Source organism: Triticum urartu, chromosome 4A (genome assembly GCF_056163025.1).
Source record: "Triticum urartu cultivar PI428250 chromosome 4A, HENAU_Tu73, whole genome shotgun sequence".
Classification (NCBI taxonomy): Eukaryota; Viridiplantae; Streptophyta; class Magnoliopsida; order Poales; family Poaceae; genus Triticum; species Triticum urartu.
Window position 1 is genome coordinate 612,158,784 of NC_141876.1, and position 144,179 is coordinate 612,302,962.

A 144,179-nucleotide genomic window follows, 5' to 3' on the forward strand; every position below is an offset into this window, starting at 1 on the left:
GGACCCTTCGGCCTCCCCCATTGGGGCGGCCTTCCTTTTCTTTCCTTCCCCCGCTGGAGGGGGAGAGGTTTCTTCTTCCTCCTCCTCGTTTTCACGGGAGGAGAGCGTCTCGGACTCGTCGGATGACGAGTCCGACACCACCATATTACGGGAACTCTTTCGAGTCCCCGTGGCCTTCTTCTTCTTGGCCTTCTTCTCCGGCACCACATAAGGCGCCGGAGCCAGCAGCTTCACTAGTAGAGCTGGAGCTAGGTCTTCGGGCAGCGGAGCCGGACAGTTAATCGGTCCGGATATCGCCCGCCAAGCCTGTCAAAGGTAAGGGAGTTTAGATCCCGCATAGAGTCAAACTATGAAAAAAGCTTAACATCCTGTAAAAAGTGTAGATGGCTTACCTCGCTAGCGTGACGCTGCGAGCTGTATCCGCGGTCCTCGGAAGCGGATGCGGGAGCCTCGGCGCCCTTGAATAGCATCTTCCAGGCGTCTTCGTACGTCGTGTCGAAGAGCCTGTTGAGGGTTTGATGCTGCGCCGGGTCGAACTCCCATAGATTAAAATCCCGTTGTTGGCACGGGAGGATCCGGCGGACAAGCATAACCTGGATTACATTAACAAGCCGGACTGGCTTGTTCACCAGGGACTGGATGCATGTTTGCAATCCGGTCACCACTTTTTCGTCACCCCACGACAGGCCCGTCTCTTTCCAGGACACAAGCCGCGTGGGGGGTCCGGATCAAAACTCGGGGGCTGCGGTCCATTTCGGATCGCACGGCTCGGTGATGTAAAACCACCCGAATTGCCATCCCTTTAGGGTCTCCACAAAAGAGCCCTCGAACCATAGGACGTTGGCCATCTTGCCCGCCATGGCGCCTCCGCACTCCGCCTGGCTGCCGCGCACCACCTTGGGCTTGACGTTGAAGGTCTTGAGCCAGAGGCCGAAATGAGGGCGGACGCGGAGAAAAGCCTCGCACACGACGATAAACGCTGAGATGTTGAGGATGAAGTTCAGGGCCAGATCATGGAAATCCAGGCCGTAGTAGAACATGAGCCCCCGGACAAATGGGTGGAGTGGAAAACCCAGTCCGCGGAGGAAGTGGGGGAGAAATACTACCCCCTCATGGGGCCTTGGGGTGGGGAGAAGCTGCCCCTTTTCGGGATGCCGATGCGCGATGTCCATGGACAGGTATCTGGCCTTCCTTAGCTTCTTGACTTGGCCCTCCGTGGTGGAGGAGACCATCCACTTGCCTCCCGCTCCAGACATTGCTGGAGAAGGTTGAGGTGGGAAGTGCGGGCTTGGGCGCTGGAGCTCGGGTGCGCAGGAGATGGACGGGCAAAGGAGGAAGAAGGCATAGGTAAAAAGGTGGATCCTTATCCCCTTATATGGGTGGATGTGGTTGTGCGTCCCCACCTGCCTAGTAAAACTCGCTTGCCTCCCAAGCACCGTGATAAGTGGGGCGGTTGGGTTACTCACGTCCGTATTGATGAGAATCCCGTAAAGGGGGGTACACGATCTCTGCTTTGACAAGACGTGCCAAGGAAACCGCCTTGCAAAACACGCTGAGGTGGAAAAGTAAAAACGATTCGAGTAAAGGACTTGGCCGTAGTGTGATGACGCACTGCAGAATACATCAGCAGATTTGATTTGTGTTAATATTATTCTCTCTATGGAAATATGTGGAAGCTTATTTTGCAGAGCCGGACACTACTCTTGGTGTTTACAATCTTCTATGAAGGACTTGGAGGAGGAACCCGCCTTGCAATGCCGAAGACGATTTGCGCGCCGGACTCGTCGTCATTGAAGCCTGGTTCAGGGGCTACTGAGGGAGTCCTGGATTAGGGGGTGTTCGGGTAGCCGGACTATACCTTCAGCCGGACTCCAGGACTATGAAGATACAAGATTGAAGACTTCGTCCCGTGTCCGGATGGGACTTTCCTTGGCGTGGAAGGCAAGCTTGGCGATGCGGATATTCAAGATCTCCTACCATTGTAACCGACTCTATGTAACCCTAACCCTATCCGGTGTCTATATAAACCGGAGGGTTGTAGTCCGTAGGAAATCAACTCCATATACGACAATCATACCATAGGCTAGCTTCTAGGGTTTAGCCTCCTTGATCTCGTGGTAGATCTACTCTTGTACTACCCATATCGTCAATATTAATCAAGTAGGATGTAGGGTTTTACCTCCATCAAGAGGGCCCGAACCTGGGTAAAACATCGTGTCCCCTGCCTCCTGTTACCATCCGACCTAGACGCACAGTTCGGGACCCCCTACCCGAGATCCGCCGGTTTTGACACCGACAGCAGCCCAGATCCCGGCTCGCTGGAAACACTTGGATCAGCAGTGTCTCGCGAGCCAGGCTAAGTGCGGCACAAGGTCGCATAGGTGGGTGCGACGCTAGGGCGAGGGGGGATGGCGGGAGATGGGAATCTGGCACGCAGTTCCGGCGCGAAATCTAGCCTCACCTTCTTTCACTCGCTCACCCATAGCCACTACCCCCCTTTCTTCCCTACTGCCTCACCACTGGCGGCGGCTGCGATTTCAAATCTACGCTAGAGGCGGTGGCGGCGTTTGCGGCGGATCTGGTGCTCCCCTTGTTGTTGGCCACCGTCTGGTCGACCTTGTCTGTGCCATGGCTCCCCCTACGCTGTCCTCGTCTCCGGTGCCGGTAAGCAGCACCCCTCCCCCTTTGTTAGGTCGGTGGTTAGGTCGTTAGGCTAGGTGTAGGATCGATTTCCCACTAAACAAACCATCGATGTTGACTAGGTTATGGACGCATGGATGAGGCTATTAATTCAGGCAGCAACACTAATTAGTGTGATTCAGGCATGGGTCATGTTCATGCAGCAGAGAGCTGTTCGTCGTGCTGGGAGACCTTTGATCCGCTATGGTCCATTATTTATCCGGGAACAGGAGAGGATCCAAAATCTGAACTACATCTACAACTGCAATGACGTCGAGGCTCTGTGGATGCTTCGAATGAAAAGAACACAATTTGCTAGGAGTGTCGAGACCTTCAGGAGCAGGGGGCTGCTACAAGATAAAATTAACACCAGTGTGGAAGAGCAAGTGGCCATGTTCCTCCATGTTGTTTGATAACCCACAAGTATAGGGGATCACAACAGTTTTCGAGGGTAGAGTATTCAACCCAATTTTATTGATTCGACACAAGGGGAGCCAAAGAATATTCTCAAGTATTAGCAGCTGAGTTGTCAATTCAACCACACCTGGAAACTTAATATCTGCAGCAAAGTGTTTAGTAGCAAAGTAATATGATAGTAGTGGTAACGGTAGCAAAAGTAATATTTTTGGTTATATAGTGATTGTAACAGTAGCAACGGAAGAGTAAATAAGTGAAGAACAATATATGAAAAGCTCGTAGGCATTGGATCGGTGATGGAGAATTATGTCGGATGCGATCGATCATGCAATAATTATAACATAGGGTGACACAGAACCAGCTCCAGTTCATCAATTTAATGTAGGCATGTATTCCGAATATAGTCACACGTGCTTATGGAAAAGAACTTGCATGACATCTTTTGTCCTACCCTCCCGTGGCAGCGGGGTCCAATTGGAAACTAAGGGATATTAAGGCCTCCTTTTAATAGAGTATCGGACCAAAGCATTAACACATAGTGAATACATGAACTCCTCAAACTACGGTCATCACTGGTAATGGTCCCGATTATTGTCACTTCGGGGTTAACAGATTATAACACATAATAGGTGACTATAGACTTGCAAGATAGGATCAAGAACTCACATATATTCATGAAAACATAATAGGTTCAGATATGAAATCATGGCACTCGGGCCCTAGTGACAAGCATTAAGCATAGCAAAGTCATATCAACATCAATCTCAGAACATAGTGGATACTAGGGATCAAACCCTAACAAAACTAACTCGATTACATGATAAATCTCATCCAAACCATCACTGTCTAGCAAGCCTACGATGGAATTACTCACGCACCGCGGTGATCATCATGAAATTGGTGATGGAGGAAGGTTGATGATGACGATGGCGACGGATTCCCCTCTCCGGAGCCCCGAACGGACTCCAGATCAGCCCTCCCGAGAGAGTTTAGGGTTCGGCGGCGGCTCCGTATCGTAAAACGCGATGAATCCTTCTCTCTGATTTTTTTCTCCCCGAACACGAATATATGGAGTTGGAGTTGAGGTCGGTGGAGCGTCAGGGAGCCCACGAGGCAGGGGGCGCGCCCCCACCCTCGTGGACCGGGTGTGGGCCCCCTGACGTGGATTCTTCTTCCAGTATTTTTTATATATTCCAAAAATAATCTCCGTTGATTTTCAAGTCATTCGAGAACTTTTATTTCTGCACAAAAATAACACCATGGCAATTCTGCTGAAAACAACGTCAGTCCGGGTTAGTTCCATTCAAATCATGCAAGTTAGAGTCCAAAAGAAGGGCAAAAGTGTTTGGAAAAGTAGATACGACGGGGACGTATCGTTGTTGGCCATAACCAGAGGTTCGGGGTCATTCGCAACACGTTCATGAGATCAATGGAGACCATCTCCCACTAGTAGAAAAAGGGCCATTTGTCCCGGTTCTAGAGGGCCTTTAGTCCCGGTTCTGGAACCGAGACTAAAGGGTCGTTACTAAAGCCTCCCCCTTTAGTCTCGGTTCTTACATGAACCGGGACTAAAGGCCGTCCACGTGGCCGCTGTCTGGAGCTACACCTTTAGTCCTAGTTGGTAACACCAACCGGGACTAAAGGTATTTTTACGGGAAAAAATTGTTTTTTTTAATTTCGATTTTCAAATTTCTGAATTATTTTCCAATTTAATCTCTAATCACCCCTCATCACTGCTCCCATTTAACCTCTAATCTCTAATCACCCCTCATCATTCCAAATCATCTAACTTCCCGATCGGTCACCCATCCTCTCACTACTCCAGCCTGAGCACACTTAACTTCCTAGTTCTATCCCCCCTCGTTTCCAAGTCTGCACTTGTTGTTTTCCTGACAATAGTAAGATGTCAATCCTATTAACCCTCAGGAGTTTAGCTTGAGCATGAAGTTACATGTTTCACTGTTTGAGTTTGAAACTATTATTCTAAAAAACAATAATTATTTAGTAACACTAATATTTCTTAAATAAGTAGTTTGACCATTGTTTGACCATAGTTTGACCAGATTTGACCGAACTTCAAAAAATTGAAATAGTTATTTACTCACACTAATATTCTTGAATAATTATGTAGTAACACTAATATTTCTTGAATAAGTAGTTTGACCATAGTTTGACCAGATTTGACCAAAATTCAAAAAAACTGTAATAATTATTTAGTAACACTAATATTTTTGAATAATTATTTAGTAACACTAATACTTCTTGAATAAGTAGTTTGACCAAAGTATGACCTGATTTAACCAAAATTCAAAAAAAAACTGAAATTTGAGCATAACTTTTTTCCTTTTAGAATTTGAGGATTCTAAAAGTTTGCAAATAGGCCGTAGGCAATAAAAATTGAATGCGGATTTTCGTGCCGAACATTTTGACATATTATATGTTTTTTTCCGACATCGTATGCAAAAGTTATAGCCGTTTTACATTTTGCCTAAACTTTTTGCAAAACATGTCCAAATTTAAGTTTTTAAATTTTCCTAACTAGTAGATGTAGTAATATAACTACATCTCGAAGGATTTTATTTTTTGAAGTTTTTATCATTTTCTTTTGCTTTTTACAAAACTGAAAAGGTGATCCACAGGGGGGTAGAGTTTGAAAATGGGACCTTTAGTCCCGGTTTGAGACACGAACCGGGACTAAAGGGCATTGCACCCTTTAGTCCCGGTTTGTGTCACAAACCGGGACTAAAGGTCTAATCTTTAGTTCCGGTTTGAGATACGAACCGGGACTAAAGGGCATCGCACCCTTTAGTCTCGGTTCGTGTCTCAAATCGGGACTAAAGGGCTCATTTGAACCGTGACTAATGCCTTTAGCCGCACGAACCGGGACCAATGCTCACATTAGTCCCGGTTCGTGACTGAACCGGGACTAATGGGCTTATCTGGCCCGAACGAAAGCCCTGTTTTCTACTAGTGTCTAGGTACTTCAAGCAGGTGCTTTTTGCTTTTGGGGAGCTTAGAGGAGAGATGATCAGGAGACCATCTGGCTGGACTCCACCCAAGATTCGCAGAAGCCCAAGATGGTATTCATACTTCAAGGTGAGCATTCACAATATACAATTTTCATGGCTTGATATGCTTGTACTGTTCAAGTTGAGCACTAACACGGGCTTGTGATGCCATTTCCAGGATTGCATTGGGGCAATAGATGGTACTCATGTCACCAGAGTTCCTAGGTCACACTATGCAGCATATAGGGGGATGAAGCACTACACAAGCCAGAATGTGCTTGCTGCTGTTGATTTTGATCTGAAGTTCACATATGTGCTGGCTGGCTGGGAGGGGCCAGCGCATGATGCTAACATTCTCAGTGACAGCATGAGTCGACCTGATGGGATCAACATCCCCGACGGCAAGTTCTACCTTGGAGATGCTAGCTATGCATGTTGGCCGGGTATTCTTCCACTCTTCAGGAAAACCAGGTACCATCTAAACGAGTTCTCTGGTAGGAACTATCCTAGGACTGCACATGAGCTGTTTAATCTCAGACACTCCAGCCTTAGAGTAACTGTTGAGAGGGCATTTGGAGCTCTGGAGAATATGTTTAAGATCCTGGATCAGAAGCCATTCCACCCATACTCCACTCAGGTTAAGCTTGTTCTTACTTGTTGCATTCTGCATAACTGGATCCTCCAGTGGGGCTTTGATGAACACGTGCCTGAGGAGGAAGAGGTCAAGCCTAACGATGTTGTTAGCTCCGGCCATGGTGTTGAGGCATTTGACAATGACACTTGGAAGAACAAAAGGTTGGAGTGGGAAGAGGCAATGTGGCTTAACAGAGGTCAGTGCAGGATTTGAAGAAGAGCAGGAGGAGGAAGAAGAAGAAGCAGTAGCAGAAGCAGAAGCAGAAGCAGAGGAAGAGGAAGAGGAAGATCTGGTAGCAGCAACACCGATGAACTATCCCCTATTTAGCCAATGGCTCTTAATAATTTGAACTATCATTTGATAGTAGTTAGAATGAACTGTCATTTGTTCAACTAGCTGGCACTACATATTCAGATTGTGTGTGGTAATCTCACCACTAGTTAGAAGTGGTGACAACACCTTATGCAGGTTGCAATAAAACACCATGTCATATGTGCGCCTAATGCAATGCGGGTAACCAAACGCCGGGTCAAAATTGGTTGTCTCATGTAACTAGGTACATGCAGGCAACCAAACTATGTACATCGGGGGGTCTTTTTGCTTGCATCCCCTCAAACCGGCTCACTAGAGCCAGGCTCGATTGGAAATGTAACCAAACACGCCCTTGTAGTGCGTGAAGGTAATTTTATCAAGGCCGGTTGCGCCGTCATCTTCGTCCAGCGTCGGCGAGTATTTCTAGTTCTAGATTTCTCAACAAGGCTCAACTAGTTCATATTTGAAGGTTCTAGATTACTGATGGCGAAGATTCATATTAGGGCTACTGATGTGCCCCCTATCTCTTAATTTGAATTAAATTCTCCATACACCAATTGCATTAAAATTTGAATTTCTATATATTGATGGAGAATATTCATACGCTCCCTTTGATGTTTTTGACATGATTGCTATTGTCTCTCTACAAGCTGACATGGCAACTTACTGATAACAACTTAGAATTATTTTCTCTCTACAATTTTCCATGGTAGCTTTCTCATAACTACTTAGAATTATTATCTCTCTACAATTCTCCATAGCAATTTTTCAAAGTTATAATATTTTTGCGATGCGAGATTTTTTAAAAATTCTATACTTCTGCCATGCAACTACAATATATGGCATCTTTTTACACATGTTCTCTAGCAGTGACATGACAGTTTATAGGTTAAACATTCTTACAACATGGAATTTTTTAGTTCACTTACATGACAAATCGTCCCTCGCGTCGTCCGCGCCGGGCGACTCGGGGGAACCCTACCGCCCCAGCCACCGGCCACCCCTCGCTGACCTTCCTCCCCCCGCCGCCGCCGGAGGAGGTCGTCCCACGGCGGACGGCGGCGGCGGGGCGCTCCTGCCTGTTTCTTTTTTATTGCCTGCGCACTCTTCACTGATCCCATCGTCTGCGATCTGATCTAGGCTTGCACTCCGGCCGCAGCCGTCTACGGGTCAAGTCTGCGCGCAATCATAGCCCGGCGCTGCATATACATGGGGCAGGATGCATCCAGATCTACATGCAAATCCTTGGTGGCTTGCTGTTCTAGACGTGCATCCAGCTCCCACGTCCAGATCGGAAGGCAACCGACTTGCCAGATCGGTAGGCCACGACGGATGAATGCGGCGGCCTGATCATGAGGGCAGCCACACAGGATGACGGCGGCCGGTTCATGAGGCCGACGACACAAGATGGTGGCGGTCAGATCATCAGAGCACCGGCAGCAGCTCATGGACGCGGGTATGGTCCACGCGACGCCATGTTGCGACCGGATCGAGTTCGTGATTTCTGTGGAGTCCGTGGTGTCCCCGGTAATCTGCCTCCATAGCACATGGACCACCGGGTGATAGCCACTCGCGGACGTGCGTCTGGTCCACGTGACGTAGAGTTGCGACCGGAGTAAGTTCGTGGGTGCCAAAGGAATCCATGGAGTTGCCGGAAATCAGCTGCCGCAACACATGGGCCGTCGGGCACCAAGAGTGATTGTCCCCAACAACGTGCTCAGGAGGGACATTACATGCAGACCTATGACACTCCGATTTGTCGGAATGTCGGCACCATGAGTGGATCTTGATGGCTCATGTTGACTTCGAGATTTCAAGTGATGAAGGAGGCGAGATTTCAAGTGATGAAGGAGGCGTCGTTCTTGGAGAACCTTTTTTGCAGTCCGGGTGTGGCCTCTGGTGGTGGTACTTCCTCCTATTTCGCTGATCCGTTCGGCGTTTTTTTTTCTTTTGGCTGTGTGCATCCTTGATGTCTCGACTAGCTCTTGACATTATGTTGTTGCAGAGGCCAGGTGTAATTGATATCCGCTTGATATTAATATATTCCCTTTATCAAAAAAAACTTACATGACAAATATTGTAACTTTTTAGGTCATGTGAATGTGCAATGATATTCCACATTTCCATCATGTGGACTACTTAGATGGCAAGTCTGACATTTTTCTTTTTCTACAACTTCCATGGCAAAATTTTAAGATGTTTCACATGACAAATATCATTTTACAGTTCATAATTTGTTAAATATTTTTTCCATGGAAAAAAACTTTAAAATCTTTGCAATGCATCAAATCGATTATTTTGCCATGTAGCCTACAGAACAATTTTTTTTGTCATGAGAAAAATCCTTAGCTTTTGCCATGTCACAAACAATCTTTTTGCAATGGAAAAAACCTTACAATTTCTGCCATTTCACCAACATAATTTTTGCCATGGCAAAATCCTGTAACTTTTGTTGTGTCACTAACACAATTTTGTGCCATGGGAAAAATCATTACAAAATTTGCCATATCACCATATATCATGTTGTCAACACCTCTTGATTTTTGCCATGATAAAACACAAAACCTTTTCTCAAACAAAACCTAGATTGCAAGTGCAAAAGTTTTTCAGTTAAGTTTTGCATGATATATATAATATTTTTCCATTAAATATTGCCATGGTCCATGGCATTTTTTTCATGTGTATATGTTTCTGTACCATGGATTTTTTTTACATATTCTATGAAAATTTCATCGAGTATACAATGGCAAATTTCTAATTGTGTCATGGCAATTTTTTCCATGTTTTTTACTTTTTGTTGGCAGCGTGTAAGTAAAAGCATGTAATTTTGTGTATTGAAAGATGGCAAACTTAAGAAAATTGGTTCTATTGATATGACATTGCTTATAGTTTATTTATACATGTCCAATGGCAAATTTGTTAGAAATATCTTTGTTTTATCCTATATGTCCATTTTTTCATAATATCATAGCATTTTTTCACACTCGATTATCATGAAGTGTGTTTGAACATCATGGCAAATCATGAAATTTTATGTAATGTAAATTTTATTTTTCATAAATATAAGGTAGCTTAGTTCATTAGTGCATGAATTTCCTAGATTATTTCCAGGCAGTGTTTTTTGTGATTTCCATATTATTTTCAGGGAGTGTTTTTTTCGGTCCAGTGCATTTTTAGGCCTTGAGATAGGAGTAGTTTTAGGGCCTACAACATTGTCCTTTTTTTATTCTTCAAGGCAATGCTGTTTTGCTAGAGGTGAGTTGGCAGGGGGGCGGGGGGGGGGGGGGGATCCGTGAGATCTTATAGCAAACTAAATCGTTCATTCTCTCCCCTCTTCTTTTTTTAGATGAAAGGCATAAAGCCCGACTTCAAATTAATGAAGCCATCAACCGGCTAGGATACATGGTGCTGATTATTACAAGGCAAAGCTTGGAGAAAAACTGAAAGATTACAAGTGAGATCATACTTCGACAGACCAAAGTGCAAACTTGCCAGTACAAAGCAAACAAGACCAAGCTGCCGGAGGTACATCGCAGACCAGAACAATGAGTACAGAGACATCCACGGGGCACCGAGCAAGCAGTGTAGAGGAGGATCGTGCCTGCAGGGAGGAAAACATTGGATGTGCCACAACCCGGGCATGCAAATGCTAGAGAGGAGAACCAATCTCCTCTACATCCAAGCCGTGCCACAACACGGGGATGCTGTAAACCGGCCAGCGGAGCACGAGCACTGCAGGGCAGCAACCATTGAAGGATAGCAGGGCACAACACCTCATCTCCACCACCGCCGGAAACCCGAGCAAGCACTGCACCGCAGCCGCCACCAACCAAGAACTACAGGCACCCAACCCAACCCAACCCCTACCCCTACCCCTAGCCGACGCCTCCAAGGAGGACCACGACGATGGAGCGTCGTCGACGGCCGGCCAAAGCCTAGATTTTCACCTGGGGGAAACAGGGGAGGGGGAGGTGGAGGGAGGGAAACTCAACGCGCCCTCAGGAGGGGATTCGGAGCCGATGCACCGCCGTCGTCGAGGTCGATGCGGAATCGACCAGGGGATTCCCCCGTTCCAAGCTTCCTCCACCGCACCTGAGGTGCCAGATCTTGCAGCATAGACGCGATGAATCCAGACCGGTGAGGGGATGCAGAGCAGACGAAGGGGCCAGAGATCCGATCTGGCGGAGCCACCGGAGCAGCCCGTGACAACGAGGCACCTCCGCCGTCCAACCGCCGCCCGCACGGCCAGAGGGACGGCCAGCACCCGCAGCGCCCTCCACCGGAGAGAGCGGCGCCGCCCACCAGATCCAGGGCCGTCGCCCCGGCAACCAGAGCTCCCTGCGCGGATGCAGGGCAGCAGGGCCTCGCCACCACCTTCACGGGGGCCGCACGGCGGCCGGCGGCGCCCTCAGGTGGCAGCGGGGAAGGGGAGGCGAAGGAGAGAGAGGGCTCGGGAGGCTAGGGTTTGGTCGCCCCCGAGTCGCCCACTCGGGGCGACGCGAGAGCCTCTCTCCCCTCTTCTATATCAAATGAAGCATTTGACTTGCCTCGTCCCCTAAAAAAATACGGACAACCAAGATCTACCTATCTTGTGATCTCTATTGCAATACCCACAAGCTTATGATGTGTCCTGATCTCACACCAACGCACACCATCTAATGCAGCGGACTCATCAAGCTATCTAACGACAAGCCCATAGCACCAACCGATATAGCTAACCTGTATCGTGCAGCACATGTGCATGCTCTAGAATCCACGGCCACCACCTTCCGCTGTCAATGCATTGACCTTGTCAGGCCCTTCTGCAGTCAAACACCACCATGACACCACACAACAACACCATCCCGCGCGCACTCTGAAGCCGCGTTCATCGCCGAGCCCCACTATGCCAAGACCATTGTTCTGGTAGATGGAACACTGTTCCACCTCAGGGCCACTCCAGCCAACACCTTCTCCAGAACGATGCCCCTAGAAGGGAGAACGACATCGAAGACATCGACATCGTCTTATTCGGGGACCCAAATCTTTATGACGAGACAACAACGATGATGCCTCGACAAGAAAACGATGTCAAAGATTTTTTTATAAAGGGAATATATTAATAGCGCACAGATACCAATTACACCCAGCTTCTACACTGACAAGATGTCTGAAGACATCCATGATGCACATATCCAGAAAAGAAAATAAAAATTAAAAAAGACCCCGCCACGCTGATTAATCACCGCAGCAGCAACAACACTCTAACCACCATCAAAGACAACGCTCAGTCTAAAAAGGAGGTTGTCCAAAAGCAACGGATTCAAGAAGGAAACAATACACACGCGTTGTCATTGCCCGATCGAAGATCTTAGGTTTTCACCGTGGAGAAAGACCACGTTCCCAAAACAATGCCTTCAATAAGGTCATTGCTAGATACAACCAATAAAGGCCAGACCTTAGGTTTTCACCATGAAAATCATGATTCGTGGTATTCGAGGAGCACCATCATCAAAGAAGTCAACCAGCGCTGCTGCCCCCACTTACGGAGTCCGCTACTGCAAGTCACATACCACCAGGCTTACATGAACTCGTGTCCAGTCTCGACGGGAAAAACCCAGATCTTCGTGATATAGCCAAAGAAGTCGGTTAGGCGGATGTTCCGGGCACACATGACCGGCCCCTCTCCAATCAAGGTGTCCAAGGAGCGCCATATGCGTCAGTCCTTGTTTTCCTCTGAAGGAGAATTCCGAAACTTGTCGATGGCCATATCGAGGATGACCGACCACAGGTAGACCGGTGACATCGCACGAAGACCATGGACGATGACCGATTACTGTCCGCAGACATTTGAGGGGCTGGATCATGTGTATGCGGCCGTAGATGCTCTAATATGATCCATATAAAATAATATTAATAATAAAAAAGAGCAGAGCAGAGTAGAGCACGTGATGCAGATGCAGATGTAGATGTAGATGTAGATGTAGCCCCCGATGCCTTCCGTTGGTTGACTTATTACTGCTCATCGAGGACATCTTGCTTCCACCCCCCGCTTTCCACGTCCTTTCATAGCAGTTTGGATCTCTCTCAGTAGCATGACAGGATGAAGAGATCTGTATGGTGTGAGCCCGGATCAAGCAACCATACTAGCTACTAGTATATATGCGGCATCGTCTTACGTTGAATCGAATTCGCAGGTGAGTTTTCTTGAGTCCGTCCGGTGGTTCTTGTACGTAGTATTAGTTAAGCAACCTCTGCTAGTAATTGAGTAGCTAATCCATGAGTCCCGCTCCCACGTAGATCTCTCGTTTTCTTACCGATGTTTGCGAAATTGTCAGGGCGACCCGGGTAGCAGAAGCTGTTGCAGTTTGGTTGGTTGGTGGCTTGGTGTTTTTTTGATCGATTTGCAGCCGATCTATCGAGCACAGCACAAAATTATCAGGTGACACTTGTTGTAATCTTTATCCTCTGCTAATATGTAGTACTGTACTTTTTTTTCGATGGAAATATGTAGTACTGTATTTTTGTTCTTACATAGTATCTCACATAGTATCTCCTTTTTTTGTTCTTAGCATACCATACCATACCAGTAGCAGCATGGTCACAAATGCTGTTAGCGTCTCGTTGATAGGGTGGTTCGTCACGCCGTTCCTCAGCAAGTCCATCAAGGCGGTACGCAAATACATAGACGAGGAGAACAAATCGCTCAAGAATGTCACTCCCAAGCTGAAGGAGCTGGCCGACCATCTTGATGGCATCAGGGTGATTGTTGACCAAGTCGGGCTATGTTTCATCAAGGGGACAGAGGAGGCCTTGGATCATCTGTGGCGGCTCAAGCGTGCCATTTATGAAGCGGAGGAGATTCTGGACCTGTACGAGAGTCTAAAGAACAATCGTCTTTCTTGTGAGTTTGTGCAGCAATTTACTGGGACCAAAGACTCACCTAGTCGGCTGGAGGAAGTGGTGGAGAAGCTAGGCGGACTTGGCGTGAGGACGCGGAAGTTGCTAAAGAATTCAGACAGCAATCCCAACATTGTTCATGGTTCTCCCATCCTCCGTAGAGGCCCGTCACAAGCAAATCCCGGGAATGGTTTCTTCGGGTACGCCGACGAGCGTCACCAGCTACAGAATCTGCTGAAAGGCGAGCAGAATAAGGTTATAGCCATCATAGGCCATGGAGGGATGGGGAAGACTCACCTTGCTCGCCAGGTATTTGATGCTAATGAGCCTGGGTTTGAGGTGCGCATATGGGCGCACGTCTGCAACAAATTGGATCAAATTGAGCTTCTGACAGAGATATGCCAGTCGCCCATCAACAAGTCTGGCGCCCCAATCCGTGCTCCAATAATGGACACCGTTGCTGCGCTAGAGTCCGTGGTTAAAGGTCTGTCCAAAACCTCAGGGTTGGTCAAACTACCAAAACCTTGTTTGGTCGTGCTTGATGATGTATGGCAGCACGAGGACGGATTTGCTGGGTCGACCAGCTGCCACACGCAGCGGATCAGCCGGACTCAGAGAAATGAGGCATGGGCCAGTGTGCTGGCCATGCTGAGGAGCCTTAAAAGTTGCAAAGTTGTAATGACCACTCGAGACAAGGTTTGCTCCACAACACTCAAGGCAGATGAAACAATCGTCCTGGATGGGATCAGCCAAGACCCAATGAAAGAGCTGCTCAAACACACTGCAAAATCTGACCAACCTCCCCAAGAGCTTGTGCAACGGATTGACAAGTTGAAGGGATCCCCACGAGCAGCTCTCAGTCTTGTTCACGAGCTCAAGGAAGCAAATATTAAAATTCAGGAGCAAATCATCCTAGGTGAACTCGACGACAAGAATCACATCAAAGGCCTGTATGAAGAACATCTATTCACCTACCATAACCTACCACTGCACTTACAGAGCTGCCTGGCATTCTGCAGCGTGTTCCCATATAATTGGAAGTTCCATCCTGAAAAGTTAACCAAGATGTGGATAGCTCACGGTTTCATTGACGACACGCAAGTGAAACAACACATGCTGGCTGACCAGAAGCTGCTGGCCATGGAGAGTGTGGCGAAAGGCTATTTTAAGGATCTCGTGGATCGGTCCTTATTCAAGATTGACACGGATGGCCTCTATGTGATCCATGTGCACATCCATTCCATGATACGCCAGGTGTCTGGCGATGACTGTAGGAGCATTAGCAACGGCTCATCATCGGAAATAATCGTCCCTGCAACAGTTCGCCACTTATCTGTGACTGCCGGCTGCCTAGCGAAGCTCAAACCAGGGCCTCCATTGGTGGAGAGCAATGTGAAACCTGAGGACGAATTCAGACCGGTGCGAACACTGATTGTCTTCACGGACAAGGGAGCTCCTTCCTTGCCTTGGAGTGACATTCGTCAGGCAAACAGCACACTCAGAAAGTTCAAGCACGTAAAGGTACTGGATTTGACGGATACAGCCATAACTCAGGTGCCTGATATTGTCGGTGAGCTCACACATCTGCGGTACCTAGGTGTTCCTAACACCCTGAACCACCCTCCTGCTCAAATTCCCAAGCTACTTCTGTTGTACATCAACCATGAAGCAACCAAGACGGCACCCCTGATGCAGTCTGCGCCCCCGCACAATCCTGATGGCGGCGGCGCCGGCAAGGCGCCCCCGCACAATCCTGCTGGCGGCGGCGCCGGCAAGGCGCCCCCGCACAATCCTGGTGGCGGCGGCATCGGCATCGGCAAGGCGCCCCCGCACAATCCTGGTGGCGCCGGCGCCGGTAAGGCGTCCCCGCACAATCCTGATGGCGTCAGCGCTGGTAAGGTGCCCCCGCACAATCCTGGTGGCGGCAGCATCGGCATCGGCAAGGCGCCCCCGCACAATCCTGGTGGCGTCGGCGCCGGTAAGGTGCCCTCGCACAAGGCGCCCCCGCACAATCCTGGTGGCGGCGGCGCCGGCAAGGCGCCCCCGCACAATCATGGTGGCGGCGGCGCCGGCAAGGCGCCCCCGCACAATCCTGGTGGCGGCGGCGCCGGCAAGGGGCCCCCGCACAATCCTGGTGGCGGCGGCGCCGGCAAGGCGCCCCCGCACAATCCTGGTGGCGACGGCGCCGGCAAGGTGCCCCCGCACAATCCTGGTGGCGGCGGCATCGACATCGGCAAGGCGCCCCCGCACAATCCTGGTGGCGCCGACGCCGGTAAGGCGTCCCCGCACAATCCTAGTGGCGTCAGCGCTGGTAAGGCGCCCCCGCACAATCCTGGTGGCGGCGGCATCGGCATCGGCAAGGCGCCCCCGCACAATCCTGGTGGCAGCGGCGCCGGCAAGGCGCCCCCGCACAATCCTGGTGGCGTCGGCGCCGGCAAGGCACAATCCTGATGGTGGCGGCGCCGGCAAGGCGCCCCCGCACAATCCTGGTGGTGGCGGCGCCGGCAAGGCGCCCCCGCACAAGGCGCCCCCGCACAATTCTGGTGGCGGCGGCGCCGGCAAGGCACCCTCGCACAAGGCGCCCCCACACAATCCTGGTGGCGGCGGCGCCGGCAAGGCGCTCCCGCATAATTCTGGTGGTGGCGGCGCCGGCAAGGCGCCCCCGCCCTGCAATTTCAAGTAAATCCAGTGATGTTTATCTGGATGTTTTCTCCTTCAATTTGTGGTGTTTGGAGGGGGGTTCCATGATCTTTATTCAGAATCTGTAATTCAATAATATATGCTGCTCATGCATTGAAAAAACTTCTTTTTTAAGTTGTCACATTTTTTTGTGACCATATCAATTATTTATCAATCTGTTACCATTTTTAATTAAGACACTATATTATAAACTAACGTTTCTATGTGTACCTGGTTTTGCATGCATCCGGTTTGGCTCCAACGATGTCCCTTGATGTTGTTTTTTGTCGTGTCCCTTTCCCCAAGTTCTAGTGCCTCTTTTTTCTCGTTTTTTTCTTTCTTTTTTGGGTTTTCTTTCGGTTTTCCTGATTAGCCGAGAATGTTAGGTCTTCGGGTCCGGTTTTCCTTATAAACTGAACCAACTCTCTTCTTAATGAAATGGAGGAACTCCCTGCCCCTCTCGAGGTGTTCTCGAAAAAAAAAGCCTATGCATTTGGACTTGTTCTGTTTTTAATTGTTGCTTAGAATGAATTGAAATCCCATTTGTTGCCCAGCTAGTTTATGTGTGGTTGATAGTGCAAGGTGTAAGTTCATTGTGGTCATGTCTTTCTATCATGCTGAATAATTTTTGGAACTGACGATGGGTTAGTATTAGCATCTTCTCTGTCTCATGGATAGGTTGCCCTTGGTCAAGTAAATACTGTGTGCGATTAATTCTACTTGAAGCTTGCATCCACAGTCAGTATACAGAAACAACCATTCCGGGTTCTTTTGCCACTGGCTAAGCGAGGAAACTGTTTGTCTTCAACACGGCGTTCCCATGGAACAGCGAGCAAAGAGAAACTTGCATCAGAAACTAAACTGGCGTACGCGAATGCGCGTTGCAACTCTCATCCATGCAAAGGGCGTAATAATATGAATAATTTAAAGTGGAACAAATCAAATGCACCTTGCAGAACAATCACTGCGAAGGCAGAGCTCTTAAATTCAGCTTTGTTTCATCAGTGACTTAAGTTCATGTGTTTCCCTTGGCACGCCATATACACTGTGTATGGGTGAGGTGCATGGTGAGGCCGTGTTAGCCACGAAGTTCCTGCCGTACTTCTGGCTATCCATTGGTAATCCACAAAATGGGACTGGATAAATTCCGATACAGAGATGAAATGCCACGCCTTCCTTTCTCCCTCGACCGCATCTATTCCAAGGCTCGAAAAGAAGCCCTAGATATAATCGGCGGTCAAATGTGCTATACTAAATATTGCGACTTGTGCTTCAATTCAGAGACACCAGAGAGACAGTAAGGAAGAAGCGATTCAGTCTCAGCCGGTACCAAATTGAGCCTCAGAAAATTCAGTGTGCAATGCATTGACAACGAAAGACAGTATGCGGAAACATGACACTACTGGCTAAGAGATGAAACAGAGCTCACTCAGCATTCACAGCATGCAAACATACAGTACAATGTGTGTTGATAAACAGTAAAGCAGCAGGAACAGAGGCCTTTGATAGATGCAATTCTGCAATAGGAGCTGCACAACATCTGCAATTCTGCATTCCAGACCATAGCCATAGCAGCACACCTATAACCGTTTAGCTGCTCTTCTTCACAGATTAGTTGGCACCAAACTGACCCTGCGTATAAGACAGAGAGAGAACACACTGTCCAAATATAGGGTACACCCGTACAACTACAAGAGTTCTAAATCAGTAGAGCAACCTGACACGAGTCTCGGAACAGAAGGAAAGACCAGAGACGAAGCAAGTTCGACGCCACAACAAAAGGAAAGAGGATGGCTGAGTAAGCAGCTCCCAGAATCATCACGGTTCATGCTTGTGATCTGTGGATGCCCATCCTCCACAAAGGCAGTCTCTGGAGTTCACCATCTTCAGATTCTCAGCAGCGTCTCGCCTTCTTCGTCGGTTCCTCGCTCCCGGCACACATCTTATCCTCCAGGGCCCTCTTCTTGATATACTTACAGAAAGTAACATTCACCTCCTCTGGGCTGCCATACTTCTTTTTCACCAGAACAATGACATTTATCTTGCCCAGGCCGACCCCGTTAGATACCATGACATTCCCTAGCATGTCGATCCCTTCATCCCCCTCAAAGCACTGTATGATGACGCTCTCGAGGAGTGGACACTGGAAGGTCATTCCATCAGTTGGTTGACGACCGTGTGCGGCTCCTCCTCCATACTAAGACACAAACAAGGAACATAAAGGGTGCCCTTTAGTGAACATTCTTATACTAGTGCAATAATCCTAGCTACCTGCAGAATAAGGCGTACAGATTTATGCACCAGCTTGAGCTTTTCTAGCCTCGGTGAAAGCTGGAGGAAGCGGAGCACAGCGTAGAGGTCCTTGGTCAGATGCCATTTCCCGATTTCCAGAGTTATGAGGCTCTCAAACACTGGACATGTTGGCAACTCCTTTTCCAGCATAACCTTGCATTGAGAGAGCTAGCGAGTTATAATCTTACTAGCAAGATGCCCATGTGTTGCACGGAACATCAAGATGCATTTATATGAGTAGTTTATCTTGTGAGAGAAAATGATGAACGAAGGAAGGCCTTATTTGCAAATGTGGAGAGGGATATGGGTATCTTTTTGCAAAATTGTCATAGTTTCCTTCCTATCCGTCAGATATAAATCGAACGACCTATATTGCAGGATGGCAGGCACACCATCATCACCAACTCTGTTTTTTATAAGAGTAGAGATAGATAGGACAAAGATATCATGGCATTTGCAAGCACGGTAATAGTGCATGACTAGCTGTAGCATGCAAAACAGAAAAAGGAAAATAAAAATAAAAATGGCACTTCACACCCGGTCTATTGTAAGGGAGCATGAACAAACATTCAATAACACATGAATATCATTTAACAAGGAAAACTCACAGCTACTACTGGTCTCAAATTACCTAAAAAACAGAGTAAAATACATTGCCGTACTTAAAAAAAAAGGTGTGTCATGGTAGGAAACTAAAAATCCACATGATGCTAGAGTTCACTTGGTACCAATTAAAATCATACTTGTATTCAGAACTATTTTCCGAACATCATCTGAGAAAATGTAACTGAACAATCAACAGTTGTTCATCGCTATCCAACACTAACACAGCTTAGAGAAATAATTAGTTAGTTTCCGTTTCTCATTTTGTTACAGCAGAGGTGTTTTAACTTTAACCAGAACTACTCTCCTGTCTTTCAGTTTGTTCCCGGAAACATGATAATGTGCACGTTATAAATGACTACCTGCTAGCAGCCACTAAATAGTACTACAAGAAATGTACCACAGCTTCACATACAAGTATGGTAGTTTATCCATCCAATTTTCGTAAAGAATCAACGGAGTTGACGTTCTACCGAAACAATACTAGAAAATAGCATATAGAACATGCATACGGTCTTGTTTCCCTAGAAGCATACCTTTATGTCAGAACGAAATAAGGCAAGCTTCTTTGCATGCACAAGAATTTTAGTGTGGTTAGTTTCGCCATCAAACGTACTCCCACAAGTATCTATCTATGTGAGCACTCTCTAGAGTTGGCTGGTCTCTCCAAGAAATATCTTTCAGTTCGTTACCCTTGCACTCAAAGCTAATCAGACGGGGGGCGGAAATTGTAAAACCCATGCGCACATCTATGTAGCCATCAATTGTCAGCCTTTTTAACACCTTGGAGGCTATGAGCTTAAGATACATCAGAGAATCTATCAAATGCATGTCTTCTAGGTGAGGGCTTTGAGCAATCAAAGTCTCTAGAGTAAGCCTGTCCAGGCGTATAGACTCCATGGCATCCTTGTCAGCTGGCTCCATAGCAACCCCACCTGCACCTGTCATGCATAGACACAGGTACATTCAGTACTACTTAAGGCCCCTGCAAACTCGATTATATGAAGACTACGTACCCATGTTGCAGCAATCAATAAAGTTTTACTGGTTTAGTTGGTCCATTAACATGAGACGACGGAAGTGATTAGTTCTTTCCATATTTTATTGTAATGACCTCTAACTTGTGTGGGCCATGAAGCAAAGCAATTTTCAGTCACCCCGGCAACATGTCTGGTGCCACCAATTTAAATTATCCTCTTTAGGACTGTTGACAAAATCTGGAAACTATTGTAGTAGCAACAAGAATCCATCATACTACAAAATTTCAGAAGCAGTCCATCATACTACTAATTAAGGCCCCAGGCAAACTCAATGATATCGAGAGTACCCGTGTCACATCAATCAATATAGTATCCCCTCTGTTCACAAATATAAGATTCTCTAACTTTTTTGTGAATCAGGTGTATGTAGACACATTTCAGTGTGTTTGTTCACTCATTTCAGTCCGTATGTAGTCCATATTGAAATATCCAAAACATCTTATATTTCTGAATGGATGGATTACTTGTTCAGCTGGTTCATTCACATATGAGGCAACGGAAAGGATTAGCTGTTCTCCTAATTGATTGTAAAGGCCTCAAAATTATGCGGGTCATGCATGAAGCAGAGCAAAAAAAAAGGGCACTCCTGGCAATGAAGCACCGACCTAACTACCTCCTTTTCACAACACAAGGGTGCTCTCATGAAACAACCTAACAACAGATTGCCGTGAAACCTAATCATGATGGGCAATGCATTAAGCAATTCTCGCAGCCAATTAACCAACACAGACCCAGGATTCTTTCCAAACCATGTAAAGACATTTCCAACAACAACACCTAATTATTGTTTGATGTAACAATGCTGTACACCGACCTAACAGATCCGGGATTTCAACTCGTCTTTGGAATGGGTTAGCCCATGGTTGATTAAGGCCCCAGCGACTCGATGACATGAAGATTAAACATGTTGCATCATCAATATAAAGCAGGTTTTGCTTGCTTGGTCAGTTCACATGAGTTACATTTTTGAAAGAAGCAAACAGAGAAGGCTATGGATAAAAAGTGGTACAACACAGACAGTGCAAACAAACTTATCAAAGCCCGGTGAGCGAATGCATGTGCCTATGAGCTTTTACGAAAATCCAGGGCTTGTGAGTGGAATCAAAGCATATTCAAAAGCTTATTGCATTTTCCTTGCCTTAAGTCTTCCTATGACCACCTATCAGCCAGACTTTACTACTTGAACCAGAAGCAAGCCCATAGGCAGCGAAACTCGATGAAAGTAGACAGATTTAGATATTATCTGCCTGCGCTACTGAATTGACGATATGGGACACCTAAATCATATCCTACAGAAAGCGCCTACTAGCTAGTTATTAAAGTTACTGCCTCCCTAGCACTCTGAATGCGTTTGTTTTATTGACCTGCTTCCTTGAAAGAAGAAGTAATGAAAATATAGGATTCAACTTCCCTTCTGCTTGCTAGGCAACAGAAGTGATTAGTTCTTTTCATAATTGTAACAACGGGTCCCCAAATTGTGTGGGTCATGAAGCAGAGCAATTTTTGGCCACCACACCCCTGGTAATTGACCACCGACCTAATTGACTGCTTTGCACAAGTACAAGAGGACACCATTATCAAACAGCCTAGCAACAGACTGCCGATAGATCTAATTTTGACGTGCAAATGCATTAAGCGATTTCTGGCAGCCAATTAATCAGACACAGACAGATCCAGGATTCCAAAACATTTCTTACAGTAAACTTATGTGATATTACAATAAGGAGATGGATTATCTAATAATTTGGAAGGGATTCGAGAGCAGAGGAGCCACCAACTTATCTTGCCTTGGAATGGGTTAGTGATTGGCTAATAAAAAAGATTGAAGAAGCTAGAGCATGCAGGCAGATTCACATAGTACAAGTGGGGAAGTGAAATCTAGTTTATGAGCGAGAACCAAGTACGTGAGAATGAGATTCTACTCACAGAAGGAGAAATCTACTACGAGTGGAAGAAATCTACTGAACCTAACAGATCTGGCATTATTCATAAAAGAAAAACAGATCTGCCATTCTTTGTACAGTAGTAGATTTAACAGAAAACAAGTGTCAGACCATAGTAGAAGAATGTGTGAGATTCCACCCAGCTAGGCGTATATGAAAGTGCATCTCACCTGGATTCCGTTCAGGTTTCTTTTAGGGTTCGTTGAGGGGGAGGATAGAGAGAGAGAGGTTGGCTATGGCGATTGGCGACACGGTTCAGGGTTTAGGGGGAGAGTGGAGACGGCGAGCGGGTCTGTATATGTGCGGCCTTTTGGCGCGCGTTGGCACAACATTTCGCGCGCTTTCTCGTCCCGCTGTTGGGCCCGTTTATGTGTATTTTGCAAATGGGCGACTACAGCCAACCTAGCTGGGCCGGCCCATCTCACCCTATTTCTATTCCAGACAGGAAAAAGGAGCGCACAGGCGGGGGATCGAACTAGCGATCTCAACTTCGAGCTAAACAACACTAACCATCATGCCACCTTGCCCAACGCCTGGCTGGGCTCATCATGCAGCAATCATTTCTGTTTTTCAGTCATTTACCGATTTGTTTAGAGAGTTAAATGACCGTGAAATTGAAAATCACTATAAAATGAACTCTGAAAATATTGAACTTGACATGGTATTATCATTTCACCCGCATAGCATGTGCGAAAGAGTAGAGAGAGTCACGGCAAAAACTGGACGCACTTCGCGTACAAACTGGACAATCTCTTTCGAAGTATCAGGGTTTCAAACGAGAACTCATTTGTTACACGGGCACTTCAATTTTTTTTAAACTTATTTGAACTCCAGACTTTTTTGCGTTCAGTATGCAGCTTTCAAAGCGATATCATCAATTTTCAACACGTTCTGACATCATTTGCAGTTTTTCAATCATTTACCGATTTGTTTAGAGAGCTAAATGACCGTGAAATTGAAAATCACTACAAAATGAACTCTAAAAATGTTGAAACTTGGCATGGTATCATCATTTCACCCACATCGCATGTGCGAAAGAGTAGAGAGGGTCACGGCAAAAACTGGACGCACTTCGTGTACAAACTGAACAATCTCTTTCGGAGTATCGGGGTTTCGGACGAGAACTCATCTGTTACACGGGCACTTCAATGTTTTTTAAACTTATTTGAACTCCAGACATTTTTTGTATTCAGTATGCAGCATTCAAAGTGACGTCATCAATTTCCAACACGTTCTGACATCATTTGCTGTTTTTCAGTCATTTACCGATTTGTCTAGAGAGCTAAATGACCGTGAAATTGAAAATCATTACAAAATGAACTCTAAAAATATTGAAACTTGGCATGGTATCATCATTTCACCCGCATAGCATGTGCGAAAGAGTAAAGTGGGTCACAAAGAAACTAAATACAGAAAAAAAAAACTACTCAAAAATAAATAGAAGAAAATAAATAAAGCAGAAAACAAAAAACTATATAAAAAATTACTCAAAAATAAATAGAAGAAAATAAATAATGCAGAAAAACTACTCAGAAATAAATAGAAGAAAATAAATAAAGCAGAAAAGAAAAAAACTATATAAAAAATTACTCAAAAAGAAATAGAAGAAAATAAATAATGCAAAAAAAAACTATATAAAAAATTAGTCAAAAATAAATAGAAGAAAATAAATAATGCAGAAAAGAAAAAACTAAAAAAATTGTTGGGACGCTGCCCAGTGGGCCTGCCAGACCTAGGGTGTGCAAATTCAGGCTCAGAAGGTCCGGCAGGCTCACGGGGCAGCGCGTCATAGTTAGGCCCAGAAGCCTGCTATATAGAAGAGTTCGAAGGAGTAGCCGTGGCTGGGTTTATAAACCAGTGCGGCTGCCCTTCGCTCGGCGAGGTGGGACTAAACATTGTGCATCGCGGGTGGCAGCGCAACCCCTTTAGTATCGGTTCGTGGCTCCAACCGGTACTAACGGGGGGCCTTTAGTACCGATTGGAGCCACAAACCGATACTAAAGGGGTCCGCTTACCGCCGCTTGACCTGGCCAAAATTGGCCTTTAGTACCGGTTGGTGGCTCCAACCGGTACTAAAGGCCCCTCCTATATATATGGCACTTAGGAAAAATTCAGTTTTCATCCGCCGCCCGTCTTCTATCCAACTTCATCGCGCGACTACATCGTCGCCCCCGCCGCCCGTCGTCGCCGTCCCCATCGTCCCCGCCGCGCGCCGTCGTCCCCGGCCGTCGCCCTCGCCGCCGCCCCGTACTACGTCGCCGTCTCAATCGCGCCGTCGCCCCCGCCGCCCGTCGTCGCCGTCCCAGTCGCGTCGCCGTCTCACACCGCCGCCCGTAGGCCGCCGCCCAACGCTCGTACACACACACACACAAACACACACACACACACATATTTTTACTTATTTTATGTTTTCTGTTGTTTAGATTAATGTTAGATGAATTACGTAGATAAGAATGTTAGAATGTTAATTAATGTTAGATGAATTAGATAGAAAAGTTGTTAAATATTAATGTCAATTGTTAGATGAATTAGCTAAAATTAATTAGGTATATATATGATATTAGAACTAGTTGAATTAATATAACTAGTTTATTTTTAGTAAGAAAATTAATAGAACTAGTTTATTTTTAGTAAGAAAAATTAGGTATATGAGATTATTTGAACTAGTTGAATTAATATAACTAGTTTATTTTTAGTAAATGCTTAGTTGAACTAGTTCAATTAATAGAACTAGTTTATTTTTAGTAAGAAAATTTAGGTATATGAGATTTGATGGTCTAATTAAAATATTACTATATATATCTACTTTATACTCCATATTTTAGTAAGAAAATTAATAGAACTAGTTTAGTTGAATTAGTTAAATTAATTAGTTGAACTAGTTAGTTGAATTAGTTGAGCTACTTTATTTAGGTATATTTTTCGTAAGTGCTTAGTTGAAATAGTTGAATCAATAGAACTAATAAGTGTTTAATGTTTTGCCTATGAACATAGGAATACCGTCTGACGACGAACACGATTTCATTATGTGCGAATACTGCGAAGACTGGCGCGGCCTATGCGGCAGAAATTTTTCTAGTTGATGATAGGCGCTTCAGCATCAAGCTGGATGAGAACTTCGAAGTGGATACAGTAAGTCACAACGACAAGTCTTTTTTCGTAATTAAACATGACTTATGCTTCATTTGCTTCAACTTTTAATTTTAATTTTTCACTATTCTACTAGCGTATCCCCTGTCATGCAAGAATTTTTGTCTTGGATAAGATAGGTTTCAGTCCTAACAAAACTATGGAGGTAAAAAAAAGTTTACTTGAAGATCGAGCATGGTTATATCTTCAACGTCAAATTATACAATGCAGACACATACACCTATTTTGAATGCAAAACTTGGCAAGCACTATGTAAGGCTTATGAATTTGAGCCTGATATGGTTATCACATTTGATATTCGTCCGAAAGATGATATTGAAGGTAATAGAGACATATGGGTCTATGTGCAGACGCCTCCAATTCTACCATTATGTGGGTTTCTCAACCATATTTATGTCTTCGATATTGTTTATTCAAAAATAGTTGATAAGTAATTTTTATTGACAACTTATTTTCAATCAAGCAAACATGTCCGGCGCTTGGTAGACAGGACCGTCCACTGTCCCGGGGTTGAACTAAACTGCGAGGAGACAAGTCATTATGTTTCATGGCTTGAGGATCTTGATGCTGTCAAGACAAATTTTTTTCCTGCACTTAGAAAGTTAGTACTCAAAACGTGCGACCAATAGTGTTCGTACTGAACTACGGTCACATATATTTAGGAAAGATGGTAAGATTTCTACTATTTCTCCTCAGTGCATCTTTTGCATACATTATTTTTTAAAACTAAACTTCATTGCTAAGTATGCTAAGTTTGCATACGATGTTTTTCAACGGGGACTCCTGATGAATGCTGTGCCTGATTGGATCGAGACTAAAGGTACCATGAATATTGTTAGCTTACGGCCAAGATATCCTACAATGCACTTTAGTGCATTCATGATTTCTAATAGCGAGGAATGCTTAATAGTAAAAGACTAGAGCAAAATTATGAACGATCGCAGAGAAGTACTAGGGGCAGCAATCAGAAGCGCAACCCACGATTAGGAGACAGGTTCATCTGCATGCTCCATTATGATGAATCAGGAAAGCTATACATGTTCTATGCTATTTTACCTGAGAAAGATATCAGCAGGAGTGATTAGCTAGTTCATGCTCTTAGTACTTGTCCTCTCATGTCTGTGTTCTTCTTTAGATAGCGGTAATGACTATATGATGATTAAATAGTGGTAATGAGACGACTATGATGATTTTTAGCTAGCTAGTATATATACTATTGTTGGTGATGATATATATGATGCAAGAGTTTTTATATTAATATGATGATGATGATGAGTTATTCTATCATTTATCAAAGAAACCGCAGATTAGTTTCAACTGGATGTATCCTAGCTAAGTGATCAAGTATATGCCATATCCATATTACCTCGATCACTTAATTAGGTGATCAAGTATAATATGGATATGGCATATACTTGATCACTTAGCTAGGATCCATGCATCGAGTCGAAACTAATCTGCGGTACTTCCACCTAATGATTTAACAAATCATTATAATGTAAAACAATCACTAAATTAAATTGAAAACACAAAATTAAAGTAGAAATAAAAAATAGAACCAAAATACCCCCAAACATTTAGTACCGGTTGGTGTTACCAACCGGTACTAATGTCCTACGCGCACCCGGGCCTGGCTCGTGCCACGTGGTGGCACTTTAGCGCCGGTTCGTGATGAACCGGTACTAAAGGGGGGGACCTTTAGTCCCCACTCTTTAGTGCCGGTTGTGGAACCAGCACTAAAGCCCCTTACGAACTGGCGCTATAGCCCGGTTCTGCACTAGTGAATTGTGAAGACAATTTCTAATCCCGAGACAAGGAAACTTAAGTATTTAGCATAGGCACAAGAATTAGTGAGGAAGGACATTGATAGAGCATTTGGAAGTTGCAAGCTAGGTTTGCAATTGTCTGGGGTCTAGTCCTGCTCGTTTATAGAACATGGATGTCTTCTCAAAGAGACTGGAAATGTTGTGTGATCCTACACAACATGATCTTCGAGGATGAGAGGGATATGCCAAGCCCCATGGACTATGAAATTTTTGCCACAACCGTCAGGCCTCGCAGGCACAAATCACATCCAAGCATTTCTTGAGATGTACTAGAAGATTGAAGATCAAACCTGCCATGATCAGCTGCGTGCGGATCTCATTGAGCATCATTGACATCTAGTTGTGAGATAGTGTGTTTATATTTCTTTAATTCTTATTTATTTTTACTTCAACAAATTGTTTCATTGTATTATTGTCGCATTCAGATAATTTATTAATTTAGATTGTTTTTTGTATTCGGATTAATGGTTTGTTACAATATTCATTGAATTGTTGAATTGTTTGATCTAAGCTAGAGTAGCAGAGTAGATAGATGAAAACATATATGAGTCTGCATTATGACGACTTTGTGGAATGGATTAGTCAGTGGTTGATTAAGCCCAATGCTGGACCTCGCGGCTATAGCAGAATACAGGAATGCGTGAGAGAGCTATGTGTAGAACAAAGTGCAGGAGATTGATCTTTACATGCTGCTGTGGGGAGAGGGCAAGGAGGAGAAGGCGGCTGTGGATTCCGTTCAAGTTTCTTCTAGGGTTCAGGGGAGGAGAGAGGTTGGCTATCGCGATTGGCGACACGGTTCAGCTGTTCAGGGAAGGGGGAGAGTGAAGAGGGCGAGCGGGTCTATATGTGTGGCCCTTTGGCGCATGTGGGCACAATATTTGGCGTGCTTTCTCGCCCCGCTCACGTGCGTGCCAGCGGGCTCTGTTGGGCTTTCACTCAATTTTTTTTAAAAAAAGTTAATCGATCTTAGACAAAAAGTTCTTCGATTAAGTTCATGCATTTAAAAAAATTCATTGTTTTTTAAATGTTCCTGAATTTGAAAAAAGTTAGTGGATTTTGGAGAAAAGTTAATCGATTTTGAAAAAAATAGTGAATTTGAAGAAAGTTCATCGATTTTGAAAAATCTGCGCATTTAAGAAAACTAAAAAAGCAAAAAGAACAAGAAAAGAAAAGAAAAGAGAAACAACTACAAGAAAAAAAATAAAAAAATAAAAATGTCCGGATAGTGACCAGCGAACTTGGAAAACCGAAGAAAGTAATAAAAGGAAACCCAAAAGAAAAAGTGTACACAAGCGGTAAGCTAGTCTAGTGGTTGGTTACTGTTGTGGCCTTCAAAAGCATGTTTTTGGGAGCTTAAACAGAAAAAAGGTACATGGGCCGGCCGGGAGGTGTGCGCCTGATTGCCCAAAGACATGTAACGGGCGCATAAGGAGCCGTTAGGAATTGCCTTCTTTGTATCCCTAAAATAACTAAATGACAAGTGTTCCATAAAAATGGAAAAACTAACTGGAAAGTATGCCTTGTTTATGAACATCAGTAGTATGATAACGCGCTAATTGAATATATTCTTCATCATGTTGCCATCATGCGGTCCACACCAGTCATGATCTGAGCAACCAGATGACTCTGGTATACCAGATCCATCGCATATTCGCCACTCCAATGTCACTCTCAAAGCAGCGTGCGTTGTTTCTACCAAAGGATACAACACAAACTGAGTAGGGGTGAGATGCATGGCTAGTATGTGAGTTGAGAAGTGCAAGTTGATATTCCTACCAAAGCCTATACCTATCAAATTCAAATGCCTAGTATTCGGGATCACAACAAATAACGCGCATAAAGGAATTGGATAATTCCGAGATAAAAATAAAATATCTAGCACTATATTGATGCTTGCTTTGGCAAACCTTGCTACTTATAAGAGACTTCGATGGATAATACTGAGATAGAAATATAGTGCCGAGTAATCTATTCAACTTTTACTTAGGGAAGCATTGCTCCTTATAGGAGGCTTACATTGTAGGTAGTGGTATCAACTCATGAGTCCTATGATACATCAATAGCTCAAAACCCGTTGATTATGAGTTTCGTCGTTTTAGGTGGGTCGGAGGTTGTGAGAACTTTAAACAAGCGATGCATTTACTTATCTTTTCTATTAGAAAGGGTGGAATCGTGTATATACCTAAGAAGGTTATCTCCATTATCTTATTTATCTTAGTATGCAGCCTATCTATCTCATTACATATACCCCATACATGCCATCTTCCATTTAACTACACATGCAAGTCATCCACATCATCAAGTGCATGCAACTAATCAACATTTCACTTTCCACCATATGCACACCCTCCACATCATTAAGTGTCGTGCAACCATCCAACTCTTCACTTTTCGCTACATGCAAGCCCTTCACATCATCAAGCACATGAAAGCCCTCCACCAATTCTATTTTTGATAACTTCATTGCTAAAATTTACGTGGCAACACGTGGGGCGTTATCTAGTTTTATTGATCTTTCAACCCTGCATCTTCCACACGATGCACCCAACAAGCACATGCATTTAACTTATTTTTGCAAAGTTCATGTGCAATAAATATTTGTCACCATCGTCGTCAAAGCGGTGTCGCCGTGACCAAAATACACAAAAGGGTGAGACAAGAGAATCCCCTCCCCTTCGCCTCACGGCGCCGAGCGACGGACTGAGGTGGACGTAGAGGAGATTGATTTTTTTGGGAAGCTAGGGTTTCTTCACGAGGGAGGAAACTCAATTGATGTATTCTTGTGCTCATGTCCTGACACCGAGTGGTGGTTGCGACAATGCAATTGACTGATTTTCTGATGTGCCCAACAAATTAGCAATTGACCAATCTATTAGGGTGTGACACGCCCCACCCTACATCATGACCTAATCCACCACCTCGTAATGGCCGTGTTAGTTCGAGAGTGCAATTATAATTTCAATTTTTGGTTGGTAATTTTGTGCCTCCAATGACTATACTTAGTAAATTCAAATCCCTAGTACAAATAATGCACAGAATGACTCAGATAATGTTGAGACAAAAATAAAATGTGAGGTAACCTATTCATCATTTTGTTAGGAAATCATTGATCTATATAAGAAACTTTGGTGATAGGCCAGGGTATCGACTCACGGGTCCTCCGATACATCAATAGCTCAGAGTCCCTTAGTTATGAGCCTTGTCCTTGGGTAGAAAACAATTTGTGGGAGCTTGAAACAAGCAATGCATTTTTAAAGGTATAATTTGATTTATCTTTAATTTATTAGTACGAAGTTCATGAAAAAAAGAAAAGCAAGCTAAGTAAAGCCAACGTCACCTAGTATATACTTTTTATGGACTTTCAAGGGTCAAGGGTAATTTGCCGAGTGCTTATTGTACAAGTGGAAGACACAAACAACTCTATACGTGCCCAACTATTTCTAGCAATAATCTTATAACCCAATTAACCTGAATGAGTTGAACAATAGCATTTGTAAGTTATCCCAAGCATGGGTTAACAATAACCTAAATTAGAATAAGGCGGTTGTGGATTCCGTTTGGGTATTAGGGTTGAGATGAGGAGAGAGGTTGGCTATGGCGAGTATCGACTCGGGAGGGGGGGGGGGGGGTGGAGTGGGCAAGTATGTATGTGCGGCCCTTTGGCGCGCTTTCTCTTCCCGCTCCCACACATGCCAACGGGCTCTGTTGGGCCATTAAATATTTTCCCTATATTCTCTATTGGGCTCTTTTTAGCCTTTCATATTTTTCTTGGAACAAAGATAGTCCTCCCTAAACCGTGTGCATGTGTTCTTTGTATCCCTAACTAACTGGAAAGTATACCCAGTTTTTGAACATTAGTAATATGATGATAAGCTAATCGAATATATTCTTCATCACATTTCCATTAGTACGGTGAACCCAGTCATGAGCTGAGCAAGCAGATGACCCAGGCATAGCAGATCCAATGCAAATTCCTTACTTTCGTGTGACCCTCAAAGCAGCTTGCATTGCCCTACCAAAGTAAAAAAACACAACTGAGTATGGGTGAGATTCATGGTTGTCGTGTAAGTCGAGGGGTGCAAGTTGAAATTCTGACTATCCTTTGGTGACTCGTTGTGCCTTCTATGCCTATATCTATCAAATTCAAATGCTTGGTATTCAAGATCATAGAAATAATGCACGAAATTGTATTGGATAATTCTGAGATAGAAATAAAATATCTAGCACGATAGTCATGTTTTGCTTGGGCAAACCTTGCTACTTATAAGATACTTCAATTGATAATCCGAGATAGAAATATAGTGATGAGTAAGCTATTCAAACTTTGCTTAAGAAGCCTTGCTCATTATAAGAGACTTCCATTGTAGGTAGTGATATTAACTCACTGGTCCTCCCATACATCAATAGCTCAGTGTCCCTTGGTTATGAGCTTCGTCCTTTGGTAGTTCAGGGCTATGAGAATCACCTCCCAATAAGAAACTTCATTAGGGTTTCTTCACGGGAGAGGAAACTCAGTTGATGTATTTATGCGCTCAAGTCCTGGTATCAAGTGGTGGTCATCATAACGCAATTGACCGGTATTCTGTCAGGCCAGCGAATTAGCTATTGATTGGGCGTATAATTGCAAGCCTGCAACCATGTGACAATTACTGGGCTGGTTGGCGACCCAAAGGTCTTTTTTCTACTTCTGAGGGCATTGGGATAATTTTTTAGCGTGTGACCCTCCCCACTCTGCACCCTATTGAATCTGCTCGTGACCTTGTAGAATATTTGCCTCCGCTAGACCCACCATATCATCATGTGCTTCCTTTCAATCATCACCACCTACTCCGCCACCTCATAGATGACCGTGTTAGTCCAGGAGTGCAAATGTAATCCGGGTTATCCATTGAGAAATTCGTGCCCCGAATGCTTGTACCTATCAAATTCAATTCCCCAGTATCAAGGGACCCAACAAATAATGCACAACATGGGGTCGGGGTAAGGTGTTGAGATAGAAATAAAATGTGAACTAAGCTATTCATCATTTTCTTAGGAAAGCTTTGATCTATACAAGAAACTTCGATGACAGGTCAGGGTGTCGACTCACCGGTTCTACAATGCATCAATAGCTTAGAATCCTTGGTTACGAGCCTTGTCCTTGTATAGATAGGAGATTGTGAGAGTTTGAAACAAGCAATGCATTTATATATTTTTTCGTTTTTGAAATGGTAGATCCTTATTGATCTTTAATTTATTAGTATGGGGTTTATAAAAAAACATGAGGAGCAAGCTAAGTAAAGCCAACTTCACTGAGTATATACCCTTTATGTAATTACCAAGGTCAAGGATAATTTGCCGAGTGCTTATTGTACAAGTGCAAGACATTAAATAACTCTACACATGCCCTAGTATTTCTTGCAATACTTTTGTAATCCAATTAACTGAATTTTTTAAACAATAGCATTTGTAAGTTATGTTTTGCATAAGTATTGTCCTTATAGAGGTAAGTTGTAAAACCGCACATAATCCAGTCAGTCCAAAGAATAAGCTATCTATGTTATCATCGTCATAACCTAATTAGTGGTGTTAATACATAATAGAGGATAATAGTCATGATAGTGAAGTAGTGCCACCTTTATTCGTTAGCTAGTTTAGCAACAAAAACAAACAGCTCGAGCAACTTATTGCTATCATCATAATCATCACAATTCCAATTGCTAGTACTCCCTCCAGATGAGAATATAAGTCTAGCACAGAAACTTAGATCGTCAATTTAACTAGCAAAAAATATATAATATGCCACAAAAAATAAATGTTTTAAAAATCCATTCACGACGAATCTTTGCTTTTAAAAAACAACAACACATTTTTCGCTAATCAAATCAAATACCTAAGAACCCGAGCCTGACTTATATTGTCAGCAGTGTGGTGGTATCATTTTTCTGTTCTGCATTAGGTAACCAACTGGAAAATAGCATGGCCATCGGTGGTTCGCCCGATTGAAAGATCAATGATTATTAGAGATGAGAGGATTGATTGTACCAACCACGCTCATTCGCTCTGCAGCACGGACTTAACAGCGCAGGAGCTACGTCGCGCAGGGACACATGGAGCAAATGACCTTGGTAAGGCTGCTGCACCTTCTAGCATACATTCTGCATCATCTCTGTACGATGCAATTTCTGAATTATCATCAACTGTTGCGCCATCTTCACCGCGTACTGCGCTGCTATCAGCTCCTACTACAGCACGTTGCACATGGCCGCGTTAGCCCGAGAGCACATGTTGTAATTTCAGCCGTCGATTGGTAATTCCTGGTGTCTTCTATGCCTATAACTATTAATTTCAAAACGCTAATATCCAGAGTACAACTAATAGTGCATGAAGTGGGATTGAACAATTCTAAGAAATAAATAAAATGGTTATTCATCTTTTGCCCAGGCAAGCCTTCCTTCTTATAAGAGAATTCTATGGTATCAATTCACTGGTCCCCTGATAGATCAATAGTTCATGATTCCTTCATTACGAGTTTTGTCCTTCGATATATAGGAGGCTGTAAGCTTTGGACAAGCGATGTAATTACTTAAACTTTTCTTTTATAAAAGGCAGAAGATTCTTGGTCTTCCGACCTGTGTATCATCAAGACAATGCACCTAGCCAAATCTTAGATTTAATGTATTAGTACGATGTTCATGGAAAATAAAGCCCAATGTTGTGTGGTTTCTATTAATATTCTAATTCCTCGGCTGTCCACTTTTTACCTTCCTTTTGAAGGATCATCTGTAGAGTAAAAAACTATAAATGGTGACCAATGGTGGCGCTAGTTGGCTGTGTGGGTGGATGATATTGGACTTACCCCAAAACTAAAACACATGATATTGGACCAATGGTGGCGCTAGTTGGCTGTGCGGGTGTGTTCATGCCATTTTGGCAATCCTCGTGTAGCACAATTCACTACCGGAATCGCCCCCTATGCCGACGGCCAGGGCCGTCGGCATAGGCCTGAGTCCTATCGGCGTAGACCTATGCCGACGGCCCCCGTCGGCATAGGGCCGTCGGCAAAATATGCGTCGGCACAGCCAGGGAGGCCATCGGCTTAGAAAAGCCGTCGGCATATATGATACGCCGACGGGGGCCGTACATCGATGCCGACGGCCCAGGCCGTCGGCAACTATCACGCATAACGGCGGCCGCCGTCAAGTCTGCCCAATGACTGATCGCCACGTGGCACCCCTATGCCGACGGCCTGGCTGTCGGCTTAGCCAAAACCTATGCCGACGGCAAGACCGTCGGCATAGGTATGCCACGTGGCGACCAGCCGCTGCTCTAGGACCAGGTGTATGCCGACGGCCGGGCCGTCGGCATAATTGGAAACTAAGCCGACGGCCAGGCCGTCGGCATAGTCGTGCATACAGAGCTCCCAGTAGCTGACACGTGGGCGCCTATGCCGACGTCCTGGCCGTCGGCTTAGTTTAAAAACTATGCCGACGGCTAGGCCGTCGGCATAGGCGCCCACGTGTCAGCTACTGGGAGCTCACGCTAGCCCTATGCCGACGGCCTAGCCGTCGGCATAGTTTGCTTTTGCTTTTTTTTTCCTTTTTTCTGTTTGTTTTCAGATCAATTCAATTCAAATAGCAGCACATATCAGCAGATATATATGATGAGATAGACATATAAAACACAACGGGATATCATCCGGCACCATCACAACAATATATGCATAAGCATCATCACACGCAAGTCTCTAAATGAACATCATCACAACCAACATAAGCATATAGAGAAGCACACAAGTTATGTAAATGATCATCACCACACACAAGTCATCTCAAGCATCATCACCACATAAGGATCATCGAGCACCGCGGAGGTCGTCACCGCCAAGACTTCCAGACTTGTGAGAGGCCGCCGGCGCAAGATTTGGCGGCATGCTAGCCCCCGGAGGCCGCCGGCCACAGCCGTAGACGCGCGGAGGGCAATCCGCGTAGAGGGAATTTTTCGGATACTTCTCCATCACCAAAAATTATGAAAAAATGCCATCGTTCCTATAGCACATGTGCCCACATCGTGCAAAAAAACTCATGATTTTATCGCGCTCCGAGTACGTATTTAGTAATATTGACGCCGCATCGTTACCGCAGAATGTCTACTACCGTGTCATCACCGTCCGTGAGGGGGGGCCACGCCCCTGAGCCGCGTGTCGAGTGCCTGCGCCTGCCACCATGCTTCCACAACCGTAGGAGGGCCCACCGCAACGCCTAGCGGCATTGCTACCCCCAGGTACCCCGTCCCGTCTAACCCTGACAAAGACGACCGCTAGGTCTAGCCCTTTGACTTTCGCCGGACGGGGTTTGACCGGTGGACCTTTTCACCAGGTTTTCATAGCCCAGCCCATAGCTAGACCCCCCAACACCGTCCCGGCCCAACCCACCCCAAGATTCCCTCCGTGTCGGCCCGACGTGGCCGTTTCCCCTCTTCGTGACACGGTGGCAGCGACGCCCGTGAGGGGGGCACACCCCGGAGCCGCGTGTGAGGTGCCTGAGCCTGCCACTACGCTTCCACAACCGTAGGAGGGCCCACTGCGACACCTCGCGGCATTGCTACCCCCCAGGTACACCGTCCCGTCTAACCCTGACATAGACGACCGTCGGGTCTAGCCCTTTGGCTTTCACCGCACGGGGTTTGACCGATGGACCTTTTCACCTGGTTGTCATAGCCCAGCCCATAGCTACACCCCCAACACAGTCCCGACCCACCCCACCCCAAGATTCCCTCCATGTCGGCCCGACGTTGCCGTTTCCCCCCTCCGGGACACGGCGGCAGCGACGCCCGTGAGGGGAGGGGCACACCCCGGAGCCGCGTGCCGGGTGCCTGCGCCTGCCACCACGCTTCCACAACCGTAGGAGGGCCCACCGCAACACCTGGCGGCATTGCTACCCCCCAGGTACCCCGTCCCGTCTCCCCTCTCCGTAACACGACGGAAGCGACGCCCGTGAGGGGGCAATCGATATATATATATATATATATATATATATATATATATAAGGCACATTTAAGTTAATCTAATTATTTTGGAAAAAAATAAAAAGGAAAAAGAGAAAATAAATAAAATATGAAAAAATATTAGAAATCTATGCCTACGGCTAGGCCGTCGGCATAGCTACAGCCACAGAAGGGTAGAGCCATGGATCGATGACGTGGCATATGGCGCGGATCGATGACGTGGGACCGTCCATGGGCCAAGCCTATGCCGACGGCAAGGCTGTCGGCATAGATATGCCACCCCACGGACCAGTGAGCGTTTCGGATCGTTGACGTGGCAGATCACGCAGATCGATGACGTGGCAGATATGCCGATGGCCACCGTTAGGCCCCGTCGGCGTAGGCTTCATGCCGTCAAAGGATGTCGCCGCCCGGGCAGTCGGGCACACAGATATGCCGAAGACAGCCTCTATGCCGACGGCCGCCGTAGGCATATTTATTGGGATGCCGACGGCCCATCTGTGCCGACGGCCCCCGTCGGCATAGGTGGATGTATGCCGAAGGCGTTTCTACGCCGACGGCCTGACCTGTGCCGTCGGGATAGATCTGTTGATGCCGACGGGGGCCGTCGGCATAGATTTGGCCGTCGGCAATTGGGTAAATTCTGGTAGTGATTGGCATGTATTTTGACAGGGTGTCAGAGACAGAAAACATAGATGAGAAGACAAACAGACAATAAACATATAGTAATATAAAATTAAGCAAGAAAATAATTGAAGTCAATGACGCAAAAATAGACAGGGGTGGTAGGAGCCAAAGACTGAACTTGGTTCCACAACCAGGCGATACTTTCGTGAAATATAATGCATGAACAAGGTTTTCAGTTTTCGCGAAAGTATCATACTGAAAACCTTACAAGGTGAACATATATCTGAGGGGAGGGAGGAGCCCTTTCAATTCAATTTCTTTCTGGGCAACATGATATATGCAATTCTGCGATACGACACTGCACAACATCTGAAATTCTGCATTCTAGATGACAGCAGTACTTCTATACCTGTCGATCAGGATTATCAAGTTTAATTACCATTCTTCGCAGATTAGTTGGCCCTAAACTAACCCTGCATATGAGAGACAGAGAGAGAACACACTGTCCACATGATGTAGAACAATCCAAAGATATGCTACACCAGCACAACTACAGAAGTTCTAAATCGGTAGAGCATATACATAGACAGTCTGTCAAAGGAGTCTCGGAACAAAGCAAGTTTGGCGCCAGAACAAAAGGAATGAGAATAATTCAGTGAAGCGCTGTCAAAATCATCACAGTTCATGCCCATCCTCCTTAAAAGCAGTCTCTGGACTTTTACATCTCCTGGAGGATGCTCAGCAGCGTCTCGCCTTCTTTGCAGGCTCCTTAGTGCCGATGCCTTATCCTCTAGGTCTAGGGCCCTCTTCTCCATATACTCACAGTAACGGTGTCCCTGTTCGCCATCAAAACGCTCACCAGCTCGTCGATCCCCTGGTTGCCCTTGGTGCGTTGTATCGTGACGCTTTCAAGGAGTGGGCATCAGATGGTCATTCCATTAATTAGTCGAACATCTGCACCGTACCTGCTCCTTCGTTGTAGAGACAAACAATAAATATATAGAGAGAAATGGATGCCTTTAAGTCGAGGAGTGTATGCTGTGATTCCGAATATCCGATGGCTAGTCCTGGTGTCTTCTATGCCTATGCTTATCAAATTCAAATCCCTAGTATCCATCCAGACACAACAAATGATGTATGAAATGTAGTTGAATAATTTTGAGATAGAAAACGAAAATGTCTAGCAAGGTATTTATCTTTCGCTCAGGGAAGCACTGCTTTTAAGGAGAAATGAATGCCGTGTTTTATCAACTCTTTGCACTTGGAGAAGGAAAAATGACAAAAAAAGAAGCAAATCTGAGGGGAGGGAGCAGCCCTTTTTATGCAGTTTCTCTCTGGGCAACTAGACATCTGCAATTCTAAACTGACCCTACATGTAAGAGTCTAAGAGAAAGAGAGAACACACTGCCAACGTGACGCGAGACCATCCAGAGATACACTACACCAATACAACCACAGAAGGATTAAATCAATATTTCACACAATCCTTATCGTGGGGTTTAAATATCCAATGCACATCCTTATCATGGCAGATGCCTCACAAACTGGACAGACAGGCGGGATGGTCCATGACTGGTTGTGTTCGTCCCCCAGATCCAGCCGACTGTGGGCGATCATGTGAGATAATTGGCTCAAACTTGGTCTGGCATCTCACAATGACCCGCCGTAAAACGGAGAAACAGGTATTCACCGTGGCATACCACCTCTTGGTGTCGGCCAACGCCGAACATCGCCGGGGCCATAGACGACCGCGCAGTTGGAAAACCGCTCGGCGGGGGGGGGGGGGGGGGGGGGGGGCACTAGTAGAAAAACGACCTTACGTGAGACACATTAGTCCTGGTTCGATTTTGGCCCGATACTAATGGTACCATTAGTCCCGGTTCGAACAACTATGCATTAGTCCCGGTTCGTGTTGAACCTTTAGTACTGGTTCGTGCCACGAACCGATACTAAAAGGGTGGTGGCAGGCTGGCGTCAGGCCAGGGCCCCACGAGCCCCTTTAGTCCCGGTTTGTGTCACAAACTGGGACTAAAGAGGTCTAACCTTTAGTCCCGGTTGGAGACACAAACCGAGACTAAAGGGAAATTTTCAAACTCTACCCCCCCCCCCCTAATCGCCTTTTCAGTTAAAAAAACAAAAGAAAATGATAAAAACTTCAAAAATTAAAATCATTCCAGATGTAGTTATGTTACTACATCTAGTAGTTAGGTAAATTTAAAAACATAAGTTTCGACATGTTTTGCAAAAAAGTTTGATGAAAAAGTAAAACGACTATATCTTTTGCATACAATGTCGAAAAAATGTATAATATATCAAAATGTTCAGCACAAAAATCCGCATCCGATTTTGACTGCCGTAGGCTGTTTTGCAAAATTTTAGAATCCTCAAATTTTGAAAAAAAGATGTGCTCAAATTTCATTTTTTTGAATTTTGGTTAAATCTGGTCAAACTGTGGTCAAACTACTTATTCAAGAAATATTAGTGTTACTAAATAATTATTCAAGAATATTAGTGTTACTAAATAATTATTTCAGTTTTTTTTGAATTTTGGTCAAATCTGGTCAAACTATGGTCAAACTACTTATTCAAAAAATATTAGTGTTACTAAATAATTATTGTGCTTTAGAATCAATAGTTTCAAACTCAAACAGTGGAACATGTCACTTAATGCTCAAGCTAAACTCCTGAGGTTAATATGATTGACAGCTTACTATTGTTAGGAAAACAACAAGTGCAGACTTGGAAACTAGGGGAATAGAACTCGGAAGTTAAGCGTGGTCAGGCTGGAGTAGTGAGAGGATGGGTGACTGGCCGGGAAGTTAGATGATTTGGAATAAGTGATGTACACTTGAGCAGTCATGAGGGGTGATTAGAGACTAAATCATTAAATAATTCAGAAAATTAAAAATTGGAAAAAAAATTCAATTTGTTTCCAAAAAATAAAAAAATTCCTTTAGTTACCAACCGAGAATAAAGGTCCCACAGACGACGGTGCGAGCTCGTGCCACGTGGTGGTCCTTTGGCCCCGGTTCGTGTTGAACCGGGACTAAAGGTCCTTACGAACTGGTACTAAAGGTCTCTACTAGTGGGGCAACCATCCCGACATGCGTGTGGCCCAAACATATGTATGAAAGGATGGTGTGGTGTTTAAATACCCAATGCATATCCTTCACATGGGAGATGCCTTACAAACCGGACACACAGACAGGAACGTGCAGGACTTGTTGTGTTAGTCCCCAGAGATCGAGTCGACAGTGGGCGATCCTGTGAGAGAATGGACTCAAATTTAGTCTGGCATCTCACAACCACCTATGTAACACGAAGAAGCAGGTATTCATCGTGGCCTACCCTGTCTTGGTGTCGATCAACGTCGTAGACCGCCTGGGCTGCCGGATGGGTAAACGGTCGGAAAACCTCCTTGGCCATCTGAAAAAGAGAAAAGAAAGTAAGATGGTTTGACAAGCATGTAAGAAAACAAAGGAGATGAAAAAAAATAGAAACACATATTACCGAGCATGGCTAATTTCGGAGAAGTGCCTAGATCTAGGGTTAGGACCTGTACCGAGCGGGCCTCTCGAAAAAGGTTAAGTATTTCCTAGAGCTTCTTATCGGGGCTCAGAAAAGAATGTGTCACATCTTAGTTTCTTGTTTTTGTGTGTTTCTTTGGCCCTCTCCTTCTGTGTATGATATTTCATATTTTTTTATGACTAATATTTCAAAATGCCATGACTTTTTATGACTTTTGTTTTGGGTTAGATTTTTTTAAATCTCAACTTCTAAGCACTATAAAGTAAAAAAAATGAAAACAAGGACCCATACCTTAATAAAGAGAAGGAGTTATTCATCGTTCAACACCGTAGAGCGCCAAGGCCATCGGATGGGCGCGCGGTCGGAAAATCGCCGGAGGGGGGGGGGGGGCACTACCGGAATCGCCCCCGTCGGGATAGACCTATGCCGACGGCCCCGGCCTTCCCGTCGGGATAGACCTATGCCGACGGCCCCCGTCGGCATAGGACCGTCGGCAACATATGCGTCGGCACAGCCACGGAGGCCGTCGGCATAGAAAAGCCGTCGGCATATCTGATACGCCGACGGGGCCCGTACATCTATGCCGACGGCCCCGGCCGTCGGCACGATCACGCCTAACGGCGGCCGCCGTCAAGTCTACCCAACGACTGGTCGCCACGTGGCACCCCTATGCCAACGGCCTAGCCGTCGGCTTAGTTTAAACACTATGCCGACGGCTAGACCGTCGGCATAGGTGTGCCCCGTGGCGACCAGCCGCTGCTCGTGGACCAGGGCTATGCCGACGGCTGGGCCGTCGGCATAGTTTGAAACTAAGCCGACGGCCAGGCCGTCGGCATAGTCCTTCAAACAGAGCTCCCAGTAGCTGACACGTGGGCGCCTATGCCGACGGCCTAGCCGTCGGCACAGTTTTTAAACTAAGCCGACGGCTAGGCCGTCGGCATAGGTGCCATGTGTCAGCTACTGGGAGCTCACGCTAGCTCTATGCCAACGGCCTAGCCGTCGGCATAGTTTGCTTTTGCTTTTTTTCTTTTTTCTGTTTGTTTTCAGATCAATTCAATTCAAATAGCAGCACATATCAGCAGATATATATGATGGGATAGACATAAAACACAACGGGATATCATCCGGCACCATCAAAACAATATATGCATAAGCATCATCACACACAAGTCTCTAAATGAACATCATCACAACCAACATAAGCATAATCATATAGAGAAGCACACAAGTCATCTAAATGATCATCACCACACACAAGTCATCTCAAGCATCATCACCACACAAGGATCATCGAGCACCGCGGAGGTCGTCACCGCCAAGACGGCCAAAGCCCAGGTCGTCACTGCTAGCGGCAGCGCTACCGCCAAGACCGCCTCCGCCTCCACCTCCGCCTCCGCCTCCGTGGATCGGAGTGGTCGGGCTCCGTGTCTCCGGAGTGCTGCGAAGACCACCGCCAACGGTAGATCCACCTGTTCCCTGGATGTTGAAAAGACATATGCACGGGATATATGACTATGTTGAAAGGCATGACATGCTTTGGGTGAATAGATTGGGGATGAACTAACTGGCGAGGGGCCAGCGTTCTGTGCCACAAACTCCTCAAAGCTCATCAGCACTGGTTGTGCTGGAGGGCATTGTGCTGGAGGGAACTGAGGACACCTGCCGGCCGCCATATCCTGAAAAGCCTGCTGCATCTGGCTATCCCTCTGCACTTGGTGTTCATAAAGCCTCTGATGCCACGCCATGGTCTCCTGGCGTGTGTACTCCATGTAGGCCTACGGTATGACATGATGGAACTCATAAAACTACTAAATGCGGAAAATGAAGTGAGCAATGAAGATAAGAGGGAAAATACTTACAGATTGTTGCTCCTGAAAGAGGGACTGTGTACTAGTCACTGGCTGGCTCGTGCGCTGGCTCAGGCTCGGGTCAATCCGACGAAGCTGTGTGTAGGAGATACTAGGAGTGATCACAGCATCGAGAACCGCCTCCCGACCGTGCTCCTTGGGCCCCATCCTCACCACCGCCATGTCGTCTAGAGGCGCCGCAATGGGGTCAGGTGTGTCAGGATGTAACTTCAGATACGCTTCGGAGTAGGCCTTCTTCCTCCCTGCGGTCTTCTTGCCGTAGTACTTGGGCTCGCCAGGCTTGGGGTCCTTCCGCGTATGGGCGATCTCCCACGCCTGCATGTGTGAGAGCGGCCGCTTCAGTTTCTCCTCCTGCACCACCAAACAGAGGTTAGTCATACATAAGAAAGTGATGGTAAATAGAAGAAGAAGAATGTTTAATGGGGGTTAGTCATACATTAACTGCCTTGTGTAGATAGTGGTTTCGGTTTCCCTGAGCATGTACTCCCTCCGTCCCTCAGTTAGCCTTATTTTTGGTTCTCATAGCCGCCCAGGCTCCAGCCTCATCACACCAAAGATCCACCAATGCCGCCCAGGACTCGTCTTTTCCATAACACTAATTTGGACACACCTACATAATAAAAGCATAATGGCATGTAGGTGTGTCCAAATTGGTGTTATGGAAGCATAAAGCATAAAGCATAATGTACCACAAGGTAATGAAAGCATAATATATGAAAGCATAATGAAAAATCTTTTATACTTACTGCCAAGAACTCGGGCCTCTCCAAGGTAATGCCCATCCTCCGCGCTTCTTCCTTGGTCATCTTCACACCAAGAACGTCGTGGTAGTATGTGGAGATGGCCACATAGCGCACCTCGTACTGCATCTGGCGGGCCTTCTTCTTGCATTGGCGCAGCACGATCTGGTCCGCTCTAGCCCTGTGCTCCAAAAGAACTCGATAGAATTTCTACAATCATGCATGAAACAAGAATGGAAGAAGCCATGAGTTAAATCATTCATGAAACTAGAATGGACTTGTGCTTCTGAAGAGAACTCACCCAGAAAGTAGTGATCACGGCCTTGGCATGGGTCTCATGGTCCGCGTGGCGGGCCGCTTCCCAGTGGTCCCAGCTCGTGGCCAAAACCCGACGGTCCGGCTGCCTGACTGGATCAGGACAGTACAACCCCGACCAATATAACTTCAGCAAGACGGTGATGAGGCCGTTGGGAATACGGACCCCTTTAGAATATATCCAGTTGCTGCAAAAGAATGAACTATTAGCATGTGACAAGCAAAATAAATAACAACCGGAATAAGCATGTGACAAGCAAAATAATGAACCACTTACTCTTTTCCCGTGGGCTCAATGAGCCACTTCTGCTCCTCAGTAGCAGGAACCTGCTTTCGTAGCTTTGCATTGCCACGCAGCCACCCCTTCTTGTCAACCCCCATCCCGTCACCACCATCATCCCCGCTACCACCCTCCTCCTCGCCTGCCTCCCCCTCCCCAACCTCCTCCCCAACCTCCTCCTCCTCCTCCTCCTCCTCCTCGCCTGCCTCCTCCTCCACCACCTCCTCCTCCTCCTCCACCACCACCTCCTCCTCCTCCTCCTCCTCCTCCTCCCTAGAGTGTACCTCACTAGAGGAGGGTACCTCACTAGAGGAGGGCCTCGAAGACAACACCCCTAAGTCGGTGAGGGTGCGCTCTTTCTGGCCGTGACCCCTTGTAGTGGCTCTCCCCCCAGCACCTCGTCCTCTAGAGGCTCTCCCCCCGCCCCCTCCTCCTCTAGGGGCACCTCTCCCTCGACCTCCCTGTGAGGAGTCATCGTCAAGTAGCCAAGGGGGAGGATTACGTGCTCGACCACTCCGACTAGGCAGGCCGACGACCTTGCGTAGGAAACCCACGCCGTCGGCCTTCCCCTTGCCCATGTTCCACGAACCTGCATTGAAAAGAGAAAAAGCAATTAGTAAATTAATGAAATGAAGGAAAAGGCATGATAATAAACACATTAATAAAAATGCATAAAAAGGCATATTCCTAAACTACAGAAAAAAAATACTTGAAACGTACATCTGCTAGAACCCATATGAATCATCACTGTTGTAACCTCTTTCTCGGTCCGTCTCATCATCACTATCAATCATATCATCTTCGTTGTCCGACGGAGGTGGAGGCTCTTCCTCGTCGTCAGCGTCTTCGTTTAACTTTTCTAGCATAAGTATGTCATTTTCATTGACAATGGTCTCACCATCATTCCGTGCATCGTCGACGTTTGGGTCCACATCATCATCACCCAATGGTCCAGTGTCATTGTTTCTAACCACATCATCATCATCATCATCATCATCATCAGGTTGCTCTTGATAGAACACTCCCTCGTATGTCATGGGGTTAATGTTGTAGTAATCATCTTCATTCGGGTCTGGTAGCTTACCATGTGGCGACACCTTGAACACAACTTCCCAACCCTTTAGATACACTTTCTGGCATGGGTAAGGCAGATAATATACTTGTGTAGCTTGGGTAGCCGCAATGAAGAGATCGGCTCCGGCATAGACGGTTGATGGTTTAACTTCGACCAAACCAATGGAAGGCGTATGTTTTACCCCCTCCCGCGGATCGAACCATCGGCATTTGAACACAGGCAGACTTAGGGTCTCACGCCCCTGGCGGAATTTAACCTCGTATATATTTTGTACCCTTCTGTAGTACTCTACTGAATTTTGACCGGGGGTGTACACTCCAGTATTTATATTTTTGGGATCGGGGCGGCTTTTTTGGTGCTCCTCTGTATGGAAGCGATACCCATTCACATCATACTTTTTACATGTCAGGACGGCAGGGTCAAAACCCATGGAAACCCATCTCAATTCATCATCCATAGATATGTTCAGATCTTTTCCCTACAAGTATAATGGAAATTGTTGCGTGCATTAGTTCGGTTAACTAATAAATGTTGAAGTAGGTATTTAATAGGGGAGTGTGGAAAATTACTTTCTCCATGAACCAAGCAACAAAATTTTTACGTCCAGGGTTTCCATGACGGAGAAGAGTAAGTGCCTCCGCCTCAGTAGGAGGATTCACTCCCGTCCATTCCTCTTGAACGAAATCACTAAAAAAAGATAAGCGGTGTTAGACCGGGACTAAGTGAACATGAAACATGATGATGTGGAAGACATAAAGGAATGGTGTAGTGGTATTACCTCATCCACACTTCCTCAACTTCCTTGATGTTGTGCAAGATATAGAACATGAGGTCCTCCCACTCTTGTCGTGGCATGTTATAAGATTTCGAGGCCCCAGCCCTCCCACCTTGCGCGTTGAATAGATCGAGCCTGGGTTGATACTTGGGCTCTTCTATATTGTATCGAGGCACCTTGTTATGCAGATGGGGAACGTGGTCTGGATAGTATGATGTCCTGAGGTCTGACACCTCCTCTAGGATAACTGCCTCAGCTATGGAAGCTTCAATCTTAGCTTTGTTTCCACATTTCCGTCGGAGATGCTTGTTCTGCCTCTCAGGGCCGTACTGCCAGCGATTTTGCACAGGGCCCCCCAACAATACCTCGTTCGCGAGGTGCATAATGAGATGTGTCATCGGAGTAAAGAATCCTGGCGGAAAGATCTTCTCTAGCTTGACTATCAACTCCGGTGCCTTCTTATGCAATTTTTCAATCACCTCTTTACTTACTTCTTTAGCACAGAGCGTGCGGAAAAATGGTAAGCTCGGCAAGCACTCGCCAGACATGCTCGGGGACATAGCCTTGAACCATCACCGGCATTATCCGCTCAATCCATACATGGTAGTCATGACTCTTCAGGCCGGTCACTTTGCCCATTGAAAGATTGACTCCCTTACTTATATTCGATGCATAACCATCGGTGAACTTCAAAATTTGTTTCAGCCACATAAGTACTTCTTTTTTTTTCTGGCGGTTTAAGGACAAAGTCAGCATCTGGCTTGAACCAGTTTTTTCGACCGCCTATGGGAGGCTTCATGTTCAGGCGTGGTCTATCACAAATTCTCTGTTGATCGGCTCTAGCTTTTACGTTATCCTTCGTCTTATCAGGAATGTTGAGGATTGTGTGGAAAAGGGACTCTGCCACATTCTTTTCGGTGTGCATCACATCAATATTGTAAGGAAGTTTGAGGTCCTTGAAATAGGGAAGCTGCGAGAAGGGCGTAATGTGCGTCCGGTTGTGCGTCTCACCATATCCCTCGAAGCCTTTGGCTTTGGCTTTGCCTTTGCCTTTGACTTTAGGCTTGAGAGCTTTTAGCTGAGCAAGAACATCTGCCCCCGAAAATGTTGGAATCTCGGTTACTTCATGAACAACCCGGCCTTTCATGAAGTTCTTCTTGTCTTCCCTGTCTGGATGGTCTGGAGGGAGGAACTATCGATGCAGGTCAAAGGCTACAAACTTGCCACCCTTACCCAGCCAAATCATTCGCAGAGCCTGCATGCACACTGGGCATGGCATCTTACCACTTGTACACCATCCGCAGAATAGAGCATAGCCGGGAAAGTCATGCATGCAATAGTGCAACCAAACTTTCATCAAGAAATTTCTCTGCAGATCCCGATCGTATGTCAACCTCGGAAAGTACCAAGAATGGTGCAAAGCATCCACAAGCGGCTGCATAAACACACCCAATTGCTTCCCCGGGTAGTCAGGCCCCGGAATGATGAGCGACAAGAACATGGTCTTCCGTTGCATTAGGGCACCGGGAGCAAGATTGAGCGGAATTACAAACACAGGCCAGCAGCTGTATGGATTGGACGACATACCATATGGATTCAACCCATCACCTGATATGGCTATTCTGACATTCCCAGCCTCGGCTGCTTCCTCGGGGTATTCTTCATCGAATGACTTCCATGCTTCCCCTCCTGATGGATGTACGATTTTTTTTGGATTGTACCTTATACCTTCCTTGTGCCACTTCATCATTTTGGCAGACTCCTTCGTGATGAAAAGGCACTGCAATCTTTTTATAAAATCAAGATACCGAAGAACCTTAACGGGGATGGTTAGCTGCTTTTTCTCACCATCCTCACCGACCACCTCAATGTACCGAGACGAACCGCACTTCTTACAGTACTTGTCATCCGCATACTCGTGCCTAAACAAAAGGCAATTCTTCGGGCAAACATCTATTTTCTCATAATCCATAGAGAGTGCCTTCATGATTTTCTTTGTATCGTACATGCTTTTCGGCAGTTCATGACCCTCAGGGAGGCTATTAGCCCATACTCCCAGGAATGCTTCGAAGCACTTCTGGCTACAGCCGTACTCAGCCTTGACTGCAATCAGTTGCGAGATGGCATCCAGCTGAGATATTTTCGCACCCGCATAAAGAGGTTTCTTCGACGAGGCCAAGACCTCCAAGAAGGCCTTTGCGGTTGCCTCTGGCTCCTCCGGTTCATTCTCTGAAGGTGTCGCATTTGCCGTTTTTGCAACAATGACATCATCTAGCATGTCCCTAACCCCGTCGTCCTCATATCCATCGATGCGTTGTCGCATCACCTCCTCTCTACCACGGTCCTGCTCGGCTATGTTTATCGGCGGCATGTCAAAGTTTGGCATATATCCGTGCGTGCGAAGGTGCTCACTCATGTCCGTCTGATTTCTACGGTGACGTCTGGCACATCTCGCACAGGGGCATGGTGGGATAATTCTCATTGGACGACGGAATATCTCCTTCAAATACACATCGGTTTTCGCGATCCACTTTGATGTTACTCGATTCCGACGGATAAAACCACTGTACATCCACTGATTATCTGCCATCCTCTGCTTTTTTGCAACCCACACAACATAATTAAGGATTCACTTAAATTAATCACATCAAATTTTCAGTTTCTACCGCGTTTAATCCACCTACATCTCTAATAGGTAAAGATGGGTCCTAATCCCACCCGAGGATGTGTAGATTGAGTACGTTCTCCATTCTACCCCGTTCCGAGACAAAATTTCGGCAGCACCTCCCCGCTGTTCTCCAGATACACGTCTCGGCAAATAGCCGAGAGAATGTGCTCCGAAGAACAATGGGGAGGCGCCGCCGAAATCCTGTCTCGGAACGGGGTAGAACATGGAGAACATACCCAATCTACACATCCTCGGGCTGTCCATGGAAAGCGCTGGACAATCCAAAAGAGCTGCGGTGATAAATATGCAATTGAATGCATATTTATCGATGCAACCCTTTCGGACGGGAGACGCCTAGGTTACGTCAGTTGACTTGAGAATGAAATCTAGTGATATGAAAAATTGGAGGAGATGGACTTGTAGCTCACCCTCGGCTGTAGAGGAAGTAGTCGAACAGCAGAGGGATGCTCAGGGGGACCAACACGTCGGACAACGGTCACTCCAATGAAATGCGAAACCACAAAGCCTGCAAATTCCATCGCGACAAAAAATTAGAACATCACAACTCATAGAGCATATTTAAAACATTTAAACATGCATTCATTTATTTTTGCATCATGTAGGCAAAAAAACTAACAACATTAACAATATATTCATCATCGTCATGACATATTCATCATCATCATTATCACCTATTCGTCTAACCAAATTTTTTTACTACCTATATTCATCATCGTCATCACATATTCATCATCGCCATCACATATTCATCATCGCCATCACATATTCATCATCGTCACCAATTTTCTTTTTCAAGGTATGCAACATATAGCATCTCATCTAACCAATTTTTTTACTAACTATCTACCTATCTATCTACCTATCTAACTATCTATCTATATAGCATCTCATCTAACCAACATATATCTATCTATCTAATTATCTACCTATCTAACTATCTATCTAACTATGTATCTAACTATCTAAATACCTACCTAAATACCTATCTAACTATATATATCTAACAAGCTACAAAATTACTAAAAAACACTAAAAACTTCAAAAAAAAACACCTTCGAGAGGGCCGGCCAGAGTTGGGGCGGGGAGGCGTAGGGTAGGGGCGGGGCGGCCGGCGCAGGGTCGGGGCGGGGCGGCCGGCGCGAGGTCAGGGCGGGGAGCCGCGGGGTCGGGGCGGGGCGGCCGGAGTGGGGGCGGGGAGGCGCGGGGTCGGGACGGGGCGGCCGGAGTTGGGGCGGGAAGGCGCGGGGTTGGGGCGGCCGGAGTCAGGGCGGGGCGGCGCGGGGTCGGTGCGGGCGACCGGCGCGGGGTCGGGGAGGGGCGGGGCGGAGTCGGGGCGGGGCGGTGGCGGGGTCGGGGCGGGGCCGCGCGGGGTCGGTGCGGGGAGGCGCGGGCGGCGGTGGGCTCGGGGCCGGCGGTGGCGTGCTCAGGGCGGGCGGCGGAGGTGGTGGGCGGCGCGGCGCGGGTGTGGGTCAGGGAGGAAGGGGGAGATGGATGGCGAATGGGTGGTGGGGGCGAACCGCCAAGGGGATAAGGTCGGCCCTATGCCGACGGCCTGGCCGTCGGCACAGGCCTGTCCCCTTTGCCACGTCATCGATCCGTGGACATGTGCGCTGCTATGCCGACGGCTAAGCCGTCGGCATAGATACTTTGCATTTTTTTTATTTTTTTCTTATGGCATTTTTTTATTTTTTTGTTACGGCATGTGCTGCACCCCCCAACACCATTCCGGCAACCACCCAAAGATACCCTCCGTGTCGGCCCGACGTGGCCATTTCCCCCCTCCGGGACACGGCGGCGGCCACGCCCTTGAGGTCTACACGGCAGGACGGGGGCACTGCGGGTAGCAATGCCACCGGAGCGTCGCACCGGGCCCTCATACATGTGGGGTGGTGTGGTGGCATGTCCGAAGAGGCGGCACGCGTCTCCGGGGTGTGCCCCCCTCACGGACGGCGCCGTCGCCGGCACCTTGAGGGGGGAAACGGACGCGTGGGGTCTAAGCGGAGGGGATCTTGCTGTGGGTCTGGCCCGGATGTTGCTCCAAAGTGTTCCTATGGGCTGACCTAACACAACCGGGTGGGGAGGTCCACTGGTCAAAGCCCGTCCGTGCAAAGTCAAAGGGCTAGATCCCGTGGTCAAACGCTACAGGGTTAGGCGGGACGGGGGCCCTAGACCTCCAGCGCCGGGCGCGTCTGGTGAGACTACGGCTGGCCGCGATGGAGGACCTCGGCCCCGACCTCGGCCTATTGGGGGTTTGCCGGCGACCGCAGGCAATCAACCACGGGCTCCACCTCCGCCCCATTATGTTGCAAGGCCGACGCTATACCCGTCCGATACGATAAAGACTAATTAGCATTCTAACAACAGAGAGCCCAATGATCCGCCCCAAGGTCAGTGGGGGGATGATGGGTTTGATGCGTATGGTGAGGGACGGCACCGTGGCTCCTCGTCCACGGGAGGAGGTCGTGGCTATGCCTGGCAGAGTGATGGGTCGACGGAGAGACCGTTTCTCGGCCCTACAGGCGGTTTTGTTGAGGGAGCCTCAGACCCGGATCACCGTCAGAGAGGTGGCTTTCGGGGTCATCGTGGAGGTCGGGAGGAGGCCGTGGGAGGAGGCCGTGGGAGGTTTCGTCGACCGCCCCCGCCTAAGGCAGTTGTTGAGCACGCGGAGTCAGTACCGGAGCCCCACCACGCGCCCACTGAACTTCCTCCCCAGGCGATGGAGGTGGTGACTACTTTGGCCAGTGTGGAGGTTCCTGAGAATGGGACTATGGCCGAGGATTCTGGCAGGTCCGATGCTGACAAGCTGTCCAAATATGCGCGCAAAAAAGAAAGGATGATGTGCTACCGTTGTGGGGAGAAGGGCCATTTCATTGCTGAGTGCATGGCTGAGCTGTGTGAGACATGCGGCAAGCCGGCTCATCCCTCCAGTGAGTGCCCGTTCTTGCGTGACCAAGCTCCCTCACTGACTGTGTATGGAGTCTACTGTGCTGAGCTTATGTTCTTTGAATCACCGGCCGCGCGAGAGATTCCGGATGAAACCCCGAGTTTGACCACCGGGGTTGTGAAAGCTACCCACGGAGAGGTGACTGAGGCTCAGATCGTGCAGAGGCTTCAGGAGCTGGCTCCGGGGGACTTTCGATGGGAGCTGGTGGTTCTCGAGGATTAGGTCTATAAGGTTGATTTTCCCACAGTGGATGACTTGCAGCGGTTTTTGAGCTTTGGTTTGTGTAGAGTTCCTGGCACTTCATGCATTCTGGAGTTCCATGAGTGGAAGAAGGTGGAGCCTAAGGGAAAGCCGCTTACACAGGTCTGGTTGCGGTTTGTAGGGGCCCCGTCTAAGCCTTTGCAGGATGTTCGAGTTGTGGCCAGTCTGGGTATGTTGGTTGGGAAAACGGAGAGAGTTGATATGGCTTTTACTCGGGCTCATGGGGTGGCCCGGCTTTTAGTCAGTGTTCTTGATATTGAAATTCGTGCCTGATGTGGTCAACTGGACTTATAGGGGCGAGGTGTTTCCGCTCGATATTGAGTTTGAGGACACAGATCTGTTTGCAGATGCGGTTAATGGGAATGATGTTGATATGCATGAGGGTGATGGCGATGAGGGCGCCAATGGGCCATAGACTGATGAGCCCACACAAGAGGGGTCTAACGGTTCTCGCCCAGATGCTCAGCTGCCCGGGGAGGGGACCGGGGTTGAGCCGGCAGTATCGCCATCGGTGCCTATCACCTCGTTGCGGTTCGGATCCTTTGAGCCAGCATCAGCGCCACCTAGACTTTGGAGTGACCGGGTGGATTCTGAGGATTTGTTCGAGTGCACGCTTCCTCTGTTGGAGTTTGAGGGGGCTGGCGGTTCTGGACGCTTGGTGAGGGACTCATCGGCGAGGACTCTGGATGGAGTCGGGGTGGGGGAGCCGGAGGTCGCTTCTCTTTCCCCTCCTCCTCTTGTGGTCGAGGCTCCGGTGCGGATTGCTACCTGTGGGCTGCTGTTGGGGGGAGGGGGGTCGGGGCAGGAGGCCTTGATGTCTCCCCTCCATATCCGGACGCCAGTGACGTCGGTCACGTCGGGGTCGGCCAACGCCGGGGGAGGGAGCCCGAGGCAGGTGGCCTCGGCTCCTGCTACTCCGGTGGAGGCGGCGACACCTGCGCCATCTGCTGCGTTGGGGGGGGGCAGGAGGCCCTGGCTCATCCTTCTTCCCTGGCGGTCTAGAAGACCGCCTCTTCTTCGCCGACACTGTCTGCACCGGCGGATGGGGAGGGGGGAGGGCGCGGGCAGGCGGCCCCCGTCATCCCTCTCCGTTCGCACCGGTGGCAGCGGACCCCGGCGTGGGCCACCTGTCTGTGGGGCTTGGGAGCCCGCAGCCGCCTCTTCTGGTAACCTCAGTTGACCCTTTGAGGGACTCAGCGCCAGGCTTTACGAGGGAGGAGGTTGTTGCTTTTGGCGGGATCCCGGACCCCGTCTCGACAGGAGGACGGATGAGTGCTCACATCCACGAGCTCCCGGAGGTGGATGATATGCAGCAGCGGTGCGCTATGAGGGCGGCCAAGCTTCAGGAGGCTGCATCATCCTCTGGTATGTCCGTCAACATATCTAACTCTTTATTGCATTTTTCTAATGAGGAGATTATAAACAATGCAAACCAGTTAGGAGTTTCACTAGGTGCCACGGATAGTGAGATCACTAATTCGGTCAATGATTTGTTAGATTTGGAGGCGGAACGTGTCTTAGAGACTATTCGTAATCTTGCAGCAGTTAAACCGATGAATGATGATGAGATTGATGCGTTAGGGGTTAGAGTGCTAGATAATCTGTGTGCGGATCTAGCACCTCCAAATCATGTGTCTGAGGATGATGATGTACCCATCGAAAATGATGCTGATAATTTAAGTGAACCCGGTTATGAGGACCGAGCGGCAAAGCCTAGTAAACCAAAACGTAAGTGGAAACGGAAAATCTATCCAGATTCCGCAGTTCATAGGAGTGCTAGGATTCGAATCACTAAAAAAATTCCATGATGAATTATGAGAGGAATCTTTTGGAATAGCAGAGGTCTGAAGGACTTGGCTAAAAGAAGGTTCCTTGCTGAGGCAGCTTTAGAGCAGAAGTTAGATTTTGTTGCTCTATCGGAGACTGGTAGAGAAAACTTTGCGCCCCAGTTTCTTTCTTCTCTTGTGGGTGGTATTGATTTCGATTGGCATTGCCTCCCTCCGCGAGGAAGATCGGGTGGTATCTTACTCGGTGTGAGATGCGACTCACTTGAAGTTCGAAGTGTAGTGATGGGTGACTTCACGGTGAAGTTTCGAGTCAGGTCTAAGATAGATGGTTTTAACTGGGCTTTGGTGGCGGTTTATGGTGCCGCACAGCCCGAGCTTAAACCGGAGTTTCTGGCGGACCTTGTTCGAATCTGTGGGTCAGAACATCTCCCAATTTTAGTTGGAGGTGATTTCAATATCATCAGAAGGAGAGAGGAGAAGAACAATGATAACTTTGATGGTAGATGGTCGTTTATGTTCAATACCATTATTGAAAGCTTGGATCTGAGGGAGATAGAGCTTTCTGGTAGAAAGTTTACCTAGGCTAATGCTCTGCCAAACCCGACTTATGAAAAACTTGATCGAGTTCTTGCGAGCGTGGAGTGGGAACAAAAGTTCCCTCTGGTTACGGTGCAAGCTCTCTCGAGGGGAATATCCGATCACACACCCTTGTTCGTGGACTCAGGGGAGCCGAACCACGTGGGTAACAAGAACACCTTTTCTTTCGAGATGTCATGGTTCGAACGCGAGGGGTTCTTGGACTTGATTGCCAGGGAATGGGCTAGAGGTGCAGGAGGCACGACTGCGATCGAGCATTGGCAGAATAAGATTAGGCATTTGAGAAGTTTCTTACGGGGTTGGGCTAAGCACCTCAGTGGTGTGTATAAGATTGAAAATGATAGACTCCTTTCTCTTATACAGGCCCTGGACATAAAGGCCGAATCCACTATTTTACTGCCTAATGAGCTTCAGGTTAAAAATGAGGCGGAGAAGAGGTTGAAAGAACTGCTCCGCGAAGAAGAATTGAAGTGGGCTTTGCATGCTAAAGTACGCAAAGTGGTCCAAGGGGACGCGAATACTCAATTCTTCCATTTGATAGCTAATGGCAAGCACAGAAAGAAGCGTATCTTTCATCTTGAACAAGACGAGGGCACTATTTTAGGACAGGATAACCTAAAAACATATATTACCGAGTATTACAAGCAGTTATTTGGACCTCCGGAGGATAATTGTGTGTCCCTTGATGAGTCCAGGACTGAGGATGTGCCTCAGCTATCGGCTGCCGAAAATGATATTCTGGTTGCCCCGTTCTCAGAGAAGGAGGTGTTTGATGCTATTGCACAGATGAAAAACAATAAGGCTCCCGGACCGGATGGATTCCCGGCTGAGTTCTATAAAAAGTGTTGGCACATTATTAAGGGGGATTTGATACTTATGTTCCATGATCTGTTCTCTGGACAGCTTCAGTTATTTCACTTGAATTTTGTAACTATCACACTGCTTCCTAAGAAGACGGATGCTGTGAGAATTGAGCAATTCAGGCCGATATGCCTCCTCAATGTTAGTTTCAAAATTTTCACCAAGGTAGGGACTAATAGGCTCACATAGATTGCGCATTCTGTGGTGCAACAGTCCCAAACTGCTTTCATGCCGGACAGAACTATCCTTGAAGGGGTGGTCATCCTGCATGAAACGCTCCATGAAATCCAGTCCAAAAATTAGATGGAGTAATTTTTAAGGTGGATTTCGAGAAAGCGTACGATAAGATCAAATGGCCATTTCTCCAACAGTCATTGCGTATGAAAGGTTTTGATGAAGCCTGGCGCCGACAGGTTGAATCATTTACGCAAAAAGGTTGTGTGGGAATTAAAGTTAATGATGACATAGGTCATTACTTCCAGACACATAAAGGCCTAAGACAAGGAGATCCGATGTCCCCTATCATGTTTAACATTGTGGTGGATATGTTAGCAATTTTGATAGGAAGGGCTAAGGAAAATGGTCACGTAGGTGGATTGGTACCTCATCTCGTTGATGGAGGTGTATCCATCCTTCAGTACACTGATGATACAATTATCTTTATGGAGCATGACTTGGCCAAGGCGAGAAATATGAAGCTTGTGTTATGCCTATTTGAACAATTGACCGGATTAAAGATTAACTTTCATAAGAGCGACCTGTTCTGTTTTGGTAGAGCCAAAGATGAACAGGAGGCTTATAGGCAATTGTTTGGGTGCGAGTTAGGAGAGTTACCCTTCTCTTACCTGGGTATTCCAATCCACCATTGTAGGTTGACAAACAAAGAGTGGAAGTGCATCGAGGACCGATTTGAGAAGAAACTGAGTTGTCGGAAGGGTAAGCTCATGTCATACGGAGGCCGATTAATCCTGATTAATTCGGTGCTCACGAGTATGCCTATGTTTCTCCTATCGTTCTTTGAGGTCCCAGTTGGTGTTAGGAAGAGACTGGACTTCTATCGATCGCGTTTCTTTTGGCAGGGTGATGAGCTTAAATGAAAATATCGGCTTGCTAAATGGGATATCATCTGTAGACCGAAAGACCAAGAGGGTCTCGGTATTGAGAATCTAGAAGTTAAGAATAGATGCCTTCTTAGCAAGTGGCTGTGGAAGCTCTCAACGGAGAATGATGCCATGTGGGCTCAAATTCAAAAACTTTGTCCCAGGTTACAGTCAGGCCGACTGATTCACCTTTTTGGAAAGGTCTGATGAAAGTCAAACAATCTTTCTTTAATAGGATGAAGTTTGTTATTGGAAATGGCTCTAGTACACGTTTCTGGGAGGATACTTGGCTCGGCGAGACACCTTTGGCCATCCAATATCCGTCTTTGTACCGTATTGTTCAACGACGTGAAGTGTTCGTCGTCTCGGTATTTCAATCTATCCCCCTTAATATTCAGTTCCGACGGACGCTAGCGGGCAATCGTTGGGAAGAATGGCTCCGTTTAGTTAGGAGACTAATGGAGGTCCAACTATCTCAACAACCCGATGAATTACGTTGGAAATTGACTAGGTCTGGAGTATTCACTGTTAAATCAATGTATATTGATGTTATTAATTCGAACTCCATTCCTACCTCTAAGCATGTTTGGGCTGTCAAAGTTCCTTTGAAAATAAAAGTGTTTATGTGGTTTGTCCATAAACAAGTTATTTTAACCAAGGACAACTTGATAAAGCGTAATTGGATAGGACCTACTAGGTGTAGTTTCTGTGATCGGGATGAGACAATCAAACATCTCTTTTTTGATTGCCCGTTGGCCAAAGTACTTTGGCAGACGGTCCACATTGCTCACCGAATTCTGTTAACACGTTATTTGGGACATGGCTTAATGGGATTGAGCCTGACTTAGCGAGACACATTCGGGTTGGAGTTTGTGCTTTGCTGTGGACTATCTGGACCTGCAGAAATGATTTGGTTTTTAACAGAATATCATGTATTCATTTTTTGCAGGTTTTATTCCGAACTACGGCTCTAATCCGTTCCTGGTCGCTACTCACCCAGACGGAGGCCAGGGAGCACTTGGTTACTGGGTCTTTCCGATGGGAGATGGTAGCTCGGGATATCTTTAACCGGTTTGGATGGCGGTCATGTAATAGGATAGGCATGTAGTTTACCTATCTAGTTTTAGCCAGCCGGTTGTGGCGTCTTTTCATGGCTAGTGGGTGTTTCTAGCCCTTTTTGGCTCTGTGTGAGCTTTCTTTTGCTTTTTATTACTTTTTGGAGACCTTGGAACCATGTTTGCACTGCTTTATTTGTTTAATAAGATGGCCGTATGCATCTTTCTGATGCAGAGGCCGGGGATTTCCCCCTTTTCGAAAGAAAAAAAATCTGTATGGTAGATGCTATTGGGTATTAATGTGGGGAAGTCCTTCGCCGGAACTAAAAATGAAGTGTTGAAACCCGTGAACAACGTGGGATCTTTGAGATTGTGTACTTTGGTGAGCTTTTGTTTATCAAATTCAATTTTGTAGACAACAAAGAAAGCTGTCACACGCTCTTTCTCTTCTTCTTCCTCCTCCTCCATAGTCTGCTCATCATCCACCTCCTCTTCCACCGACACATCTGCAATGTCCACCTCCTCCTCCACTAACACGGCTGCGTTCTCCGCCACCTCCTCCTCCTGATTCTCATCCTCCTCCACATCCACCGACACATGTGCATTCTCCAACTCCAACTCCTCCTTGTCCTCTTCTGTTTCAGTCTCCGTCTGCAAATCCTCGCTCACCACTTCTACCTCTTCACGCTCCTCCACATCAGATTCTATTTCTTCCTCCTCCTCTTCTGTTTCAGTCTCCGTCTTCAAATCCTCGCTTACCACTTCTATCTCTTCATGCTCCTCTCCATCCGATTGCATTTTCTCCTTGTCCTCCTCCATCTCTATCTCTGCCTCCACCATCTCTAACTGTTCTACGCCCGCATCGACATCATTATTGTCGTCGTCCTCCACCACTTCCTCGTCATCCTCAAGATATCGATCCCACCTCCATATCTGAAAAATATCTCCCCATGGTGCCTGTACAATATACTTGTTAAATGATAGGCTTGTAGAGAATGTATAGGCTAGTATTTTGTGACATGTTGTCACGTATTATGTACGCATACATGTAATCTTGGGCTTGCTGCAGGTTGTTAGCTAGGATAGGTTTATCTTTGTATAGCTTGGAGTAGAGGCCAAGCCTAGTAACAACCTGCGCAACTTATCTTGTATCTTGACATCTCTATATAACACGAACGCGTCCCTGCTGAACAACATACGCTTCCACAATTCTCTTTCTTTCATGGTAATCAGAGCAATCCTCGAGCTCATCCATGGCGACGTCTTCAAGTTCCTTCCTTTCCTCGCCATTCTCTCACGCTGCCATAGAGAAGCTTACCAAGGGCAACCAAGCCCTGTGGCGAGCGACCGTGCTCTCCGCCATCCGGGGAGCTCAGATGGCGAAGTACCTCGACGTTGAGCAGCCGCCGCCACCCACACAGATCGATGTGGCCTCCGCCGACGGCAAAACCACGACGAAAGCGGCGAACCCTGACTTCCAAACCTGGTATGCGCAAGACCAACAAGTCTTCTCCTATCTCCTGACGACTCTTCCTCGTGAGATAGCCATCCAGGTTGCGTCCTGTCACACCTCGGCGGAGCTCTGGAACACGGTCGAGGGGATGCTTGCATCTCGCACTCGATCGCAGACCACCAACGTCCGCATCGCCCTCGCTAACTTGCAGAAGGGCAACCTTTCCATCACCGACTACGTCGGGAAGGTCAGAACCCTCACCGACGAGCTGATCGCCGCGGGGAAGAGGGTGGACGAGGAAGACATTGTCTCCCACATCCTCGCCGGACTCGATGAAGATTTCGATCCGGTGGTTTCTGCTATGTGCTCCAGGGTGGAGCCGGTCACTGCAGCTGAGCTTTTCTCACAGCTGCTCAGCTTCGAGACGAGGCTGAATCTTCGTGGCGGCGGGTCGCAGTCCTCCGCCAACAGTGCCACCCGAGGCCGCAAGCAAGGCGGCGGAGGTGGTGACCGCGGTCGCAGGCAAGCTGGCAATGGTGGTGACCGCGGCGGCCGTGGCTATTCCAAGCCAGGAGGTCATGGCGGCGGTGGCCACGGCAACAACAATGGAGGCGGCAGCGGAGGCAACTACAACAACCATGCCTCCGCTTCTCGGGTGCAATGTCAGATCTGCGGGAAGATGGGCCATCTGGCATGGAAGTGCTGGAAGAGGTATGACGAGTCCTACCAAGGTATGGAGGAGAAATCGGCCAATCTTGCAGCTCCACAGTATGGCGTAGACACCAACTGGCACCTTGACAGTGGTGCTACTGATCATATCACGGGTGACCTGGAGAAGCTGAACGTGCGCGATCGCTACAACGGCAATGAACAGATACATACTGCAAGTGGATCAGGTATGGATATTAAACATATTGGTCGTTCAGCAATTCATACCCTAGATCGTGATCTCTACTTGAACAATATTCTTCATGTACCTGAATCCAATAAAAGTCTCATCTCTGCTAGTCATCTTGCCATTGACAACAACTCCTTTGTTGAAATTCACCCTTATTCTTTTTGTGTTAAGGATCGGGGAACGAGGAAGGTACTACTTCAAGGCAAGGGTAGGAGAGGTCTCTACCCGATTAGGCACACGAGCACCGACGTCAAGAAGCAAGTGCTAAGTGCTACCAAGTTATCTCCGGATAGGTGGCACCGACGTCTAGGGCATCCCTCTTCTGTCATTGTTAGCAAAGTCATTAGTCAAAATAATCTGCCGTGTGCCAGTTCTTTCAATAAAGAGTCTGTATGTGACGCATGCCAAAAAGGCAAAAGTCACCAACTTCCTTATCCAAAATCAATAAGTGAGTCAAAATTTCCTTTAGAGCTTGTGTTCTCTGATGTTTGGGGTCCTGCTGTGGAAACAATAGGAAGAAAGCAATATTATGTGAGTTTCATAGATGATTTCAGTAAATTTACATGGATCTACCTTATCAAACACAAGTCCGAGGTGTTTCAAAAGTTTCATGACTTTCAGAAACTTGTAGAGCGACAATTTGATCGCAAAATTCTTGCTCTCCAAACAGACTGGGGAGGGGAGTATGTTAAACTCAACTCCTTCTTTACCAAAATAGGTATATCTCATCATGTCTCCTGCCCTCATGCGCACCAACAGAATGGTTCAGCTGAGAGGAAGCACCGCCATATCGTTGAAGTAGGTTTGTCTCTTCTTGCTCAAGCTTCCATGCCCCTGAAGTTTTGGGATGAAGCTTTCATTGCCGCAACCTACTTGATAAATCGGATGCCTAGCAAAGTGATCAACTTTGAAACACCTCTTGAACGACTTTTTCATGAAAAACCCAACTATTCTATCCTGAGAATTTTCGGGTGTGCCTGCTGGCCCAACCTCCGACCTTACAACAATCACAAGCTTCAATTTCGCTCCAAGCAGTGCACTTTCCTTGGGTATAGCAACCTTCACAAAGGCTTCAAATGTCTTGACATTTCCACCGGACGTGTTTATATTTCAAGGGATGTTGTGTTTGATGAAAACGTATTTCCTTTCTCTACACTCCATCCTAATGCCGGTGCTCGTCTTCGTGTTGAGATCCTCTTGCTTTCACCAGATTTATTAAATCCTACTGATCAAGGGGGTGAACATATTGCTAATGATCATTTGTTTAATAATCCTAACCCTAACGGAGACAGCAGTGAAAAAAACAGCACTCCAAATTGTCATGATTTTATGCCGCAGCAGGAGCAACAGGAAACGCCTGGTGCGGAACACGAAGCAGATTCGCCTGCACCTGCGGGCGCGGATCCCGCGAGATTTGGTGGCAGGGGGCCAACTGACGCGCCTGAGGATCCCCAGGAAGATCTCCTGACGCCTCCTGGTCCCCGGTCGGGCGGGGCTGGTGGTGATTGGTCGGGCGGACTCGACCCGCCCTCGCCCCCGTCTGGCGCGCGCCACGCGTCAAGTCCTCGCACGGGCAGACCCGGCATGCTTGGTATGCCTTCGTCGTCACATGGGGCGGGTGGTGCGTCGCCTGGCCCACGCGCACAGAACCTGAGCCCAGGTAGCGCACCTGCACGGGATCCAAGTCCAGTTAGGAGCGCGGCAGTCGAGGCAGATTCGCCCGCCTCTGCTCGGTCGGATCGAGTACGAGGTGATGGGCTCGGATCTTCTGTGGCTGGTGGTTCAGTACATGACCTTGCACAGTTACGGATGACTACACATGCACAAAAAGGTATTTTGAAACCGTCAAAATTTAAAGATGGAACAGTCAGGTATGAGAAAAACTTCAAGTTTGTAAACTTTGCATCTACTGGTGAACCTCAAAATCTGTTAGAGGCACTAAGCAATGATAATTGGAAAAAGGCTATGAATATAGAGTATGAAGCTCTCATGAAAAATCAGACTTGGCACTTGGTTTCTCCTAAGAAAGGGAGAAATGTGATAGATTGTAAGTGGGTATACAAGATTAAAAGAAAGCCTGATGGCACAATAGACAGATACAAGGCTAGGCTAGTAGCTAAAGGTTTTAAGCAACGTTATGGTATTGACTATGAGGACACATTTAGTCCAGTTGTTAAAGCTGCTACTATTAGACTTGTTCTGTCTATTGTTGTTTTCAGGGGATGGAGTCTTCGTCAATTGGATGTGCAGAATGCATTTCTACATGGCGTTCTCGAGGAAGAGGTCTATATGAGGCAGCCACCTGGTTTTGAGGATGGCTTGAAACCACATCATGTGTGTAGGTTGGACAAGGCCTTGTATGGCCCAAAGCAGGCCCCCAGAGCCTGGTATTCAAGATTGAGTATGAAACTACAGCAACTAGGTTTTCGGGCCTCAAAAGGAGATACTTCTTTATTCTTCTTCAAGAAAGGGAAGGTGATCATCTTTATGTTAATTTATGTTGATGATATAATCATTGCTAGTTCATCACAAGATGCTACCTCAGCTCTGCTAAAGAATTTGAGAAGTGAGTTTGCACTTAAAGACTTGGGAGAGTTACATTACTTCCTAGGCATTGAAGTTAAAAAAATGCGTGATGGTATTATGTTAACTCAGGATATGTATGCCAGAGATATAATTAAACGGGTAGGCATGAAGGATTGTAAGCCTTCCAATACACCCATGTCTACCACTGATAAGTTGTCATTGCATGAAGGGAAGGTATTGAGCACCGAAGAGGGAACTAAGTACAGAAGCATAGTTGGTGCACTGCAATATTTAACTTTGACTAGACCTGATATATCATTTGCAGTAAATAAGGTCTGTCAATTTTTGCATGCTCCTACCTCCTTACATTGGACAGCTGTCAAAAGAATACTAAGGTATATTCAAGGAAGTACTGGGATAGGGCTCAAGTTATGTAGATCTTCATCAACTGGAATAAGTGCATTCTCTGATGCGGATTGGGCTGGGTGTCCAGATGATAGAAGGTCTACTGGAGGTTTTGCTATCTTTCTTGGGTCTAATCTTATATCTTGGACTGCTAAGAAATAAGCAACAGTATCACGTTCCAGTACTGAAGCAGAATATAAGTCTCTGGCAAATGCAACTGCTGAGGTAATGTGGATTGAAACTTTACTTAATGAACTAGGAATTGGAAGATCACGGTGTGACAACTTGGGTGCAACATATCTCTCTGCAAATCCTGTATTCCATGCCAGAACAAAGCATATAGAAATTGACTATCACTTTGTTCGTGAAAGAGTAGCACAAAAGCTATTAGAGATACAGTTTATTCCAATAGGAGATCAAGTTGCCGATGGTTTCACCAAGCCTTTACAAATTCGACAGTTTCAAGCCTTCAAGAACAATCTAAACCTTGATAAGTTAAGATTGAGGGAGGATGTTAAATGATAGGCTTGTAGAGAATGTATAGGCTAGTATTTTGTGACGTGTTGTCACGTATTATGTACGCATACATGTAATCTTGGGCTTGCGGCAGGTTGTTAGCTAGAATAGGTTTATCTTTGTATAGCTTGGAGTAGAGGCCAAGCCTAGTAACAACCTACGCAACTTATCTTGTATCTTGACATCTCTATATAACACGAACGCGTCCCTGCCGAACAGCATACGCTTCCACAATTCTCTTTCTTTCAATACTTACTGTCGGTACTGTAATCCCCCTTGTTCTTGTAGACAATATTCACTAGTGCCGATGGTCCATGGAGATCAATGGTATGCACATCACCACAACCTTGAAGAGCATAGAACAACCCATCGCGGCTATCGTAACAGACATCAACATAGTGCTTGCATTCTCTGTGTGTATCAATCCAAGTCCACTTGGTGTCCCCAACCCTAGCATAGGAGAGCATTTGATTAGGCATGTGTACACGTACCACGACACAATTTTTACTGAACGGGTCGCATGACATGGCTACAATCATGTAGAAGAAAAAGCGAGCTTGTTCCAGTGAAATTCCTTATGGCTCTATTTTCTGGTGGAATTCACGCGGCACTGTGTCATACTCCCTCCGTTTCAAAATAGATGACTCAACTTTGTATTAACTTTAGTACAAAGTTAGTATAATATTGGGTCATCTATTTTGCGTTGAGTGTGGTTGTTCTACACCCACGCACATTGCACCCCCGGTGCACCCACGATAAAAAACTTAGCAAAACATTTCAAAAAATTCTGAAACTTGGTGGATGTGATTATGTGCAAATGTTTTAGGCGCTTGCAAAATTTGGTGGCGAAATAACATCCGAGGAAATCTATACAAAAAAACAAAGTTTGTGCTGAAAACATGTGAACAGTAACGTGGGTGCACAACATCATTTGTATTTCGTTTTGTATGGAAATCATTTGATGTTTTTTGGTCACCAAACTTTGCAAGCACCTAAAACATTAGCTCATAATCACATCCACCAAGTTTCAGATTTTTTTTTTACTATTTCTTTCGAATTTACTGTTCATTTTGTGGGTGCATCAAAGGTGGGTGCAGCCACTACTTTCCCTTTTGCGTTGCATGCAACTTGTAGCTTTTCAGGTTTTCTCTTGCGTACATGACCGACTTTCTTAAACACAGAATCTTTTTTTTTGCGTGGAATAAACTCAGAATCTTAAACAACTTTGACAAGAAACCATCGAGGACACTCGACCTACAAACCGTATGTGACCTGAATTTTTTTTGGCAAAGGCACCCTTGCAATCTGGTTAAGAGCATCTCTAACAGATCTTATAAACCGGTCATCCGGAATAATAACCGCTGGTTTACGGGACGTGGGCGGTTTTTCCAGTCCGAGTAGATCCCTCAAAATCGGTGATTCCGGATTTTTTTTGCGGGATCCTGCATACTCCGGGTCGATTCACCATTGACTTTGCCGGATCCCCTTTCCTTGGCGTGAAGGCTATTTTCGCTCGCTTCCGTTCCCGCTTCACTCCCCGCCGCCGTCGCCACCACATCACCCTGCTGGTTCTTGGTGCCCCCGGCCGGCTACCCCGCACCGCATCTATTCCAACAAATTTGTAGGCCAGGGGTGACCGTTTGTCTCCACGGACGAAGACAAGCGGAAGTGTTGAGCTACTCCTTGGTGAGACAACCAACACTAGGGGTTGCCAACCGCCCCTAAGGCCTTGTTCGGTTGAGGTGGATTTTGAAGGGGATTGGCAGGGATTGAGGAGGATTAGATCCTCTACAAGCCAAAATCCCCTCCAATCCTCTTCAATCCCCTAATAAGGCCTAAGTGATGTCAAAGGTGAGCACCGATGCAGCCGTTGGCAAGAATGACCTGAATGCCAATGAAAGTTACTTGGGCTCGTCATCGGCTGTGTTCCAGGGAAGAAGTAATCCATACACCCTAGAAGCTATGGCTTCTAGAGAGGGTCTGGCTTTGGCAAATGACCTGATGCTTAGTTCAGTCATGTACATGTTGCCTAGTTTTCAGGGCCTCCTAATTTTCCATACAGTGGTACAATACATTGTGCATGAGCAGGCCCAAGCATGCAACTCAGTTGGCTCCGTCGGCTAGGCCGCGCCTATGCCTCGCTTATAGCAAGATGTAGGATGGACTCGCGTCATGCGCCTGCCTAAAGGGGCCGCGCGAGGAAGGCCACAGGCCAATTCTGCAATTTTTTTTATTTTATTGTCTTCGTTTTTGCTTTCCTTTTTTAGTTTCATCTATACTTCAAAATATTCTAAGCACGTATTACAAAAAATACATTGCATATAACATATGGAAAAATTATAACCAAGCATTTGAAAAATGTTAAATGTGTATTAGAGAAAATTTTCTAATGTATGCAAACAAAAATGTAATGTATATGAAAAAACTTGAGAAAATATTTCAAAAATTTATAAAGCATTTAAAAAATATAAATGTGTATAAAAATATTTCTTATGTATACAGAAAATATATACAAAACAATAAAATATGTAAAAATGTTAAACATTAATAGAAAATGTTCCTGGTGTACACGTAAAATGTACAACATACATTAAATAAAAGTAGACATAAAAAGTATTTCAATACTTTACTCTTCATTTCAAAAATGTCATGCATGTATATAAAAATGACCCCGATGTATACGAAAACTGTACATCGTGTGTAAATTTTATTGCCTGCACATAAATGTTCATCGGTATTGCAAAATGTTGATGATGTATTAAAAAAATGCTAACCTTGTATTTGAAAATATTAAATCTGTATTAAAAATGTATTAGATATATATAAAAAATATGGAACGTGTATGAAAAAAGTACACATAGAAAATGTGTTTTTAAAACAAAATCTTAATGATGTATTTCAAAATGTTAATCATGTGTATAAAATGTCCCTGATGTATATGAAAAATGTTGAATGTGTACTGAAAAAGTTGACATGTGTTGAACAAAAAAGAAACAGATGAAAAAAAGAATCAAAGTAAAATTAAGAAACCCAATAAAAAATAAAAACAAAGAAAACAAAAAATTAGAAAATAAAAAAAGAAGAAAATCAATGCAAGAGAATGAAAACAGAGAAAACAGAGAAAGAAACAAAGACAAATAAAAAAAGAACGAATAGCAAAACAAACCAGTGAAAACCAAAAAAAACAAAGAAAGAAAGAAAAGAAAAAATCAGTGAAAATCATGAAAGAAACTAAGAAAGCCAGTGAGAATATGAAGAAAAACGATGAAGAAATAGAAAAAAGTAAAATAAAAATAAAGGAAAATGAAGAAGAAGAAAATTAGGACAAGCGAGCTAGCAAGTACTGGTGAATCGATCGAAAACAGTGAAAAAAGAGAGACGTAAATGGGCTGTCCTAGTTGCTACAGGTGAAGGAAACCCTTCAGATGAGGGTACCATATATCTCGTTACAAGCGAGATATCGTCGCCGCGCGTTGACTGTTCCAGTCATCGGCACGGCTGTCTCCTCAAGATATGGGCCTCTGGACCTCGCACGTGCGATGAAGCAGCAGGCTGCCCTATGCCCATGTCCAACCGTTCGTCTGGGCAAATGTACGGCTCATGTCCAGAATCCGACCTCTCTTTCACAGTTTCGACCAATAAGTTTGTGCAACGTAATCTTTAAGATTATTTCTAAAATGCATGCTAACCGGTTGAAACGAGTTTTGCCAGAGATTATTTCTCATGAGCAATCCGCATTTGTACCTGGTAGACTGATTACGGATAACATCATTGCTGCTTATGAGTGCCTCCACTTTATGAAACGGTCGAGAAGCAAAAATAATTCTCACTGTGCATTGAAGTTGGATATGATGAAGGCCTATGATCGCGTTGAATGGAACTATTTAGAGGCTGTTATGATCAAGCTCGGATTTAACTCACAATGGGTGAATAAAATTATGGCTTGTGTGTCAACGGTATCTTTCTCTGTTTTGGTTAACGGTGTGAAGATTGACGAGTTCAAACCATCGAGGGGCTTTAGACAGGGAGACCCTATATCTCCATACCTGTTTTTGTTAGCCGCGGAAGGTCTTTCATGTTTACTGAAAGCTAGCAGTCAGTATATGAATGTTCGGGGTGTCGTGGTAGCCCCTACTGCTCCTCCCGTTAATCATCTTTTATTTGCTGATGATTGCTTATTAATGTTCAAGGCAAACGAGGAGGGGGCCACAATTATCAGAAATGTTGTCCGCACTTATTGTGGTGCTTCTGGTCAGAGGGTTAACCTTGCAAAATCAAGTATCTTTTTTGGGAAGGGTTGCCCTGATAGTATGAGAACTGTGATAAAAAATCTTCTGGATGTCCCAAATGAATCGCTGGCTGAACGGTACCTGGGGCTGCCGTCTGATGTTGGGAAGTCAAAAAAAGGTGTTTTCAAATATTTAAAAGACAGAGTTTGGGCCAAGGTGCAAGGGTGGATTGAGAAGTGCATGGCGTCCGCAGGGAGAGAAGTTTTGATAAAATCAGTGGCTCAAGCTATACCTACTTTCTCAATGTCTTGTTTTCTGCTACCTCGTGGTTTATGCAAACATATAGATACAATGTTGAGGAAGTTTTTTTGGGGCAGTAGGAATGGAGAAAGAAAGGTTGCTTGGGTATCCTGGGAGACTTTAACAATGCCCAAGTACTTGGGTGGTTTGGGTTTTCGGGATACACAGGTCTTTAATTTGGCAATGTTGGCAAAACAGTCATGGAGATTGTTGCAAGACTCAGAATCGCTTAGTGCTAGAATTTTAAAGGCAGTGTACTACCCTCAATCAGATCTGCTTGAGGCGGAGCTTGGAAGCCATCCTTCTCAGGTATGGAGAGCAATTTTTGAAGGCACAAATGTCCTGAAGCAGGGCTTAATCCGGAGAATTGGAAACGGACATAGCACACACATTTGGAATCAGAACTGGATCCCGAGGGATCATATGCTTCGAGCGCTGCACCCGCGGTCTCAAAACCCGCCAGAGTTGGTATCCGATTTGATGGATATTTCTATTAGAAGCTGGGACAGAATTGCTTTGAGGGAACATCTGCAGGAAATTGATGTGCAGAAAATTTTGCAAATCCCTTTGAGTTCCTATAACAGACCTGACACATGGGCATGGCACTATGAGCGGTCTGGAAATTTTTCTGTACGTTCAGCGTATAGATTGCTAATGGAGACTAAGAGGAACAGAGAAGCTTGGCTCTATGAGGCTCCTGGAAACTCTAATACCGAGGGTGACAAGAAGCACTGGAAGAATCTCTGGAGTATGAAAGTTCCAGCTAAGTTGAGAAATTTCGCCTGGCGCCTTGCGAGAAACTCGGTGCCAACGGAAGAGGTTAGAGCTCATCGGAATATGACTGAGTCGAGTGTATGCCCAATATGTAACTCAGCAGAGGACACCTGGAAACATGCTTTGGTTCAATGCTCTATGGCAAAGTGTGTATGGTCCTTGGTGGATGAAGAGCTTGTGGAATACATGATTGCATGCAACCACAGAGATGCTAAGCTTTGGTTAATTGAACTTCAGGACTCCATGGGACAAGACACGTTTGTGAAGCTGCTAGTTTCTCTCTGGTCCATATGGTGGGTCAGGAGGAAGGCTGTTCATGAAGAACAATTTCAGTCACCACTAACTACCTACTCCTTCATTCTGAGATACCTCGCTGATTTGGAGAATCTGAAAGCGGAAAAACCAGTTCAAAAATCATCTGTTATTCGCCATATGCCTAGATGGACTGTACCTCCGGAGGGTTTTGTTAAAATAAATGTTGATGCAGCTATTGGTAGGAATGGCGATCGTGGTGCGGTGGCTGTTATTTGCCGAGATGAAACGGGTGCATATCGGGGAGCCTCAGCCATCTCTGTTTCTGATATGGTTGATCCAGGAATTTTAGAAGCTATGGCGAGTGGCGAGGCTCTGTCTTTAGCGGCGGATCTGGGCTACCAGAAGATACAAGTTTCAACTGACTGTGCCGCAACGATCACACACCTCAAAGGCAACTACAATGGCACGTCTGCAGCTGTTATTCAAGACCTGAAGAGAAGGACGCTTGATTTTGTTTCCGTGGAATTTATCCATGAGAAGAGGGAGTTTAATCTTGAGGCTCATAAGCTCTCAAAGGCAGCAATTACTTTACCTTTCGGTCGTCATGTATGGCTTCAAATCTTACCGGACATCATTTGTATCCCCGAACATATCCTGAGTTAATTTTAGTTTGCTGCTCTCAAAAAAAAAAAGGTCCAGGCTCCAGCGACGACTCGACGCATGCATCTCTTCATTTCTTTCTCTGTCTGTCGCTGCCGATCGATGCCTCGCTCCAGACGGCAACACCTGACCACGAAGAAGGCACGAGCAGTTCAGAACTCATTTACATCGGCCACGGATCGACAGGCCCTATGAGGCTTTGACCGTGAGTTTCGTCAATTTTGTTCTTTTCATCTTTTGAATGTTGCCTTTTGATTTGTGAGTTTTGTAGCTAATATTATTGTTTTCATCTTCCATATACTAGATGTATAATGTTCCATGATTTAAAGTATTGTCTTCGCATCTATCGGCCCGCAAAGCATGACCCACTTATAAATGTGCCTCGGTGGGCCGTGCCATGCCTGGCACGTTTAAGTGTGGGTTGGGCCGTGCCGTGCCATGGCGACCAACTAGGGCAGGTTTGCTCAGGCTCATCATATTTTCAGCTTATCAACATATATTTTTCTATCGCCCAAAGGCTTAATATGCTCACAGACGCATTAGCGGCGTGTGGGGCGAACCTTGGTGACTAATCCCAGCATTTGTGCACGCACTATGCCTGTATGGTTGATCTGGTGGCCAACGGTTTGGCCAGCTGCTTGGTTTAATGGAAGGAAGTTTCGAAAGTAAAAAAAATTACAATCACGCTGCATTTCACGCATGCCCGCTTTTTTGACTTATTTTGGTGTCACAAGTTGGTTGTTGAAATTACCATACGTACGTGGTGCCACTCGTCCATATCGGGCCGTACATGCTTGATCGTACGTACCACTTGAAAGCTTCACGGATGAGAGAGTGGTCTAGAAAGAAGAAAAGATGCCAAAAATGCTACACGTACGGGCGACGTTGTACGGGATTAATGGATGGGCTTACGTGGGATTTCTGGTTCGATGAAAATCAAGCTTTGCTACACGTACGGGGGATTACAGAGTGTTACGACAGTTTTTAATTGGTCATTGGTAGAGGCGCAGGCTCATCCCATTGAATTCAGGTGGGGGATGTTTAGGAAGTTTGAAAGGAGGCTGTAGAATCCCTGCAATAGCCTGTACGTCTAGCATTTTTGATGAAAATCAGGGGAGAAAGACTACTGAGGAAGGTTCTGTAATTATTCTGTAGATTAATCGTAAGTGTACGTAGCATTTTTGGCGCGCAGCCAACCTGCGCGTGCCAGCTGATGGATGTGCACGAGCACACTCGCTGTCCCCATCAATGCCCAAGAAATCAGGAGGGAACACGCAACGCAATTACTCCCTTCATGAGCGCCGGCACAAAAGAAGCCCCGGAGAAAGAGACAGATAGACTATTGGTTGATCAGAAGTCCCCAAGCAATACGTCAACCTTTCATGTGGGAAAAGCAAAGCAAAGTTCACTATACATGTGATCCCTTTCACCAAAGAGATGGACCCGAGGAAAGAGGCTGCTGGATGCACCCTGGCTGACTTTTGCATGCATGGAAAGCACACCAGCACAGGGAGGAGGAAGGCTCCATATGATATGTGGTCACATGCAGCTGAGGAAAGCAGCAGGCTGCCAGCACTGCAGGGCTTGGTGTCTTCCAATAAAAGGAGACCATGGGGAGAGGAGAAGCTTAGTTTCAGAGGTCAGTCTAGTGTGGAGGAGTGCCGGCCATGGCCGTTGAGGCATATTAGGCTAGGCTATATCTCTATTTTATCACAACGTACCTAGGTACTCTTCAACTAGCTATATATAGTTGCCTAGCTATATTATCTGGCGGCACCAACGACATGGGGAGGCCGCCATGCTGTGACAATGGTGGCGCCAGCGTGAAGAAGGGGCCATGGACGCCAGAGGAGGATATCATCCTTGTCTCCTACATCCAGCAGCACGGGCCCGGGAACTGGCGCTCCGTGCCCGAGAACACCGGTTGGTTTTATGCATCCTACATGCGCTTTCAGTATATATATCCACGTGGTAGATGATTCTTGTCTTTTTGATCGACCAATCTAGGAGAGTAGTAATTAATACAATATGTTGTTGCTTGTTTGCTTTGGTGATGGATTGGTTAATTGTAGGGTTGATGAGGTGCAGCAAGAGCTGCAGGCTGCGGTGGACCAACTACCTCAGACCCGGGATCAAGAGAGGGAACTTCACCCAGCATGAGGAAGGGATAATCATACACCTGCAGGCATTGCTTGGCAACAAGTAAGTAATCATATGTCTATCTTGAACGGTGTGTTGCTGAAAGATAATATTTAACAAAACCGATGCTCATTTCATATCTTTCTTAGACTAGCCATAGTGGGAGTAACTTCAGCAGTAACATCGAGTCCAACTCAGCAAATTTGCTTATGTGGCAATGAGTTAATGAGGAGAGAGGTAGTTGTAGTAACTTAGCTAGTTACTGTAATATCACATGTCCCAATGCAATATGAGTCTATAACCTAATAAATGAATCTTTGCATGTTACCACAGTTAAGTTACTACCCACTATGAAGATAGTAACATAGTCTAGGGATATGTGTATGTTACTAGTGTATGTTACTCTCCATTGTGGCTAGTCTTAGGGCTCTCATATTCAACAAAATGAATGTTCACTCTGTTCCAACTAAAATCCTTTGGGTTGAAAGACAGTTTTGTTCTAATTACTTCCATCTACCATCAAAAGGGATTTAATCGAATCGCAGTGCTGCCACTTTTACTATTTCAATCTCCAAAAATTTTGTCTTGCTTGTTTAGTGTCAACTCCATTAAGCAAAACCATAACTTTGTAACAGACACATATGAACCTTCAACTGTCAAAAAACTATTCCGTTTTTCCAATTTTGTATGTATGTGTGTGAACTTGCTGCTGACTATTCTTCCTACGCAAATTCAGGTGGGCAGCAATAGCCTCCTACCTCCCCCAAAGAACAGACAACGACATCAAGAACTACTGGAACACACACCTCAAGAAGAAAGTGAAGAGGCTGCAACAACAAACACATCCTGCAGATCACTTCTTCCAGCACACATCCACTGCCACCAATGCAGCTGAGCAAACCACCAGCATGAATTACTACAATCCTAGCAGCAGTAACCTCGACTCCGCCATGCAAGCCGCCATGGGTTACCCCGAGACCACCACGGGCAACGTTGCACCTGCCACCATGGCCGTCTCGAAGCTCTTCCAGTCTTGGATGCCGAAGGTCCCATCGCCGGAGATGGCCGACTACAAGGGTATGGTGGCCATGCAGGAGTTCCGGACCGATGGAGAGGCCGGTGCTGCAGTTTCCATGACCAGTGGCGACAGGTTCTCGTCCTCGGAGATATTGGCCGGCCGCGGCGAGGCTGCCACGGCCACCACCTTCTCGGTGCTCGAGAACTGGTTGCTCGACGACATGGCACCGGGGCAGGCTGCCATGGACGGGCTCATGGACATCTCTGCTGGTTGCTGTGCAAACCCCATCATGTTTTGATAGGCCCTGTCTGTTTCTTCGCGCTCCTGTCTCCTGGTCGCTGATCTTGTGTTTCCGGTTAATAAGCCGTTGGTTTTATAAAGGTATAAATAAAAGACAGAGATAACGAGCTCCGTATGTCCTCCTTAGAGCATCTTCAATAGATGGTCCAAATTTTGACGGTCCAAAACCGAAGATGTAAATTTTGGACCGCCAAAAAGTGCGTTTTGAAGCTCCGAAAAAAGGCTAACTCCAATAGATGGTCCAAATTCATGGTCTAAAAGAGCAACTCCAAATTCATGGTCCAAAAACGGCCAGCAGCCGCCCGGCTGCCGTTCAGCCGCTGTCCAGCCACTGTACAGCCGCACATATTTGAAAATAACATAAAGTTTATGTCCACAATATCAAATTATTACAATGCACACAACCACCGTCAAACATACTATCCAATCCCAAGTTAAATCATCAAGTTTTGTCATTTTTTTACCTTGGGGAATTCTGTCAAACACCTTGTGCGCGCGGTGGAAGAAAATGGCCGCCCGTTGGATTGGCTGCTGCTGACGGCTACGGCCGGCTCCGGACGGCGGCGGTGATAAGAAATGAGGCTGGAGGCCGGCCAAGAGGAGCTCGGCGGGCGGCAAAGACTAGTTCGGCAGCCGGGCAGAGGGCTTGGTGCGGCGGTCCTGCGGCCAGCGCAACGGCTGTGGTTCCTCCTCACGGCAGACGGGACGAGGTTGGCGGCAGCCTAAGACCCGGCGGAGGCCTACCGCGGCAGCCGGACCGCCGGAGGGCCCGAATCCCGCGCCGACTGCCACCCGATTCGGCGGCGTCCGCGCGGCGGCGGGGAGGCGACGGGGGCGACGGCGGCGACGGCAGCGGCAGGGATGTGGGGTGGTGGCGGCGCCGACGGCGAGGTTTTGGCGGTCGCGGCGGCGGATTCCGGACGGCTGTTCTTTAGACGGGCGCAGGCGGGAAAGGGAATGAAGTGGCGGTTGGGCGTTCGCGGGCGGCGGCTGGTTTTGGACCAGATGCATCTCGTGATGTATATTTGCACCATGAGGTGTTGTATTTTACATCACGAGGAGGCCGCGGTCCAATTTTTTTTTTGCATATGGACCATCTGTTGGAGCAGCGTTTTTTACCCCAGACGATTTAAAAGTTAGGTATTTTTATATATGGACCATCTATTAGAGATGCTCTTATATATCCCTGTCGCCGCTTGTTCTTAGATTCAGACCCGCAGCTATATATGCATGCGTATTGACAGAATTATATGCATGCATATTCCACACCACGGTCCACCTACCTACTGTCATTAATGGCCAAGATATTTAGAACAAAATTTGCATTAACTTAGATACAGTAATTAATTAGCAATTATTCTATTTTGTTGAGCTAACACTTACTCCCTCCGTTTGTAAGTATAAGTTTTTCTAGATATTTCACTATGAACTACATACAGAGAAAAACAAGTGAATATACAATCTAAAGTACGTATATGGTAACACACTATGTAAAATATAGTAATTTTCATAAAAATGTAGTAAATTACAAACATAGATGATAAAAAAATATTTTCCGAATTACTATATTTTGCACATCGTTTTACTAGATTTTGTACATATATAGCGTTACTACGGGGTGTAGAATAAACTATTCTACACTCATGCTTAGAATAGCGTTAATATATATATATATATATATATATATATATATATATATATATATATACTTTATTAAACACCCAGGATGAAGAATAAGTTATTCTTCACCCTGGTCGATGGAATGAGCCTGACGTTACGTCCAACCAGGCCATGGTTCGATTGGAAAAAACCCCACCGCCCCTTGCTGTAAAATTACCTCGTTGTCTTTTCTCAAAAAAAAAATCATAGTATCATAGTCGTGCGTTGAATCGAACCCAGCCCACCTCCCCGTCCTTTTCTAATCTGCTGCAAACGGTTTTCGGCTGGTGGGCTCGACGTCGTGTTCGTCCCTGAGCAGATGGGCGGCGTGACGTTCGGCGGCTGCCTAGGTCTCGGGCGGCGCCGTGGTTGGTGATGGTTCCATGACGGTGCAGGCTCAACGGCGTGAGCTCTCCGGGTTCTTGGATACCGGGAAACGCAGCGGGGATGCAACGACTACGAACTCTTCCTGCCCCGGTGACGGCGGTGCTGCTCCATCTCGCCGGGTACATCGATGTCACGGTGAGGTCTCCAAACTTTGCTTCATTGTCAGGATTTGTGCCCCTGTAATTCTCCTCCCGTCCTGTCCAAATCTAGGATTCTATTTTCCCTATCCATATAGGAACTTAGACATAGTATCATGGGCATGACTTACCGGCTGCGGCTGCTGCCTTGGTTCTAAATTGTGGCGCGTGTATTTAACTATTTATTTGTGCCACAATGATGTTTTGCTACAATTACTGATATATTGACTCATTGGTATTGCTAGCTTATTGCACATTTATTTTTCTACTAGAAGCGTTCCACGCGCTTCGCTGCGCCATCTTGTGAAAGATGCAGTGCTTCCAAGATTTATATCAAAGAGAGGCACAAAGATGCAGTGCTTCCAAGCTGATATGCAATGCTTTATAGTATGCCTTATACGGTAAGAGTATTTCCCCATTCTCTAATCCACACCTTAACTCATTGGTTGTGAATTTATAGCAGCAACAGTTGATGGACTTAGAAAAGTATATATGCTCCTGAACCTGCAAACAACAATTAACATAGACACTTAGGAGCATCCTAACTGCCTCACATGAGCAGCAAATAGATTACATAGGCAGTTATCCTACATATCAATTTTTGTACACGATTATTGAGAAGAGTATGATTTCTCAAATGGGTTTGATCCTCTCCAAAGGAAGCTTCACGGTACAATTTTTTTTTTGAGGTGTGAAAGAGCAGATTTAGCCAAATCGCTCCTGGGGCTTTCTACCCCAGGGAGCTTAGTGATTTAGGTGATATAGTATACATTTACATTGCATTGCCAATTTTTTTTACAATGAATACCCAGCACCAAATTCCTGGCCACTGAACATACAGGGTAACTTGTATTACTTCTATAGTTCAGTCCACTTCGATTCTTACTATTTATTCAAGTTTCTGTTATTTACAAACAATGCTTCAACCATTGTTGTTTGTGTTCGTGTTATGACCTGTTGTGGCTTAAGGTGAGCTCGAGCCTGAACCCATTAGTTTCGATTCTACTACTTTTCTCGTATAAGATTTCATGGTCAAGTTAATTTTCATTGCTCCAAACCTAGCATTTGCAGTTGCTTGTTTCAGAAATACAGGTTTTGCATCAGATTTCGGCCGTCAAGGTAAATTCTTCCAGCTGTTGCGTATTATGGGCTTACTATCTGTGCAGTCGTCTCATAGAGTTACCACGACCCTAATTTTCTATGGAATTTTCCTCCATTCACCTTTTATATTTCCTTCAGAAACTCGATCAGTTTTTTGGGAGGTCAGGTCCACTTATAAGCATTTGTGTATTACAGGTTGATATTCTAAAGATGCTTGTAAGGTGCCTTATCTATATTATTTTACTGATGCTGACTAATCAAAGACTGCCTACACAACTTGTCTTGTATAAATAAAAGAAAAAGTTGGCTCACTGACGCATCAACTTCCTGATGTAAGTGTTTTCTCATATACTCTTTCTATTCCAGAATGTAAGGTGTATTGGTTTCCGTGCAAGTCAGCCATTTAAGTGTTTGACAAAGATTATAGAATAAAATAAGTATATCTTCAATACCTAGTAGATACAATTTGAAACTAATTTTCATGATGGATCAAATGATATAAATTTCATATTGTGAATTTTGATATATTTTCATAAAAAGTCGGTCAAACTTGTGCTCATTTGACCTTTCAAAAAACAATACATCTTATATGAAGGAACAGAGGGAGTATTTGTTTTCATCTTCTCCATGATATGTTCGCTCCTTCTCTTCAAAGATTTGTTCAAGGGATTCCTTTCAAAGGATTGCACTTTTTTTTGACGATTTTTTTCAAACAATGACACCTTTGTGATAAATTTCTCATGTGATATAGGTTGTGTACGACTGTAAATTACATTGGTATGTGCAGTGTCTCCCCTTTAATCCATTGGTTTACTTATTTAACTCTGTTTTTTGTGTATCCCTTGCTTCTGATGCTTTTCTTAATCGGCTCTCCTCTTTGTTTATGTGTGATTTGAGTATGTTCATAGTTAACATCCACCAAAAAATTAGTAGATGTCAGAGATAATGTGGGGGTGAAAACACATTGGCTAGCGAGTGCCATCTTTATCTATAACGAAACAGCTGTCGAATGGCTGAACTTTCCTGCATGATATTTCTTTAGTACGCCACCTCTCAATCTTATGAAAACAAGAGTTGATGTGATTGTACATTGATCACATTCCATTTCTATATCATTGGCTCCTTGCACATCGTTAGTATAAATTAAAATTCCCAAGAACCCATTTTGGTTCGGATAGCGATTCACAATCTTTTTCTTGGTTGTCCGATAACAATGCTACTATGAATCATATTCATATCCTTGTTCCAATGTTTGCAATTTCTGCTAGAGCATCTGTGAGTTGAACTAACAAGGATGCAGCCACATTTGCAGGCATATACAGTGCAGGAGGATGCAGATATGGGCACAACAATGGAGTTAATACTTCTACGAACATGGTCAATCCCTAAGAACATTTTTGTTACAAAAGCTGGATTTCGCTAAGACTGGAGGTGTCAACCTAAATGCAAATATATCACACGGAATGACAGCAGTCGAAAACCATTTTATCTGCATTGTATAATTTTCCACACAGATTAATTACAATATTTATTCTATGTGCATGAGTCCGCGCTTTGTGACATTTGGTTACAGTTGTTATGTGGTGTCATGTTTTTTCAGTGCAATCTAATGACATCGGAAGGCTTAAAAAATGATATTTACACCAAGAATCCTTATGTCGGCAAATGTTTATTTTACATTGGCACGGAGAATTCTTACCATTGTCAACCGTTGGTCGCACACATCTTTCCGTCCGACATTTTAGTTTATTTATGTTGATTGTTAGGAAAACCCTCTTATTTACACCAGCTGGTTTTTTTGTTTTGAAGTGGCTCCAATATTCCAAGTTTAACGATAGATTACACGGTACAATGCAGCAATCACAAGAAGATAATATGGCTTGGGATCAGAAACGAATATTCTAGATTATAGGCTAATTTATGCTGGCTCCGTTACATAGTCTTTTTTTCTTAAAATGGCCATGAGAAGGTACGTGTACAATGGTTGGGGATTTGGGGCATCCGTAAAATTACATCGTTATGGAACAAGTCTTACGTTTCATCTTAGTAGTCCAAGGCGTGCAAAAAAAAAGTGGTCCAAGGCGTGTGGGCTGGCTGGGGATGGGAGTCTCCCTAAACTTACTTTCAATAAAAGGAATCTTACGTCCATGGCGCAGGTGGTTGGCAAACTGATTCGTTCGGCTGAAGTCTTGCATGCAGCGTTGCAACGGATGGGCTGGGGGTGAGGAATAGCTATATATATATATATATATATATATATATATATATATATATATATATATAGTCCGCATTGAAATCTTTAAAAAGACTTATATTTAGGAACAAAGAGAGTACTTGTCAAGAACGCTTAGGAAGAACTTTACGATAAAAACATCATTTACGAGAGGGAAACGTATCTAAAAGATAGCATGATGCTAGAATAAGTCACTAACACTCCTGAATATTGCCTCATCAAGGCTCAGTGGTACTCTTTTCATCATTCCTAAAAGTGATACATGCAATTTGGATTTTGTTGTGGATCAAGCCGAATTGAGCATAATGATCATTATTCATTTTTCCACGAAACACTCTCTCCGGTGAAAGCCAAATAATATTCGTTGTAACATTCTTTTTACACGCGTTAACCAACTCAATAACCGAAATCCAAGCTGAAACTGGGTTAGATCATTCATAGGCCAGCTGGGTCGTTAATATATCTTAACAGGGGTGACAAAGATCAGAAGATATGCATAAAGTAATATCTTAGCGATAGGGCCATAAGACATGCTTCAAGCAATATATCATGTTTTGCACACCAAGTTTTGGCATGTAATAATCTCAATCACCTCTAACTTGGTTCCTCTAGACAACTTTATCATGAAGTGTTAGTGAGTCTAACAAATTAAATACTATTGGGTTTGAGTACCTCCAATACTAGCTGCTTTTAACAAATTTTCTCAACAACTAAGTCTATTGAGAGACTTCGTCTTATGCATGGATTATCATTACTTTCTCTAACAATTAGTCTCATGGCAACTCTCGGTTATGAAATAGAACAAGGTCTACTTAATTAATTCACCTAATTGAATAAAAACTTTCTTCTAACCATCAAGATTTACTCTCACTTGAATACATGGCACATGCAAGATACTACAACTTGCATTGGTATTCCAAGCTCAAAAAGCCGGAGTCATAGCAGGGGCGGAGCCAGGATTTGAGGTTGGCAGAGGGGGGGAGGGGGGGGGGGGGGGGGGCAAGACACAACGAGAAAACAAAATCTAGTATTGCAATTTGTAAACATGATAATTATTTCTGATGGTTCAGAAAATACCATATGGTCAATCAACAATGCAAAAAAGCTACATTTCTATTAGTTTAAAATTGGTTTTATGATTACCAAGAAGATAAAAAATGTCTATAATTTCATCAGAACTAAACTAGCTAGAATCTTGTGCCATGCCTAATTTACAGTACATATTTGATGCTAGAATCCACGTGTCAGAACTAAACTTTGATGCCACAATCCAAGAAATCAAATAGGACTACACAAACATAAAAATACGGATCTGTGACAACGGACAAATTAAAGCCAAACAAGAGAATCCGTGTGTCATGCCTAATTTACGGTACATATTTGTCAGGATAAACAAGAAATTACCCGCAAAAAAGAAGAGGATAAACAAGAAATTATTGCCCTAATTAATTCCATCTAACTCAAGAATTTCTGCAGCTTATGTAGCACAAATTAAAGAAGACTCACTGGCGAATGTCGTTGCTCGCTGGTTGCAGGTTTGGCTGTCCGTATTAGGCTTAGGCTTAGGCTTGAGATTACCATTGGGGTGGGGGAGCTAATTAGTCCAAATTGGTCCTCGTCGTACCAAACTGGTGCTACAATACATAGCCGTAGCTCCGCCCCTGAGTCATAGGACATAGCTCACGTCCATGAATGTTCGCCCTTCTCTTCCTTGTGATGAGCTCCTTATTCCTCAACGTAGATCAACTTTACTGTAAAAATAATTAGCAAAAGATACCAAAGAAACCTCAGCGAGAAAAAGGAGCGAATTTGATATTCGTTTTGTTTTATAAAACAAACTTGAAAGACAAACAAACAAAAACAAGGAGCAAAGCAACGCTTGGAAAAAACAAACGAAAAAGAAAAGGAACAAAAGAGCAAAGTAAAGTGCTGGAAAAACCAACACGAGTGTTTCAAAGCTATCCATGACCTGAAGAATGACCTCATAATAAGTTTATTCAAGTAAATGTCATCACCACATCTTGATGTAGATGACATCCCCGAGCTTAGGCTTTTGCAAGTCCAACCTTGAGAGCTCATTGTGGTGGCGGCTGATAATATCCTGGAGCCTATGAATGGCTCCATGTGGGGAAGTGGGACGTCATTCCTCCAGTTGTATGTCGGTTGGGGAGGTCGGTCATGTTATTATGGGGTCTCCAAGCTCGTTAATTTTTGCATATGTAGCATACGCCTCTCTCCTTCCTCATCATCATCAAGTTGCACCTCCTGCTCTAGTGCAAGATCTGCTTCATTCTGGTATGACTGCCTTGGGGTCAATCTCCTCTTCCTCTCCCTGCACATCATAATGCAAAATGCCCTTCTCGATCGAGAAGTGTTTAGCCATGGGAGTGTGCGGCAAATGTCTCACTCCTTGAATATAGACATAGGGTTTGGCTGGGATAAAAATCGGTGGCACGGTGCGGAGGTTGTGCTATACTCGAGCGATCATAGGGATCCGAAGATGAAACAAACGAAGCAACATACCAACTCCCGCTTAATAATGCTCTCTTCGTTCACTATTATAAGATGTTCTAACTTTTTCTGATTTGGGTGTATGTAGACATATTTTAGTGTGTTTGTTCACTCATACTAGTCCACTAAAATATCCAAAACATCTTATACTCCCTCTGTAAACTAATATTCTCATTTCTAAATGATCATATATTAGTTTACAGAGGGAGTATATGTGAACGGAAGGATTAGATAATAGTAATAGAGATATGAATTTAAACCTTGATAGTTACAATGTTTACTTAAATTAAATCTTCGTAAATGATTCTACCTGCATTAATTTTTGATGATTTCTGCCCTGAAATCCGAAGAAACAATGTGACATGATGTCACATGACATTGTAAAGTCTGCCAATATTGTTTATGCATGAAATTCTAATTTATAATCTAGAATTCAAAATTTCATGTAAAGCAGTACTACTCAAATAGTTATTAGTACACTCATATAACCTGATGGTGAATCCAAAACTTGAGGGGAAATTTAACTAACAAATGGGATCAATTGGCAATATGGCATCCTCTTTGAGAAAATCAATGCATAAAGTTGTAGCCAACAAGTATAATTAAGCAAAACATGGTTAGTATGTGCATTGAATATTAACGGAGTCACTACATGTACGTCAACTGCTACGGGAATGCAAAATAAGTGTTCGATACACAGGTCGTAGATGTAGCGTCATTATGCGCATTTGTATTGTTTCCACAGATAGTGTAATGTACCTTATTTTCCTTTTGTGTTTTGTAGATTGGATATGCTATGATCGCATTTTATCTTTTTTAGATGCTTTTGCAATTTCGCTGTTCTTAACAAATGCAAATCAAACAAATACACTAAGTGTCGAAACAAATAAACAGTACATCAAAATGACTACGAGCACCGCATGATATGTTCGCTGCACACAACTTTCTAGTCTTAATTATATGTGCTATCATTTCTCTGTTGTACTACCGGCTAAGCAACCCAAACGGTAGCTTGTGTCACCTAAGTCGCTAAATGGACACCAGTGTTACCATGAGGGACTGCCTGGAGTTGATGACCACGGACTTGCCCTTCCCCCGGGACACATGCCGCTCGCCACGTTCACTCGCATTCCATCAATCCTATACCAGGTAGCACTTCGTTTCATAACTCATAATACACCATGTACACCATACGAACGTGTTAGGAGTAATCTTGAGTTTGTAAACATGAGTCATGGTTGCACGTGGTGTCGGCATGAGCTAGCACAACGTGGTGTAGTTGGTCCGTGTGCATGTATAAAAGCACAGCCTAGGACGTGAATTTCGTAATATCGTGGAGAAAACAAGAAAAAAAATAAAGAGAAAAAAGAGAGGCACGATACATGCCTTTGGCAAAAGTTTTTGCGTCTGCATGTTCATCATGATTTGATGTGATCGATCCTATGGGCAAATCTCAACAGAACGTGCACAGCGCCCGGTGCTAAGGTCTAGTTATCACCGTGTGCTCTGTCGTCATCTAGTGACACTCTACCGTAGTGGAAATGAGAAATGACTGTGTTAGTCCGGAAGTGCATGTTGTAAATGGTGTTACCGCTTGGTAATTGCTGGTACCTTCTATGTCTATACCCATGAAATCAAATACGTAGGATCCAAAAACATAACAAGTAACACAGGCAATGGGATTGGATAATGCTGAGATTGAAATATAATGGTGAGTAACATATTCATCTCTTGCTTCGGGAAGTCTTGTTTCTTATAATAGACTTTAGACGACAGGCAGTGACATCGAGTCGCTAGTCCTCCGATGGATCAATGACTCTGAATCTCTTGGTTATGAGCTTTGCCCTTGGGTAGGTCGGAGGGTATGAGATCTGTTACAAAAAAGACTATTTTATCAATCTTCCAAACCCTGCGTCAAGACGATGCACCTGGCCTACACACAATTTATTTGTTATATAATAGTACAAAGTTGTTGAAAAATAAAGCCCAACCAATAAGGTTCTGTCCTCTTAAGAGAAAAAGGCAAGCTAAGTAAAGCCAACAAAGGCTAGTTAGGTTTGACCGAAGTCAGACTTCCTAAAGTTTGACCAAGTTTATAGAAACCCTAGCATCCCGCGACTCCGCTGGCGGCCGCCGCCGCCGCCATCGCGCAGCCCCCTCCGCCGCCCTCGCCCATGGCCCCCGTAGCCCCCGCCGCTTCCCCCGCCGCCGCCCCTCCCCCTCCCCCTCCCAGCCCGACCGGGGACGAAGGCCCTGACACGGATCCCGACCCGTGCCCCTCTCCGGCGGTCGTTCTTTTCGCCCCTGCTGCTCCGGCCCCGGCGCCGGCCGCTCCGGCCCCTGCTGCTCCGGCACCGGCGCTGGCCGCTCCGGCCCTTGCGGCTCCAAACCCGGCGCCCGCCGCTCTAGCCCCGACCGCCCCGGACTTGGCCGCTCCGGCCCCTGCGGCTCCGACCCCGGCGCCCACTGCTCTGGCCCCGGCCGCCCCGGCTTGGGTGGAGGTTGGGAGACGTCGCCACCCGAGCCTGGAGAAGGTGGCTGCTCCCCCTCCCAGGAAGGATCCTGGACTGCCTCGCACTTTCAAGCAGAGGACTTCCGTCCTCTGCTTTCGATGCTTGGCGTCGGACCACTTCGTCGCGGGATGCCGCGGCCCTGTCCGGTGCTTGGGATGTGGCCACTCCGGCCATCGCGAGCGGGAGTGCTTGGCACGGCATCCCGCCGGTTCAGAACCTCGTCGTCCCCCCTCGCGCCTACTGGGCCTCGTCAGCGGCCTCCCCCCTGCAGCGGATCGCCTACAGCCCCACTTCATCGACCAGGTCGCACTTGGGCTTCGGTGGTTTCTCATGAAGACAGCCCTGCGACTGATGGTGTCGTGCCGGCGGCTGACCCCGGCGTGCCTCCTACTGTTTTGGAGCCCTTGCGGCCTCTCCTTGCAGCTCAGGCGGAGGCGCTCGGCGCTGAGCTACAGGCCTTGTTCACTGCTCGTCTTGAGGTGCTGTTCAAGCCTCTTCAAGACTTGGTTGCTGCTGTGGAGAGTTGGACTGCTCAAGTCTCAAGCCTATGGGAACCTATGGAAGCTATCGGGGGCAGCCAAGACCTTGCCAATGTTGAATCTACTCCTCCTGCTGTGGCCGTTGGTGAGGATTGTAGTGCGCTTGTTGTGGCTGGCTGCTCAGCTGAGTTGAGTGAGAAGACTCAGTCCGTTGATGATCCGCCTGCCTTGGAAAAGGTCATGCTCGAGGATGATCCTCCTGACTTGGCTTCTGTCCTACCCGGGATGGTGATTCAAGGCGTGGAGGAGCGGGCCAGGGTGTCTTCTTATTTTGACATGGTTATGTCTGAGGTGGAGCCTGTTGAGCAGTCGACACTGGAGGAGCCGAAGGTTTCGAGTGCTCCTTGCACCGGCAAGCCTTCAAAGGAGCTGATCCAGATGGATGCAGATGAGCCTCTTGGGAGAGCCTCCTCTCCGTGGGGGGAGTTCCTCGAAGAGCTTGCTCTCACTGTGTCGAGCTCGCCGCAAGTTTTGCAGGTGGGAGAGGCTGCTCCTTCTCTCTTAGAGCGACGAAGCTGCCGTTTGGACAAGAAAAACAAAGATTGCGACATTCCTGTAGCCAAGCGCGCGGAGTATAGGCGGGCGGAGGCCTTTGGAGAGGTTCCAACACTCAAGAACAAAGGAAAAGCATCTGAGGAAGACCTGAATGAGAAGATGCAACACTATCTGCAGATGTACAAGAAGGAACACACGCGCAAGGCGATCGAGGCGGTGCGCGCATTAGTTCAGGCCAGTGCTTGACCACTTCTGTTGCGAGGGTGCACTTCGGTGTGATGCCATTGTAGAGAGTTTGTGGGTGTTTGCGGAGTTCGTCTTTGTTGGATACAAGGCATGGCCTCCGTTCCTAGGTCTGGGGGCTCTTGTTTCCGGCACAGATGATGTGCCATGAGTTGTTGGGTGTGGTTTTTGCCGATTTCCCATATTAACCACGCGTTGTATGGTTTTTGGGTCCGGTTTCCCTATTAACTGGACCACTTTCCCTTTTCTATAATGCAAAGGCAGAGCACCTGCCGTTCATGCTAAAAAAATATTTTGTGGTTTCTACTCACAAAAAAAATATTTTGTGGTTTCTAACGATATTTTTCTAGCCCCCTCAACCTGAATGTTTTAAACAAATAATATTAATTTTAGATAAATATGGAGAGCTCCACAGCTCCCATTCTATTGAAAAAGAAGCCAAAACCCAGGTCCACAATAATTCATCAAACTCCACGCACAAAATTATTAACAAAAACAACTCAGATTACAGGAAACCAGGTTGACAATAAGCCACCAGACCTGATTCACGGACATCCAAGGAACCCCTTTAAACACCAAACTATACATGTGTTTCTGCATAGCCCAAAGAAGAGCTGACAGTTGGCCATTTTGGAAGCAAATTTGGAATCCCCAAACCTGCAAACTCCTGTTTCATGCAAACTAACTGCCAGTTGGCTAGGTGGATCTCCCTATGTCTCTGAAAATTGTTCCAAAGACAATTAGCCACTTGTGAATTCAGAAGGTCAATGGCCCACCTAGGAAATTTCAAAAGGGATACACAATATTCGTAGGTGATCGGTTATGTTTTGGCAAGAACATTTGCTTAATATGTAGGTGCATGTTTTCAACCGTTCATAATTCAGTCTAGCCAGAGAATAAATTGTACTATATGTTGTCATCATAGCCTAACTAATGGAGTTAGCACATAAGCCCTCCGTCTATATACGTCTAGATACATCCATTCTTCCGACAAGTAATTTCAGATGAAGGGAGTAATAAGAAGGTAATAATACTCCTACTTTCCTGCAAAAAATAAACTCCTACTAGTTCTTCTAATGCATTAGTACCACCTTTAATCAATTAGGTACACCCTCTGTTCCTAAAGATAAGAGGCGTCGTCTTCCTGGCGGCTCGGGGGAGAAAAAAACCCTAGGCGCCGCGACTCCTCCCCCTCCCCTACTAGTCTCGCCGCCGCCAGAGGGGTCTCCCTGGCAAAGGCCGGGCGGCCTTGAGGAAGGTGGCGACGGGGCAACGATTCCCTTGCAGTGGCGCGGGCGTGCGAGAGCTCCGCGCACGGCAAAGGAGTTGCGGACGGCGGTGGCCACCGCCGCGGGACGGGCGAAGCACGGTGATCCGGTTGGCCTGGCACTGCGGGTGCACCGTGCGTGGCGACGGTGTGGCCTACGACCTGCTTGGCGGCTTGGATTTGGGGCTCCTGATCTGGGTCGGGCATCCAGGTTGGGGCTTTGCCCGGTGTCGCGGCGACAGCCGCTCTGCTGCGTGCTGGCCTGTTGGTGGTGGCCGGCCAGGAGGCGGCGGTGGATCTGACTTCAGATCTGTCCAGCGGCGAGTTTGGAGCGGCAAGACTTCCGGTGAAAACCGAGCCTCGACCACGGTCATGGTGGACGATGGCGGCGTCTTTTGGCGTCGTTACCTTGTCGAAGGCATCGTCATAGCAAGTCGCGTCACTCCTTTCGGCCTGCTCTGGGGGAAACCGTAGATCTGTTTTCACGGATCGGACGATGGCGACGTCAGGCGTCGCGCTCCTTGCTAGAGGCATCGTTTTGGAGCAGGTACCGACTTGGGTGGACAGGTGGTGGAGCGGCGTGGTATCTATCGCGTCATCAACGACTGATCTCGGCGACGTGTCGCAGCGGGGTCTCGCCGACAGATGTGTGACGATGGACGCACGGAGGGAGGTGGCGCTGTTTGGCGTCGTGGTGGCGTCGACGGCAACTAGACCGGGCAAGGTAGATGCAACGGTACAACACTGAAGATGGATTGATGGCAGGTGGCTGCGGCCGCCTCATACCCGGCAGGCGTCCTGGTTGAGGAGTGCGCCGGACTGGTGGGTGCCCCATACCCAGCGGGCGTCCTGGTTGGGACCTCGGGTCTTAGGTGTTAGGTTTGGCTGCGAGGTCTGTTTGGTATTAAGCCTAGACTATTAGCATCCCTTCATCAATTGAATAGGAGTAGTGACAGATATTACCTAGACGGTGACTTTAATCTTACTATTGTATGACTTTGTAAGATCTTATGCGAATAATAAATAAAGTGGCTGCATGCATCGTCCACAAGATAACATGGGCTGGCAGGCACTTTGCATATCCCGAACTCAAGAAGATGCCCTAGGTCCTCTTTCACAGGAAACTCCACCTTGTACACTTGCTCCTCAATCCGCTCTAAAGACCACTGAAAATTAGTAGATACCAATCTCCTCGGCTGATGGACAACCTGCTCCTCTGTCATAGCTCCTCCAGTGACTCGAACGGTCGAACCAAGCCGGTTCTCGACCTCTCGAGCCGGGGCCTACCACAGTTCATACAAGCGTCCGGTCTCGAAGAACATCTGTTTAGCCTCGCAAACCCCATATATCGTAACCACCGGCTTAGGTTTCAAGAGAAGTAGGCAGCTTGCTGAATCACGAGGTCTCAAGCATAAGTCGCATAAGACTAGTCACACTAGGGAGTAACTTAGAATAGTAATATGCATATGTTACTACCTTTATAGTGGATAGTAATATATGTGTTGTGTCATGCATCACTTCATTCATTATGTTGTAAACTCATTTTTTTGATATGTGTGATGTTACAGTAACTAACTATGTTATCACATGCCTCTCTTTCTTCATTAATTACGTGACACATTATCTATTTTGCCTAGATAAGTGTGATGTTATCACATATGTTACTCCTACTGTGGGTAGTCTAACTCCTTGCAGCCCACAGCGAAGTACCCTGGCTCACCACACCAATAGAAATACTATAATTTCTCTCTCTTATGTGGTCCTTTGTTACCATGATCATTATCGGATTGTCACTGGCCTTGTCGATCACAGACTCTGTTGCCCTCGTCGACGGTACGGAGACCACAACCTAAGCTCTCACAGCCTCGAAAGCCGCCTCCGGAAGCGATGAAGTAGCAGTCTCCGTCGTTGTGTCCATGTCCTGAGTCTCCTGCGCCACTGTGGTTGCCACCTCAGCCGCATGTGGAGGAGGGTCCAGGGCCGGGCCGGCAAAATTCAAGGCTCTGTGCTAAACTAAAAAATGGGGCCTATCTCACTAGAAAGATAAACTATCGAGCAATTATAAAATATGTGATATATTGTCTGACATAAAAATTATGTAGTATTGAAACACGATTTAAGAAAGATGAATAAAATAAAATTAAAGTGATACAACAGTAGATATCAATTTAAAGATTATATGTCAATGTTTGGCAATTAGACGGACCATCTTACTCGCCTAGTCTCCTGTTCTATCCGGTTGAACTGCTATACTGTGATCTCTGCAATGATCTTTACAAAAATTTAATTAGAAAATAGAAATTAAAATAATAGGGGTAGAATTAGGAGTAGAAGCCAGCAGTATTCCTCTCAAACCCTCTGAGAGCCTGAGAACACTAGAGGATTTATCGACGGATGCGAAGTTGTGAATCAATGAGGACTTTACTGTATTTGCGATGACAAAACTGTGTACTACGTCTCCTCATCCTGCTTGTAACTATACCTTTCACCGTGTCGTCTGTCGCGGCGTCGACGGATCTGGAATTATGGAGGATGCGCATGCGCCGTGTCGCCCGCCCATGGATTCTGGATGCAATCGATCGAGCAGAACTGTACATCGCCCTTCGGTTTCTGATCAAGCAGATCAGTTTTTTTAGGAGAGATTGACGTATCGAGCAGATCAGCATGCCCTGGCGGCTGGCATCCAGCAATCGAGGCGTCGAGCCATCAAGGCATCGAGTAGCGGCCTGGTGGACTCACGTGCGGGGGTAGTACGCGCCAGCGGGCAGCGGGCCAACTCCATGCGCGGCCCAATGCCTACCCCAGGAATAATATGTACATAGACATGTAAATTTTTTGGGGCCCCTCATATTTATGGGCCCTGTGCGGGCCGCACAGTTTGCACCACTATGGGCCCGGCCCTGGGAGGGTCCCCTCTAGGTGGGTCGCGATGTTGAAGGATATGGCCAGCCAAAGCACCATGACCGCACCCTCCACGCGCAGGTGATGAGCACGAGCCCCGCCCTTGGGCCTGTATTGCATCGACCCCAAGGTGCCATCAACAAAGGTTCGAGGCGGTGCGACGACGTTACGACCGCCGGCACGGCCGGCCTGCCATTGGTTCCCGCCTGGGCTCATATTCAAAAGGTCCATAGCCATCATTGTCCCACTGCCCTCCTTCGTAACCTTCGTCATTGTGATGCCGACCGCTGCTACCGGCAACACAACCGTTCCGACCACCTTCATACCAGTCGCGGCCTTGATATGCCAGTAATACGTCTCCAACGTATCTATAATTTTTGATTGCTCCATACTATATTATCTACTGTTTTGGTCATTATTGAGCTTTATTATCCACTTTTATATTATTTTTAGGACTAACTTATTAACCGGAGGCCCAGCCTAGAATTGTTGTTTTTTTGCCTGTTTTAGGGTTTCGAAGAAAAGAAAAATCAAACGGAGTCCAAACGCCTACCCCGACGCGCCCCCACACTCGTGGGCCCCCTGTTGCTCCACCGACGTACTTCTTCCTCCTACATATATCCACGTACCCCCAAACGATCGGGAACGGAGCCAAAAACCTAATTACACCGCCGCAACTTTCTGTATCCACGAGATCCCATCTTGCGGCCTATTCCGGAGCTCTGCCGGAGAGGGCATCACGGAGGGCTTCTACATCATCATCCAAGCCTCTCCGATGAAGTGTGAATAGTTTACTTCAGACCTACGGGTCCATAGCTAGTAGCTAGATGGCTTCTTCTCTTTTTTTGGATCTCAATACAATGTTCTCCCTCTCTCTCGTGGAGATCTATTCGATGCAATCTTCTTTTTGCGGTGTGTTTGTTGAGACCGATGAATTGTGGGTTTATGATCCAGTCTATCTATGAATAATATTTGAATCTTCTCTGAATTCTTTTATGTATAATTGGTTATCTTTGCAAGTCTCTTCGAATTATCAGTTTGGTTTGGCCTACTAGATTGGTTGTTCTTGCCATGGGAGAAGTGCTTAGCTTTGGGTTCGATCTTGTGGTGTCCTTTCCTAGTGACAGAAGGGGCAGCAAGGCACGTATTGCATTGTTGCCATCGAGGATAACAAGATGGGTTTTTTATCATATTGCATGAAACTATACCTCTACATCATGTCATCTTGCTTAAGGCGTTACTCTGTTTTTAACTTAGTACTCTAGATGCATGCTGGATAGCGGTCGATGAGTGGAGTAATAGTAGTAGATGCAGAATCGTTTCGGTCTACTTGTCTCGGACGTGATGCCTATATACATGATCATACCTATATATTCTCATAACTATGCTCAATTCTGTCAATTGCTCAACATTAATTTGTTCACCCACCGTAGAATACTTATGCTCTTGAGAGAAGTCACTAGTGAAACCTATGGCCCCCCGGTCTCTTTCTCATCATATTAATCTCCATCACTTTATTATTGCTTTGCTTTTACTTTGCCTTTTACTTTTCACTTTGCATCTCTATACCAAAAATACCAAAAATATTATTTATCATCTCTATCAGATCTCACTTTCGTAAGTGACCGTGAAGGGATTGACAACTCCTAAGCGCGTTGGTTGCATTGAGCTATTGTTTTTGTGTAGGTACAAGGGACTCGAGCGTAGCCTCCTACTGGATTGATACCTTGGTTCTCAAAAACTGAGGGAAATACTTACGCTACTTTGATGCATCATCCTCTCCTCTTCGGGGAAATCCAACGTAGTGCTCAAGAGGTAGCAAGAAGAATTTCTGGTTGCCGGGGAGTCTGCGCAAAAGTCAACATACCAAGTACCCATCACAATCCCTATCTCCCGCATTACATTATTTGCCATTTGCCTCTCGTTTTTCCTCTCCCCCACTTCACCCTTGCCGTTTTATTCGCCCTCTCTCTCTATCCTCCCTCTCTATTTGCCTCTTTTTTTGCCCGTTTGCTTTTTGTTTGCTCGTGTGTTGGATTGCTTGTTTGTCGCTATGGCTCAAGATAATACTAAATCGTGTGACTTCACCAATACCAACAATAATGATTTCCTTAGCACTCCGATTGCTCCTCTTACCGATGCTGAATCTTGTGAAATTAATACTGCTTTGTTGAATCTTTTCATGAAAGATCCATTCTCCGGCCTTCCTAGTGAAGATGGCGCTACCCATCTTAATAGCTTCGTTGATTTGTGTGACATGCAAAAGAAGAAAGATGTCGATAATGATATTGTTAAATTGAAGCTATTCCCCTTTTCGCTTAGAGATCGTGCCAAAGCTTGGTTTTCATCTTTGCCTAAAAATAGTATTGATTCATGGAACAAGTGCAAAGATGCTTTTATCTCTAAGTATTTTCCTCCCGCTAAGATCATCTCTCTTAGAAACGATATTATGAATTTTAAGCAACTTGATCATTAACATGTTGCACAAGCTTGGGAGAGAATGAAATTAATGATACGTAATTGCCCTACTCATGGTTTGAATTTGTGGATGATTATACAAAAAATTTATGCCGGATTGAATTTTGCTTCTAGAAATCTTTTAGATTCGGCCGCTGGAGGCACTTTTATGGAAATCACTTTAGGATATGCTACTAAACTCCTAGATAATATTACGGTTAATTATTCTCAATGGCACACTGAAAGATCCACTAATAAAAAAGTGCATGCGATAGAAGAAATTAATGTTTTGAGTGGAAAGATGGATGAACTTATGAAATTATTTGCTACTAAGAGTGTCTCATCTGATCCTAATGATATGCCTTTGTCTACTTTGATTGAGAATAATAATGAATCTATGGATGTGAATTTTGTTGGTAGGAACAATTTTGGCAATAACGCGTATAGAGGAAATTTCAACCCTAGGCCTTATCCTAGTAATCCCTGTAATAATTGTGGTAATTCCTACAACAATTCTTATGGAAATTATAATAAGATGCCCTCTGATTTTGATTCTAATATTAAAGAATTAATTACTTCGCAAAAGAATTTTAATGCTATGATTGAAGAAAAATTACTTAAGATTGATGATTTGGCTAGGAACGTTGATAGAATTGCTGTTGATGTTGATTCTTTGAAGCTTAGATCTATTCCTCCTAAGCATGATATCAATGAGTCTCTCAAAGCCATGAGAATTTCCATTGATGAGTGCAAAGAAAGAACCGCTAGGACGCGTGCTATGAAAGATGCCTTTATTAAAGCGTGTTCTTCTAGTTCCTATGAAAATAATGATGAAGATCTAAAAGTTATTGATGTGTCCCCTATTAAATATTTGTTTTTCAATATGAATCTTGATAATGATGGGACTGAATATAATCCACCTTTACCTAGAAGGCGTTCCAAGAATTCGGAATTTGTTGATCTTGATGCTAAATTTGATAAAAGTGGGATTGAAGAAATTAAAACCCTAGATGATGCTAAACCCACTATTATGGATTTCAAGGAATTTAACTATGAAAATTGCTCTTTAATTGATTGTATTTCATTGTTGCAATCTGTGCTAAATTCTCCTCATGCTTATAGTCAAAATAAAGCGTTTACTAAACATATCGTTGATGCCTTGATGCAATCTTATGAAGAAAAACTTGAATTGGAAGTTTCTATCCCTAGAAAACTTTATGATGAGTGGGAACCTACTATTAAAGTTAAAATTAAAGATTATGAGTTTTATGCTTTGTGTGATTTGGGTGCTAGTGTCTCTACTATTCCCAAAACTTTGTGTGATTTGTTAGGTTTCCGTGATTTTGATGATTCCTCTCTAAACTTGCATCTTACGGATTCCATTATTAAGAAACCTATGGGAAGAATTAATGATGTTCTTATTGTTGCAAATAGGAATTATGTGCCCATAGATTTTATCGTTCTTGATATAGATTGCAATCCTTCATGTCCTATTATTCTTGGTAGACCTTTCCTTAGAACGATTGGTGCAATTATTGATATGAAGGAAGGAAATATTAGATTCCAATTTCCGTTAAGGAAAGGCATGGAACACTTCACTAGAAATAAAATTAAATTACCTTATGAATCTATTATGAGAGCCACTTATGGATTGCCTACCAAAGATGGCAATACCTAGATCTATTCTTACTTGTTATGCCTAGCTATGGACGTTAAACGATAGCGCTTGTTGGGAGGAAACCCAATTTTATTTTTATTCCTTGCTTTTGCTCCTGTTTAGTAATAAATAATTTATTTGGCCTCTATTTTGGTTGTGTTTCTTGTGTTTAATCAGTGTTTGTGCCAAGTAGAACCGTTGGGAAGACTTGGGGAAAGTCTTGTTGAACTTGCTGTAAAAAAACAGAAACTTTAGCGCTCACGAGAACTGCTGTAATTTTTATTTGGAAAGTCCTATTTAGTTAATTCTTTTTGCAGATGATTAATAGATAAATTCCTCACGTCCAGAAATGTATTTTATAATTTTTGGGGTGCCAGATGTTTCTCTAGCTACAGATTACTACAGACTGTTCTGTTTTTGACAGATTCTGTTTTTCGTGTGTTGTTTGCTTATTTTGATGAATCTATGGCTAGTAAACTAGTTTATAATCCATAGAGAAGTTGGAATACAGTAGTTTTAACACCATATATAAATAAATAATGAGTTCATTACAGTACCTTGAAGTGGTCCTTTGTTTTCTTTCGCTAACGGAGCTCACGAGATTTTCTACTTTAAGTTTTGTGTTGTGAAGTTTTTAAGTTTCGGGTAAAGATTTGATGGGTTATGGAACAAGGAGTGGCAAGAGCCTAAGCTTGGGGATGCCCATGGAACCCAAAGATAATCTAAGGACACCTAAAAGCCAAAGCTTGGGGATGCCCCGGAAGGCATCCCCTCTTTCGTCTACTTCTATCGGTAACTTTACTTGGAGCTATATTTTTATTCACCACATGATATGTGTTTTGCTTGGAGCGTCTTTTATGATTTGAGTCTTTGCTTTTTAGTCTACCCCAATCATCCTTGCTGTACACACCTTTTTAGAGAGCCATACATAATTTGAAATTTGATAGAATACTCTATGTGCTTCACTTATATCTTTGGAGCTTTATAATTTTGCTCTAGTGCTTCACTTATATCTTTTAGAGCACGGTGGTGGATTTGTTTTATAGAAACTATTGATTTCTCATGCTTCACTTAGATTATTTTGAGAGTCTTAATAGCATGGTAATTTTCTTAAAATCCTAATATGCTTGGTATGCAAGATTAATAATAAAACTTTCTTATGAGCATGTTGAATACTAAGAAAAGTTTGATGCTTGATGATTGTTTTGAGATATGGAGGTAATAATATCAAAGTCATGCTAGTTGAGTAGTTGTGAAATTGAGAAATACTTGTGTTGAGGTTTTCAAGTCCCGTAGCATGCACGTATAGTAAACGTTGTGCAACAAATTTGAAACATGAGGTGTTATTTGATTGTCTTCCTTATGAGTGGCGGTCGGGGACGAGCGATGGTCTTTTCCTACCAATCTACCCCCTAGGAGCATGCGTATAGTGCCGAGGTTTTTGATGAATTGTAGATTTTTGCAATAAGTATGTGATTTCTTTATGACTAATGTTGAGTCCATGGATTATACACACTCTCACCCTTCCATCCTTGCTAGCCTCTTCGGTACCATGCATTTCCCTTTCTCACATTGAGAGTTGGCGCAAACTTCGCCGGTGCATCCAAACCCCGTGATATGATACGCTCTTTCACACATAAACCTCCTTATATCTTCCTCAAAACATCCACCATACCTACCTATTATGGCATTTCCATAGCCATTCCGAGATATATTGCCATGCAACTTTCCAACATTCCGTTCATCATGACACATTCATCATTGTCATATTGCTTAGCATGATCATGTAGTTGACATAGTATTTGTGGCAAAGCCACCGTTCATAATTCTTTCATACATGTCACTCTTGATTCATTGCATATCCTGGTACACCGCCGAAGGCATTCATATAGAGTCATATTTGTTCTAGTATCGAGTTGTAAATAAATAGAAGTGGGATGATCATCATTATTAGAGCATTGTCCCAAGTGAGGAATAAAAAAAGAGAAAGGCCATAAAAAAGGAGAAGCCCCCCCCCCCAAAAGAAAGGCCATAAAAAAGAGAAGGCCCAAAAAAATGAGAGAAAAAAAGAGAAGGGACAATGTTACTATCCTTTTACCACACTTGTGCTTCAAAGTAGCACCATGATCTTCATAGTAGAGAGTCTCTCATGTTATCACTTTCATATACTAGTGGGAATTTTTCATTATAGAACTTGGCTTGTATATTACAACAATGGGCCTCCTCAAGTGCCCTAGGTCTTCGTGAGCAAGCAAGTTGGATGCACACCCACTAGTTTCTTTTGTTGAGCTTTCATACATTTATAGCTCTAGTGCATCCGTTGCATGGCAATCCCTACTCCTTGCATTAACATCAATCGGTGGGCATCTCCATAGCCCATTGATTAGCCTCGTTGATGTGAGACTTTCTCCTTTTTTGTCTTCTCCACACAACCCCCTCATTATATTCTATTCCACCCATAGTGCTATGTCCATGGCTCGCACTCATATATTGCGTGAAAGTTTATAGGTTTGAGATTACTAAAGTATGAAACAATTGCTTGGCTTGTCATCGGGGTTGTGCATGATGAGAGCATTCTTGTGTGACGAAAATGAAACATGAGTAAACTATATGATTTTGTAGGGATGAACTTTCTTTGGCCATGTTATTTTGAGAAGACATAATTGCTTAGTTAGTATGCTTGAAGTATTATCATTTTTATGTCAATATTAACTTTTGTCTTGAATCTTTCGGATCTGAATATTCATACCACAATTAAGAAGAATTACATTAAAATTATGCCAAGTAGCACTCCGCATCAAAAATTCTTTTTTTATCATTTACCTACTCGAGGACGAGCAGGAATTAAGCTTGGGGATGCTTGATACGTCTCCAACGTATCTATAATTTTTGATTGCTCCATGCTATATTATCTACTGTTTTGGACATTATTGCGCTTTATTATCCACTTTCATATTATTTTTGGGACTAACCTATTAACCGGAGGCCCAGCCCAGAATTGCTATTTTTGCCTGTTTTAGGGTTTCGAAGAAAAGGAATATCAAACGGAGTCCAAACGGAATGAAATCTTCGGGAACGTGATTTTCTCACCGAATACAACTCAGGAGACTTGGACCCTACGTCAAGACAATTAACAGGAGGTCACGAGGTAGGGGGGCGCGCCTGCCCCCCCTAGGAGCGCCCCCACCCTCGTGGGCCCCCTGTTGCTCCACCGACGCACTTCTTCCTCCTACATATATCCACGTACCCCCAAACGATCGGGAACGGAGCCAAAAACCTAATTCCACCGCCGCAACTTTCTGTATCCACGAGATCCCATCTTGGGGCCTGTTCCGGAGCTCCGCCGGAGGGGGCATCGATCATGGAGGGCTTCTACATCATCATCCAAGTCTCTCCGATGAAGTGTGAGTAGTTTACTTCAGACCTACGGGTCCATAGCTAGTAGCTAGATGGCTTCTTCTCTCTTTTTGGATCTCAATACAATGTTCTCCCCCTCTCTCATGGAGATCTATTCGATGTAATCTTCTTTTTGCGGTGTGTTTGTTGAGACCGATGAATTGTGGGTTTATGATCCAGTCTATCTATGAATAATATTTGAATCTTCTCTGAATTCTTTTATGTATGATTGGTTATCTTTGCAAGTCTCTTCGAATTATCAGTTTGGTTTGGCCTACTAGATTGGTTGTTCTTGCCATGGGAGAAGTGCTTAGCTTTGGGTTCGATCTTGCGGTGTCCTTTCCCAGTGACAGAAGGGGCAGCAAGGCACCTATTGTATTGCTGCCATCGAGGATAACAAGATGGGATTTTATCATATTGCATGAAACTATCCCTCTACATCATGTCATCTTGCTTAAGGCGTTACTCTGTTTTTAACTTAATACTCTAGATGCATGCTGGATAGCGGTCGATGAGTGGAGTAATAGTAGTAGATGCAGAATCGTTTCGGTCTACTTGTCTCGGACGTGATGCCTATATACATGATCATACCTAGATATTCTCATAACTATGCTCAATTCTATCAATTGCTCAACAGTAATTTGTTCACCCACCGTAGAATACTTATGCTCTTGAGAGAAGTCACTAGTGAAACCTATGGCCCCCCGGGTCTCTTTCTCATCATATTAATCTCCATCACTTTATTATTGCTTTGCTTTTACTTTGCCTTTTACTTTTCACTTTGCATCTCTATACCAAAAATACCAAAAATATTATTTATCATCTCTATCAGATCTCACTTTCGTAAGTGACCGTGAAGGGATTGACAACCCATAAGCGCATTGGTTGCATTGAGCTATTGTTTTTGTGTAGGTACAAGGGACTCGAGCGTAGCCTCCTACTGGATTGATACCTTGGTTCTCAAAAACCGAGGGAAATACTTACGCTATTTTGTTGCATCATCCTCTCCTCTTCGGGGAAATCCAACGCAGTGCTCAAGAGGTAGCAACCGGCGCCCGTACTTAGCTTGCATTAGGGGTGATCTGTTGGCTCCAAGCCCTTGCTCTCCCTCTCACCGAAGCTCTGTCTATGTCTCTGTGGACTCGCTCGAACAAACATAAAGAGAAGGAAGGGAGACAATGGACATGAGCTTTTCCGGCGCACGAACGCCCGCCACAACAATGGCCTTTTTCTTCCTCAAGTTCACTAACATGCCACGCCACGCTCCGGACACCCCCACTCACCACCCCCACGTCCCACGCTCCGTGGTTCGCACCTTGGACGCGCACGCACGCGGCCGGGTCCAGTTCCCGATGGGGTCACACACCCGTACACCTCGCCAACTAACACACGTGCGTAGACACACACATGTATCCCACCACGGACCCAACGCGGCTACCGACCAGCGTCTGACATGCCCGGCACGCGCATGCATGCACGCGCACCCGATGCGGTCGCCGTGGCTTATTGGCTAATACTCACCCCCTAAGCCACGACCTAGAGGAGTGTTGGCCCCTCGACATCAACATCAGTGAGAAGAGCCTACTGCGCCGCCTCTGCCTTCCGCGGCTTCATGCACTCGCACTAGCCGCAATTGTAGCAGCGACCGCGCCGCTTCCCTCCACCGCCTGACGCCGTGCTGCCATCGCCATCGTCATCCTGGTCGAAGCCGCCACCTCCCTGACACCGTCGCATCGCCCACTGATGACCCACAAGTATAGAGGATCTATCGTAGTCCTTTCGATAAGTAAGAGTGTCGAACCCAACGAGGAGCAGAAGGAAATGATAAGCGGTTTTTAGCAAGGTATTCTCTGCAAGTACTGAAATAAGTGGTAATAGATAGTTTTGTGATAAGATAATTTGTAACGAGCAACAAGTAACAAAAGTAAATAAAGTGCAGCATAGTGGCCCAATCCTTTTTGTAGGAAAGGACAAGCCTGGACAAACTCTTATATAAGGAAAAGCGCTCCTGAGGACACATGGGAATATCGTCAAGCTAGTTTTCATCACGTTCATATGATTTGCGCTCGGTACTTTGATAATTTGACATGTGGGTGGACCGGTGCTTGGGTGCTGTTCTTACTTGAACAAGCATCCCACTTATGATTAACCTCTATTGCAAGCATCCACAACTACAACAAAAGTATTAAGGTAAACCTAACCATAGCATGAAACATATGGATCCAAATCAGCCCCTTACGAAGCAACGCATAAACTAGGGTTTAAGCTTCTGTCACTCTAGCAACCCATCATCTACTTATTACTTTCCAATGCCTTCCTGTAGGCCCAAATAATGGTGAAGTGTTATGTAGTCGACGTTCACATAACACCACTAGAGGCTAGACAGCATACATCTCATCAAAATATCGAACGAATACCAAATTCACATGACTACTAATAGCAAGACTTCTCCCTTGTCCTCAGGAACAAACATAACTACTCACAAAGCATATTCATGTTCATAATCAGAGGGGTAATAATATGCATAAAGGATCTGAACATATGATCTTCCACCAATTAAACCAACTAGCATCAACTACAAGGAGTAATTAACAATACTAGCAACCTACTAGCACCAATCCCGGACTTGGAGACAAGAATTGGATACAAGAGATGAACTAGGGTTTTGAGATGAGATGGTGCCGATGAAGATGTTGATGGAGATTGCCCTCTCCCGATGAGAGGAGCATTGGTGATGACGATGGCGATGATTTCCCCCTCCGAGAGGGAAGTTTTCCCGGCAGAACAGCTCTGCTAGAGCCCTAGATTGGTTCCGCCAAGGTTCCACCTCGTGGCGGCCGAGTTTCGTCCCGAAAGGTTGCTTCTGGTTTTTTTCTCGACGAAGGACTTCATATAGCAGAAGATGGTCATTGGAGAGCCACCAGGGGGCCCATGAGGTAGGGGGCGTGCCCTAGGGGGGGGCACCCTCGTGGACAGGGTGTGGGCCCCCTCGTCTTCATCTATGGCAAGGATTTTTCATTATTTATTATAAGGTATTCCGTGGAGTTTCAGGACTTTTGGAGTTGTGCAGAATAGGTCTCTAATATTTGCTCATTTTCCAGCCCAGAATTCTGGCTAAGAGCATTCTCCCTCCTTATGTAAACCTTGTAAAATAAGAGAGATAGCCATAAGTATTGTGACATAATGTGAAATAACAGCCCATAATGCAATAAATATCGATATAAAAGCATGATGCAAAATGGACGTATCAACTCCCCCAAGCTTAGACCTCGCTTGTCCTCAAGCGAAAGCCGATAACAATAAATATGTCCCCATGTTTAGAGGTAGAGGCGTCGATAAAAATAAAATACGAACATGAAGGCATCATGATTATTCTCATAACAGCAACATATATAGATATTGTCATATGATTACTTATGTTCAAGTGATGATCTATTCACAATGCAAAAGTATGAATCAGAAACCTTATTGAGAACCAACAAACTATAACCTCAGTCATTGAAGCAATTGCAATTTATCATAACATCAGAAAGAGTCTATGTCAGAGCTAAAAAGCAAGTCCACATACTCAACTATCATCTAGTCCTTCATAGTTGCTAACACTCACGCAATACTTGTGGTTACGGACTTTTAATCGGACACATAGAAAGATAGGGGCTTATAGTTTCGCCCCACAACCTTTTACCTCGGGGGTAATGTCAACAATAATAACTCATGCCCCCCTACATCCAATTAGATATATATATATATATATATATATATATATATATATATATATATATATATATATGCTGGGCTTGCCAAAGGATAAAATGAAAAAGGGAGAGGTAGAAGATAATAATAAAAGATAGGCCCTTCGCAGAGGGAAGCAGAGGTTGCCATGCGCTTTTATGGTTGGATGCACAAAATCTTAATGCGAAAGATCGTCACTTTATATTGCCCCTTGTGATATGAACCTTTATTATGCAGTCCGTTGCTTTTATTACTTCCACATCACAAGATCATATAAAGCTTATTTCTCCCACACTAATCATACATATTTAGAGTAGTTTTTTATTGCTTTGCACCGATGACAACTTACTTGAAGGATCTTACTAAATCCATAGGTAGATACGGTGGACTCTCATGGCAAAACTGGTTTAAGGGTATTTGGAAGCACAAGTAGTATCTCTACTTGGTGCTGAGAATTTGGCTAGCATGAGGGGGAAAGGCAAGCTCAACATGTTGGATGATCCATGACAACATACTTTATCTCAGATATAAGAAAACATAACCCATTACGTTGTCTTCCTTGTCCAACATCAACTCTTTAGCATGTCATATTTTGATGAGTGCTCCCAATCATAAAAGATGTCAATAATAGTATATTTATATGTGAAACCTCTCTTTCCTTACTTCTTATTAATTGCAACGATGACCAAAGCTATGTCTGCCAACTCCCAACAACTTTTAATCATCACACTCTTTCTATGTGAAGTCATTACTATCAATAAGATCAATATGAACTTTTGTTTCTTCTTATTCCTTTTCTCTTTTCTTTTATTCACCCAAGATCATAGCAAGAAAATCAAGCCCTTGACTCAACACTAATCTTTATTATATAGCTCACGGACTCGATTACATAGAGAGATCATAAGGCAAAACTCAAAACTAGATCATGCCATAAACTTTATTCTACTAGATCAAAATACTACTAATAGGATCGAACTAAGGAAAACGGTAAAGATAGGAGTTGTGATTGTGATACGATACCGGGGCACCTCCCCCAAGCTTGGCAGTTGCCAAGGGGAGTGCCCATACCCATGTGATTATATCTCCTTAGTTGGTGAAGAAGGTGGAGGTGTTGTTGATGATGCGGGCTTGTCATCCATCTTCCAAGGGATAGGTTCACCATCATAGAAGGATGATCGAGTCTCCGGAATCCTCGAATCTGCATCCAAACTCATTCTTTTGAATCTATATTCATACTCACAGTTTTGGTTTTGCAGGTCATAGATTTGGGCTTGGAGGTGCTCGATCTTATCATGTAGCTTTAAGATGGCCACCTCGGTGTTCTTGGCATCCGGCTTGTAGTTGTTAGTGAACTCCGCGAGAATCGTGTGGCTAGAGTTGATTCCACGCTCCACCATCCCCTGGCACTTGAAAACTTGTTGCTCCATTGCTTCGAGCCTCGTCTCCACGCTTCCGGTTCCCTTTGGTCCCTCAGCATCGCGGATGTGCAGCAACCCATCACGCATCTCAATGGTTTGAGGGTGTCGCAGCACCTCCGCGAGGTAAGGGTTGATGACCTTATCGAAGAACTTGTCCTTGGAAGCACTTGGGAACGTCATGATAATCTAGATCTGTCAGAAAAAAAGCTTGAAACAAGAACAGAGAATATTTGCGTGATACGGGAGTCAAAACCTTCGGGAGAATATATAGTGAATTTTTACCGACCAAAATACGTATCGTGCAAGAAAACGGAGTCCGGAAGGCACACGAGGAGCTCACGAGGTAGGGGGCGCGCCCTCCACCCTCGTGGGGCCCTCGTGTCCTTCCCGGACTGCTACTTAATTTTCTATTTTTCTAAATATACCAAAACGGAGAAATATTGCCTTAAAAATTGTTTTGGAGTCGGTTTACTTACCGTACCACATACCTATTCCTTTTCGGAGTCTGAAACGTTCTGGAAAGTGTCCCTTATGTATTCCTCCGGGGTTACGGTTTCAATAATATTGGTTTCAATATTTATGGGATTACCTGAGATATAATGTTTAATTCTCTGACCGTTTACCACCTTCGGATTTGTGCCTTCGAAGTTGTTGATTTTTATGGCACCGGAATGATAGACCTCCTCGATAACATAGGGGCCTTCCCATTTAGAGAGAAGTTTTCCTGCAAAAAATCTTAAACGAGAGTTGTATAGCAATACATAATCACCTACATTAAACTCACGCTTTTGTATCCTTTTGTCATGCCATCTTTTAACCTTTTCTTTAAACAACTTGGCATTTTCATAAGCTTCGGTTCTCCATTTATCAAGTGAGATAATATCAAATAACCTCTTTTCACCGGCAATTTTGAAATCATAGTTGAGCTCTTTAATAGCCCAATATGCCTTATGTTCTAGTTCGAGAGGTAAGTGACATGCTTTTCCATATACCATTTTATACGGAGACATACCCATAGGATTTTTATATGCAGTTCTATAGGCCCATAATGCATCATCAAGTTTCTTGGACCAATTCTTTCTAGACCTATTGACAGTCTTTTGCAAAATTAATTTGAGTTCTCTATTACTCAATTCTACTCGACCACTACACTGTGGGTGATACGGAGATACAATTCTATGATTGACATCATATTTAGCAAGCATTTTACGGAAAGCACCATGAATAAAATGTGAACCACCATCACTCATTAAATATCTAGGGGCTCCAAACCTCGGAAAAATAACTTCTTTAAGTATTTTAATAGAAGTGTTATGATCAGCACTACTAGTTGGAATAGCTTCTACCCACTTAGTAACGTAATCAACAGCAACTAAAATATGTGTATATCCATTAGAGGCAGGAAAAGGTCCCATGTAATCAAAGCCCCAAACATCAAACAGTTCAATAACAAGTGAATAATTCATAGGCATTTCTTCATGTCTACTAATATTACCAATTCTTTGGCATTCATCACAAGATAGGACAAACTTACGGGCATCCTTGAAGAGAGTAGGTCAATAAAACCGGATTGCAATACCTTATGTGCAGTTCTATCTCCCACGTGGTGTCCTCCATAAGTTTCGGAGTGGCACTTGCGTAGGATATGTTCCTGTTCATGCTCAGGTACACAACGTCTAATAACACCATCTACTCCTTCTTTATAAAGATGTGGGTCATCCCAAAAGTAATGTCTCAAATCATAGAAGAACTTTTTCTTTTGTTGGTATGTGAAGCTAGGTGGTATAAATTTAGCAACTATGTAATTAGCATAATCAGCATACCAAGGGGTACTACGAGAGGTACTTATGATATTTAATTGTTCATCAGGAAAGCTATCATCAATAGGTAGTGGGTCATCAAGAACATTCTCTAACCTAGATAAGTTGCCTGCAACGGGGTTCTCAGCTCCTCTTCTATCAACAATATGTAAATCAAATTCTTGTAGCAAGAGAACCCATCTAATAAGTCTAGGTTTAGCATCTTTCTTCTCCATAAGATATTTAACAGCAGCATGATCAGTGTGCATAGTTACTTTAGAATCAACAATATAAGGTCTGAACTTATCACAAGCAAATACAACTGCTAAAAGTCCTTTTTCAGTAGTAGCATAATTTCTTTGAGCATTGTCTAGAGTCTTACTAGCATAATGGATAACATTTAATTTCTTATCAACTCTTTGTCCTAGAACAGCACCTACAACATAATCGCTAGCATCACACATAATTTCAAAGGGTAAATTCCAATCAGGTGGTTGAACAATAGGTGCAGAGACTAATGCTTTCTTAAGTATTTCAAATGCTTCTACACAATCCTCATCAAAGACAAATGGTATATCTTTTTGTAATAAACTACCACACATGCCCGTGCTTTGCAACGGAATAATAAAATTGCATGCCTCTAGCTCATTATAAGAATGGATCAAGACCCCTACATGTCTGTATTCTCTTGTATTGGCACATGCCCGCAATTTCTTTTAATTATATTTCCAGCATATTCTCTTTTATCGGCACATGGAGTTCAATAAGTTATGGTGTCCTTTGTTTTGAACAAGCCGACTTAGCTCGATGTGCCGGATACGGAGCAGGCCCAGTATGGGAGTGATCAAACTCATGACCTCAAAGACCAGACCACATGTCGCTAGCCACTCAAACAAATGCGTCCTGTTAACCAATGGTCAACGTGAATATTAAAGAACATAATGCAATGTCGAAACATATTTATTTATTTTTTTGAACTTTTCAAAAACTGATAACTATGTACTGCCAACTTGGCAACGTGAACATTTTCCAAATTACGAACAATTGTTTTTCTGAAAATTCCATACATTTTTGGACAAAGCAAGAACAAAAAATTTGAATGGAACATTTCCTGAAATTCACAAACATTTCTTAAAAACATGAATCTTTTTAAACCACGAACATTTTTTAATTTGTCAACAAGAACATGTTTTGAAGATTCAGAAGAGTTGTAGTAATTTTTTTCTTTAATGCAAACATTATTTTCAATTTTTGAACATATTGCGAAAACAATAATATTTTTCGAATTTGGAATATTTTCAAAATGCATTTTCTAAATATTGTTTTTTAAATACAGTCATTTTTTAACAAATGGCAATATTTTTTAAATTTTGAAAAACATTTGGCAGAACTAAAAAATTCCAAACATTTTTTAGAATAGGAACACATTTATGTAATTCGTATATTTTTATGAATTCTTGAATAAAAATGAAATTGCGATTTTTTTAAAAATTTGAATTTCAGAAAATAAGTAGAAAATAGACTTAGAATGTGAAAAGTAAAAAATAAATACGAAACAAAAAGAGAACTAAGCAGAAAAATAAAAATGGAAACCGAAGACAAGCATAAATCGGCTGCTGAGTTTTGGGCGCCTTGTGCGTACCTGAAACTATTTACCGCCTTGTGCGGGAAATATGATTTTTTGATGCTACATGGGCAGGAAAAAATGGGCTGACTTTACGGGGCCATAGTGCGCGCGACCCATGTACGAAATTCTGCATAAATTGTTTTTCCTTTTCTAATAGACGAACATAGAAATTTAGTACCACCTCGGAAAAAAACAATAATTTTTTGACGGTGAACGGATGAAAAAATCGGAGAAACGCACCTTGCTTTATTAGTAGGTATAGATTAGCCAGAGGTCGAGAAATTTTTTAGAAGTCCTTAATGAACCTCTTATAAAATCCGGCGTGACCAAGAAAACTTCTTATACCTTTGATGTCCTTGGGATATTGCATCTTTTCAATAGCATCAACCTTGGCTTTATCAACTTCAATACCTCTTTCAAAAACTTAATGCCCCAAGACAATACCCTCATTAACCATAAAGTGGCACTTTTCCCAATTCAAGACAAGATTAGTTTCTTCACATCTCTGCAAAACTCGATCAAGATTGCTCAAGCAATCATCAAAAGAAGATCCATAGACGGAAAAGTCATCCATGAAAACCTCACAAATCTTTTCACAAAAGTCAGAGAATATAGCCATCATGCATCTTTGAAAGGTAGCAGGTGCATTACATAAACCAAAAGGCATACGTCTATAAGCAAAACTACCAAAAGGGCATGTAAAAGTAGTCTTTGATTGATCTTTAGCCGACACAGGTATTTGAGAGAAACCAGAATAACCATCTAGAAAGCAGTAATGTGTATGCTTGCATAATCTTTCTAGCATTTGATCGATAAAAGGTAAGGGGTAATGATCTTTCTTAGTAGCCTTATTTAATTTGCGGAAATCAATAACCATCCTATAACCTGTAATAATTCTTTGTGGAATCAATTCATCTTTATCATTAGGAACAACAGTAATACCTCCCTTCTTAGGGACACAATGAACAGGACTTACCCACTGAGTATCAGCAACGGGATAAATTATACCTGCCTCCAGAAGCTTTAGTATTTCTTTTCTTACCACTTCTTTCATTTTAGGATTCAGACGTCGTTGAGGATCACAAACTGGTTTGGCATCTGCTTCCAAATTTATTTTATGTTGACATAGAGTGGGACCAATGCCCTTAAGATCATCAAGAGTATATCCAATAGCAGCACGGTGCTTCTTCAGAGTTTTCAATAATCTTTCTTCTTCATGCTCTGAAAGGTTAGCACTAATAATAACAGGATATATCTTCTTTTCATCAAGATAAGCATATTTAAGATTATCAGGCAACGGTTTAAAATCAAACACGGGATCACCCTTAGGTGGAGGGGGATCCCCTAAGATTTCAACAGGCAAATTGTGTTTCAGAATAGGTTCCTGTTTAAAAAATATTTCATCTATTTCCCTTCTTTCATTCATAAGCATATCATTCTCATGGTCTAGCAAATATTGTTCTAAAGGATCACTAGGAGGTACGGCAATAGAAGCAAGATCAATAATTTCATCCTTACTAGGCAATTCTCCTTCACGGTGTTGTTTGCTAAATTTAGAGAAATTAAACTCATGATTCATATCATCTAAGCCGACAGTAACAACATCCCTTGTGCAATCTATGGTAGCATTAACAGTATTGAAGAAGGGTCTACCAAATATAATGGGACAAAAGCTATCTTGTGGGGAACCAAGAACAAGAAAATCAGCAGGATATTTAGTTCTCCCACACAATACTTTAACATCTCTAACAATTCTCATTGGTGAAATAGTATCTCTATTAGCAAGTTTAATAGTAACATCAATTTCTTCTAACTCAACAGGTACAATGTCATGCATAATTTCTTTGTATAAGTCAATAGGTATTGCACTAGCACTAGCACCCATATCACATAAGCCATGATAACAATGATCTCCTATTTTAACAGAAATAACAGGCATGCCTACCACAGGTCTAGGTTTATCTGTATCACGGGGTTTAGCAATTCTAACAGTTTCATTACAGAAGTAAATAACATGCCCATCTATATTATCAGACAAGAGATCTTTAACAATAGCAATATTAGGTTCAACTTTAACTTGCTCAGGAGGTGTATATGTTTTAATATTGCTTTTATGAACCACAGTTGAAGCTTTAGCATGATCCTTTATCCTAACAGGGAAAGGTGGTTTCTCAACATAACAAGTAGGAACAATAGGATCATTATAAGTGACAGTCTTTTCTTCAACTTTAATAGGTGCGGCTACTTTTACTTCTATAGGAGGATGATATTTAAACCACTTCTCTTTAGGGAGATCAACATAAGTAGCAAAAGATTCACAGAAAGAAGCTACTATCTCAGAATCAAGTCCATATTTAGTGCTAAACTTACGGAAAATATCGGTATCCATAAAAGATTTAACACAATCAAACTTAAGTGTCATACCTGACTCCTTACCTTTGTCGAGGTCCCAATCTTCAGAGTTACGTTTAATTCTTTCCAATAAATCCCATTTGAATTCAATAGTCTTCATCATAAAAGAGCCAGCACAAGAAGTATCGAGTATGGTGCGATTGTTATCAGAAAGCCGAGCATATAAATTTTGGATAATTATTTCTCTTGAGAGCTCATGATTGGGGCATGAATATAACATTGATTTAAGCCTGGACAAACTCTTATATAAGGAAAAAACGCTCCTGAGGACACATGGGAATATTATCAAGCTAGTTTTCATCATGTTCATATGATTCGCGGTCGGTACTTTGATAATTTGACATGTGGGTGGACCAGTGCTTGGGTGCTGTTCTTACTTGAATAAGCATCCCACTTATGATTAACCTCTATTGCAAGTATCCGCAACTACAACAAAAGTATTAAGGTAAACCTAACCATAGCATGAAACATATGGATCCAAATCAGTCTCTTACGAAGCAATGCATAAACTAGGGTTTAAGCTTCTGTCACTCTAGCAACCCATAATCTACTTATTACTTCCCAATGCCTTCCTCTAAGCCCAAATAATGGTGAAGTGTTATGTAGTCGACGTTCACATAACACCACTAGAGGCTAGACAGCATACATCTCATCAAAATATCGAAGGAATACCAAATTCACATGACTACTAATAGAAAGACTTCTCCCTTTTCCTCAGGAACAAACGTAACTACTGACAAAATATATTCATGTTCATAATCAGAGGGGTAATAATATGCATAAAGGATCTGAACATATGATCTTCCACCAATTAAACCAACTAGCATCAACTACAAGGAGTAATTAACACTACTACCAACCTACTAGCACCAATCCCAGACTTGGAGACAAGAATTGGATACAAGAGATGAACTAGGGTTTTGAGATGAGATGGTGCTGATGAAGATGTTGATGGAGATTGCCTCTCCTGATGAGAGAAGCGTTGGTGATGACGATGGCGATGATTTCCCCCTCCGGGAGGGAAGTTTCCCCGGCAGAACAGCTCTGCCGGAGCCCTAGATTGGTTCCGCTAAGGTTTCGCCTCGTGGCGGCGGAGTTTTGTCCCGAAAGGTTGCTTCTGGTTTTTTCTCGACGAAGGACTTCATATAGCAGAAGATGATCATCGGAGAGCCACCAGGGGGCCCACAAGGTAGGGGACGGGCCCTAGGAGGGGGGGGCACCCTCGTGGACAGGGTGTGGGCCCCCTGGTCTTCATCTTTGGGGAGGATTTTTCATTATTTATTATAAGGTATTCCGTGGAGTTTCGGGACTTTTGGAGTTGTGCAGAATATGTCTCTAATATTTGCTCCTTTTCCAGCCTAGAATTCCAGCTGCCGGCATTCTCCCTCCTTATGTAAACCTTATAAAATAAAAGAGAATAGCCATAAGTATTGTGACATAATGTGAAATAACATCCCATAATGCAATAAATATCGATATAAAAGCATGATGCAAAATGGACGTATCACCCACTACGCCGCAATGAGCATGAGCTAGTTGCTCCCACCTCCGTCACTGTCCTGACTGCGCCGCTGCATTCGCTCCTCGATCTTTTTCAGCTGTCTGAGCGCCTCCTCGAACAACATGTTTCTCCATGTCCCTCCTGGAACAACATGTTTCTCCATGTCATGGAATTGCTCGATCCCGGCCACCGCCGTGTACAAGCAGACCGGCACCGTGTCCAACAGACTCTTGACCATTTCCGCATCATCCAGCATCGTCTCGAGCCCTGTGTTGCATGCCTACGCGTCGAGGTTGGCCTCGACTTTGATTGCCCACACAGTGTAGTTGTCACCGGTGAGCATTGGGCACTGCAGGGACATCGTATTCCCCGCTCCACCGGTGTACGGCACAAGCGCCAGCGCCGACGATCACTCCCGCAACCGCAGCTCTGATGCATATTGTTGGCTCCAAGCCCTCGCTCTCCCTCTGACCGGAGCTCTCTCTCTCTGTCCCTGTGGACTCGCTCGAACGAACAGGAGGAGAATGGAGGGAGACAGTGAACAGTAGCTTTCGCTGCGCACGAACGCCCGTCGCAGCGACGGCCTTTTTCTTCCTCAAGCACGAACTCAAGCAGCATTACAATGTACGCGAGGGGAGTGGGTTTTATACGGGCCTGCACTGACACGCCACGCCGCGCTTCGGACGCCCCCACTCGCGCACGCCCCACGTCCCATGCTCCGCGGCTGGTTCCAGCTCCCGGGGCGGTCACACACCCATACACCTCACCAACTAACACCCACATGCATGCACGCACACTTGCGCAGACACACACAAGCACCCTGCCACGGACCCAACGCGGCTGCTGACCAGCGTCTAACACGCCCGGCGAGCGCACGCACGCACACCCAACGCGGTCGCCGTTGCTTATTGGCCAACATGATCTGCCGAGCGACTTGTGCAGCCGGGCGCTGCTCTTGCGGCTGCGTCCGAGCAGCAGGCGCGGCGGCGGTGGTTGATGTGGTGGCGGCGGTTTGCCTCCCCGTCCTGCCATCTGCTCACGCGGTCGAGCTGCGGTGTAATGTATCTTTTTTTCCTTTTGTGTTTTGTAGATTGGATATGCTATAATGGCATTTTATCTTTTTTTACATGCTTTTGCAATTTTGCTGTTCTTAACAAATGCAAAACGACTATGAGCACCACACAATATGTTCGCTGCCCAAAACTTCATTGTCTTAATTATATGTGCTATCCTTTCTCTTTCGTACCACTGGCTAAGCGGCTTTCCTACACGCGCGGAGTAATATGGAGTTTTACGGGCTTCGATGCTCACCCCACCAGCTAAAATCAGAGGGGGCTGGTTAAGTAGGAGGAGAAGTTTACTTTTGCCAATTAAAACACGACAGGTCAGGGCATCTTCAGCCGTTCGGCCTCCAGGGCGCCTAAATAGAGCGGCCTGGGGGCGTGCCGGCGCTAGTTCGGCCCCTGGGGGCGACCTAACTCCCAGTCACACCCCAAGCGCCGGTCCTAGGATGCGGGAAATTTAAACTTGGTCGTTCCCGCTCTCAAAAGACGCCACAAATCCGGCGATCGGACGTAGTCTGGCGTTACAAAAAATAGAGCGCCGCACGCCGCAAGTTCACGTGCGCAATGATTCACTCGGCGGGGTCGGCTCCAGGCGTTGGCGGAGTCGGCGTGCGCGGGCTCGGCGGTGTCGGAGCTGCTTCGGTGCTGGGCTGTGTCGGCGCGGCTTCGGCACTGCTGGGCGGCGATGTAGAGGCGTCGTTCGGGCTTGGCGTCCGTGTGGTCGTGGGCGCGGGAGCTTGCGTCGTCGGCGTTGCCGTCTGCATCTGGTTCAGGATGAGGCCGCGCTCCGCCATGTACCACGCCCTGAGCTGCTCGTCGTTGCTCTGGAGTATGTCCGCCCCGCCCATCAGAAAAGCCATGTCGGTGTTCCTCTTCTTCGCGGCGACGTTCGTCCGGAGCAGGTCGAGCTTGATGGCGTTGTTCTTCATCAGCGACGACCACCGCGCCTCGGTCTTCTCTTCATGTAGGACTGCCCGGGCCAGGGCGTCGGCGAGGCAATGCTCGATGGACTCCTGCACTCGCGCGGTTGCCGCGTCGGCGTTTTTCCCCTTCTTTGCCAATTTGTGGTCGTCCGGCCGCCCCTCTGACGCGCCCGGAGTCGTCGCGTCCGGCTTGTATGTCTTCTTGGCCTTGTCGAGGGTACGTCGGACTTCCGCCCACTTCTCGCACTTGTCAATGCGCTTGTAGACGTGGAGGTGCTTGAAGTCGGCGTCTTGGTTGTCGCGCCGATACATGGTGAACATACGCAGCAGCTGCGCGGAGGAACAAACAGTTGGCGGGCGGCGGGTGTTGACGACGAAGAGATGCGGGCGAACGGCGTGCGTACCTGATCCTCAACGCTGGCGCCGCTCTCCGGGCGAGCCGCGATATCCTCGACGATTCCATGCCATTTGTTGCACGCCAACTGGATACGCCCCCAATGGTTCGCCATCGCCTTGGAGCCGCGCTGCATGTAGACGCCTTTGAAGTACGGGTCGACGAGCTTCCGCTTGTCGAACTCGGCCTTGATGCGGTCCTAGTACGTCTCCAAGCTCTGGTTCACGCCGGTGGTCGGGTCGAGGCAGACGACTTTCCATGCTTCGGCGAGGCATTCCTCCTCCTTGGACGTCCACTTGATGCGCGGTTCGCCTGACTTAGCCGCCCGCTTCTTCTTCTTCTGGCGCCCCTTCGTCGGAATAGGAGCCGGCTCCTCCTCCTCCTCCTCCTCCTTGGGTTCCTGCGCTTCATGCGCGTCCTCGCCGTAGACGTAGCCGAGCTCGGCATCCATGTCGCCGCTGAGATCCACTACCTCGTCCTGGGTGGCGAACCCGGGAGACGCGGTGGCCACGGTCGATCCTGTCGCGATGATGTCGTCCATGTCGGCTCCTGTGTCGTCGGTGTCGCCGAGGTGCGAGAAGGGCAGCGGTCCACGGCGGAGATGGGGCGTCGGTGTGGACGCGTAGGCGGTGGGCGACGAGTAGTTGTATGGAGGGTACTGCACGCCAACGAAGGCGGGCGAGGGTGTGCGCGTCGCGGGGTGGCCATGGGGAAGGTCACGTTTGGGTTGAACCCTCCGTGCGCGTCGCCGTCGGCGTAGCTGGGCGACGACGATCCCCATAGAGATCCGACGCCTTGCTGTCCCCAGGGCGCGTACTGGGCGTGGCTGACGACGGGTGGATTCATCATCCCCGCGTGGTCGACCGATGAGGAAGACGCCACCGCACGCGCCGCGTTGTCGCGGGCCTTCTTTGCAATGGCCCTGTTCCGCCGGTCGGTGGTGACTGCGTCGCGTCGCTGAACTTCCACCCTCCACTCGGCGCTCGACATGCCCGATGGCTTCGATGGCGGCGCCCTCGGCTTCCTCTGCTTCGGCTGAGCCACGGTGCCAGTCGTGGTTGCCGCCGCGCGCGGCATGGCGTACTTCTTCGGCTGCATGGCGGCGACTGGAAGGCGAGCTGGAGGGGGTTTGGCGGGAGAAAGGGAGGGAATGGCGGGAGGAAGGCGAGCGAGCGGAAGAGATGCGAGGGAAAAGCGTCAAGAAGCGGCGGGAAAAGGCCCTCGGGTCGCCGCCAGGGCGGGCCCACGCGCCTTTTTCGCTTGTGCCGGCTCCCCAAGCGCCCTCCAGGGCGCCAGGTTCGGCCTGGGTCCGCCGGCACCAGTTTTGGCCCGAGCCGGCAAAAAACGGGCTTCTGGGGGCGCGACTGGACCGTTTTTTTGACGCCGGCGCAGCAAAATCGTCTGGGGAGGACCTGTTGGGGGCGCGGCTGGAGATGCCCTCAGCCCGTCCGTAAAACGTATGCGTGTGTGGCCCGTGTGTCTAGCATTTTTGCTGGCTAAGCAACTCAAACAGTAGCTTGGATCACTTAAGTCGGCCTGCTAAATGGACACCAGTGCTAGCATGCGGGACTGCCTGGAGTTCACCACCATGGACTTGCCCTTCCGCCTGGACTCATGCCGCTGGCCACGTTCACTTGCATTCCAGCAATGCTATATCAGGTACCAGTTGGTGTCTTTGTTCATAACACACCATGTACACCATCTGAACCTGCACAACATCTCGTTCTAAGCTCCAGTTATCACCACGTGCTCCGTCGCCATCAAGGGACACTCCACCGTAGTGGAAATGGCCATGTTAGTCCGGGTGGTGCATGTTATAAATCATGTTATCGTTTGGTAATTCCTGGTGCCTTCTATGCCTATACCCATGAAATCAAATACATGGGATGCAAAGGCACAACAAGTAACACAGGCTTGGATAATGCTGAGATAGAAATATAATGGCGAGTAAGATATTCATCTCTTGCTTTGGGAAGTCTCGCTTCTTATAAAAGACTTTAGACAACAGGCAGTGGCATCAAGTCACTAGTCCTCCGATGGATCAATGACTCTGAATCTCTTGGTTATGAGCTTTGCCCTTGAGTAGGTCGGAAGGTATGAGATCTTTTAATAGAAAAGACAATATTTTATCAATCTTCGGAACCCTGCGTCAAGACGATGCACCTGGCCGACACACACAATTTATTTGTTTTTTTAACATCACAATTTATTTGTTAGTACAAAGTTGTTGAAAAATAAAGCTCAACCAGAAAGGTTCTGTCCAATAAGGGAAAAGGCAAGCCAAGTAAAGCCAACATAGGCTAGTTAATATTTTCTGGTTTCTGTTGAACGTGACATATTTGTATTGCTATTTCTATCTTCTCTAGCCTTATTAGTAGAATGCCCGTGCGTTGTTACGGGCTACAATGCATATAAATGAACCAGATAAATGATTAACGTCGTCTTCAAGGTCGAAACTCATTTCTCCCTCGTATGTTATGCTGATGTCAAACGGACGATAGCAGGCTCTCCAAAATTCAATAGTCTCAATAGTCCAAGCTCCCTCAAATCCAGCCCATAAGTTGGGGAGAAATATGGTTATCCAAACTAATTTTATCTCTAACACATGGTCCCAACACAAAAAACTCCACCTCACAACGGGCCTTTATGTTTTCCTGCCAAAACCTCCCCTTCTCACTCGACATTTCTCACTGGAGCCCTCTCCTTTAAAATAGGATGATGTCCGCCTCATCTTTGCCATGACACCCTCTCTTCAAACACTGTACTTCTTCACGGACCGCCAACGAGTCCCCCGCCAAGCGCCTCGTGCTCTGCCCTGATCACGTCACAGTGTTAGTGCCAATTCACCACCACCATCAAGGAGGAGGAGGCGTGCGCCACCTATGATGCCCCCCCCCCCCCCCCCCGCCCCCGCGAAATTAGGCAGGTCCAATTTCTCCACCTATTGAAAAATAGTTTATTATTCTATTAGTAGTCTTCCTTCACAGGACGCTGCTCTAGCATTCTCATTGGTAAAATAGTTCATATAAATATGTTGCTACAGAATAACAAACCAATGTAATCATCAATCACAATATGTTTCATTTAACTCTCTTTATCTATGTCACACATGTTATTAAGAATACAAGCTATAATCTTTCTCCATGTTCTTTTGCTCATCAGATTCTCTGAAGCCACCATGTCATCACATTGTCATGTGAGTAACTTTTACTACTCCGACACAATTCCTCCATGGTTCCTATCACCTCGGACGCCATCTTGACCGGTTTCCCCCGCTCCCTCGTCACATTCGGCTACGCCATTGTTCTATCATTTGCTTACTCCAGATCATTTCACCATCATGTGCACACCCTTTTCCTAATTAGATAAAAGAGAAATATGGTTATCCAAACTATTCTTATCTCTAACACATGGTCCCAACACAAAAAACTCCACCTCACAACGGGCCTTTATGTTTTCTTGCCAAAACCTCCCCTTCTCACTCGACATTTCTCACTGGAGCCCTCTCCCTTAAAATAGGATGATGCCCGCCTCATCTTCGCCATGACACCCTCTCTTCAAACACTGTACTCCTTCCTTCCATCTATATAGGGCCTAATCATTTTTCGAGGCTAACTTTGACCAAGTGTTAGAGCAATAATATATGACATGCAAGTTACACAAAGCATATTGTCAAATTCGTATGTCAAAGGAGCTTCCAATGATATAATTTTCACATTATACATCTCATGTATTATTAGTCTTATCAATAGTCAAAGGCGGTCTTGAAAAACACATTAGGCCCTATATAGATGGAAGGAGGGAGTACGTCTCCACGGACCGCCAACGAGTCCCTCGCCAAGCGCCCCGTGCTCCGCCCTAATCACGTCACAGTGTTAGTGCCAATTCACCACCACCATTAAGGGGGAGGAGGCGTGCGCCACCCATGATGCTCCCCTGCCTCCCCCGAAATTAGGCAGATCCAATTTCTCCACCTATTGAAAAATAATTTATTATTCTATTGGTAGTCTTCCTTCACAGGACGCTGCTCTAGCATTCCCATTGGTAAAATAGTTCATATAAATATGTTGCTACAGAATAACAAACCAATGTAATCATCAATCACACTATGTTTCATTTAAGTCTCTTTATCTATGTCACACATGTTATTAAGAATACAAGCTATAATCTTTCTCCGTGTTCTTTTGCTATCAGATTCTCTGAAGCCACCATGTCATCACATTGTCATGTGAGTAACTTTTACTACTCCGACACAATTCCGCCATGGTTCCTATCACCTCGGACGCCATCTTGACCGGTTTCCCCCGCCCCCTTGTCACATTCGGCTACGCCATTGTTCTACCATTTGCTTACTCCAGATCATTTCGCCATCATGTGCACACCCTTTTCCTAATCCTCTAAATTTATACCATGGCCCCCATCTCCTCTCCTCCAAATCCTCTTCCATTCCTCTTCTCGCTGCAAGCTTGTTGTATCTTCGCTAGCTTCACTCCTGTGTATGTGCTCACATCACCATCATATGTACATTTTCTCCTACTCCACCTATTAGCTATGCCTACGGCTACCCCGGCATTGATGTGTCCTCTACCTAATTGAGCATCATCCCAAGTAGCATCACTCATCGTTACATCCTAATCGAGCATAATTTTTTGTAAGCATCATTCTCTTTTACGCGGAACAATCTATTATCCATTGGACAATTTAAAATGAATGTACACATTCTGCTTTACCGAAACTCAAAACTATCATGAGTGAATATTCTTCCAGGATGGACTTGATTTCTTATAATAATACACTTACAATGGTGTATACCAGATAAAAATGATTAAAAGGAAGCATTTCCCAGTGGTAACCGTAAAATAAACACTGCAAATCGAGCGATAGAAATTTCAGATTTATTGAAGCCTGGCACTTGAAAGCTGGGGTAGTACGCACATAAAGAAAAATTCTTTTTATGTTTTCCTAAAATAAGTCTCCCATGAACATATTGCACGAATGAGCATGAAGACAGAGTGCAAACTTATATGTACACTAACTGGTCCCTTCATCCATTTTGAATAGACCAGCTACAAAAGCTCACTTGGTTCATTCTCGCCAGAATTCACTGACATGATAATAAACCATGTCCTGCAGTGTCCCCAAAAAGGTAGATAGTCTAGAAGTTGAACTAATCAAGTTTCAAAGAAAATGTATTTTACTTTTTACATAAATGAAAAGAGTAGCGACAGCTAAAGTATCTCAAGGGAATGTGAAGATGGCAGTAAACACAGGAAACAAACCCGAAAACAAAGTGAAGCCTTCATCTTATATGCCAATCGATGCTCATAGCGTCAACATGATACTGTATGAAATGACATAGAAATTATTCGTACAGACCTAAAATATTTCGTCTACATACAGGCCACAACACCAACATATTGGGTGTATATAACTTAGTAGAAAAGGGTGGCGTGGCCTACTGGAAACAAAGACATGCAATAAGGAAATATAGAAGCAATAATAGTAGAGGTGGATATAAAAGCAGTATTGGTGTTAATCAGCTCAAAACTCCCACACCCGGCGCGTCCAACCTGACAATTAAGTGCACACAGAAATGGTTTCGCTATCCCATAAATAAGACCAACAAAATTTAGCATCTTTACGGGAAAATACACCTATATATATTTCTGGGATTTCCTACAAAGAAAATCATGGGAAGTACCTAAAAGAAGGTTAACATAGAGCTAACAAATACGTACAAACCAGACAATAAATGCATAGCGTCTGGGGAATGAAACCACTACCAGATACATGGTATCGCATGAGTGCCTGCCCTTCCTCTAGCCTGCAACATCTAGGAGCTGCATATATGCTTTCAGGTTTGTGCTAATTCTGCAAATTCAGAATATGCCCAAAGACAATGTACATAGATTTAGTTCTTTGTGATCCAATATATTCAGGAAAGAACAGTTTTAGTTCCATAGAGAAGGAATAAAAAAATTCGACCAAGATACCATCAGCCTGCTTATGCGATCAACATATAATTACTGGATTTCAACTTAAATAAATTCTTTGGAGATGATGTGCTAGCTATTAAGGGAATGACATTTGAGATGGTATACTGAGTCAATCGAACAACAAAAAGAAAGAACAAAATTGCTGTATTACATATTTACATGCAGTCACGTTGGGCACAAACTGAAAAATGAGTTCGCGATAAGATAACATAAGCCTGTCGTAGTTAATGTTGGAGCAGCCCGAGGAGGAAGAAGAAATGACACACACAAGAGCTTGAGGTAGAAGAAGAGCACACAGGGAGTTTTATGACACCACACACACTTGTGCCTTTTCTTTGTTTCTTCTCAACACAAATGAACCGGATACATGCGTTTAAGTAGCCAGACTACACATCACACACGCACCCACTAACCCCACTACGTTGCATGCACACGCGACGGCCAAGCCAGCTGCTTGATCCGATTATTCTTGCATGTACAGGCTTGAGTCAGATCCAAGTTTTCAACAGACTTGAGCTTGCTCACAACGGCACACTTGACGCACGTCTCAACTGAATGCGTCCGCTTCTAGCTCCACGCTGATCTGCCGCCGGACTCGGCCACTCTGACTCCACGGAGCTGTACGCGCATGTTGCTAACAACCATATCCATGCAAACTACACGACGTGCATGCTACTGATCAGCTGATGCTAACTCAACTAACTAACTCACTCTATCAACCAGCTTTGCACCGTGTACGTGATCACTACTTGACGTACACAACCTGCCGCAGCTTAGACTAAATGCATGACCGGAACTAATGCGACGAAATAAACATGATGAATACCTAGACAACAAGGTAAACTCTATCAATCACTCCCTTAACCTTGTTGTCGTTTATTCAAACATCTCCATGTCGATCTTCAAAGCAGCCCCGGCTCGTCGTCGGCTGTCGCCGCAGCAAGAAGCGCCCGCTGCCTCCTTGGCTCGGTGTAATCCTTGGAGTAATGCCCGTACTCTTGGCAGTTGTAGCAACGCACCTTGCGTATGTCGAAGTTGCCCTTCTTCTTGCCGGCGCCGCTGCGGTGGCAAGCAAGCCACTCCTCCTCCGTGAGGAGCAGGCGGCTCCCACCACCCTGGTCGTAGTTGTTGGCGCCCTCGTCCAAGTCGCTCCGGTCCTCCGCCGTTTTGAGCCTTCCCACAAGCTCTTCCATGGACATGGTTTTAAGATCAAGAAGCTGTTCAATGGCAATAGCTACCTGGATATACTTGGACGGCACGATGCGGAGAAGCTTCTTGACGACCTTCACCTCGTCGAGGTTCTCGCCGAGTGTGCGCAGCTTGTTGGCGATCCCGTTCATGCGCATGGCGAGCTCATCGAGGGTCTCGCCGCTCCTCATGCGGACGGCATCAAACTCCTTGAGGAGAGTCTGCGCCTTGGCCTCACGGACGCGGGCATCGCCGACCCGCATAATCTTGATGACATCCCATGCCTCCTTTGCCGTCGCCTTCACGGCAAGTGTGGAGTGCATCTCCTCCGGCACGGCTCGCAGAATTGCCGCAAGCGCCGCCCTGTCTTGGCTGAAGCTCCCGCCTCCCTCGATGGAGTCCCACACGCGTTGGGCCTCCATGTTCACCTTCATGATCAGCGACCACTCGAAATAGTTCGTCGCCGTCAGCGGCGGGTAGACGACGGTGCTGCTGGCCTGGTGGACGACCTCCTGCTGCACCACCACCTCACGGCAGCCACGCCGCGTCGGGCTCCGGCCTCGGCGCACCACCGGCGAGGCCGAGACACGGCGGCGACCCGGCGACGGAGTGCGCGAACCTTCAGTCACCATGGCTCTGAATACCAAATGTTGGAGCAGCCCGAGGAGGAAGAAGAAATGACACACACAAGAGCTTGAGGTAAAAGAAGAGCACACAGGGAGTTTTATGGCACCGCACACACTTGTGCCTTTTCTCTGTTTCTTCTCAACACAAATAAACCGTTTAAGTAGCCAGACTACATGCGTTTAAGTAGCCAGACTACACATCAGACACGCACCCACTAACCCCACTACGTTGCATGCACACGCGACGGCCAAGCCATCTGCTTGATCCGATTATTCTTGCATGTACAGGCTTGAGTCAGATCCAAGTTTTCAACAGACTTGAGCTTGCTCACAACGGCACCCTTGACGCACGTCTCAACTGAATGCGTCCGCTTCTAGCTCCACGCTGATCTGCCGCCGGACTCGGCCGCTCTGACTCCACGGAGCTGTACGCGCATGTTGCTAACAACCATATCCATGCAAACTACACGACGTGCATGCTACTGATCAGCTGATGCTAACTCAACTAACTAACTCACTCTATCAACCAGCTTTGCACCGTGTACGTGATCACTACTTGACGTACACAACTTGCCGCAGCTTAGACTAAATGCATGACCGAAACTAATGCGACGAAATAAACATGATGAATACCTAGACAACAAGGTAAACTCTATCAGTTAAACATAACGGAGATGCACACAGAAGCTCTTCACAGTTCACCGGATGAAATAGTTGGGTGTTCTGGATAGGTGGACTGCCGGTTGTGCCCAGCTGCGGCAACTGCCACACCCCACTGCCACCAGACGGCGCCCCCATCCAGGAGTACACAAGTTGCCCCACGCCAACCGAGATCTTTCAAATCTTCTCTATCATTGTTATTGCAAAAGGACTTTCATCAGTGGATCGCTGACAATCTCCCCCAAACCCTACAAGAGATTCAAGGAAGTTTAAACTTCCATTTTGCACATGTGCAATTGAGTCACTCACCTTGCTAGATTAGGTCAGATCTATTATCCATATTTAAGCCCTCCGAATTATTGTATTTTCCTGGCCAGATAATGGATCAACAAGTTTGTCCCTTCATATTGTCAAACACGGGTTGACTGGACCATCTACTTTGGTCGTTCAAATTATAAAACGCAATCATGATGTTGAAATCTCATCTCATTCCATCACATGAGCTTTTCCCAGTTTTTTTAAAGAGCTTTTCTCAGTTTTGGACAAACTGAATGACGGTGACGATTTGTATATTGTAGCTTTTCCTTCATTACGCTTCACTGGTTAGATGGGAGAGCGCGCTGTGCCCCTATGTTCAACCCCAAAAACCTTGATTCAAGGTTGTAGGTCATAGTAGTTGTCATCACTCGCAAGCTTGCTTGTGCACTTTAAAAAACTATATGACGAAGCACATCAAGAGAAGCAAAGGTGCTCTCAAGTTGTTATGTATATCATATAGCACATGTAGGACAACAAAATGACAGTCATCAAGGAAAATATATAATTACCAAAATCAACCCTAAATCAGCACTCCCCTCGCCATCTATGTATCAGACTACTTGGAACTGAACTGTATGTAAAGCAAGATTTAAGTGTTGAGCATTAGTCCTCAACGTCCCATGTGTTCTCCATCATGCTCCTGACTTTACTGTCATACTCTAGTTCGTAGTCTAAATTCAGTTACTGATTGCACTCACCCCTAAGTGAACACTAAAAGTTTTAACAGGATAAATCACACACATATATATCATTACTTTAGTCAATAGAGTCCTGGAACTGTGTCACAAGATCCCGACAAAACTGACCAGAGTTTTCGTAGTTCTCTGAAACTTTTCATGTCTGGTTCGCTACTACTCACAGTTCTTTCCTGGATTCAATAAGACCCATGAAAGCAGACCATTTCTTGGGGTATACAACTGAAAATAAGGTTGTAAAATTCATTAAAATCATCTAGAACAAACAGTATGACATACTTTTTGCACAAGTACTGTAAAAACAAGTATTACCTATCCTAGCCTTTTGGCTTGAACTGAAAAAATAGTATGACATACTTTTTAACTCCTACAACTACCTTCGTGATGATCGGAAGAAAGTGTCACAGACACTATGCACATTTATTTTGTTGGATTGTGTAGATCCAATTGAGCAGTCCCTAAAGCTGGAAGGATTATAGTTGGAAAAAAATACCTGGAGGTAACAGCCTTTGTTGTGATAGTACTTGCTTTATTGTCAATGAGGAAGTGCTAGAAGTATGAGAAAAATCCCAGTATACCATCAATTATTGATTACTTGTCAGACCCAAGAAAGCATTCACACCTCCAAGATGTTTGTTAGACTGTTAACATAGCATGAATTCACTTCAGACTACTCCTTTCTGTACATGTAATTAGATAAAAGAGAATACTGGTTATGAACTATATTCATAATATGAATGACAGTGTGAATCTCTCCGGCAGAATTATGAAGCAAATATTGGTTAGGAACCAAGGTTAAAAGCAAACCTTGCATATGATAATATTGCTATTCTTTTCTTCTTCATTTCCATTTTTTTCTTCAGTCCATAAGTGCATGAACTGAACAACCAAATCAGATTTAAGCAGAAATTAATAGAACAATAGAGGGGTTGGGTGCAGATCATCCAGTTTTAAACATCAAGAACCGGAATTTGCAAGAACAGTAATCTACCTGGCGATGTTGGATGTCGTCCAGCGGAGGAGATGGAGGAGCATGTCCTGATGTCCCAATGGAAACTCCTTGACCTCCATGGAAATCTTGCAGTATTAACTGAAAAACTCACCTTGCTTATCAGTATCTGCCTCCAGACCCACAACAACCACAGGGCACCTCCTCCTTGTTCCCATGTGGTTATCTTCCCCTGTTAAAAAGAAGAAACATCATCTGTAAAATCATGGTGATTGATATTACAGAGCAGCAGCCAGCAAATCAACAATTCAAGTTAAGTCTATGACAGCATGAATTGGTCAGAAAACAAGCTTCTATTATTGGTTACAAATTTACACTCAAAGATGTATTTACAAGCTTCTCTGGTTGGGTCCCAATGCTATCTAATTTCATCAACAATTTCATTAAAACTGTCGTAGTCGATGCGATTGGGACGAGCAAGAGAAGAGGATGAACGAGACAGTGGATTTGGTCGCCGGGCGGAACCCCAGCTTTTCCGTTCTCTCTATTATCTGATCTGTTATTCAGTTTACAGGGAAACCTTGCTATCTAGCCCGACCAGTCTGCTGCGATCCGGTTTCACCGCGCCATCCCACGATGACCGCATCGCTAGCTCGCCACACTGACCGGGCAAAGGCAAAACAGAAAAGAAAACGAGTGTGGGGCGATCGTGCACACGACTCGACCCCCTGGCTAATCCTACGTGCATGCTGCATGCCTACATCACATCAACACACACACGCACGGCTTATTCAAAGGGAAATACTACCCATGTCGCCTGGAGCTTACTGAGCTAACAATTCTCCCCCTTAAGCTCCAGCGATCTTGGCTATCTCTCTGACTCCCAGCCTCTGTCGCATCTCCACATGGCGCACACGACCCAATGCCTTCGTCAGCACATCTGCAAGTTGATCAGCAGTCCCGACGTGGTCTAGCTGCAGTTGCTCTTCTTCCACACACTTCCGAATGAAATGGAACTTCACATCTATATGCTTGCTTCTGTCATGGTGGATCGGGTTCTTTGCAAGTGCGATAGCTGATTTGTTGTCCACCAGGAGCCTGAACTTGGTTGGAGCTTCTCCCTTCATCTCAGCGAGTAAACGGCTCAGCCAGAGGCCTTGACAAGTTGCCGCTGCCGCTGACACATACTCAGCTTCACAAGAACTAATGGCGGCCACCTTTTGCTTTTGTGAAGTCCATGAAACAGGGTTTCCACCGAAGAAGAATGCCTGACCAGATGTGCTCTTCCTGTCTTCAACATCTCCGGCGTGATCACTATCACTATAGCCCAGTAGATCACCCGTCCCTCCTCGTTTGTAGTAGCAGCCATAATTCAGAGTGCTCTGCACATACTGCAGGATCTGCTTCACCGCCGACCAGTGTGTCACTGTTGGCTCCATGAACCTGCTCACCATGCCTACTGCATAAGTAATGCCTGGCCTGGTGTGTGTCAGATACCTCAGACTTCCAATGACGCTACGGTACAGAGAGGGATCAAAAGACTTAGCATCATCTTCCCTTCTCAGCTTGAGCCTGCACTCCATTGGCGTGTGTGAACCATTGCAACCTTTCATGCCACCCAGCTCAAGTATCTTCTCTGCATAACCACGCTGACACAAGGTGATCGAGCTCTCTGACTGAACCACCTCGATCCCCAAGTAATAGCTTAGGAGGCCGAGATCGCTCATCTTGAACAGGTTCTGCATTTGCTCCTTGAACTGAATGATATGATTCTTGTCAGTGCCAGTAATGATCAAGTCATCCACATACACACCCACCAGCAAGTACGATTGGGCGTCTCCCCTTCTGTAGACCGCATGTTCAAGTGGGCTGCGAGTGAAACCTAGTGTATCCAGGGTCTCATGAAGTTTTGCATACCAGGCTCTCGGTGCTTGGCGCAGGCCATACAATGCCTTTGACAGTTTCAGCACCTGATTCTCCTCCCCTGCAACAACATAGCCCGGTGGCTGCCCCACATAAACCTCCTCCATGAGCTCACCGTTGAGGAATGCTGATTTTACATCCATGTGGTGCACCTCCCATCCGGAGTGCGCGGCGAGTGCAAGGAAAAGACGGACTGTCTCCATTCGAGCCATGGGCGCAAATACCTCCTTAAAGTCCACCCCCTCCCTCTGTGCATAGCCCTTTGCTACCAACCGTGCCTTGTGCTTGATGATATTGCCGTCGGGGTCGCGCTTCACCTTGTAAACCCACTTGAGCCCGATCGCTTTGTGTCCACACGGGAGCGTGGTGAGCTCCCAGGTGGAATTCTCGGCAATGGCGTCCACCTCTGCATCCATGGCACCTTTCCATGCAGTATCTTCGAGAGCTTCACGCACGTTGGCTGGCTCCTCAGCGCTCAACAGGCAGTGCAGCATTGCTTCACGCACTGCCTCCCCCTCAGTCTCGTCCATGATGCACGACACGCGACGGTAGCGAATGTCACCAGTGTCCACGTCTCGCCGATTTTCATCGTGACTGAGTGGGGTGGCCCAGCGAATGTCCCTGCCACGAGTACTGGGCGTGGACGGCGTGGAGGACGCGGGCATGGTCGCCGCGGTCGTGGTCGCCGCGGGCGTGATCGCCGCGGGCGTGCACGGCGTCCCCAGGGTTGATGAAGAAGGGGTCGCCGGGCTCCGCGGCGTTGGGGGCGTAGTGTCTAGCTCCTGCATGCCTTGTTCCGTGGTATAGACCACGGTGAACGTCGCCGGCGTTGGAACATCTGTTGCCGCGCCCGGAGTACGCCATGTCCAGGGCCTGCTTTCTTCAAAGATAACATCATGTGTCACCCGTACCTTGTTGCTTGCTGGATCGTAGACGCGGTAGGCCTTGGACCCTTCTTCATACTCGACGAATACCATCGGCGTCGAGCGGTCGCTCAGTTTGGTGATGCCGGGCCCGACGTTCTTCACGTGAACCGTGCACCCAAACGTGCGCAGGTGGTGCACTGCGGGTTTACGGCCGTGCCACACCTCGTAGGGGGTGACACCGTCCAAGCTCCTCGTCGGCACGCGGTTCAGCAGATAGACCGCCGTCCGCACCGCCTCGCCCCAGAACAGCGCCGGCATAGACATGCTCTTGATCATGCACCTCGCCATCTCCACCACTGTTTGGTTGCGTCTCTCGACCACCCCATTCTGCTGCGGGGAGTAAGGCGCGGTGGTGAAGTGTTGAATGCCTCCCTGCTCGCAGTACGATCTGAATTCGGCAGAATTGAACTCGCCGCCGCGATCCGATCTGAACGCGTGCAGTTTGCACTGGCCACTGGCGTCCGCCATGGCCTGGACCTTCTTGAAGCGGGCGTGCGCCTCGTCCTTGGACTTCAACAGCTCGAGCCACATATATCGACTGTAATCGTCAACGACCAACGGAAAATATCTGTTACCTGCCGGTGTCGTGGGCTCGATGGGGCCGCAGAGATCGGTGTGAACAAGTTCCAGGCCGCGCTCTGCACGGTGTGCACTGGCCTGGGGAAACGGTGAGCGGTGCTGCTTTCCAAGGGCGCAGCCGTCACAGTACTCTTCCACGCGATCTATCACTGGCATTCCCCGCACCATCTCCTTGGTCGCCATGGTCCGGAGCGCGTGGAAGTGAAGATGGCCCATGCGCGTGTGCCACCGCCAGGCCTCGTCGTCCCCAATGGCCATCAGGCACACCGGCGCGTCCACCGCCAGAACCCAGGTGTAAAGACAGTTGGTGGAGCGCTTGATGCGCGCCAGCACGCGCCGTGATGGGTCGTAGACCGCCATCACGGCGTCCCTGATGTCGATGATGCAGCCGGCCTCGTCAAGCTGCCCGACTGAGATGATGTTGGTGCGCAGGCTCGGGATGAAGAAGACGCCGGTGAGCGCGCGCTGGCCTCCGCTCTGCAACGGAAGACCACAGAGCCGCGCCCTTGTATCGCCACCACAGATCCATCGCCGAACCTCACCGTGCCACGCACGACTTCATCCAGCGCCGAGAACACGCGCCGGTCTCCCGTCATATGACTACTCGCCCCGGTGTCGAAGAACCATACGCCGTCTGGGGACGGCACAGGGAGGACCTTTTCCTCGTTGAGGTGCACCTGCTGGGGTGCGATGAGCCGAGAGGTGTCGGCGGTGGTGACCGTGGCCATGTAAAGACCGTGATCATGCTCAGCGTCGACTTGCGCCAGGTTTGCTTACTCCGGCTTGCCTTTCTGCTCCTGCTCGCAGAGCCATGTACGACACTCTTTCTTCCAGTGCCCTGGGATGCCACAATGATGACATTTTCCCTTCTTCTTCTTGCTGCCGGAGCCGCCCGCGCTCGCGCTCCCCGGCGCACCCTTGCCTCCGCCTTGTGGCTTGGCCTTGGCAAGTGATTTGCCCTTTCCGGTGCTGCCGCTGCCGCCTGCTGACGACGAGCCACCGCCCCCACCCGTCTTCTCGCAGACGAGCCACTCCTCGTGCATGAGCAAGAGACGCCCAGAGTTCTGCGCACCGTCGTCAAGATCATAATGGTCCTCGCACGCAGAGAAGCGGCCGACGAGCTCCTCAATGGTCATGGCCTTCAGATCGAGAAGGGACTCGATCGCCATCGCCATCGAGCGGTAACGGCGAGGGACCACCCGAAGGAATTTCTGGACGGCTTTGTGCTCGGTGACGGGGTCGCCGTAGAGCTCGAGATCAGCGACGAGGACGGAGAGGCGCAGCCTGAAGTCCTCGATGGACTCCCCATCTTTGAACCGGAGTTCCTCGAACTCTCGCCGGCGCACCTGCGCCTTGGCTTCACGGGCGCGTGCGCTACCCATCCTCATGGTCTTGATAGTTTCCCATGCCATCTTCGCCGTATCCTTCGCGCCCAGCACACGCAGCAGCTCCGGCGGGACGCCGGTGAGGATAATCTGCAGTGCGCGCCGGTCGTCGTTCTCGTCGGCGCCATCTTCGATCACCGCGTTCCAGACACGAGCGACTTGCAGCTTGACCTGCATGACAAGCGCCCACTCCTGGTAATTGGTGCGGGTGAGCATCATGGATGCCCCGGATTCCTCGCGCACGACGCGCTCCACCACGCGGAGTTCGCCGCTGCCGCTGCCAGTGAGGCGCGCAACCGGCGCCTTGAACGAAGGCGTCTGCATCGGTGATCCAGCGCCGTCCTTGTTCTTCCCGTCCGACTCGTCGCCCGACATGTGCGCCGCCACGGATCAAACACCGCCGGCCACCGGAGCAGGATCAAAACACCAGGCTCTGATATCAATTGTCGTAGTCGATGCGATTGGGACGAGCAAGAGAGGAGGATGAACGAGACAGTGGATTTGGTCGCCGGGCGGAACCCCAGCTTTTCCGTTCTCTCTATTATCTGATCTGTTATCCAGTTTACAGGGAAACCTTGCTATCTAGCCCGGCCAGTCTGCTGCGATCCGGTTTCACCGCGCCATCCCACGATGACCGCATCGCTAGCTCGCCACACTGACCGGGCAAAGGCAAAACAGAAAAGAAAACGAGTGTGGGGCGATCGTGCACACGACTCCACCCCCTGGCTAATACTATGTGCATGCTGCATGCCTACATCACATCAACACACACACGCACGGCTTATTCAAAGGGAAATACTACCCATGTCGCCTGGAGCTTACTGAGCTAACAAAAACAAGTCCATACACATGACAGTAGTTCAATTACAAAGTTACAATACACCAGTCCATGAAAGTAGTTCAACTCACCAATCATCAATCTCAAAACGGATACTCTCCATGACAGTAGTACAAATGTAGAATCCATACATCAACCCATACTGCCAAGTGCCAAAGCTTACCTTGTGATGGATTATGAGTGAGCTCATGCTCAGAGTAGAAGCCGAGTTCGTTTCCTGGTCCGGATGATGATTGATGTAGCAGGTCTGTGGGCGAGAAGGTCAGCGACCTGGGCGAGGCCGGCACACTTAGGCCAGGCTGGCGACGACCTACAGAAGGAAGGGGAGGCCGGCGACTTGGGGAAGAGACACCACAATTTCTGCTTGAAACCCTCCATGGCGGTGTTTCTCCTTGGCGCTTGTTCAGTGGGGAAGCACCGGCTGCGACGGCTGCGAGGCATGGATGGCTGGCGGTGTGACGGCTACAGCCGGCGTCGGCGTTCGTGGTTGGGACTGCAATGGCGTGGGCGAACAAGAAGAGGCGTGAGTAGGTTTCGGTCTTAGATGGGGATGGAAAGGAGAGATGCGTACATGGTGAGGGGGCGAGACACCGGCGGCGGCGTATGGAACCCTAGCCCAGGTCCGCAATGAAGGCGGCGGCTCGTCTCGGATCGGTGGCATTTCAGGGATCCGCGAGCATGAGGGCGGCGGTGAAGGTATGGATGCGAGTGCGAGGGCAGCGGTGACCTGGAGGCGGCGGCTCCTCTCGTTCCCCGGCGGTGGCGGCTCCTCTTGGGGCTGGGGCGTCATTTGAGAGATGAAGCAGATCGAGATCTGATGAGCCTGGTTGACTGTTTTCTTAAGCGCAGTCTGAGATATGGAAGAAAACCAGACGGAAAAAACGACGAAAAAAACCTACGGAAAAAAAACCGAACGAAAATAGTGGGAAGAAAATTAACCGGCGGAGACTACCAACTGCTTCATTAGGAATAGAGATATAGTTGACTCCTAAAGATATGGTAGGATTAGTTTCCTTGTCACGCAAGACATTCTGTGTATATATTATGACCGATTCTATGGAATACAATTGAGTTGCACCGCATATTCTTTCTACAGTTTCCAACGATATTTTTTTAGTCCCCACAAGGCCACAACCTGAATGTTTTAAACAAGTAATATTCATTTTAGATCAATATAAGGAGAGCTCCACTGCTCCCATTTTATTGAAGAAGAAGCCAAAACCCAGGTCCACAATAATTCGTCAAACTCCACGCACAATGTTATTAACAAAAACAACTCCAATTACAGGAAACCCCGCGGCGCATTATTTAGCTACCTAGCCGCCGGCGCCGGTAGCCCACCCCCTCCGCTCAAACCCCGCGTCGCCGCTGCCGGAGGGCCCGCCGGCGAAGCCGCGCCGTCCCTGGGATGGCGGCGGCGGGGCACTTCCGCCCTCAACATCGCACCCCACGGCTGCAACACCCCCTCCCCACCCCCTAAGATCTGGTTCCGGCCAGCCGGGCTGCGGCGGGGCGGATCCCCTCCTCCACCACAACGAGCTGTTGGACCCCCTCATGGTTCCAGATCGAATCTGGAGGACCGCCCTCTCATGGCTCCAGATCGGATCTGGCTGACAATCCTCTGTCCATGGTGTGTGTGTGTGTGTGTGTGTGTGTGTGTGTCATGGCGTGCTTTTGGCAGAGGGTTGAAGATTCGCCGCGGTTCTCTGTGGACACTACTCCGGTCCCCCGCCCACATTCCTCGATCGGTGGTGGTGGCTCTGGCGTCGTGGTTGCTGTCGCAACGTTGCTCGTCCCACTACGGTAGCTACTTTTGCAGTGCATCTTTAATGGCACTGCTCCGTCCATGATGGTCTCTGGACATGTGGGTTTGCCGCGATGAGGTGGCCTTTTGCGTGTCATTGCGATCCTCGGTTGATGGTGGTGATTTAGATCAAATTGGCCAGACGGTGGTGACCGCTGACTGTTCTGCAGTGACTTCCTGCGGATCCACGACGGCGAGGTTATCGAAAAGACTTCAGGAGGTGTTATCTCTTGATCCGGTGGATGACTTTCTGTGGTGTGTTACAAAATATGGACAACGACTTGACGCACAGGGATATTTTGTGGGGTGGCGGCGGTCAAATTGTAGCTGCTGGTATTGCGGAAAAGTGGTTGCGACAACACATGCGTGGCTTTGATGGTGGTGTTGTGAGCACCTGGTCTCGAGCTCCGGGGTGAAAACCTAGGTCAGACCCGAGTGGTCATACCTGGCAATGGCGATATTTTTATGTCGTTACCTTGTTGGAGGCATTGCTCGGATATGTTCAGACCATCTTTCAGGGTGAAAACTTTGATTCTGACTTTTGTGGTTGGATCCGGCAACGGCGGCGCTTGAGTGTCGCTACCTTCCTGAAGGCGTTGCTGTTGAAGAACATCGGCCCCCATGTGATGTCAATGCTTGGTGTAGATATGGTCTTAGTTGTAGTTTGTCCATTGCTGATCTGATCGCTTTGGAATTTTTTTTCTTTTTATTTTCTCTTCTCCACGCCTATGCATAGCTTTTGGTCTTGTGACCTTGCTAATTGTTGGCGTTTTTTTGCGTGTATGTGTCGGGTTGGCTGTGTGCATTTTAATTATGCAGAGGCCGGATGTGTGCTCATATTGTATCTCTCGATGCTCCATTTGAGCCAATAAAACTCACCCTTTATCGAAAAAATTACAGGAAACCAGGCCATGAAGGCACATCGCTAGACTCCATGAGAAGGACCACACCCCAGCACAACCTATTACATGAAGCGAATAAAGCTGAAAGACAAACTCATCTTCAGGCACCCTAATGTTAGCTCCAGACGATCAGCTGCTGCACCTGGAGGCAGAAGGAATCACTTGTCGCCATTTTCTGATGAGCTTGACAATAAGCCACCAGACCTGATTCACGGACATCCAAGGAAGCCCTTTAAACACCAAACTATACCCGTGTTTCCAGATAGCCCAAAGAATAACTAACTGTTAGGTATTTTGGAAGCAAATTTGGAATCCCCGAACCTGCAAACTCCTGTTTCATGTAAGCTAACTTCCAATTGGCTAGGTGGATCTTCATGTGTCCCTGAAAATTGTTCCAAAGGCAATTTGCCACTTGTGAATTCAGAAGGTCAATGGCCCACCTAGGAAATTTCAAAAGGGATACACAAATAATATTCATTTTCGATAAAGGCACAAATAGTGTTCATAGGTTTTTTTTTCCAAAAAGGAGGCTATCCCCAGTCTCTGCATCAGAACGATGCATACGACCATATTATTAATAAGCAAAGGTTCAACAAAGTCTGCAGGTCTCAAAAGGAAAAAAAATGCTCACATAGAGCAAAAACACAAAACAACAGGATAGCCACAACCGGCAGGCACAAGAGAAGATAGGAAACTAAACTCCTATCCTATTACATGACCGCCATCCAAACCGGTACATAAGGACTCGGTCCTCCCTTTTTTTCTCAAACAAAATCTCATGTTCTTCTTGTCGTCTCCAGCATGTTCACGTACGAGCCACGGCAGCCCATGAACCGCCTTCACACACATATGCTTCCTGGTATCAGAGCCCAGGTGTCTGGAATAAATTTCGGTGAACTCATGGATGGTCGGTCATGGTTGGTGGGCTGGAAACACTGTGTTAGCTGGCCCATGGGCGACCGATGTGTGAGGGGGAGATTGTTGGGTTTAGTCCCACATCAGTTATGGGGGGAGACATAATACGACTTGTAAGGGCAGAAGTGTCCCCTCCACAACCGATGTGTGACTAAACCCAACAAAATGCAAATTAAACAAATACACTAGCTGTCGAATAAACAGTACATCAAAATGACTACGAGCACCACACGATATGTTTGCTGTGCAAAACTTTTGTCTCAATTATATGTGTTATCATTTCTCTTTCGTACTACTGGCTAAGCAACTCAAACAGTAGCTTGGATCACCTAGGTCGGCCTGCTAAATGGACACCAGTGTTACCACGCAGGACTGCATGGAGTTGTTGATCATAGCTAGACTTGCCCTTCCGCCTGGACACATGCCGCTCGTCAGGTTCACTCGCATTCCAGCAAAGCTATATCAGGTACCAGTTGGTGTCATAACTCATAACATACCATGTACACCATCTGAACCTGCACACCGCCCGGTGCTTAGCTCACCGCGTTCTCAGTCGCCATCAAGTGGGACTCCACCGTAGTCGAAATGGCCATGTTATTAGTCCGGGAGTGCATGTTGTCAATCATGTTACTATTTGGCAATCCCTGGTGCCTTCTATGCCTATACCCATGAAATCAAATACGTAGGATCCAAAGACACAACAAGTAACACAGGCAATAGGATTGGATAATGCTGAGATAGAAATATAATGGAGAGTAAGATATTCATCTCTTGCTTCGGGAAGTCTTGCTTCTTATAAGAGACTTTAGACAACAGGCATTGGCATCGAGTCACTAGTCCTTCGATGGATCAGTCATCAAACTCTGAATCTCTTGGTTATGAGCTTTGCCCCTGGGTAGGTCGGAGGGTATGAGATCTTTTAACACAAAAGACAATATTTTATCAATCTTCGGAACCCTGCATCAAGAGTTCAAGACAATGCACCTGGCGGACACACACAATTCATTTGTTTGTACAAAAGTTATTGAAAAATAAAGCCCAACCAATAAGGTTCTGTCCTTTTAGAGAAAAGGCAAGCTAAGTAAAGCCAACATAGGCTAGTTAATATTTTGTGGTTTCCAACAATATTTTTCTAGTCCTCTCAACCTGAATGCTTTAAACAAATAATATTTATTTTAGATCAACATGGAGAGCTCCACAGCTCCTATGTTATTGAAAAAGAAGCCAAAACCCAGGTCCACAATAAGTCGTCAAACTCTACGCACAAAGTTATTAACAAAAACAACTCCAATTATAGGATACCAGCCCTCCAAGGCACATCGCTAGACTCCATTAGAAGGACCACACCTCAAGCTGAAAGACAAACAGCATCCGCCTCAAGAATGGAGACAGGGCTTGTCCGGATGACCATCATTTTATTTTGATGTAAGCTTGATGTGTGAAAAACGGACAAACTCGTCTTCAGGCACCCCAATGTTTGCTCCGACGATCAGCTGCTGCAACTGGAGGCAGAAGGAATCACCTGTCGCCATTTTCTGATGAGCTTGACAATAAGCCACCTGACCTGATTCACGGACATCCAAGAAACCCATTGAACACCAAACTATACCCGTGTTTCCAGACAGCCCAAAGAATAGCTAACTGTTAGCCATTTTGGAAGCAAATTTGGAATCCCTAAACCTGCAAACTCCTGTTTCATGCAAACTAAACGCCAATGTTGGCTGGGGAGTGCTTCGGTACACCCCCACCCCCCCCCCCCCCCCCCTAAAACGTATACTAGATAGTATGGTAATTTCACATTAGGTATAGGAATACCCACCGGACGCCGTACGTCCGCGCGCGACATCATACACCCGCCCGCGTATGCCGCACCCGTCGTTGTACGTACGCCCGCCCGCGTACCCGCACCCGTCGCCGTACGTTGCCGTCGTACGCCCGCAAGTCTCCACGTTGGCGTCGACAGTTGTTGGAGGAAAAAAAAAAGACACGGTAGCCGCCGATGCCCGCTGTCAAAACCCTGAACCCTAACGCATCCACGCCGTCTCCACGTCGGCCCCCGTCTGCACGAAGTCGCCGTCGCCCGGGTCGCAGCCCAAACAGGCCGCCGCGCGTGCCTCGGCGCCGTTACCGCTGCCGCCGCGCGTGCCCCGGCGCTGTTGGCGCTGCCGCCGCGTCCCAGATGGCCGCCCACCCGCGATCTACATCACCGCCTCCCTCCATGCACTACGCCTGCTACGACCAGCCATCGTCCTCACGCCGTCGACACCCGCCTCCGCCGGCCAGCAACATCACGCCGTCATCACGTTCGTCATCGGAGGAAATGGATCCAGCTGAAATCCTCGCCGCCGTGCAAGAGGTTGGTTTGAGACATCGTTGTGCTTGATGAGATAATTGTTTTAGGGATGATGTTACACGGCGTTTGATTGACCGTACAATTTTTTTAAACTATCTATAGTTAGAGGAGGAGGGCGAATATGATGGCGATGATTACGGCGAGGACAACGAAACCTCGTCACTGAATATGGATGAACCTGGTGAGGAGAACTACATGAGTTTGGATGAATCTTATAGTGGCAATGTAAGTGTGATCAATGTTGATAAAAACAATAAATATGATAGACCGCACGGACAATTTAATATTTTTTTGCATCATGCAGCGACATGGCGATGATGATGATGATATGGATATAGATGATTCATTTGCTGAAAGTGCACTCCTGGTATATTATTAATAAAATCAGAAAAGAAAAATAACCATATGAGTGCTTACATGTTTTTTTTGCAATGCGCGCAGATGGACGAGGACGGGGACTTTGTGAGGAATATTGTGGACGATGAAAGTGACAAATCAAACGTTGATGCATCTCATGATGACAGCTCCAGCAAAGTAAGTTTTGGAACTTACATGACTATATTACATATTAAAATAATAACTGACTGACATAAATGGTTTAATGCATTAATTTACAGGGAGATGTAGATGGTACAAGCAGGAATGATGAGCATGTTGGTGATGATCTGTTTAATTTTGACATCGGATTTGATGAATATCAGCAAGAATCATTGGACATGCATTGGAAGGTCATGAGGAAGACGTTCAAGTCACTAGGAGAGGCTTACATTTTCTATAACCAGTATGCTTACGATCGTGGTTTCAGCGTAAGAAAGGACTCACTGAAATATTCGAAAGGTCCTGAGGGAACTAAGCGCTTGAGGAAGTATTTGTGTGCGAGAGTTGGGAAACGACAGGCAAAACTTTGTACAATGGAAGGCAGGAACCGCAGGCTGAGAGAGGAGACTCGTTGCTTCTGCGATGCGCATATAACTTTGAAACTTGATAAAGAGCGTGACGTTTGGTATGTCAGCAGTTTCAATGATGATCACAGTCACATTCTAGCTAGACCGGATGAAGTCACGTTTCTTCGGTCTCATAATCAGATAAAAGAATATCAGAAAGCTGAGATCTTAACCATGGTAGGTGCTGGAATCAGGAAACATATGATTTATGATAAACTCGTCAGTAGGTACGGGTCATATGCAAAGGCTGGTTTTGGGAAGAAGAAGCTTTATAACATGTGTTATAGAGAAAAAACGAAGTTGCTTGCACAAGGTGATGCAGACACTGCCATTGGGATCATAATGACCAGAAAAGAGAGAGATCCAGATTTTTTTCTTTGAGCACACCGTCGATGATGAAGGAAGGCTGAAAAACATGTTCTGGTGTGATTCTCAATCACGTCGAGACTATGTTGCCTACGGTGATGTGACAGTCTTCGACAGCACATACAGGATGAATAGGTATGGCATGCCATTTATACCTTTTGTCGGTCTGAACAACCACCGTTGCACCACGGTATTCGGTTGTGCTCTTGTGTCTGACGAGACGGAAGATACTTATGTCTAGCTGCTTCAGATGTTTTTGAGGGCTCACTGTCAGAAGAGGCCCAGGTCAGTAATTACTGATGGAGATGCAGCTATGATTAAGGCCATAAGAAAGGTACTTTCGGAGGTTTGGCATCGTCTTTGCTCATGGCATATTGAGAATAACATGCAGAAACACCTTCATCATAAGTCTCTAAAGGAGTTCAGGTCTCTACTTTATTATGCCACTTCAAAAAAGGTATTTGAGGAGAGATGGGCAGCGTTTACCGCCAAATGGCAATCGGAGAAAACAAAGACATGGTTACGTAGGATGTACAAGAAGAAAAGGCTTTGGGCTGCATCATATCTGTCAGGTGGGTTTTTCTTAGGTATGCGAAGTAACTAGCGAAGTGAGAGTCTGAATTCATGCCTTCACTTGCATCTAGACTCCGGTATGACTATTGTTGATATGATTGTGCACTATGAGAACTGCATAGTTCGTCTCCGTGAGAACGAGGCGCATGACGATTACACAAACTCACAGACAGTTCCAGTAACAGTATTGGACGAGTGTAAAGATATTGAGAAATCAGCTGCCCGTGAGTTCACTGCGGCAAACTTTTATATCTTGCAGGAAGATATGAAGAAGGCACGGGAGCTTGAGGTACTTGAGAGACTGAAAGGAGCAGACACTCACAGATTCATACTGACATGGAAGGAAAATAGGGATATCAGATTCACTGTGGAGTACACCCCAGGTAACTCCGAAGAAACTGTGAAGTGCAGTTGCAGAAGCATGTATCGCAAAGGACTTCCTTGCAAACATATTCTTCACGTTCTGATTCAGCTACGCTTACGTGAGATACCTAAGTGTTTAGTACTGCGGAGGTTGAGCAAAGTTGCAAGGGGTGGACTTCCCGTGAAGCGCACTAGCGATCTGTTTGCGTGGGGATGGGCAGGTGCAGGGGACAGAGCTAGGTACAGTGAGTTGACTACCTTATCTACTGAAGCAACTCATAAAGCATGCAGTAAACCATTTTTATTCGACAAGATGAAGGCGACTCTGAAGGACATAATAGATAATGATTACACTGAGGAGGATGAGCCTGGTGCGGAGGTACAGTTTGTGAACGACGATGCATTTGAGCCTAATCAAGATCATGGTCTTGTTCGTGATCCCGCAAAAGTTAACACCAAAGACGCACCAAAACAGAATGTTAAAGGCCGCGGTAAGGATGGTCCTGATGTCACTAAAAATGGGCGACCTAAACCTTTTGATGAGAAAAGCAAACGTCAATGTGGACAGTGCGGTCTTCCGAGTCATTATAAGTCCACGTGCCCTCAAAATCCTAAGTATGATTTTCTTATGTTATTATAAATCTTATTGTTCAAACCAAATTTATTTGTTTATTGTGAATTAACACATATCTTACTGTTACGTAGGAACTTTGCTTGAATTGTGGAGTATGGAAGATTGGTTCACCCTTTGATTGAAGACAGTTTTATTATGGATTGCGATGGAAGATTGCTCCACCCTTTCATTGGAGACAGTTTTTTAATGTTCTATATACGTGATCTTTAATAATTGTTAAAGTATGTTATATGAACTTATTTTACTTTGTTGATGTCAGACTATTTGCTACGATACCGACATAAGTATTTTTTTATGACAGACTTTGTAATGCAAGGAGTTTTACTTTGCTTATTTTGATGTGCTCATTTTGCACAGTAGTGCCGTTGCTGTTTACTGTTAATTTTCTGTGCCGTCGTTGTTTACTGTTAATTTTAACTGCACAGTACGGTCGCCGTCGCTTAGAACCCCGTCGTTTTTATTATTTTTTTTAAAAACCCCGACAAGTGCGCCGGCGGCACTGTCCCACAGGGCAGCGTCGGCCGGCGGCAGTAGTACGAGGTAATCAGAGGAGTTCGACAGCCTATGTGCCGCCGGGTATATAAGCCGGTCGTCGCGCGCTCCGTCGGGCGAGGTGGGACTAAACATTTCTCGTCGCCCCGCGTGGAACTTGGGCCGTCGTCGCGCCGCATGCTACTTGAGCCGTCTTCGCGCCGCGGGCGAAACAGTGTTATTAGGCCGGCCCACGCGGTCACGCGCGTCGCTGCATGCACGGCGGCTGCGATAGCAAAGTTTTAGTCCCACCTCGCCCGACGGAGCGCGCGACGACCGGCTTATATACCCGGCGACACATAGGTTGTCGAACTCCTCTGATTACCTCGTACTGCTGCCGCTGGCTGACGCTGCCCTGTGGGACAATGCCGCCGGCCGACGCTGCCCTGTGGAACAGTGCCGCCGACGCACTTTGTCGGGGTTTTTTAAAAAAATAATTAAAAAATAATAAAAACGACAGGGTTCTAAGCGACTCCTCTGATTATCCAAACAATTTGACGATGGCAGAACTATGAATATGAAGATTTCAAATTTAAAGACAACGGCATGAAGACAACATAATAATCGAAATGTCATTCTCGACATAAATATTAAAAATTGTAGTGTCTTCTTCGTCACGAGATATCAAAGTCGAAATAAAAGTAAACATTATTTGAGCCTACAAAATTTTCTAGTACAAAAATTTTACCACATTTATTTCTTCTTTGCAAGCCGGGTAACTTTGTCCTTCACATCGTTGAGCGTATTTCTCTCCGAAAAAATAAGCTGCGCAATCATTAAGTCTCTCAATTTATCAATTGACCCCTGTTAGAACTTCATATTAGTACAATTCAAATAGTATTACATAATGAATTTAATTGAATATAAGCATTTGAAATAAAACCAGACCTGAGAAAAATGGCTTGTCCATTTTTCACCGTTCCAATATTGAAAGCATCGAAGAACAAATATTCCACATGAATTGCTGGTCCGTACAAAGAACGGTTCATAAGTTCGCATTTGAGGATAGATACTAAAACAATATGAAAGTATTTACTCACCCGTCTTCTTGTTGTGTCATATTATACGTTTTGATAGGCCAGGTAGACACATCCGGATAATTCACAGCACCGCTCGCATTCGCATCACGTATGTCATATCCAAGTTGTTTTCTCTGTTCATATACATGATAGCACGAAAAGAATTTAACATAGTTCAGTTACTAAATGATAGTTTCAATATGCTCATGTAAATTTATGCCGTACCAGCTCCTCAACTTTTTCTGTAATTTCACTGTCAAGTTCGGGTCCCATCAAAGAATCAAGAACCTGGAACTCTTCCTTCGGGCGATGCATGACAACCGAAACCCAGTGGGTATTTCCCTTATTAAGAGGAATATAAATCTGCATCACAACGAAAATATGATGCAATCAACACATATGCTCTTATTATTTATATCCCATATATGCATACATTAAGGCAGTTGAACTTACCTTATCTTTTTTAAAATACTCATCGGTGCATCTATTCACGGGTCCATTCTTCTTCGCCACAACTTCATTGTCATTTTTTCCTGGCTCGGTGTCCGGTCTAAATTTATGTAACCAATTGACCAGTTAGGTCGGCATTATATGAAGATTGTCACCAACAACTCCCAATAGATACGACGAATAAGCATTGATAACCTGAAAATAATTTAAATGATGTATAACAATTCCAATTTGCATTGAATGCTAATAGAAAACACAACAATAACTTACATCACCGGTTATCCATTCATGGTCAAGAATCTTACAAGCCCTCTCTGCATTGAGACCTTCGCGCATGCCATCATTGAATATTTCCTTCTTTCTATGTTTTGCTGACCGCTCATAAGCACGAACAAACTTAACACTAGCTTTAATCACATCGTATTCATCTTGAAAGACTTCTTTCTCGAATAGTTCTGCAATACATGACGGCAATATGTTAATAAGTCAATGATAAGTAGTAAGTTCAGCTCGAAAACAATATGATTAAACTCACTTGCTTTTGCTGAACGTTTTGCACGCTTTGTAGGTATAACTCGAACATAAGGAGACTTTATAAGGTTTGATACCTTCCGCTTCCGTTTCCCTACACCCTCCTCCTGTACCTCATCTTCTCCAATACAATCTATGGATCCACATGATGCAATTTCATCCGTTCCTAAAGATGTAACGGATTTCTCATCAGATACCTCAGGAACTTCGATAGGATCTTCTTTATCACCCTTGAAACTATCCAATATTTAGGTGTGCAATAATAAGGTGTCTTCTCTTCAGAATCATTAATATCATCTTCATCATCCTCTTGCACATTTTTTTCCCGGTGTGGTGAAATTGTCCATGTCAGGATTATATACAAATTCTTTACAAGGTTTCCCACCATAGTTTCTACTTTCACTATTTTCACCATACTCATTCTCTTCTTCTTTTTCAATATCACCGGCTTTGTAGAATACAGCGCTTTTGTTCAATTTCTCTATGACCCTCTGTGATTAAAAATTAGTTGTAATTAGTTATGTGACACATCAAAAAACATAGTGAACGGAAAAATCAGAAAACTTGTACTTGTGCGCATAGCTCCGGCATACGAAGCATATCCTTACGAATGTGCTTCAGCTCAGTCAAAATCCGATCCATAATAGGGTTCTGGGTAGCTGAAGCCTCAGATGTACTCACGCCTGTTCTCCTTCCAGTAATGTTAGACTTTCTCGTACTGGATTTCTTGTTCTTTTCAGCCTGTTCCATTCTAATTTTGTTTAAGCGGTACTCTTCAGTAATGGTGTCATCGATCTACAACATAAAGAATCATAGAATCATATTTAATTAATAATTAATTGCAGACTTTAAATGGAAAAATATATATTTAACGTATTACCATTCCAACACCACGACCATATTGAAAGTCGTACTTGCCTCTTTTCTCCGCTGTCGCTTCTTTCCAATTCCTCATCAAGGGGCTCAACAGCGCTAAAGGATCGTCCTGTGGACTGGTGCTTGGCTGCACCTTCTCCCAATATAGATACTGCAAAACAAACAAACAACCATTTAGCATGTGTTACACTATTATTACATAATACAACTATTCAATTTAAAAAATAAATCATACCTGGAGAAGTGCTAGGTTCCCACATGGCCATTCCCTAACACAACCGGGCTGCAAGACCATACCAATCTCCGACAAACAAAACCGCAAAGTGAATGCGTTCCAGTTGAACTTTTTTATCTGCCTGACATCTTGCACTAGTGCATAATAATTCTTTGGAATGTACTCAGCAAACACTGGTGCAATTATAGTCCCTAATAGGACGAGAAACGCCATCTGAACAAATTCATCATCCGCGTTTTTATTTCTCACAATCTTGTCAATAAGATCATCAATCAATATTTTACCATTCTTCTTGTTAACAAAACTAGATGGAATTTTTTTATTGCTTTGCCTTGGTCCATACTCAAAAAACTAGAAACATCAACTCCTTCATTCTTGAAACCAAATAAAGCGAACACATCATCAGGCCTCAGTGAAATCAACCCTTTTTTTTCCGGCTGCCTCTTGCACCATGAATTTTTTACTACTAGGATTGTAACCCTGAATCATAAGCGCAAGCAAATTATCACGCATCTTGACCAAAGGTATTCGTAACATGCCCTCCATCTCCGTTTCGTAAAACGTAAATCGCTGACTTGATGTTAACTTATTAACAAGACTAACCCATTTTTATACGGAACATGCAATCACATCATCGATGTCCATACTGCATATAATAATATCTATGTGACGCTGCATGCAACTAATGTGTTATATAATGTTGAAAATATTAAAAGAAATACCTGCCCGACGGCGACTACAGCAGGCGACGGCGATCACAGCGGCTGACGGCGGGCGTTCACAACCGGCGCTGACGGCGGGTGGTGACGTCGGGCGTTGACGACCGGCGCTGACGGCGGCTGGTGACGTCAACTAGTGCGGGGTGACGACGGGTGTTGATGACCGTCGCTGACGGCGGGTGGTGACGTTGACTAGTGCGGGGTGACAACGGGCGTTGACGGCGGCGCGACGCTGTCGGGCGGGGAACGACAGTGTAGGTGGCGGCGGGCGACGGGGATCAGATCGGGCGACGTGCGTGACGTGATTGGGCGATGTGCGCGTTTGTCGGGAATATTCCCTCAGATAGCGATGGCTCGTGCACATATTTTGTCGCGTTCCGACGCTGTACGGATTTTCTATGATTTTCCCCGCTGAAAACCCCAAAACACTGTCCGGATGTGACACAACGTGCGTTCGTAGTCCGATTACGTTCATCTCTGGCGTGCGCTCCCCGGGCGGGTCCCCACACATGCTGCCAAAAGTTGGGTGCATTCTGGCAAACCGCACTAGCACTTGCTGTGCAACCCGGTGGTTTCGGTATGGGTGGAGGGGACCATCGGTCGTACGTCTCTCCATCGCATCCGCCAAAGTCGCTCTTTTTTTCCACGGGCCACAGTGACCATTGAGGGCACGCACGCCAAAATTTGTCGCGTTCCGACGCTGTACGGATTTTCTATGATTTTCCCCGCCGAAAACCCCAAAAACACTGCCTGGACGTGACACAACGTGCGTTCGTAGTCCGATTTCGTTCAACTCTGGCATGCGGTCCCCGGGCGGGTCCCCACACACGCTGCCAAAACTTGGGTGCATTCCGGCAAACCTCACTGGCACTTGCTGTGCAACCCGGTGGTTTCGGTATGGGTGGAGGGGACCCTTGGTCGTACGTCTCTCCGTCGCATCCGCCAAAGTCGCTCATTTTTTTCCACGGGCCACAGTGACCATTGAGGGCACGCACGCCAAAATTTGTCGTGTTCCGACGTTGTACGGATTTTCTATGATTTTCCCAGCCGAAAACCCCAAAAACACTGCCCGGACGTAACGCAACGTGCGTTCGTAGTCTGATTTCGTTCATCTCTGGCATGCAGTCCCCGGGCGGGTCCCCACACACGCTGCCAAAAGTTGGGTGCATTCCGGCAAACCGCACTGGCACTTGCTGTGCAACCCGGTGGTTTCGGTATGGCTGGAGGGGACCCTCGGTCGTACGTCTCTCCGGCGCATCCGCCAAAGTCGCTCATTTTTTTTCACGGGCCACAGTGACCATTGAGGGCACGCATGCCAAAATTTGTCGTGTTCAGACGCTGTACGGATTTTCTATGATTTTCCCCGCCGAAAACCTCAAAAACACTGCCCGGACGTGACGCAACGTGCCTTCGTAGTCCGATTTCGTTCATCTCTGGCGTGCGCTCCCCGGGCGGGTCCCCACACACGCTGCCAAAAGTTGGGTGCATTCCGGCAAACCGCACTGGCACTTGCTGTGCAACCCGGTGGTTTGGGTATGGGTGGAGGGGACCCTCGGTCGTACGTCTCTCCGTCGCATCCGCCAAAATCGCTCATTTTTTTCCACGGGCCACAGTGACCATTGAGGGCACGCACGCCAAAATTTGTCGCGTTCCGACGCTGTACCGATTTTCTATAATTTTCCCCGCCGAAAACCCCAAAAACACTGCCCGGACGTGACGCAACGTGCGTTCGTAGTCCGATTTCGTTCATCTCTGGCGTGCGCTCCCCGGGCGGGTCCCCACACATGCTGCCAAAAGTTGGGCGCATTCCGGCAAACCGCACTGGCACTTGCTGTGCAACCCGGTGGTTTCGGTATGGGTGGAGGGGACCCTCGTTCGTACGTCTCTCCGTCGCATCCGGCAAAGTCGCTCATTTTTCCCCACGGGCCACGGTGACCATTGAGGGCACGCACGCCAAAATTTGTCGCATTCCGACGCTGTACGGATTTTCTATGATTTTCCCCGCCGAAAACCCCCAAAACACTGCCCGGACGTGACGCAACGTGCGTTCGTAGTCCGATTTCGTTCATCTCTGGCGTGCGGTCCCCGGGCTAGTCCCCACACACGCTGCCAAACATTGGGTGCATTCCGGCAAACCGCACTGGCACTTGTTGTGCAACCAGGTGGTTTCGGTATGGGTGGAGGGGACCCTCGGTCGTACGTCTCTCCGTCGCATCCGGCAAAGTCGCTCATTTTTTTCCACGGGCCATAGTGACCATTGAGGGCACGCACGCCAAAATTTGTCGCGTTCCGACGCTGTACGGATTTTCTATAATTTTCCCCGCCGAAAACCCCAAAAACACTGCCCGGACGTGACGCAACGTGAGTTCGTAGTCCGATTTCGTTCATCTCTGGCGTGCGCTCCCCGGGCGGGTCCCACACACGCTGCCAAAAGTTGGGTGCATTCCGGCAAACCGCACTGGCACTTGCTGTGCAACCCGGTGGTTTCGGTATGGGTGGAGGGGACCCTCGGTCGTACGTCTCTCCTGCGCATCCACCAAAGTCGCTCATTTTTTTCCACGTGCCACAGTGACCATTGAGGGCACGCACGCCAAAATTTGTCGCGTTCCGACGCTGTACGGATTTTCTATGATTTTCGCCGCCGAAAACCTCAAAAACACTGCCCGGACGTGATGCAACGTGCGTTCGTAGTCCGATTTCGTTCATCTCTGGCGTGCGCTCCCAGGGCGGGTCCCCACATACGCTGCCAAATGTTGGGTGCATTCCGGCAAACCGCACTGGGACTTGCTGTGCAACCCGGTGGTTTCGGTATGGGTGGAGGGGACCCTCGGTCCTACGTCTCTCCGTCGCATCCGCCAAAGTCGCTCATTTTTTTCCACGGGCCATGGTGACCATTGAAGGCACGCATGCCAAAATTTGTCGCGTTCCGACGCTGTACGGATTTTCTACGATTTTCCCCGCCGAAAACCCCAAAAACACTGCTCGGACGTGACGCAACATGCGTTTGTAGTCCGATTTCGTTCATCTCTGGCGTGCGGTCCCCGGGCGGGTCCCCACACACGCTGCCAAAAGTTGGGTGCATCCTGGCAAACCGCACTGGCACTTGCTGTGCAACCCGGTGGTTTCAGTATGGGTGGAGGGGACCCTCGGTCGTACGTCTCTCCGTCGCATCTGCCAAAGTCGCTCATTTTTTTCCACGGGCCACAGTGACCATTGAGGGCACGCACGCCAAAATTTGTCGCGTTCCGACGCTGTACGGATTTTCTATAATTTTCCCCGCCGAAAACCCCAAAAACACTGCCCGGACGTGACGCAACGTGCGTTCGTAGTCCGATTTCGTTCATCTCTGGCGTGCGGTCCCCGGGCTAGTCCCCACACACGCTGCCAAACATTGGGTGCATTCCGGCAAACCGCACTGGCACTTGTTGTGCAACCAGGTGGTTTCGGTATGGGTGGAGGGGACCCTCGGTCGTACGTCTCTCCGTCGCATCCGGCAAAGTCGCTCATTTTTTTCCACGGGCCATAGTGACCATTGAGGGCACGCACGCCAAAATTTGTCGCGTTCCGACGCTGTACGGATTTTCTATAATTTTCCCCGCCGAAAACCCCAAAAACACTGCCCGGACGTGACGCAACGTGAGTTCGTAGTCCGATTTCGTTCATCTCTGGCGTGCGCTCCCCGGGCGGGTCCCACACACGCTGCCAAAAGTTGGGTGCATTCCGGCAAACCGCACTGGCACTTGCTGTGCAACCCGGTGGTTTCGGTATGGGTGGAGGGGACCCTCGGTCGTACGTCTCTCCTGCGCATCCACCAAAGTCGCTCATTTTTTTCCACGTGCCACAGTGACCATTGAGGGCACGCACGCCAAAATTTGTCGCGTTCCGACGCTGTACGGATTTTCTATGATTTTCGCCGCCGAAAACCCCAAAAACACTGCCCGGACGTGATGCAACGTGCGTTCGTAGTCCGATTTCGTTCATCTCTGGCGTGCGCTCCCAGGGCGGGTCCCCACATACGCTGCCAAATGTTGGGTGCATTCCGGCAAACCGCACTGGTACTTGCTGTGCAACCCGGTGGTTTAGGTATGGGTGG

The 144,179-nt window shown here is 46.0% G+C and overlaps 6 protein-coding genes, 1 long non-coding RNA gene and 2 pseudogenes across 7 annotated transcripts; 7 read left to right on the plus strand and 2 right to left on the minus strand.

Annotated features, from left to right (window-relative positions):
• The first annotated feature begins 13,008 nt into the window (after nt 1-13,008).
• LOC125553237 (putative disease resistance RPP13-like protein 2) lies at nt 13,009-16,513 on the plus strand. Its single transcript, XM_048717043.2, has 3 exons — nt 13,009-13,226; nt 13,368-13,471; nt 13,602-16,513. Exon 3 carries the CDS (start codon nt 13,627-13,629, stop codon nt 16,378-16,380), a length of 2,754 nt encoding a protein of 917 aa, XP_048573000.2. The 5' UTR covers nt 13,009-13,226; nt 13,368-13,471; nt 13,602-13,626; the 3' UTR covers nt 16,381-16,513.
• A 1,896-nt stretch (nt 16,514-18,409) lies between these two features.
• Nucleotides 18,410-20,483, minus strand: LOC147977339 (uncharacterized; annotated as a pseudogene).
• A 38,205-nt stretch (nt 20,484-58,688) lies between these two features.
• Nucleotides 58,689-58,827, plus strand: LOC125555125 (small nucleolar RNA Z247; annotated as a pseudogene).
• Nucleotides 58,764-59,512, plus strand: LOC147977340 (uncharacterized). Its single transcript, XM_087519957.1, has 2 exons — nt 58,764-59,298; nt 59,472-59,512. Exons 1-2 carry the CDS (start codon nt 58,764-58,766, stop codon nt 59,510-59,512), a joined length of 576 nt encoding a protein of 191 aa, XP_087376083.1.
• Nucleotides 59,513-70,568: 11,056 nt separating this feature from the next.
• On the plus strand, nt 70,569-72,533 carry LOC125553235 (transcription factor MYB60). The gene is made up of 3 exons (XM_048717042.2): nt 70,569-70,888; nt 71,038-71,167; nt 71,841-72,533. Exons 1-3 carry the CDS (start codon nt 70,750-70,752, stop codon nt 72,418-72,420), a joined length of 849 nt encoding a protein of 282 aa, XP_048572999.2. The 5' UTR covers nt 70,569-70,749; the 3' UTR covers nt 72,421-72,533.
• A 1,870-nt stretch (nt 72,534-74,403) lies between these two features.
• LOC125554439 (uncharacterized) lies at nt 74,404-77,255 on the plus strand. The gene is made up of 3 exons (XR_007304419.2): nt 74,404-75,006; nt 75,902-76,038; nt 77,019-77,255. It is a non-coding gene; the product is annotated as an uncharacterized LOC125554439 (long non-coding RNA).
• Nucleotides 77,256-109,920: 32,665 nt separating this feature from the next.
• Nucleotides 109,921-110,659, plus strand: LOC147977341 (uncharacterized). Its single transcript, XM_087519958.1, has one exon. The coding sequence runs from the start codon at nt 110,036-110,038 to the stop codon at nt 110,657-110,659; it is 624 nt and encodes a 207-aa protein (XP_087376084.1). The 5' UTR covers nt 109,921-110,035.
• A 22,354-nt stretch (nt 110,660-133,013) lies between these two features.
• LOC125555010 (uncharacterized) lies at nt 133,014-135,843 on the plus strand. Its single transcript, XM_048718336.2, has 6 exons — nt 133,014-133,070; nt 133,150-133,212; nt 133,287-133,379; nt 133,463-133,498; nt 135,541-135,706; nt 135,797-135,843. Exons 1-6 carry the CDS (start codon nt 133,014-133,016, stop codon nt 135,841-135,843), a joined length of 462 nt encoding a protein of 153 aa, XP_048574293.2.
• A 1,106-nt stretch (nt 135,844-136,949) lies between these two features.
• On the minus strand, nt 136,950-138,644 carry LOC147977342 (uncharacterized). The gene is made up of 6 exons (XM_087521131.1): nt 138,454-138,644; nt 137,729-137,825; nt 137,501-137,638; nt 137,297-137,409; nt 137,145-137,220; nt 136,950-137,060 (listed from the first exon to the last, which is right to left on the minus strand). The coding sequence occupies exons 1-6, from the start codon at nt 138,642-138,644 to the stop codon at nt 136,950-136,952; spliced, it is 726 nt and encodes a 241-aa protein (XP_087377257.1).
• Between the last annotated feature and the right edge of the window lie 5,535 nt (nt 138,645-144,179).

Excerpts from the sequence above, each read along its gene's own strand:
- LOC125553237 (XM_048717043.2), top strand. The coding sequence starts at position 13,627 with ATGGTCACAAATGCTGTTAGCGTCTCGTTGATAGGGTGGTTCGTCACG.
- LOC147977340 (XM_087519957.1), top strand. The coding sequence starts at position 58,764 with ATGTGCTCCAGGGTGGAGCCGGTCACTGCAGCTGAGCTTTTCTCACAG. Across the intron at positions 59,299-59,471 it reads ACATACTGCAAGTGGATCAG|GATCGGGGAACGAGGAAGGT; the intron begins GTATGGATATTA and ends TTTTGTGTTAAG.
- LOC125553235 (XM_048717042.2), top strand. The coding sequence starts at position 70,750 with ATGGGGAGGCCGCCATGCTGTGACAATGGTGGCGCCAGCGTGAAGAAG. Across the intron at positions 70,889-71,037 it reads CTCCGTGCCCGAGAACACCG|GGTTGATGAGGTGCAGCAAG; the intron begins GTTGGTTTTATG and ends GGTTAATTGTAG. Across the intron at positions 71,168-71,840 it reads CAGGCATTGCTTGGCAACAA|GTGGGCAGCAATAGCCTCCT; the intron begins GTAAGTAATCAT and ends ACGCAAATTCAG.
- LOC147977341 (XM_087519958.1), top strand. The coding sequence starts at position 110,036 with ATGATTCACTCGGCGGGGTCGGCTCCAGGCGTTGGCGGAGTCGGCGTG.
- LOC125555010 (XM_048718336.2), top strand. The coding sequence starts at position 133,014 with ATGGATGAACCTGGTGAGGAGAACTACATGAGTTTGGATGAATCTTAT. Across the intron at positions 133,071-133,149 it reads ATGAATCTTATAGTGGCAAT|CGACATGGCGATGATGATGA; the intron begins GTAAGTGTGATC and ends TGCATCATGCAG. Across the intron at positions 133,380-133,462 it reads ATGATGACAGCTCCAGCAAA|GGAGATGTAGATGGTACAAG; the intron begins GTAAGTTTTGGA and ends ATTAATTTACAG.
- LOC147977342 (XM_087521131.1), bottom strand. The coding sequence starts at position 138,644 with ATGGTGGGAAACCTTGTAAAGAATTTGTATATAATCCTGACATGGACA. Across the intron at positions 137,410-137,500 it reads CAGAAAAAGTTGAGGAGCTG|AGAAAACAACTTGGATATGA; the intron begins GTACGGCATAAA and ends GTATATGAACAG. Across the intron at positions 137,221-137,296 it reads ATGACACAACAAGAAGACGG|CAATTCATGTGGAATATTTG; the intron begins GTGAGTAAATAC and ends TGTACGGACCAG.